Source organism: Dermacentor andersoni, chromosome 9 (assembly GCF_023375885.2).
Source record: "Dermacentor andersoni chromosome 9, qqDerAnde1_hic_scaffold, whole genome shotgun sequence".
NCBI lineage: Eukaryota > Metazoa > Arthropoda > Arachnida > Ixodida > Ixodidae > Dermacentor > Dermacentor andersoni.
The window spans coordinates 116,264,070-116,408,248 of record NC_092822.1 but is presented as its reverse complement, the minus strand read 5'-3'; the positions used below and the strand labels follow the sequence as shown (position 1 = coordinate 116,408,248).

At 46.9% G+C, this 144,179-nt stretch overlaps 1 protein-coding gene and 1 long non-coding RNA gene across 2 annotated transcripts; both read left to right on the top strand.

The window, feature by feature from the left end:
* The first annotated feature begins 71,952 nt into the window (after positions 1-71,952).
* Positions 71,953-84,667, top strand: LOC126529632 (uncharacterized). The gene is made up of 4 exons (XR_007599275.3): positions 71,953-72,217; positions 73,741-73,776; positions 76,451-76,655; positions 79,363-84,667. It is a non-coding gene; the product is annotated as an uncharacterized lncRNA (long non-coding RNA).
* A 12,013-nt stretch (positions 84,668-96,680) lies between these two features.
* On the top strand, positions 96,681-127,940 carry LOC129384460 (endothelin-converting enzyme-like 1). Its single transcript, XM_055069910.1, has 5 exons — positions 96,681-99,156; positions 99,510-99,790; positions 109,496-109,808; positions 118,287-118,613; positions 127,426-127,940. The coding sequence occupies exons 1-5, from the start codon at positions 98,977-98,979 to the stop codon at positions 127,774-127,776; spliced, it is 1,452 nt and encodes a 483-aa protein (XP_054925885.1). The 5' UTR covers positions 96,681-98,976; the 3' UTR covers positions 127,777-127,940.
* The last annotated feature ends 16,239 nt before the right edge of the window (positions 127,941-144,179 follow it).

Genomic DNA, 144,179 nt, shown 5'->3' with positions numbered 1-144,179 from the left:
TCACAATGTTAACAAAAATATCGCACCTCTTCGTGTCTGATCATCACAACCGCGACTTTTCTGTCTCTTAATTTCTTAAACATAAATAAAATATATGAAATAAATTGTGTTATAAAATATATATATATAAAATATAAAAATAAATTTACTTCCCTCGCTCTGTGGACCGGCAAATGCTACATGCCTTTTCATTCGGCCGAATGCAATAATCGCAAGAAGCTCTTGCTCTTCAGAAAGAGTTGCAACCGAAATACCGGAAATTTTATTAACCAGAAATAGTTCTAACCGCATTTACAAACGATATAACCGCAGCTAGGAAAATTTATGTAACTCCAACTACGAACTACTATAAAAGCAACTACGAACTATTTTAACCGCAGCTACGAACGCCAAGCTCATTGCTGGGTTCATGCGCACTTACCACGAAGCGAAGATTGCAGATCCCCACCAAATTTTTAGACAGGAGAACGTTGTAGTAGTTTGATTAGACGTTCAAAACCAAGATGTCTTCAGTGGAGGCAGGTCAGTAGGTCAAGGTGTCATGCTCTTAGTCAACAAGCCACTGTAACATCTGCACCGGCTTTCGTGGGCCGAAAATAGACACGCAGGTATTAAGATATGTTACAGGGTGTGATGATAGCGGTCTCAAGAATATGTATCGGCATCCATATTGCCTGGTCTTGTGCTTCCGAGGCATCCAGCGCGGTGAAAAAGATACAGTCAGGATGTAAAGTGGTGACGGCTTGAACGTACACTATGGGACCTTGGTCCTGCATAAGGTGGCCATTTTGACATCACGCTTACCTATACTTATGGCCTCCGGTGACCCGTTTGCTTGAGGGTCATGCGGAATGACGATGGCGAGATGAATGGCGAGTATAACCACGCTGCAACATGTGCTCGAATTCCCGAGGCAAGATATTGTGGCGGTCACAAGAAGTACGCTTAGCATGAAAGAAACATCTGCAGTTACGATCTAGTCGGTGATTTTATGACGCACTGGTTCATCAGCCGACAGGTGTCGGATGAGGCGAGCGAATTCCGTGACGATTGGCAACTTCGGATCTCTGCACTTTTTATGAGGCATAGAGGAGACGCATCGGTGTCAAGGTCATCCCGGTGCCTTGAGCAAATAAGCGAGTCTTGGAGACCAGAAGACCGCTATACCAAAGCTTGAAAACATGTTTACACTGCAAGAGGAATAATGCAATGATGATGGAACCCATTGGTGGGTCCAGTTCATCATTCCATGTCCTGGAACATGCAAAGATATTGGCTAGCTGAACACTGCATCCCATGATGATGATGATGATGATGATGATGATGAATACAGAAAATCACGTGGAATTAACCTTTGGCTCATATAATTGGGAGCGAAGACTGCACACTGAGGGACGTGGAAAAACATTTTTTACTAACAGCTCTGCCTCATCCGTGATGTTGTCAACGAGCCTCTCGTCAAGCCTAAACATTTCGTCAATGAAAGCTCTGATCTTGTGACGTGTCAGAACTTAAAGTTGCCTCAGGTATTCGTGAGGGGGTACCAACTCCCTCTGCTGGTCGCCGGCGACCATAGGCAGAAAGTTTTCATTTTTCCGAGGGAGGGGGGGAAGCTGGGGGCCCCACCAGCTTTCCTAAACTCATCTATATACACACTCTCCGCCTGTGCACAAGTTAATAAAGTAAGCAGTTGAATGAAATTTCTTTTTCTATTAAGAGGACGGCATGATTTAGATAAACATATGAACTGATATTCTAGGCTCAAACGCTTTATATATATATATATTCCTTGCCCTTGAGGAAACTTCGTGTGACCTCCTCGAAGAATTGAGCGCTGAAGTGGCGGCGTTATATGAATAAAAGTATATAGTAAGTAGAAGAGCTCATAGTAGGCCTGAGTCGCCTGAGTCGAGGACAGTGAAAATCCGAGGACAGATTCACCCCTTTAACGCGTACGTGGCGGACCCTGAGGACGTCTTGCGAGGTATCCTTCACGGACTACCCCACGGAGCCACCCAGGCCAAACGTACGGCCAACCTATGAGTACGGACTCAAGGGGTGAATATAGAGAGAGGCAGGATGTTGGGCTCTTAGAAATCAGCAATAGTAACTTTTACGGGCAACGTACTACCGAGGTGCGTCTATTTCATGGGTTCAGTTGCGATCTGTTACCCCTATAAGCCCACCATACAAGTTTGCAAGATCTGCCGGTCAACAGGGCATCGAACCGACGTGTGCCCGACTCCGAACGCCAACGTGGGCTCCAAGTGTGGGGCATCTAATCCGAACCAAGGAGACGAATGAGCCCCGAACTGCGCCATATGCGGTGAGGAGGACGCGACGGAAGACAAATCGTGGAGAAAGAAACTGAAAAACGTACCTCCCCGAATATCGTGAGTGGAGCAGCCCCGAACAAAAACCGAATGGACCAACTCGGAGAAGGAATTCCCTCAGCTCGCGCAACACCGTCAAAAACCTCAACGCGAGAGAGAGGAAGCGGCGCAACAGAGTCGGCAGGCATCCAGATCGCCGTCAAGATCGTGATCAAGATCAAGGAGCCGGCAACAACCAACTAAAGCCAATGGACCCGAGGAGACTCCCGGGAAACCCAGCCTGAAGGAACACATCTTGTAGCAGCGGAGAGAAGAGCTCCCCCGCGGCCGGAAAAGCAGAGGAAGAAGCAGCAGCCGCCGGCCGGACAACCAACCAGGTGAGCTGGGTGAGGTTAGTGTCTCCCAGTGCTACAATACCTCATAACCATCAGTATAGGAAAATTATAGAAGAAAATAAAAGATTAACACAAGAAATTAAACAGCTTCGACAACAAATGGCCACGGAACACAAAGAGTATCAATCGGCAATCTCATCAATGGATAAAAAATTCTAAAATGCCATTAAAACATTGCAAAACTCGGGGTCGGTAGGCAACTCTAACGAGGGTAAGAAAGAAGCGCAAAAGCGTCCTACCCACGAGGAGAAAACAGAAACAAGCGAAGGGATGGGCGAAGACACATTCGGCACGCCCTCGCGAAGCAGCGAACTAATACAGCAAGTGCAAACCCAGGTTCAGGAAAACAGGGAAGGTATAGCAAATTTCAATAAACGTTGAAGCGATTTCATGACTGAAATTAAAGCTTTCGTCGGAGAAGAACTGAGAATTCAGAGGCAGTACGTAAACGAAGCCGTAGGAGGATTGCAGAGGGCACTAAATACACGCCCCCTCTCCACTCCGGTTAGTGGAAAACCATCAAAAGCGGGCCGCGACGACGCGGATACGCCCATGCGGCATGGCCAAAAATAATAGGAAAAGTGAGAACAGTTATAGATTTGACAGTTGAACTGTTGCACTTTTCCCAAACGCGCAGCAGCACTCCAAAATTACATAAACTCGGCTCCGATTCAGCCAGACGTAATATGCCTGCAGGAAATTGGCCCAAAGATGGTCAAACTACAGAGATATTACTGTCTCCAAGATCTCAATTATCCCCGCGTAGCCGTATTGGTTAGCAAGTGTATTGCAGCAAGGGTAGAACATATAGAAAGTCTAGAGATAAATCATCAAATAATTAGCCTCGTTCCTGTGAAGAGAGGCAGGGCAAGGACTGTGATAGTAAATCTAAACAGTCATCCTAAATATAGAATATATGACCTTGTAGAACTCCTTACGGAGCCAGTCAAGATTGCTAGGGCCAGAGACAGACTCGTGGTGTTGGGAGATTTTAACGCACCCTACACCACTTGGGGCTATCCGAGAAATTATCCTAAGGGAACGCGTCTCGAACACGCCATATCCAAACAAAGGTTGTGCCTAATTACGCTCCCCACCACGCCTACTGGGATGGGTAACAGCGTAAGTAGAGATATTTTCTCAGACCTCACCTTTACACGTAATGTTAAGGACACCAAGTGGACAAACCTCGAAGGGAACCTAGGCAGTGATCACTACATAATCAGCATTTCCCTCTCGACCCCCAAACTACACAGGCTCATAGGGGACGTGGTGATCACTGACTGGGAAAAGTTCCGGTGACACTGCCCCCCCCCCCCCCCCCACTCCTTACCGGAGTCGCTGAAGGACTCGTCAGAATACATTAGATTGTCACACAAACATCCAAACGCATCGCAAGAACAGCAGAGACGCCTGCAGTAGACAGGCACCTGCTCCATCTGTGGGAGAGCAGGCGCAGTCTGCTGAAGAGGTTGAAAAACCAGAGATTGAATAGGAACCTCATCCGCAGGATCGCTGTTCTAGCGGAAGAGGCGAATCAATACGCTAGCAAAATTGCATCCGAGGGATGGATCCAGTTCCGCACTTCGCTACAGGACACTCTGAGCAATGCAAAAACTTGGGTCATCCTGAGGAACATGCTCGACCCAGAAAAATCAAAATTCGCGACGAACAGAACATTACAGAGAATCACGGACGAGTTTCCGGGTACGGATCAGGAGTTAAGCCCTTAAGGACAGATACATCGGAGAATACACCAATACTACCAGGAGTCCAATTAACTACATGGGTGTAAAAAACGAGAGCCTCGATGCCCCAATAACAAAGGGAGAGGTCTTTGCGGCAGCTCAGGCTGCCAAAAGAAATACTACCCCTGGTGCAGACCAAATTACAAACGTAATGATTAGGAACCTCAGCGATAAGGTCATAGAGGCAGGGACAAACCATTTTAACGAACACTATTGGCTCAAAGGGAAGATCCCCGATGAATGGAAAGAAGCAGAAATTATAATGATACCGAAATTCGGGAAGAAGCCATCCCTGCAGGCACTGAAACCCATATCTCTGACCAGCGGCAAACCATTTTAACGAACACTATTGGGTGAAAGGGAAGATCCCCGATGAATGGAAAGAAGCCATAATTATATTAATACCGAAATTCGGGAGGAAGCCATCCTTACAGGCACTGAGACCCACATCTCTGGCGTCGTGCATGGGGAAGATTTTTGAACGGGTTATTCACACTCGCCTTCAAAACTTCATAGAGAACAAGGGCCTATTCCCAGCCACTATGCTGGGTTTCCGCAGTGGCCTCTCCACTCAGGACACATTCCTCCTATTACAAGAGGAAGTATTGAGCTCCATACCCAAAGGGGGAGAGCATTTAATACTAGCCCTTGATCTAAAAGGAGCGTTCGACAATATCTCGCATAAGGCCATCCTATCCGAATTAAGTAACATCGGATGTGGTGAAAACACCTTCAATTGCATAAAGGCTTTCCTAACAGCGAGGAGTGTTACAATAAGACAATAAGCGTAGCACAAGTCACGTCGGAACCTTTTCAGATGGCAAACAAAGTTACCCCTCAAGGAGCCATCATCTGTCCTCTGCTCTTTAATATCGCCATGAGAGGACTCGCGCGTGCCCTGCATGATGTACCGCAGTTGCGATACACCTTATATGCGGATGATATCAGTTTATGGGCAACGCGCGGATGCCTGGCTAGCAAGGAGCAGACACTCCAAGAGGCTGCAACAGCAGTTGAAAATTTCGCCAGGGCCAGAGGGCTCAGTTGTGGCCCAGATAAATACAAAATTATCAGGGTACATGAAAAAGATACAAATGTAATGGAGACATAGGCATACAATTTTAAGGAGTCAAAATAAAAGAGGTAGCCATTGCAAGAATTCTGGGTTACTGGGTTCAGAGTAACGGAAGAGCATGCCACACAATAAACATGTTAAAATCAGCGACGAAACAAGTTGCCAGAATGATACAAAGAATAACGTATCACAAAAACGAAGGAAGGAGGCAGACACAATTAGATTAGTACAGGCCCTTGTAGCGAGTAAGATAACGTAGAGTCTACCTTTCCACACAATAAACAAAAGTGAAGAAGCAAACATCGAGTCTATCACTAGGAGCGCCTACAAAGTGGCCCTAAAGCTGCCGGTAGGCACACCAACCCAAAAACTATTAGAGCTCGGAATACATTATACCTACTCCGAGCTAAAGACGGCGGTACTGACCGCGCAGAGAAGTCGTAGAAGCCAGGCGAGGGCGGGGAGAGAGATACTCGCTAGGGTGGGCTCCCCACCGTACCCCCAGAACCTGGACGAGGATCTGGTGGCAATCCCGGATCCCGTCTGATGCAAGATCTCGGTCGCTCCCCTGCCCATGAATATGGACCCAAACCAAAACAAAAAGCGGAGAGGGGAGAGAGTAAGATGGCTCCGTAAACACCTAAAAAAGAAAACAAATGTTTTGTATGTGGACACTTCCAGGTACAACTGGAGACGGGCCGTAGCAACAATAATTGGCAGCGACAGGAGAATGTTGACGAGTGCCTCCCTGTACACGTCCTCGATCGCCAAGACGGAATGCTTTGCCATTGCCCTGGCGATCAAAGAGCAAGAACGTAGGGAGGAACCACACACGATTATCATTTGCGACTCGCAGGATGTGTGCCGTTTCTTTTTGAACGGCCGCCTCCCGATAAAAGTAAAAAATTTCCTAGGCGGGATATTGACAAATGGATACAAGTTGATCTGGTATCCGGGACACAGGTCCGGAGGGACACGAGAGTGCGAGCGCTTTTGCTCGAGGGCTCAGAACCGAGCAGAGCCTCGACGGCATTGTCAATCCCCCCAAACATTCCAGGAGGAGTCAAGCGAGGAGGACAACGACCTATCCCGAATGGCCCCTCACGAGGTTCTTGCTCACCAGCGCAGCACGCGACAAAAATACAGCACCCCCCACAAATCATTACAATGGGAGGACGCCATAGACCTCCGCAGAATTCAAACGGGGGTCTTTCCAAACCTACAAAAATCAAACAAAATTTTTCCAACGCTGTATGCGCACACCTCTCCGTGGTGTGGCTACTCGCCATCGCTATATCACATTTCGTGGGGCTGCCAAAATAGACCACCAAATTTAAATACCTTTTTAGGTAAATTTCAATTACCGCACACTTTGGAGCAATGGGAGGCACAACTCGCCAGCTCTGACCCGGAGGTGTAGCTTGCGCTTTTGGTTCACGTCAGGCAGGCAGCAGCAGCCAGTGGAGCCCTGGACTTGGGGCCCCACCCATCGAGCTCATAACCTTTCATCCCAACCCCTTTCAATAAAGTTATTCCTTCCTTCCTTCCTTCCTTCCTTCCTTCCTTCCTTCCTTCCTTCCTTCCTTCCTTCCTTCCTTCCTTCCTTCCTTGCTTTCGAACATTTTTTCTGAGTATCATTGCTTTGTATCTTCAAATGATGTGTTTGCACGCGCTATCTTTTATTCATGTATCAGCTGTTCTTTAGAACGACTGACACGCATTTTGTTTGGTCATTTTCTTCGTTTTTCATGTAAGCGTATCTTCATCCGGTTGACATCCACAACTATATAAACTGCACTTATGTCTTCCATTGTATTCTGATGAAGGCCGGAGCTCGACCGAAACATCAATAAATCCCTTCAATTGTGCGTCTATATATATATATATATGTGTATATATATATATATATATATATATATATATATATATATATATACAGCCAGTGATCGAACGGTCAGGTCGTCTGCGGTACGCACCCCACTCTAGAAATAGTTAGTACGCCACTGCCGGCCGCGCAAGCATGAATGGCTAATTTTTAAGACCCGTCAGAACAAGCTCCCGTCCCTCATTTTCCCATACTATCAATGCAGCATGTCATGCATAGCACTTCGCAAAATCCTCTCAACCCACATAACATGACTTATGCAGTGGTGGAAGAGCCATTTCACATTTCGGCGCAGGTCCTGGCGCAGACAAAAAGCCGATTTGGCGCAGCAGCAACAATTTTTGGCGCAGGGTACAACGCACGTACTTACTTCTCCTGAGAGAAATATAGCCACCGATGATCGAGATTGTGCTGCGCTTTAGCTTAAGTGTTATAGAAACGTACTCGTTGCTGTTATGCACCGGAACTTGGTTTAGCGAATACGTGAGGTCACAACGCACGAATAGTAAAACTTTCTCAGGATTTCCACTTGTCTCAGACGCGCATAGTTCGTATCCAGACACTCTGAATGGCGATGTCATGTCCGGCTCGCATATCACAATAACTGTAAATCGATGCTTGAGCATAATGAGAGCAGCATTCCGGGCTTAGATGGTAATCCATTACTCAAGTATTATTGCGCAACAGGAAAGACACGGACGTGTTCTTCTTCTCTTACGTCCGTGTCGTTTCTTTTTGTTACGCAATAATACTTGAGTAATGCTTGAGCACTCTGTTTAAAAGTCTCCCAGGCGACCCCGTAGACGTCGTACATTACACTGAAGTGTTACGGAACGGCTGAGCCTTTCCTGCAGTGATAAATTTTAAGTTGATGATACCATGGTGTTCGCTAGCTTTCATATAGCAAGAAGCACCAGTTCTAGTGCGTCGAAAATTTGCACCGCAGCCTTGGCAACGGGAGTCTTAACTCCTATAAGCAGCATTCGCGAGGAAGGAACCAACTGTGCGAGAATTGCCTTGATTTGGCCATCCGACGATGATGGCCATCCGTGCTGGCATCCCGGCTGCACTTCTGTACTCCGAGATGGCAGGGAAGGCCATATAGTAGTGTCCTTGGTGTTCACAACAGTAGACATTGCTAAAGCTGGCCCTGGCGTTTGAGCGCGCCACAATTATAGAAACACGCGTGATCCACGGCTATCAGTAGTGCCTCTCTCCAAACAACTGTAACAACGCGTTCCTATTGGGTATTTATGTGCCCTATTTATGTGCCACCACTCACAAACCTTGGCGGCGGACGTGGAACGTCCTTTTTGCCGCAGGCGTCACGAAAACGTGATCTTCTTGGGTGAAAGCAGCCGGTCAATAAACCCGCACATGCTACCTGAAGGCATCAATGTTGCCGGATTCGAGACCCTCGTTATGTAATAAACGAGAAGAAAGGGGGTTAACCGAGGGGCCCAATGTTTATTAGTCATATCATAAGAAGCCAGCAAACACTGACACCAAGGACAACATAGGGGAAATTCCTTGCTCTTAATAAATGAAATAAAGAAACGATAAATAAATGGAAATTGAAGTGGATGAAAAAACAACTTGCCGCAGGTGGGAACTGAACCCGCAACCTTCGCATTTCGCGAAGGTTGTGGGTTGTGGGAAGGTTGTGGGTTCGGTTCCCAGCTGCGGCAAGTTCTTTTTTCATCCACTTTAATTTCCAGTAATTTATCGTTTCTTTATTTCATTTATTAGGCACAAGGAATTTCTCCTATCTTGTCCTTGGTGTCAGTGTTTATTGGCTTCTTATGATATGTAAGTGTGAGTGTGAGATGGGGGGTCGATGTCTCTGGATAACATCCGATAAAACTACTATACCAGGACGGGGCTCAACTCACTGACGTACTGGGGTTGAATTCCTTCTTTGGATGTTAGCGATACAAACGCCGGTGGATGAACGCATTATTTTATCATCAAGCAGAGACGCGCATCAAGACAGGCTATCTACACAGGCAATCTTTGCATAGAGTTGGTCTGTGAACTATTCGATTCGTTGCTATGATAGTCTTTATTCTTGCATTCATCTATTCCTCACTTCTTCCCTATATTGTTCCACATTTCTCAGCTTGAATGGAGCACATTAGTGATCACCCAGTTGCATTTACGACAGTTAAATGCATAGTAACAGGGCAGAAAGGATAATGGTTTCGCATTCGTGGACTTTCGCCTGAGGCAACGGGCGCCACGCAGTCGAAAGCGCCATCTAGTTACGCTATAGCTAACTGCTCGGCAAAAAGGGGCTGCATACAGAGTATAGGTGAACATATCGCATATACATAGATAAATGTATACGGACTATCACAGCGATCACGGAGACAGCGACGTTGACAATTCGCTTGGAGTGTCCATATAATTGTTGTCGCAGAATAAAGGTTAGTATCTTGGCAGTGCCACTGTATAACACGCATGACCAAATCCGGCGAACGAAACAACTTAAACGAACTCTATTAAACATCCCAGCACATCTAGGACTTCTTATGAGTTGTGAATGCGAAAGCATTAATGTCAGATTGAACACCGCTGAACGGTCCTTCGAGTTATTAACTCCCCGTGGGCAAGCGAATGCATTGAGACGCTTCGCCAACGCCTACTACATAGTACAAAGCCAGTGTTCTTCGATCAGCGACGTCATGCTACTTTGCCCGACTACCACATAATCTAATGAGGACGGTCCCGAGCAAACCGCGGTGATTTTTACGTCACCGCTTTCGTCACGCCGGGCTCGGCAAAGGAAATTACTGTCCAAGTCAGATGATGTCATAAAGCACAGTGCAGAGGCCTGCTATTTAGAACGCACTGGTTTAGCCCACTGGGTAAGATGCTCAGCTTCTGAGCGTGAGGCCTGGGTTCAAACCTCACAGCCGCGAACGTCTTACCTTTCAAATTTATTGTATTTTTTGAGACATTAATTTTTTTATTGCGATTTCTGAGGCAAAGTTAGAACGGAGACGAAAACTCGCGCGAATGACCAACTCGCGGATAACAGGCTTCCAAGAGCGACAGCATGCGTGAAATGGCGTCGCTGTGATGGCCTCTCCCCGCACGCAATACCAGGCGTGTCAGCAGGTGTTCCCTTTCCCCCGGTCTGCTCTGTAGACGCCTGCACTTGACGTGGCATCACAGCCAATGGCCAATTGGGTGCTGTTTCGCTGCTACAGACGCCGTCTTTTTGGCTCAATTGGTCATTTGATGCTTTCGCATCAAAAGAAGAAGACAGAAAAGTCAACTATAAACAACTATATTTCGAGATAACGTGTCGATTTGAAAGCGAATGTCATTCAGTTCCCGAGATCGTCTTTCATGAGATTAAAATAGTAGTCTTCACTCTGTGTTGTCTTGCTATCCAAACTCAAGCTTTCTAAGTGTTCATGACTGTCGCGTGCACGGCTCCTTGCGTCTGTCGTTTCTGTAAACTCCAGTGGAGCCTTCCTGCCAACCTTACCGGCTAACTGGGTTGTCGGTACGCTGTTATGCCGATTTCCGGCGTGTGTAGGCGTGGTCAGTTTTCGCAAACCACTGAAAACAGCTGAACCGTGAAATTTCCCCATTGCAGAATGATGCTGAACCGTAGTCTTAGTTAGTGCACCTGTATATAAGCCGTCCGGGTTCGTTTTTATTGTTTTGAATAAATTCGTCAGTGCAATCCTTTTCGATGACACACCGAAGGCGACCGAAGCTCTCTTTGTTAGCAACTGTGCTTCATTCGATGAGTTCTCGCTAGATTGCTTTCCGGTATCCGTAGAGCCACCGAAGCGTTCGTGGGACACCGAAGTAATATCTGCGATACCATCTTTCGATTCTATCTCGGACAGAGATCCTGCGCCTCCGAACGCACGTGACATGTTGCGGCCTGCCATAATTGTCTTTGACATATTTCTCATCTCTGAAACGAGACCCGGACGCAGTGGTGTAGTAGCCACTGAGCCAGGTGTTGCGCTGATAGTCGCTATATTTCTTGATTGATGTACGATGTCTATATCAGCTGGTGCTGTGCCTTTGTCGTGGCTCGTTTGTTTCTTAGGAGAGAATGACGAGTGCGAACTCTGTGAATGGTTGCCGCCCGTAAAGTCTAGCATGTGTCGTATAGGTGTCGGATCGTCCGTGCCGGCTGGATCGTGTTGCTCACGCTTCGTATGCTCAGATAAGAAAAATAGCTCTGTGAATGTCTGGTAGCCACCACGACGGCCAGAAGATACGAAGTATGTCGTGGATGATGACTCAGGAGATGTCTCTTCAGCAAACGGATTCTGATTAAAGTTTTCACGCGGCGTTGCTTTAAACTGATTAAACTGAGTGGACCTCGGTGCACCTGTGATCTCATGCGAAGATCTAGCACGTGTAGTATCTACATCAACAAGATTTACCGAAACGACATCCTTCACAGAAGAAAAGCCAGGTCTGCTGTCCCAGCGCCCTGGACTCACGGCGCCCCCGCGCACCACCTCGGAGATGCGTTCTCGTTCGTCCAGCGAATAGTGCTCCCAAGCAGACGGATTTATGAGGTAGGCGGCAGAGACACCGGCCACAACGACGGTCCACAACAGCGGGAGCAATACGATGCATCCAGTCTTCAAGATACGATGGGTCGCTTTCGAGTCCCAAGAAGTCTCGCTGTCCAGGTCAACATGGGGCCTCGGGTATGGATGCGAGGAAAGCATGGCTGCGACTGGTCCCGTTGCTGTTGCCTTGTCTAAAGTTTTGCGAGAAGGCTCGAAGTTGCTTTTTGTTGGTGTACTTCCCATATGAGGCCACGTACCCACTACGGCAGACTGTCAATAAGCCGGCGGTTAAACGAGTGCTGGGAGAGAAAACGTGACAGAAAAATGTTTGTCAGAGTCATGGTGGTCACGGTAAAATTGAAATTGTGCAATGAATTGAAGTATACGAACTAAATGTTAGAAACATTTTTAAAACGAAACTTTCTTTGCCTCGTCTCCCGAGTTTCTGGGCGTTGCTGTGGTCTTTCTTGAGCTCGCCGCTGGTTTTCTTGCAACACCACCAGATGGCGCTTGTCTCCGCGCATTTCTACGCGTCCCACCGAAGGGAACGGACGTGCCGAGTGAAGGAGCCTGCTCAGCGCAGCAGGAGCATCGTGCCAAAGCGAAAAATACTGTATTTGATATTTCGCTCACTTGTTTTTAGGAGTGTTAGGTTAGCCTAGCAATCTTTATGAATTCTTTTTGGCGCTTTTCAGTTTCTAAAGATGTTTTTGCACGAGTACAGTTACTTTGTACTGCGCTTTGTTAGTTAGGCCGACCTCTCTGCCTTTCTGTAAATAAATTTCGCTCTCTTTATCTCTTGTTAGTGGAAGGTGATGATGTTTGGTACTAGAAGGAATTCAGGCGTGCGTTGTTTGGAGTGCGAGTGCTCTTACGCGTTGGAATAAACGCGGTTTGAGGTGGTATGAGAAACGAGTGGAGCATCTTTTATCTGCAGAATGTGTGGGCTAGGGTCGTGGTTAGATCCTCTAGACCAGGTGAAGGATAAGTTAGCTAAGTGAGTTTGAAAGCTGGAAAAGGAACTTAAGAATGAACAGAAGCAGATGAAGGAGGAAGAAGACAAGCTAGCCAATGTAGAAATGGAGCTCAGGGGCGCCATTCTGCAAAGCAATGGTGACCTCTTCAAAGCGAGCAGGGCGAAAACGGCTGGTAACGAAGCGAGAGCAAGTGATGAAGCCGAAAACACCACGCCAGAAAGAAGCAGGGGAAAAGTCAGTGATGATTACTAAGGGGCTACCACTGAGAAGCCGACCGCGGAAGGAAACAACGCGAAAGGTGCGCATGAAACAGAAAGGGAGGGGGGGGGGGTGAGGTTTCACAACCCCATATGTAGTCTTCGGCGACGAGGAGGAAGAAAAGCATCGAGTTGTGTTTTGTTGGCGATTGAAACATGCTAAAGTTAAGACCAGTGATGATATAGAGGGTAGGACAAGGCGAGCGAGTGCAGGTTAGCGCGCTTCCGGGAAAGCCGATTATGGAAGTGATAGCGAAAGCCAGGGAACGCATGTAAGACACAATGGAGAGGCACCTAGAGGTCATGTTGAGCGTAGTGACTGGCGTACTGCGAGGACGAGGTAAATTGAAATCGAGGCAGGGATCACGAAGAGAATATCCAAAGGTGTCAGCAACCTGCGGATTTTTTCAAAGGAAATACAAATCGCAGTGCGCGCGGTGAACACTGCGATTCATGTATGATTGTGCAAAAATTTCATCTTGGGCAAAAAGATTCATCTAAGTGGGCAAAAAGCAGGCTCGTGAACAACCAATTGGCAACTACGACGTCGATTCTAGCAACGATAGAGGAGAGTTGCTGGTAGAATTTGCAGAAAGGGATAAGCTGCAAGGAAGCGTAGCAACAGAAACAAGAAATGAAATTGATTTCATAGTTTCTGCAGGATGTAAAATTGCAGGATGTAGAAGTGATAGGTAGGGTAAAGTGTAGAGATCATAGGTTAGTGAGGGCTAGGATTCACCTCAATTTGAAAAGTGAAAGGATAAAATTGGCCAAGAATAAACATGTCAAGCTAGAGGCAGTAAGAGTAAAAGCAAACAAATTTGGGCTGGTACTTGCAAACAAATATGCAGCCTTAGAACAGAGAGATGAAGATGACATAGACGTAATGAATGAAACTTTAACTAGGCTGGCTTCAGGCGCTGCAACTGAAGGGGGAGGCAAGGCACCAAGGCGACCAGTAGGCAAGGGCCTAATAAAGAAGCAACAAAGAATCAGTGCCCAACTGAATACATAAATTATAATTCGTAGAACTGTCAAAACTGATCAACATGACGAAAATAACTGACATTCGAAATTATAACGTGAGAAAGATTGGACAAGCCGTAAGAAATGGACGCAGTCTGAAATCATTGAGAAGGAAATTTATCATAGGACAAACTAAGATGTATGCACTGAAAGATAAGCAGGGTAATATCATCAGCCATCTCGAAGGTATAGTAAGAGCAGCGGGAGAATTCTATACTGACCTGTACAGTATTCAGAGGAGTCGAATGCCTCCATTCGAAACAGCAATGAAAAGGATACCGAAATTCCTGCTTTAATTAGCGATAAGGTCAGAAGGGCCTTGCAAAGCATGAAGCGGGGACGATCGGCAGGAGAAGATGGACTAACAGTCGATTTAATCAAAGATGGAGGAGACATAATGCTTGGAAAACTGGCGGCTCTCTATACGAAGTGTCTATCGACTTCAATAGCCCAAGAAAACTGGAAGAATCCAAATTTTATACAAATCCATGAAGAAGGAGACGTTAAAGAATTGAAAAATAATAGGCTCATTACTTACTCCCAGTATTATGTAAATATTAACCAAGGTAATTTGCAATAGAATAAGGACAACATTGCACTTTAGCCAACCAAGGGAACAGGCTGGCTTCAGGTAGGGATGCTGTTCAATAGATCGCATGCATGTCATTAATCAGGTAATCGAAAAATCCGCAGAGTACAATCAGCTTCTCTATATGGCTTCCATAGAGTACGGAAAGGCATTTGATTCAGTGGAGATACCAGCAGTCATAGAGGAATTAAGCCATCAAGGAGTACACACCGCTTACGTAAATATTGTTACGAGTAGTTGGAAGTATAGAAAGAGTGTATTTACAATATATATACAAGATGAGTCAGAATAGTTAAGATGGTTGACCACCAACAACTCGCAGCAGCCAGCGTCCCACGTTTTTCTTCTTCCTCTCTCCTTTCTCATCCTTCCGTAACAGGACTCCCGGGTGGTGAAGCGCCGTCTCGGCATATGGTAGGCGAAGAGTTGCGAGTGAAGTATGGCTGCTGCCGCGAAACGTGGACGACGTCAACAGGCATCGGACTTGAGGATACATCAAACTAGCGAAATCTCCTAATTTACGTCGTTATATTGACGTAGGACTTCATAAGGCCTTGTGTAGCGAGAGAGAAACTTCTGAGAGAGGCCAACCCGATGACATGGTGACCAAAGTAGCACCCAAGCACCAGGCGCGAACATAACATCGCAATGGCGCCGGTCATAGCACTCTTGTTATGTATGCTGCGACGCTAATAAACGAGAACGGGCGACTTCACGTGCCATTTGAGCACGATCGATGACTTCACGAGCGTTCTCAGCTGCAACACTTGGCACAGAGGGAGGATGGTGTCAAACGGCAATGTGGGGTCGCGACTATACAAAAGATAAAAGGGTGAATATCCTGCATTGTCATGTGGGACGAGTTGTACGCGAACCTCACGTAGGCCAGCGTGGCGTCCCAGTTGAGTGATCGCTGGAGACGTACATCGACAGCATCTCTCTGATTGTTCGGTTGAGACGTTTCGTAAGACCGTTTGTTTGTGTGTGGTAGGTGGTGGACAGCTTGTGCTTCAGTGGCACAAGACCGGAGGAGGTCGTCACGACTCGAGACAAGAACGAGCGGCCGCGGTCTGTAAGTAAGAATGACGTCGTGGAGGAGAAAATCGGCGACGTCTGCTGCACAACTAGTCGGCAACGCCTTTGTTATAGCATAGCGTGTCGCGTAATCAGTAGCGACGGCGATCCATTTATTCCCTCTAGTCGTCGTCAGAAAAGGGCCAATCAGGTCAAGGCCTACGCGAAAGGACGGTTCAGAAGGAACTTCAATTGGATATTGTCGTCCGACAGGTGGCAGGGCTGGTTTCTTCCGGTGCTGACACGATTCGCCAGTTGCGACATAACGACGCACGGAGCGGTAGAGACTCGGCCAGAAGAACCGGCGTCGTACGCTGTCGTATGAACGCTAAACTGCAAGGTGTCCTGCCGTCGGTGCATCGTGAAGTTGTTCGAGAACGATGAATCCCAGATGACGAGGAAGGACAAACTCAGGGCCGTCAGGGCTGATATTGCGGCGGTAGAGGATGCCGTCGTGCAGCACGAACATGCGGCACGTGCCGTCAGTGCTGCCACATTGCACTACGATGATGATGGACTGTAAGAATGCGACGCGTTGCTGTTCTTCAGCGCGCATGTCGGTCATGTCAGTAAAAGCCATCACGCAGGTTACCGGATCCTGCGCAGCAGGATCACGGGGATCCAAGAGGTGACGAGAGAGGCAGTCAGCGTCCTTGTGGAGGCGTCCAGTCTTGTAATTGACAACAAACGTAAATTCCTGGAGCCGCAAAGCCCAGCGACCAAACCGCCCAGTCGGGTCCCGTAGGGAAGACAGCCAGCAGGGTGCGTGGTGGTCTGTAACCATCGAAAATGTGCGGCCGTACAAATATGGCCGGAACTTGGCGACAGTCGAAACTAAAGCCAAGCACTCCAGCCAGCTGATGAAGTAATTTCTCTCGGCAGGTGACAGCGGGCAGCTGGCGTAAGCTATCACGCACTCGGTACCATTCTGCTGCTGGGCCAGAACAGCGCCCATGCCATGACCGCTTGCGTCAGTGCGGACTTCGGTCGGTGCAGATGGATCAAAGTGGGTAATTATGGGATGGGTGGTCAGAAACGCGATGAGGGCGGCGAACGCATGAGCTTGGCCAGGGCCCCATGAGAACGGCGTGTTCTTCTTTAGAAGATCTATCAAAAGCCGATCAACGTCGGCGAAGTTTTGGACGAAACAGCGAAAGAACACAAGCCGACGAAGCAGCGCACGTCATAACCAGAATGCGGCACAGGGAAACTTTTTCCGGATCTGCTTGGACACCGGATGCGTCAACAAGGTGTCCCAACACGGTAATCTGACTGCGCCCGAATTGACACTTCGTGGAGTTCAGTTGGAGGCCGGCTTTTCGGAAGACCGAAAGAATGGCAGCGACTCGGGTAAGGTTGCTGCCAAACGTGGGAGAAAAAATAATAACGTCGTCAAGGTAATAGAGACCGGTGGTCCGTTTGTAGCCTCACAGAAAATAGTCCATCATACGTTCAAATGTCGCAGGAGCATTGCATAGGACAAAGGGCACGACTTTGAACTGATATAAGCCATCCGGCGTGATGAAGGCCGTCTTCTCGCGGTCCATTTCATCAACTGAAATATGCCAGTAGCCGGACCGAAGATCGATGGATGAGGAGTATTTAGCTCTGTGCAAGCAGTGCAAGGCGTCATGGATGCATGATAGGGGATAGACCACTCTTCGGGTGATCTTCTTTAAATGGCGATAGTCGACGCAAAAACGCCAGGTACCATATTTTTTTTTTTTCATAAGGACGACAGGCGAAGCCCAATGGCTGGCTGATGGTTCGATGACCCCTTGGCCAAGCATTTTGTCCACTTCTGATTGGATGACTCTACGTTCAGCATGCGTTACACAATAGGGACGCCGACGAATAAGATTCGTGTCTCCAGTGTTGATACGGTGGTGAACAACACGTGTTTCTCCTAAAGGCCTCTCGGCGAAATCAAAGATCTCACGGTACGATTCGAGGAGGAGACGTATGTCCATGGCCTGTGCAGAGGTGAGGTCATATGCAATCATCTTCGCGAAGTCATCCGCTAGGGAATCAGAGCTGTGAGCTGCAATTGGCGCTAAGAAACCACTCTCAGCATCCAGACTTTCAATGCCAAATTCGGAAGTATGAGAAACGCTAGTCATGTACATGCCGGCTGGAAGCACTTGAGGGCACAGGCTGAAATTCAGAAGCGGAAGAACGACGCCGTTATTAGTAATCGTCACCAGCGTATGTGGAAGAGCAACGCCGATGATGGGGCGAAGCACATATTCACCGTCTTGAACAAAGGTGATGGGGGTGAAAAATGCTACGACTTAACGTGGCGCACGCGTTAAGCACACGTTTCAGCATATTAATTAAGTAAATTTTACAGTTTTACAAGCCAAAACCAGTATTTGATTAAGAGGCACACCGCAGTGGTGTGTTCCTTAATAATTTCGAGCAACTAGGGTTCTTTGACGTGAACCTAAATCACTTTTCCCCGTTCCATGTCTTCCACGGCCCTTCTAACTTCAATGCTAGTTATAGAAAGAGCGTCCGTTACCTGGTCATCACTACTTCGAATGGAGGTACCGTGACTGCTCTGGGTCAGTATAGAATTCTTCTGCTGCTTTTGCTATATCTTCGAGATTACTGACGATATTACCATGCTTATTTTTTAGTACATAGATCTTGGTTCGTCCTATGCTAAGTTTCCTTCTCACTGACTTCATGCTGCGTTAATTTCTGCTGCTTCCTCCGTGTTTCTCACGTTCTAATTTCGAATATCCCTTATTTTCTCCTTCTTGATTAGTTTCGACAGTTCCATAAATTCTATTTGATCTCTTGAGTTGGACACTTTTGTTTTTTGTCGCTTGTTGTGTCGCCCTCTCGTCTCGTGTCCCTTCTACGTCTTGCGCTGTTAGCACCAGGATTAGGTCCTTTGTTACTTGGGAGACTTTACCTACTGGTTTCCTTGATGCCTTACCTCCCACAGCAACAGCTGCTTCTGTAGCCAGCCAACTTATGGCTTCATTCAGTGCCTCTATGTCATCTTAATCTCTGTGTTCTAAGGCTGAATATTTGTTTGCATGTGCCAACCTGAATTAGTCTGCTTTGACTATTACTGCGTGGAGGTCGGCCTCGTTGTTCTTTGCCAATTTCTCTATTTCTGTCTTCACATTGAGCTGAATCCTAGCCCTCACTCATCTATGATCACTGCACTTTACCGTACCTAACATTTCTACATCCTGAACTATGCTGGGATCGGCAGAAAGTATGAAAACAATTTCATGTCTTGCTTCACCGTTAGCGCTCTTCCAGGTCCACTTTTTCCTCCAACGCTTCCTGAAGAACTGAAGGAGGCGTTCATTATTCGCAGCTTATTCCTTTCCTCGAATTCTAACATCTCTCCTCGAGCGTTCCTGGAATCCACGCCGTAGCTGCCAATTGCTTGTTCACCAGCCTGCTTTTTCCCCACTTTTACATTCCCCCCTTTTCCCCACTTTTCCCCACTGTAGTCGCCCATGACTACAGTATAGTGAGTTTCCACTTTTCGCATCGCTAATTCAGCATCTTCATCAAATTGTTCTATTTCTTCATCATCATCACTGGAGCTTGGAGCGTAGGCTTCTACTACTTTTATTCTATACCACCTATTCAGCTTTATTACGACTAGCACTACGCTATAATTTTTGCTGTAGAATTCGTTAATGTTCCCCTCTACGTCCTTATAAATTAGGAATTCTACTCCGAACTGCTTCTGATCTGGTAGCCTTATATAGCAGAGGACGTAGTCATTTGTCAGCACTGTATAAGCCTAACTAGTTCTTTTAACCTCACTAAGGCCAATGATACCCCAACCAATCCCTGGTAGTTGCTCGAAGAGTCCTGCTAAACTAGCTTCACTCGAGAGGGTTCGCGTGTTGTACGTTGCAAGGGTCAGCTTCCACTGGCGGCCTGTACGGGTCCAGAGTTACTTTGCACCTTCTGCTGCGGTGCAGGTATAAGCGCCGTCTTGTTCAGGTGCTCCGCAGCTGCTGGGGAGTGAGGGCCATTGGGTAATTGAATGTGTCATTTCGGAGGGAGTGGCCGAATACTGCACGAGGGAGGCCAATTCCTGTTCTAGTAAGGGAATGTCCTGTTGAACATTAGTTGGTCTTCCTAATTTGGTTGTACCTAGATTAGTATATCCCCACTTGCTCTGGGCGTTTTTGATGGTGGCAGGCGCTACTCCAAGCCTGGAGATGTAGTATAGTGGGGGAGGTGAATTCGTGTTTCCCACCTTCAGGAAAATAAAAGTGCGAGGATTCGAACTTCTGACTACGGCGACCGAGCATCCAAGCAAGCTCAGTCAGATATCCCTGCGGGCTGTCAGGCCACCTTATGTCGAAGATTTCCAGTCCAGGTGATCACAAGGGTCTGAAAATATGCTTGAATTATCGGTTATATACCGGTTTTTCTGATCGTGGCATGTGACACAACATAGCATTTCTCAATGGTTCTAACATCGTGGTGTCGGAGTCTCCCGTAGACATGCGGCCATGAACGCGGCTAGATACACGATACATTTTCGGCGAACTTGAGCAGCACTTACAGTTAGTGTGAGAAAAAAATAAAATGAAAAAAGAACAACTTTCAGCGCTTACTGGGAATTCACGAGTCGCTTATGGACGGGGGTACACCAAAACCTTCGGTACACCAAGACCAAAGTCTTCCCGAACGAGATGTAATGATAGCGAAGCGCCGCCCAAGACTGTCGCGTCGGATGGGAGGAGGGTGCATTGGCAGAGACTTTCGCTCAAAGCGCTAATCCTCAGAGTGGCGAGACGGGACGCCAGAGCAATATGTTTCTGAGCCGGGCGTAAGATAGGCGACCTTGGAAGCGGCCTTGCTCTGTGTTTGGAAAGTGCTTATACGATGCCTCCTTTAAGCTACAACGAATGCGTCTGCGACCAGTTAGACATTGTTTGTACACTTCACGAGGGAAAGCTATTGATGTCCCTTTCGCAGTTGCACTTGCAATACTTGCAATTTAACAGTTGCGAATAGATGCTCGTGATCTAGGAGAGTACAAACGAAAACACGCGAAAAAGAATACGAATATTTACGAACTGCTTTACAATCAGTTAGAACCACCTGCTTAGCTGCGAAGACAACGACGCATTCCGAGTACGTAATCATAAGTGGGTAATGTAATCAATAGATACTCTTGGATCGCACCCTCGTATTTTTGCTCCTTATATTTTCGTTAGCATCTTCTGCCCGTACGTGCATATATGTAATTCAGCTGTCAGTGACCATAACTGATGACGATGATGAACCTCTGTCATGGCTCGCACCCACTAAGGGGGATAGGCCAATAATCGGGCCGCAGGAGGTAGCTAAAGGAAATTCTCATTTGAAAACGACAAACGCAAAGTAACTAGAATAGTATGCGAGCAAACAGTCAGGCTAACTGAAAGGAGAATGTCAAAAGAGGGTACACACAAGGAGCGAATTTGTGTTAATAAAGAATTTGGAGAAACCAAATTAGGTAAAATGAACGCAGAGCTGATATTTAGAATAAAGATACAATAATTCCTAGGGTAATCGTTTTGCTTCAGTTAAATAATTAAATTCTGCGTGAAAGACGTCTCTGTGACTACAGCCGAGTGTCGAGGCATCCAATGATGATAATACGGGTATACTTAACCCTAATCCAACTTTGCAGAGTGGGGCTTCAAAAAATTTCTTTCCTGGTGCGAATAAAGTCTGCAGGTTAAAAAGTAGTGGTATATTGATTCAATTTCCTGAAGGCCAAGCTCAGGCACTTCACTTTTCTTTCATCTCTAAATAATGCCTCTCGGGTTGTGTTTCTCTAGTCAATTTTAAGTTTGTCGAGCAACGACTGCTGTCTTGCCAAACTCGCACGTTCTGCAAAGCAGAGGTAGATTTGTGGACACGGTCTTCTGTTGGCACGTGCTTCCATCTTTTTTTAAGGCTATTATTGAGACAACGTTCCCTCTGGCCTACGTTTGCCTAGCAGCATGAAACTGGGATTTTCTTGATCACATTGCATGCGCAATTTACGAAATTGTGGCCATGTTTCACGCCACGTGTTAGTTCAGTGTGCTCCTTAGCAGAAGTTAATTCCTTGCGCTAGGTTAGCTGTAGCGGCGCAGTGAAGATTAATGGGGTGCCATCTCGTTTAGCGACGTCTTTAAAGAAGTGCGACAAGTTGTGTACGTAAGGCACACTGACATTTGCGTATGTCAGGTAGTTTTGCTTTAAATTTATCTGTGCCTGGTGAGTCTGTTTTTCGGAGCCTGTTGTCTCTTTCCGGGCTCAGCAACAGAAATTATAGCTTGGCAGTCCTAAATATATTTTACAGTCATTTACCCTCCTAGGCTCATCTTTAGTTTTCAAATGTATTTTTTGTCTCTATTATTTCCTCCTCAGAATAATGTCTTTCTACAAGTCCCTTTTTCTCAACAGCACGAATCACGGCCGCTAATGCCCTATTGTAGGCATGCGCCACAAACATTCATGGCAACAGCAGCAACAGAGACAACAAGGATGACAACGATAACAAGGCTAAGTTATACGACGGCTTCGTTTACTTCTTCGCTCTCCTACTCTATTTAAAACAGAATTGTATAATATCTATGTATCCATCACCCCTTTGTCAAAACTTATATCAGCTCTGTTGAAATAGATTTCCTGCTTAGTGTTGTGAATTGCAAATGCTTCGAGCAATCTCACATGATCATTGTTGTCAGAAACGCTGTGTAGAAGAAGAAAAAAAAGAAGTATAAACCTCCATTTGGTGAAAGTGAGTACAATTTTTTCCCTAACAGATCATGTCTAGTTCAAACAAACGACGATTTCACTGGCCCTTTATAGTAATGGGAATTTCAATCACTTGAGCGCTTATTCAGTGTGTACCAAACGTCAGCAAGTAATCTTGAAACAGAGACGAGTTGCGTTTACAGTAAGCAGCTACAAATATATAAAGACAACTTGTCTTAGTAGTAGGCAGTGCGTGTAATAAGAGAACCCGCCTGTATGGTACGCAACCTAAACGAAAAACATTTGTTTCTTAAAATCGGATACCAACTAGCCCAACAGCAATCTCCGCTAAAGCACGAATACAAGCAGTGTTGGAATAGGCAGTGGGGACCCCGAAGCATGCTAAAAAAACATTCTGGGATTTTGAAGCATGGAATCGAACCTGACTGGGTCGTTTGCATTCCTGGTGGTTAGTGAACACCTCGGCTTGCACTTTCTGAGCTTAATTCTTCCTTAGAGAATCGGGTGCTTTTTATTCATGTCGGCAGCGTGCGTGACGGTTGCTTAGGTTACCTTGTATTGCAGTTAACTTGATCCATGACTTCTCCAAACTTTTCAGTGTATGCTGCGAGAACAGCATTGAACTCGCCTTTCCCTAGTCCATACTCATACAGTACCATCTTCTCATTTAGCGGGAGATTCTCGTTCATAGTAGTATTCATAGCAAACGCGTTTATTTCAACTATGTATGCTGTTCTCGACCGCTGCGATAATTTGCCGAAGAGGTGGATTAAGGGCAGATAAATTGAAACAGTGTTTTGCCATCTCTTGCTTTTATCAGTACAGATAGTTTCGGTACTGAAACTATGTCGAAATAAAAGCACTGCCAAAAGAACTAAAGCTTATGTGCAACTTGACGGCGTTGGAGGCGTGATAGTTCCCTTTGATGCCTCGCGCTTGCTTGCTCTAGTCAAAGCAGTTTTCTCACGAAAGCTTCTCAAGTCCAATTATAGCCACTATATTGGATGGGTGCTACTGGCGTTATTGTGGCAGGCTTCGTCTGAATTAATAGGAGTGTTTCTTTCTGAGTGCTTTATGTGGCATATGGCTAGCGAGATCCATGGAACGGCCGTGGCCGTATCGTTACCCTACCTCAGCGGGTACTGTAAGCCGCAAAAGTTTACGGTATGCGCAGTGCGTGGCGGAGCGAAGCAAGAGTGCACGCACTGCATGCAGGCGGTTATCCTACCTGCCCAAGAGCACATTTTCTGATGTAACGCGTCAGGAGGCGGCGACACAACGGCTTCTGGCAGCTTTCCGGCCCACACGCAGTGTGTAGGCAGCGACGTCATCTGCCCCGGCGGAGGCTGCAGCTAGCACTGCTCCGTAACCCCAGCAGAAGGGCCCGTCGATCTCCGGGCTGGTGGCCTCAAAGGTCTCTTCCAAAGTGCCAATGCCTTCACGTCACACGCAGCGCTCGGAAGAGCCCGTGTCACGCCTCGCAAGAGGTGATGGACACAGCAACCAGCCAGACGGCGCCACTGGCGCCTAAGGAGCGGCGAGCCTCTCTCGAACGCTCCAAAAAAAAAAACTCGCGTCACAGTGCCTGGAAAGGGCCCGTGAGCTAATTTTAGTCTCCTAAACACACAGCACTAAACAAATTTATCGTAATGAATACACAAATACTACAATGGAATGTTAGAGGAATTCTTCATAACCTTGACGATATTAAAGAATTCCTACGCAAACAATGCAAAGTTTCTGTGTGTTCAAGAGACACATTTACACGCACACAAACTTTCTCCATCCTTGCATCCTAGCAAGGAGGGCATCTCCTAGCATCTCCATCTTAGCAATCCTTGCACACAAGTCTGTAGTTTGTCGCCACGTAGCCTTACAGACACCCTTTGAGGCAGTGCCACTTAGATTCTTTTCAATAAGTTGGTACCTGTCTGTTCCATATATATATACCCCCAAACTATCACCTCCAACAAACAGATGTCTATAAACTCATAAATGAGCTCCCAGAACCCTACATACTTGTGGGTGATTCTAACGCCCACAACACGTTATGGGGAGACGCACGATGGGACGCAAAAGGCCGATTCATTGAAAATGTCGTTCTTGCATCTGGTGCCTGCCTGTTTAATAAAAGGAGCCAACCTATTACAGCATCCAACACAACTCATATTCATCGATAGATCTAGCAATGGGCTCTGCTACTCTTCTACCTCATCTGAAATAGAATGTGATAAATAGTCCTTTTGGAAGTGACCACTTCCCTATAATTTTAAACTTAATAACGCAGCATGACAACCCCACCCACCGTGTTCCCATTCGTAGATTAGCATCAGCTGACTGGGAGCATTTTAAAACATCAACTCATTTTTCACCCAATTTTATAAACAATTTTAGTATAGATGACGGTATCGCATATTTTACCGCTTTTATTACTGATGCTGCTGAAACATTTATCCCGCAAACGAATGGTGGTGCCCTTAAAAGATGTGTTCCCTAGTGGAACGAACACTGTGGAGTGGCGCGAAAGAGGCAAAACAAGGCGTGGGGCGTATTGCGCAGATCGCCAAATGCCGAAAATCTTGTGCAATTTAAACAAATTAAATCACAGGGAGGGGGGACACGCGTCAGGCAAAGAGAGAAAGCTGGGTCAGGTTTCTTTCTGGTATTAATTAATGCACGCAGGAGTCGAAAGTGTGGAATAGCGTAAGAAAGCTAAAAGGGCAACAGGTTCATCCGTTGCCTCTGGTGAACGACCAAGGGAATACCTTGCAAGACCAGGCAAACTGTCTTCGAAAGAACTTTGAGCGTCTGTGGAGCTCAATCCATTATTCTGAATCTTTCCTTAAATACAAGTAAAAGAACTTAAGCCAGTCTTACGTAAATGCAGACAGAACAAACCGCACAACCAGCCTTTCAGTATTGCCGAGTTGAGGGTTGCCTTGATCGCATGCAAGAGCTCTGCACCGGGACCTTACAGAGTCATGTATGACATGATCAAAAACTTACACACTGGCACACAAGTTACACGACTCGCCATTTTCAACACTATTTGGGCTGCCAGATACCTTGAATCCTCATGGAAAGAAGCGATTGTGGTCCCTGTTTCCCTCTTTTGAAGCAGGGTAAATACCCTTCCTTGGCGGCAAGTTATCACCCCTTAGCTCAGACAAGTTGCCTCTGTGAGCTTTTTGAAAGAATTATTAATCAAGGACTTATACATTTCCTTGAACTCAACAATACACTTGATCCTTATCAGTGTGGCTTCAGAGAAGGACGGTCCGCAACTGATCATATTCTGCGCATCGAAGGATATATTCATGATGCATTTGTGCATAAACAGTTTTTCTTATCGATATTCCTCGACATGGAGAAGGCGTATGACACAACGTGGTGTTACGGGGTCTTGCGAGACTTGTCGGGAATGGGAATTCGTGGAAATATGCAAAACATAATAGAAAGCTATTTGTCGAATCGTACCTGCCGCGTGAAAGTCGGCAACGTATTCTCGCAACCTTTTATGCAAGAAACTGGTGTACCACAGGGTGGTGTGCTTAGCTACACGCTCTTTATCGTGAAGATGAACACGCTTCGTGCTTCCTTACTACCAGCCATTTGTTATTCCATCTACGTAGACGACATTGAAATAGGCTTCTAATCCTGTAACCTCAAAGTATGCGAGAGACAGGTACAGCAGGGCTTGAACCAGCTGTCGAAGTGGGCGACAAAAATGGATTTAAGAAGAAGCTTTAGCTCGGGCGCTCCTATCTAAATACATGTAAAAGGAAAATTCCTTTTTCTCGGCAACCACTTCATCGAATTTGGCGAGATTTGTTGCATTTAAAAAAAAGACACAACATCTAGTGACTGTTGGTTTCATATTTTTGAGTTAGGTCGTAAATGTTTTATTAAAATTGGCAAAAATCGAAAATTTTCAAGAAAGGAAACTATCAAGTTTACAACCCTGTAACTCAACAACGAAAAGTGATAATACAATTCTGTGAATTGAATATAACACTACATCTAAAGCGGACAAAATTGATATGTCCTACATGACTATACGAAAATCTAGTAATGTGGAAATACAGCTTTTGCAGAAACCTTGTAACCAACGTAAAAAATCCACGTAAGATGTAAAATGACATACCGAATTTGTTCGCTTTGAATGATCTAATGGATGCCGTTTACAGAACCTTTACAGAACCTTTACAGAAATCATAGCTCTTGATGCAGAGCTATGAATTTGTAAACTTTGTGCTTCTATTTTTTCGAGCTTTCCAATTTTTGAAATTTCTTTTAACAAATGCCAGGACCTAAATCAAGATTCCACTTCGAACAGTCACTAGAATTTAACTATCTCTCTCAAATGCAATAAATTTCATTAAAATCGGTTCAGGGGTTATCTCAGAAAAACGTTTTCGCGTTTTACATGTATTTGAATAGGCCGCGTCGGAGTTGGGCCCGAGCTAAAGCTTCCTCTTAAAATCAACCCCCCCGAAAGTTATTGTGTTCTTTTTATAAGAAAGAGAGGCCTGTTTCCAGATTCTTGTGTAGAACTGTGTGGACAACAAATACCTGTCAACAAAGAGCATAAATTTCTATGTATAATACTTGACTCCACGCTTACTTTCATTCCATACATTAAATATCTTAAAGAAGAATGTCTAAAACAATGAATTTATTGGAAATTCTGTCCCACACAACATGGGGTACCGACAGGAAGTATCTGATGAATGTTCATAAGAGCCTAATTCGATCCCAATTTGACTATAGTGCCGTCGTATATATTTGTGCCGCTGGAGCGCACTAAAGATGCTGGACCCTATCCACCATCAAGGTATCCGCATAGCCACAGACGCTTTTAGGACAAGCCCTATTGAAAGCTCATAGGCGAAATCAAATGAATGGTCACTCCGTCTGCAGAGAACTTACATCAGCCTCACATATTAAATACACTGCAATCATGAACATTCATGTTTTAATACTGTTTACGATATGAAGTGTGCCAGACATATCTGTAATCGTCCCTCTGTAAGACAGCCCTTTTCACTGCGCGTGAGGGAGCTTAGCGTTGAAATGTGCCACTCCTCCAGCATCCCTTAATGCATCCAACAAAGCCGTTACCTCCTTGGGAGTGGCAGGTGGTAGAATGTGGCATATCCTTTCTAAAAGCTACAAAGCACGCTCCAGAGGTCGAAATTCTAATGCATTTCCTAGAACTTCAAGACAAGCACTCGTGCAGAGTGCTACACAGACGCTTCCAAGTTACATACTGGGGTGTCCCATGCAGCCGTCGGTCCATACTTCCCGGAATCCGATGTACTGCACTCGGAAACAAGTACCATTACGGCCGAGGCCTACGCACTATTATTGTCGGCTGTGAAAGCATATAAAGAAATCAGAACTCCAAAAATCAGTTACATATACAGACTCCCCCAGTGTCGTGAAGGCCAATTGATGTCACTCTGTAACCACAAAAAGCCCGTATTTATTGAGCTCTATTCCGAGCTGCGTAAAGCTTATCTATCTAACCATCATATCATTATATGCTGGGCACCTGGCCATAGGGGAATCGCAGTTAACGTTCTGGCGGACCAGATGGCCACGTCAATTGCATCATATGCTGTTAATCCTAACGCTGCTGTCCCTGTCACAGATCTGCAGCCTTTCTTACTTAAGAAACTGCGAAAGCACTGGCAATGCATGTGGGATGCAGAAAGAAATAATAAACTGCACTTGATAAAGCCACAGCTAGGTTTTTGGCCCTCAGCAACAAACTCACGGCTAGCAGATGTCCTATTCTATCGTCTCAGAATAGGACACCAATTTGGGACCCATCATTTTCTACTTTCTTGAAATGAATGACCAACCTGTGGTAGATGCCGTGAGGGGCTGACCATCCACCACGTCCTCATGGAGTGTCGCGAAGCCGAAGCTGAGAGAAAGAAACATTTTCCTCTTGCATACAGTTATTGCATCCCTCATCAGGCGGCTATGTTTCCTGCTAAGGAACGGCTTTTCAATACCAAAGCAGTCCTCGACTTCCTAAACGATGTTGTCCGGCATCTTATAAGCCCAATAAATTCGTAGCGCATCCCCTTTCCAGAGCATACTGCTGGGATACTGTTTTGTATAGCACATGCCTCCAGGCCCTCGTGTTTCTAGGGCTCTAATGAGACAGTACTCCTCTAGCCAATTTTAGCATCAGACATATCGTATATATCTATCAATCTTTCGTATTGCATCATAATGCTCATAGTTCCCGTCATTTGTCGTCACCATGATCTTATTACACATAGATTTTACGCACTTTATAGCGACTATTTCTAAGGCACCTTTACAGCCAGGTCACATCAGCTTCATAGAAATCATAACTCCACTGCAAACTCATTAAGATTGGCATGGCGCTCTTTGGTCATACCTGGCCCCCATGAGCCACTAGACATCACACATTCATTCATTCATTCATTCATTCATTCATTCATTCATTCATTCATTCATTCACTGCTGCGCCGTCTACCGTCACACAGCGTGCTGTCGAGGCTCGCGGCACTTCCGCACACCGAGCGCTTTGCGCATGCGTGTCCTTTCTTCGCTATCGGGCATGTCTGGCCGCTCATTTCCACGTGATTCCCTTTTGGCACTTGCGGCAGCCGCTGAAGTGCCGTGTAGCCATCGCCGGGCGTCTGCTTCGGCTGCTTCGATGGATGACGGAGCTCCCAAGCGTCTTTTGCGCAGCACAAGACGTTGTCTGAATAAATGTTGCCTTCCGGCCTTCCGAATGACGTGCGGGTCGAGCATTAGAATTTATTTGCATTTTTTTTTCAACTAAGCTCCAGTGTGTGCGCCGCCATTTACAACGTGCGTAGCTTCGAGTCATCACAGGAAAAGCTTAATCCGAACTGGGATGATATTTACCATGGATGGAACAGTTCCACGTTTTCCCTTTCACTGTGCGGAAGCTCATGGCAGTGGTCTGGAGTTATTTGAATCATCACTTATTGCTATTTCCTCTAATCGCATGGCACAGGGCTTATTTTCGCGTTCGGCCCTCACAAAAATGTGACAGCCACTAGGGAGCTCCGTCATCCCTTGCAGCAGCGGAAGCAGACGCCCGGCGATGGTGACAGGGAACTTCAGCAGCTGCCAGAAGTGCCAAAAGCACATCATGCGGATGCGAGCGGCGAGACATGCCCAATATCGAAGAAAAGACACGAATGCGCAAAGCGCCCCTGGCGCGAGAGTGCCAGGAGCCTGAACACCACGCTGAATGACGGCAGGCGGCGCAGCAGTGCACTTTTGCGTGGACCCGCCACGCATAGCAGATCGCGTAAACTGCTGTGGGTGACGGTACTTACATAAAACAGACTTACCGGTTGTTGAAACGATGGCCTCGTTTTATTGCGAGAGCAATCACGCGACCGCTCGATTCGCACAATCACCCCCACCGTCGTTGTCACGCTGTTCAGATAACATGCGTGACTTGAGCGCAGATGCTTAGAGGGTCTCCAGAGACGCAGAGTGTAGAAATGCAAGTTTTGCTGCAGAAAGAACGAAGCGCAGGAGGGCGCACATTCAACGCTACGCTCAATCAGCTCGCTGGCAAGGCAAAGGCAGATCTCTGCTTCCCGCTGATAGCATGAACGTGGTGCGCAAGCGCACTAGAAGCGCACTGCTGAGCTGTTGTGCGCATGCTCTCGTCTTATCGGTAGACGTCGAACAAACGCTAATACTTCACTGATGCACGATGATGGATGATGCACGAGGTTATACCTTGTGCATCATCTAAGTGGAACATTTGCAAAAGCACTGGCAACACTCGCTATGACTACAGCGCTGCGAGAGGCTAAACCTTTCTATCGTTGTCGATGCATCCGTCTTCAAGTGAAACATCCATTTTTTATGAGGCCTAGCTGCTCTTGTAAAGAAACGCTGAATCGTGATTGATACATGTTAGTAAAGAGAGTTGGAGCGAACCGACAAATTACGATAGAGACCTAATGCCTGGTACTTTCTTTGAATTCTATATATTACGCTACAAATACATTACCGCAAATAAGTACATACATAATAAGTACCTGTGCTGTACCCGCAGTATCTAGAACAAACGCTCCAGACCTCACGTGGTGGTTGGGTCCTGGAATGCCGCAGTGGCGGGTGGAACCAGACACATGGGGCAGTGATCATATGCCAATAATGATTGGTTTGCACAGAACGTGCATAAAGGAAATTCGACGACGAGTAACAGTCACGCATTGGGATAAGTTTCGGGAATCATCGATTGATGAAGTACCCTCAGAGCCCTCAGAAATTCTTTCCGCTTTGCAAGAACTGCTGCGGAGGAACACCACTGTGACCACAGTTGACGAGGAACAACCTCAACCGGACCTCACCCTTTTGCAACTTTGGGCAAAGCGACGTCAGGCAGAATTGTATGCGTCGAGGAATCCCGATGCACCAGGTAGCCGTGCACGTGCTAACCATATAGCGGCGAAGGCGCGTCAGCACGAAAAGCAACTTTCTCGACGACGATGGTATGAGTGGTGCGAGAATCTTGGATCGGGCATTGGAAACAGAGCACTTTGGCGTAGGTTCCGGTCAATGGAACGCGGTCATAAGCAACCTGACCCTGCAGCGAGCGTTAGGTTAGCGATGCAGAGTTCGCCACATCAATTTGCAGAACACGCTGCTAGAGCGTTTTTCCCGAAATACGATCAAGCGTCACCTATAAACTGCCCCGATATTGATGAGTCTGCCACAACCTCCAAATCCGAAATATCATGCCCTTTCAGCATGGCCGAACTAATAGCGGCGATTGAAACTTCGAAGCAACGAACAACACCTGGTCCCGATGGTATTCCTTATGAGGTTTTCAAGAACATGGAAGGAGCAGCTCTCGACGCACTTCTTCAGGCTATTAGGAAACGTTCCACCTGATTGGAAGCATTCAATTGTTGTCGCGATTCCGAAACCAGGAAAGTCTCCAAATAGCCTGCAGTCTTTACGCCCAATTTCACTAACCTCAACTGTCTGCAAACTCGCTGAAAAGATGCTGGCCACACGAGTTTCCTGGTGGCTTGAACGCCACGATAAATATCATCCTGCTCAAATTGGATTCCGTTCTTACTTGGGAACTGAAGACGGCCTTTCTATGTTATCAGACGATGTTTTACAGGTTTCTCCACACAGTCATGCTGTGCGCACGGTAGTAGCAACAGACATAACGAAAGCTTATGACAATATCGACCATGAAATCATTATATCTAACCTCATCGACCTGGGACTTCCACCGCGGGTGATAAGATTCATCTACTCATTCCTTCAGAATCGCACATTTGCGATTAGAGTAGATGGAAGGCAAGAAGGATACTTCACATCGAACAGAGGAGTCCCACAAGGTTCGGTTCTGGCTCCTCTTCTCTTCAACGTTGCTTTAATACCTCTAGCCTGGCAACTACATCGGATTCCGGATGTGAAGTTCTTAATCTATGCGGATGACGTCACTTTGTGGTCCGTGCATAAAGATATATCTAGACAAACTCAACAGCTTCAAGAAGCCCTTGATGTGCTGAACAACTACGCTCGGAAAGCAGGATTGGACATTTCCGCCCAAAAATCAAGCTATGTAGTGGTGGCCAACAAGAAAGGACGCACAAGAATCACGCAGCACCCCTTCACATTCACCCTTCACGATCGGAAAGCAGGATTGGGCATTTCCACCCAAAAATCAAGCTATGTTGTGGTGGCCAACAAGAAAGGACGCACAAGAATCACGCAGCACCCCTTCACATTTAGACTCGGCGCAGTGACAATCCCTGAGGCTTCTGAGGTCCGCATACTGGTTCTCGATATTCACCAATCCGGCAGTGGTGCACACTGGCTCCGTAAAACCAGACAGAGTTCAACAAAAACACTTCACCTTATTCGTCGCATTGCAGCAAAAGCAGCTGGAGCTCGTACTGTCGTAGCTCGACGGTTGGTGCGTGTAGTCTTGCAGCCACGAATTTTATATCAAACACAATTTCAACGGCTGACTTTGGCACAGCTGGCACAGTTGGAGACGATTAATCGCGATGCTATGCGCACAATCACAGCACTGCCCCGCATCACTCCGATACCAACCTTACAGGAACATGCCCAGCTCAACACAATTGCAGAGCTAATTTTGCAACGTGAAAAAGCACGTGAAAAAAAAAAGCAACTTATTCCGGCTGTCGCTGCGTTGCATGCTCATTTTCACCGCGGCTCTCGGATTGACAATCAGCCCTATCCAATGCCTCCCTGGGAATTCACCAGCATCACAACATAATAAGCCAACGAAGTTACGACGCAGCGATACAACAGGTATTATTGACGAACACAACAACGTCGATGCATCATGCGTTAACACCTGCAAAGTCTATACGGATGCTGCCATTCTCCCGGACGGCGGAAGGACATCATTCCTGAGTACTACGCATAATTTCATCAGCGGCCACCACCGCTATTTATCTACGGAAGCCAGCGCTCTAGTAATGGAACTTCAAGCCATCCATGACGCTGTGCAAGATGCGACATCTAAGCTGCCTACCATCAAGCAACTAGATATCTTCACTGACTCTTTAGCGGCTATTCAGGAACTCAAGAAGGTTGATAAGGCGATGGAAATCTGCGAGAGAATACACACTATGAATAGTAAGACAGCTACTTGCGTCAAGGTACACTGGATTCAAGGCCATTCAGCAAACCCTCACAACATTGCTGCTGACCAGCAGGCACACTACCCTCCTAATCCTGATCCTCCACTTATTCCCCTCCCACCCCAACCCCGTAACTCGCTGCGAGCCCGTAAAAATGTTCTCCGGCAGGACACACGCGCTCTTATCCCACCGTGTGTCTGCTCCCTCCCCCTTCATCTTACTAGGGCGGAGGAAGTTGTGCTTAGGAGGCTTCGGACCGGGGTGGCCCTTACACCGGCTGTTGTCTCAAGGTGGAACTGGTCGCATTTACCACTGGGTGCTACGTGTCCATACTGCTCCATTCCTGTGGTGGAATCAGATGCATACCACCTAATATGGACATGTACGGGTTTACAATCGGAACGCTCGCGTCTCCTACTGCAAGCCGGCCTCCGCTACAGTGTGACAACCAGCTATGACCGCTGGATACATGACAACAGATTCCACAAAACACTGCTTCAATTCATACACAACACAGGCCTCACAGCACACATATAATACACATATACGCTCCAAGAATTATGCCTTAAGGGCAAGCCTTTATCGCAATAAAAAGAAAGTACATACAGTTGGCGTTTGTGTACAGTCACCAAGCCATCGAATGACAGAAACGCAATGCTGAATGCGAGAGCTTTAGATTGTAACGCTGATTTCCTTGTGCAATCCCCGCACCTAATTTTCTTGCGTTATACAATTAAAATACGAATATTTATTTGCGTCCTAACCGTTACTACACACCTTGATTCCATGTCTTGCTGTTAACATGCACACCACCCTCTCACAAACACACACACACACACAGACACACACACACACACACACACACACACATATATATATATATATATATATATATATGTGTGTGTGTGTGTGTGTGTGTGTGTGTGTGTGTGTGTGTGTGTGTGTGTGTGTGTGTGTGTGTGTGTGTGTGTGTGTGTGTGTGTGTGTGTGTGTGTGTGTGTGTGTGTGTGTGTCGAAATGCCGAAAAGATAGCACTGATAGTCTGCAGCGGCAACTAGTTATGGTTTGGTTTCCTGGCCTACGTACTTAACAACGCGAAGAAAATTCCTACTCGTTTACGCCGTCCATGTTCTTTTTTTTTTTTTTGCAGTCTTACACCCGAACCTACCATTGCTGATTGTGGCCAGGAACCGCGCTTGGCAACCTTTGCGCAGAAGCCGGCCTCTAAGATTTCCAAAAGAGTGATCTGCCAATGGACGCCGGAGGGGTTTCTGCAGGTATCCCTCTTATTAGGAACTTGTGTAAATGCGGAGCATTTCCGCGGCTGGAAGTACGTCGGTCGCGTCATGTACATAAACAGCGTTAAGAAAATTCTGAAACAAAGCTCCCCACCAGATATAACTGGTTACTGCCATAAGATATAACTGGTTTTTGCCGTGAGATAGAAGGTAACTTAATTAGACTGATTCGTGCAAGACTCAGTCGTCGAAAATCTGTATGTATCGCACCTACGAAAAGTATTTATATGTTTACTCATGTTTACGTACTATGCCGTATTCCAGACTTGGTCTATAGATAGTGCATAGGAGATTCAGGTTCAACATCGTCGTCATGACGAGCATACGCTACGTCCAAGGAAGGACAAAGGCCTCTTCCTGTAATCTCCATTCACTCGTGACTATGCCAGTAAATTGCCTAATCTAGCCAGGCAACTGAATCATCCGCCGTCATCGACTGCGTTATCCCTCCATTGGAGCTCATTCTTTATTGAATATATCTTTGTTTCCAACAGATTGGGGGATACACGGAAGAAAAGCTGCAAGTGCAGCTTGAAAAAAACACCCGCCCCCTATGACCTGTGGGATTCTCACCCGTGCTCTTGGGACAAAAGAACGACAACACAATAGTGCAAACAATCACAAGGGCATTTATTGCACCTTTCATAGATCAATGCCTGCTAGCGGAGTTGCTATCCACAAACCATGCCGATGGGCGCGCGACAAATCTAGGAAGTCCGACTCACCGCGACCGTATAGCAAGCGAATATGTACGCCCCATGTTGGATCCCAACGCCTCATCGTTCGCGCGTACGGTCACGCGAACGGTGGCGCGTTCGAAGGAGGCCACGCGAGACGATCTCGCAAAAGCATGGATCAGCGCACGCGCGGAATGTCCTCGCAGCTTGCCGAACCCGAACCAAACACTAAGAGCCTTCTCCTTTCAGCGTCCAAGTAACCCCGCCGTTAGGCGACGTTAGCAGCGCAACACTCGCGCCATCTCTTGTACTGCGCTTCAACCAGACCGACTGCTGCGGGCATCACGGCATCACGCAGGCTACGCGGCGAAGCCAGATTGCAGGAGACAGGAGCTATGCGGGAAAACAACATACCAGGGGACGCGTGAGAGTCGCGCGTCCCCACAGACCACATGACATGGGCAGCGCGGAGCTGCCGCGCGCTTTTGACAATGCAAAAATACACGGTTTGGCAAGAATGCATGAGAAGCACTAAGTGAAAAGCGAGTAGTTCCGCGTAATGAAGTTACAAAACGTTTCACACAGGACAGATGAAAAAAGAAAAATATATATATATATATATATATATATATATATATATATATATATATATATATATATATATATATATATATATACGTAATATAAATGTAAACAAAAAGCTGTAACCTCAACTAATCTGCACTTTTGAAACAGCTGACCGTATAAACATGAATATTTGTCCCGCCGATTAAGCCGAGAAAATTCTGATGTGGTAAGGGCACGTATGTCAATTTCAGATTTGTTGTAAGCATTTAAGAGCCTTGGTAAGTTGTTTTCCAGAATTTGTGAGCTGTAATTAGTTCTAAAACGGTGCACTGTCCAGGGTTCTGTGTTTCTTGTGAAACATGAGGGGACACGTTCTTCTAAACATGATTATTTAACAAGGGATAGATCGCTTTTCATGTTCATGTGATAAAACTACTGCAAAAGTCGGCGCCTATATGTTTCGTGCACTGAGATAATTTTAAAATTGTCAAATAAATGTTTGGTGAGCGTATCGTATGGAACATTTGCGAGGACGCGTACTATCCTTTTCTGTAATAAAAATAATTTGTTTAAATTCGTACCAGTTGTTGTGCCCCATACGAGGTGACAATAATTGAGATGGGAGGCGAATAAAGCGTTATATAATAGTAGTTTAACTGATGTGGGAACAAGGTAATGGTTTCGGCTTGTTATACCTGTTATCTGACTCAGTTGTTTCTTTAGAAAGTTTACATGGTCATTCCATAGTAACGATGATGAAAAAATGCACGCCTAGGATTTTGATGCTTTCTACAAATTCAATCTGAGCATTATTACAGGCTATGCTATGTAGTAAAGGGGAGGTGCTTCCTTTGGGACGAAAAATTATAGCTTTAGTATTTTTGGGTTGACACATAAACAGCTTTGCTTACACCATGTACTAAGTTTCAGGAGCACTTCATTTGATATTGTGATAAGCTCGGTGTAAGAACGTGATGTTAGAAATATACTGGTGTCGTCAGCGTAAATTAAAAATTTCACATTGAAATGAATATTTACAATATCGTCAACATATAGATTAAAAAGCAAAGGACCCAGAATGCTGCCTTGAGGTACTCCAGAAAGTATAAACCTCTCTTGGGACCTGAAGTTATTTATCTGTACATATTGGCGTCTATTTTGAATATACGACTGAAGAAATTCAAGAGGAAGTCCTCTAACTCCATAACGATTGAGCTTATGAAAAAGAATATTGTGGCTAATAAAATCGAACGCTTTACTGAAATCTACAAATAAACCGAGAGTGATGAGCTTGTTTCGAAATTGTTAAGGTTATATTCTTTATGACGCAGTAGGGCTAACTCTGTGGACTTGTCTTTTTTAAACCCATACTGAGATTCGCTAATTAAGTTGTGCTTACTACAGAATGAGTTTAAACGTACAAATATTATTTTCTCTAAAGCTTTAGAAATATAGGGAGGGTGGACAGATATGGGCCGGTAATTATTTATGTCTAGCTTGTTGCCTTTCTTATGGAGTACTGTTACTCTCGCACTCTTCATCTTTACAGGAAAAACACCAGTTAAGATGCATAAGTTGTATATGTGTACAAGCAGCTCAGTGATCTCTTGTAGCACAAATTTTACGGGTGTTATTTGTATCCCATCAGGATCAATGCATGACGAGTTTTTAAAACTAGAAAATACTGTATGCACTTCATGAACATCTGTAGGCTGGAAAAAGAGCGCGTTTTGATTTGGAGGGAAAGTAAGGTCAGGAAATTTTTCAGAAGTAACATAGGTATCGCGATAGACAAAATGTTTATTAAACTGTTAGACCATTTCCTGCCGTAATAACTTCTGTCCTTTGTAAGCAATTAGTTCTGTAGACTCGCTCCTTCTTTGTCGCCCCAATACAAAATTCAGGCTATTCCAAAGTTTATGGCTCTGGGAGCAAGAAGAAAACATCTGGAAATAATATGCATCTTTTGCTTTTCGTAACTCTTTGGTTAGTTTATTTCTATACTCTTTAAAAGCCTTCAGGTCAGCAGGGTCACGGTATTTTACAAATTTACCATAAAGCTGGTTACGCTTCTTTATTTTCTTAACCAGGTATTTTGTTAGCCAAGGCTTTCTGAAATTTTTATGCTTACGTTTTCTGCAGACGAAGTGTTTTGAATACACATCAACAAACATTGTGATCAACTTACTGTAAGCCACTTCCGCATTATTTTCCTGAAGGATATTATCCCAGTTTACCTCGCTTAATTCTGCCTGAAATGCCTGCAGCGTTTGTTCAGTAATGTCCTGATAAACTATGTCAGATGCTTTGCTGCGTATCGCAATATAGGTAATTAGAACGTGCATACAAATTGGCATGTGGTCACCAGTGCAATGCGCCAAAACACAACTGCTAATACAGGAAGCATGATAAATTGTCAAAAAGAGATCAAGCGTAGTTTCACTTGTAGCTGTAACCCTAGTTGCTGATTCTATGGCATTAATGCAACCGTTCTGGACAAATGTGTTTACAAATTCGTGCGTCGTTGCGTTTTCAGAAACCATATCAATATTCATGTCGCCACCAATAACTACCCGTTTTCGGTTTTCAATGGCAAATGAAAACAGATTATCCATAAACATGAAAAAAGCATTCAAACTGCCATCAGGTGGTCGGTAACAAACAGCAAATAATGTATTATTAGTTTCAACACATAGCACCTTAATATTTTCATTCGTACACGAAAAGTTGCCAGATAGATCACATGATATAGACTCATTTACCAACAAGGAAACACCTCCTCCACACCATGATTCTCTGTCTAAATAGCAAACTTTCTTATTAGGTAACTCAAAACTATTGCTAGCGTCAGTGTACCACGTTTCAGTAAGCATAACTACATCCCGAAAGTTTTCTATTTCTGAAAAGAAGGTCTTCAGTTACGTTGTTTTATTATTCGCAGATTGCACATTTAGTTGTATACAGCTTAATCCTCTTTTTTGTACGCGTAGTGTAGAGAACCATTCTGTCTTTGTTTTATAGCCTAAGTGCATAATGGTTCCATTGAGCTCAAAAATATCTCTTATTAATGAGCTAGGGCAGAAAGGTCTCTCATTCAAATAGATAAATTTTGATCCCAGCATCACATCGCCTACTCTATACCACATCTTCGTTTTATGATCAGCTAGAATATTGGCTAAGCACGCCTGCCTTGAAAACTACAAAAGTGTCACTTGTTTGTCGTAGGGTTACACCGGATACTTGCTTTTCCAATGCTCCTTGAGCACCCACTAACTTATCCAAGTTCTTTATTGTTCATTGAAGCTTCAGCACCTGACATAAACAGTGATGTAAGGCATAATTGAATAGTTTTCTTAAAAGGAAATAGTTAGCTGCCGATCATGATTAGGAAGTAATTGGTGCGGGCGCTCCTACATATTGTTCTCTGTCTGGAATATTGCTGTTCATGATGCGCTTCCAATATGACTACAGTGTCTCGATACACGTACACTGGCACAACTTTAACAGTATAACCACCATCAGCATTATCATTTGTTATCACTTAAATGCCATTTGCATGATACTGCATAACGGGGAGCGGGACAATCTTTTGAATATATTGACTTATGTGCGTAAAGGGACTTATACATTAATATTACGCCACATTAGACAAACACGCTTGGACGCAGTACAGAAAAAAGAAGTGAGAAAGAGCTGAACCCTATAAAACACAAGTAGCTTTAGCCAAGCAGCATACTGTTCGTAGGTTACATATTTCAATAATAGGTATCTAACTTTTTAGGATGGCATTCCCCGACAGCGTGATTAGGCAATGATTTGCTTTACTAAGTCAGAAAGCGTGAAAAACAGTTATTAAAGGCTTTTGCACAGCCATACAATAAATGTGCGCAGTTAGAGTTCAAAAGACTGCAAGAGCGACGGTTCGGGCCAACAGACGTGTTTCTGGTATACGAGAGACGCTGTAATGACGTGTGCGGGGAAGAAAAAAACTGGCTTACATTTCTTTCTTTCGGATAAGCAGAAACGTAAGGCGAGGTGTTGGTTTGACATTCATGATGCCTGCGTGACAATCGTAATTTGTGAAGGTTAGGCAGGCCGCTCGGTATTATGCTGATTTCAGTCAAACAATTCTGTTTGAATATAGGACCAGAAGGCAGACGTGAACTTAGTTTTGTGCACACCAAGTAGCAAGCTTGCGAGCATTCGGTAGCTGTAACGGCAGTAATATCCCCCTAAAGCCAAGTGTTCTTGCTGACTCAGTGGCTAATTTTAACACATGATCACACGGATAATGTGATCGTGTTTATTTGACACCAAAATACCGATACAATTTTACCTGTTGAATTCCAGTTGGCTTTAGGCAATTCTTAAAGCTGTTGTTTGAACGCTTCCGAGATACATACGTGAATTTAAATTTGACGTGTTTAGTTTGATCTGCAAGCAATTATACCATGTAATTAGGGCGTTAAAGTCATTTGGGAGTAAATATTAGTCATTCGGGGTAGTTAGACAACCCCATCATCTGCGAAAAGGGTGATATAAGGAGAGAGGCCGACTAGTGAATCATTAATGCAAATAATGAAAACTAGCCGTCGCGGGACACTGGATGTTACGGTGGCCGTAGTTGATGCATGAGAGTCCACGGCGGTGCATTGCCTGCGATTGCAAAGGAAGCTCCGCATCAGTGATCGAAGTAAAAGGTCGAGGCAGAGCCACGTAAGTTTGCTCATTAGCCGACATTGCGAAACTCGATAAAAGATTTTCGAGATACCAGCATAGGTGACGTGGGTTATTGTGGAGTATTCAAAATGCTGAGTTTGACAAGAAAGGCCTGTGTGGAAGCCGGGCTTATTTGGCAAAAATAAAAAGGGACGATCAAGATGGCTCGCTAAACGGGAGTTGATGACATGCTTGATCAACTTACAAGAATAAGGATACGGGACGGTGATTTCAATTGACCTATCGCCAGATTTCGAACCGTGGGGACAACTTTGCCGCTTGGAACGGCACTGGTAGTAAGAGACTGCGCGAAGATAATTTGTAGTATTTCAGTAGCAATTAGTTTCGTGATTGTGATAACTTTGGCCGGTATATTGACACGTCTACTTGTGTATCTTTATCGGGCGACCACGTTTCACCGCCTGACAAATGTTATCGCACAGCGCAGGACCCGCCTGCATGCATCGGATGTGTCTCGAATGATATCGATGATTCCATCCGCAGTCTGTGACCGAACCTTGTGTATTCTGATTGCATGTGTGCACCACGCGAATAACTTAGAACTATGTGGAAGGCACGGCGATTACTCTGGAACATTCGATGACTGATGTATAAAAGCCGACGCGTTTGACTCGCTGATCATATTTTCGATGATCGCCGACTGTGTTCGCCACTGTCGCCGTACTTTAAGTCTAGCCTGTTTTTGTGGGCACAGGTTCGCCCAATAAAAGTTAGTTTCGTCTTTCACAGTATTGCTACTGTGTTGTTTATACATCACTACCACGTGACAATATTATCCGATCTAGGAGCATCTGTAACATTGAGGTCGTCCAACAAGTTCTCTCAGGTGATTTGATAATGGGTGGAATTCGGGATAAATTGCAGTCCCACAAAGTGGCACTGTTACATTGGCGTTGGCACCTGAAAATCGTGGAAAGAAAATAAATTCAATTTCTCGGGGCTTTGATCGTCGGGGGCCTGCCTGTGATTCTTATTCCTTAAAGGGACTGACAGCCTATATTCATAGTACCCACTTTTTGTGGAATAGAATGCTTACCGGTCAGATTGTCTAATCATGAAGCGGAAACCGTAAAACGCCTTGAAACATCTTTTTTTTCAGAATTTTTGTCTGCCGTGAGGGTGTAGTCGTTCACTGGAAGCATGCTGAAAACTGTGATAGGCCAGCGCGAGAGCCAATATATGCCGGCATGAGCTGGAGGCAGACAAGTGCGGCCGTAGCTGTGAGAAAGTATGATTTCGTTTGTCAAGTCGATGTTCCTGCCACACAGTTTTTCCGGGGCGTTAAATTGCGGTAGTAATAGCTACTTGTTTTCGTAGTTTCCTGTCTAACTGTTTTGGTCATTACTCAGTCAAGAGTGTTTTTAGCCAAGCCAAGACAAGTTATCAAAAGCGAAATGACGCTCTTACACCTGATACGCAGTGCGGCGCGTTGCCTTAGCAACGCGTGTGCTAATATTGTAGTGCTGGTACCAATTTACGCCACAACTAGTCGATGAAATTTTGCACCTTAAAGGGAGACCACACAACTCTGAGTATCTCCTCGCGAGCTCGCACGCATACGACAGCACGTGTGCCGCCACGCATTGTGGGAAGCTCGTGCCACTCGTTACCGGGGACTTTCTTCGTAACACGCGCAGTATAAAGTGCAACCGTCTAATGATACACGAGCTGCAATTTTATGCAGTAACCATGCTGTGCTTAATAACAGACGACTTACGTACAGTACTATCATATACTATATCCCGTGTACCAAGATTTGACCGCCAGGCCACGTCCCTTGCTGGTTTTTTTAAACTTTCTTTGTTAATTCAGACTTCGAACAATGAATACCTTCGTCCTGAAGCGCATAACAGGGCGTGCACCTAAAAAAGCCCTAACAGCAAAACAGGAAATGAAATACAGTTGATATTCTGCGCCGGCCCCAGCATAGTGCGGGATGTAAAGGCAATAAGTATAGTAAGGGCCGAGATAGTAAATAATGAGGCATAAAATGAATCTCATTTTGAAGGGAGAAGAACAAAATTAGTCAAGACGAAACATGCCAACATAGGTGCAGTAAGGTTAAAAGCAGACGAATTCAGGCTGGTACTCGCAAACAAATATGCAGCTTTAGAACACAAAGTTGAAGATAACGTAGAGGTAATAAATGAAAGCGCGCCCAGGCTGATTTCAGAAGCAGGAATTCAAGTAGGGGATAAGGCACGAAGGTAGCCAGTAGGTAAGCTCTCAAAATTAATAAATTACCGAATAAAGAAACGAAAAAGCATGAAATTGTCTAACTCAAGAGATCAGATAGAATTCGCTGAGCTGTCAAAATTTATAAGCAAGAAGTCAGCAATTTTCGAAACTATACCATCGTAAAGATACGGGAGCAGTAGAAAATGTCCACACTGTAAAATCAATAAGAAAAAACTTGGCATAGCAGCGGGAAATATGTATGCCGTGAGCAGTGTTATGTCATCAGCAATTTCAACTATATAGCGAAGGCAGCAGAGGACTTCTATACAGAACTGCACAGTACCCATAGCAGCCACGAAACCTTGATTGAAAGTAGTGACGAAAAGGACACAAAAGGTCATTGTGTAACTACAGATAAGGTTAGAAGGGCTTGAGAAAGAATATGTGCCACGCAAAAGCACCAGGGGTTGGTGAAAGATTAGTCAACTTAATCAAAGATTGAGAAGACATACTTGAAAAGCTTTCAGCCCTTTATACCCAATGTAGACTTCAAGTGTCAGAGAGCTGAAATAATGCTAACGTTACAATAATTATTATAAGTGGAGAAGCTAAAGTCTTGAAAAATTATAAGTGCATCAGCTTCCTTTCAGTATTGTAGAAGATATTCACCAAGGTATTTTCCGATAGAATCGGGGCAATAGTTCACTGATTTCAATCAACCAAGAGGACAGGCTCGCTTCAGAAAGATGTATCTTACAATATATCGCATCCGTGCCACTTATCATGTAATTGCGAAACCTGCGAAGTACACTTAACCTCACTAGATGGTTTTGATAGATGACTAGAAGGTATGCGATTTAATAGGGATGCCAGTACTAATGTAAGCATTGCATGACCAAGAAGTACAAGAGGCATACGTGAAGATCTTAGTAAATATTTGTATAAACTCCACAGCTGCCTTAATTCTCTTAAAGAAAGCGGAAACATAGCGATCAAGAAGAGGGTCTGGCCTGGGGACAATCTGTGTCATGCTATTTACTGCAGTTCTTAGAAGTATTCAAACTATTAGTCTGGAATGAACTAGAAGTGAGGATAAAGGGCGAATGCCACGAATCTACACTGGCCCGATGGGACTGGCCCGTTCAGCAACGCTAGGGCTGAATTGCAAGAACAGATTGAGTACGTTAGCCAAGGAAGTGCAAGAATAGCATGTGTGCAAGAAACTATGGATAAAGTGCAAGAGTACTATCTTTACTACTCGCCTGTCCAGTTTTTCTGTGCTGTTTCAATAAAAGATGTAACTAGAGTGGCGCTATCGCCACTTCTGATAGAATGAGTGCCAGGTGATACTGCAATAATGATGCAACAGAATGTCGACTGAGCTGCGTTGTCAAATTATAGCATCTTTCGTGTCGAGAAGTTACGCTCTCTCGGTGACAAATATTGGAGATATGTAATAAGTGCGCAGTGTAAAATAATCTTACCAAATGTTTTCCCGGCTATAACACAATGAAAAACTACTCATAGGCATGCCGCATAACTAATACTTACGCCTCAAAACCAATTTCCAACTGAACGTAGCTTAATCATACTGTACTTGTTCCACCCCGCATGCGGACTAACTCAGACAGACTCGATGGAGCCTCGTCGCGTTCCAAAAACACCAGCGGGTCCTATGCGCAGGCGCAGCGGCGGGTTTCCCACTGAAATCGTTCGGCCGGTTCCCCAACCGTCTGAAGACAACCGACGATGCGTCTGGAGGGATGCTGTCGCCCACGGACATCTCCGTAGTGCTTGTAGGCACAATTGTAGCCACGGGTCTGACGCTGTCCATGCCACTCGTCTTCATGGCCTTGTTGCCAGGCTGCATCACGCCCGACCCACGCTGCTTCGACTACGCGCGAGAGGTGGCGTTCGCCGTCTCCAAAAGGGAGGACGTGGATCCCTGCGACGACTTCTACAGGTGTGTAGCTGACACGTACCTAACGTTCCATAAGAGAAGTGTAAATGCGCATTTGAGGCATGACGTTTTTCAGTCGCTAAAAATAACGGCCTCATTCTATAGTAGCGTGGTTACTGTGTCCTGGAGCATTCCTTTTGAAATTTTTCTGAAAATATATCAACACATGCCAGTATTCGCAGTAGTATTGCGACGAGCCCTGCATCGGCAGTGGTAGCTGCGAGCAACTTTGTTTTGGGACATGCAACCTCCATTCGATTCATCTGCACTTCGTGAACAACTTTAGGGTGCGTTACATTTCAATAATAGGTGGTGCCCAATATTAAATATGTGGACCCCAGTGACAATCGCCTCTAACCTAAAGAGATGTCGAAGGCTATGCTTTTGCAAAGTGCATGTGCAGGAAGTAACAGCGGAGATAAAAACACCTCATGTCCTCCATGTTTTAGACATTAGTTGTTTGGATAGCTCATCATGGCGCCACCTGTGCGTCGCCATTTGCTTTGCAAACTGCAGACTCCGTGCAAGACGAGTTCATGAGCATTGCTGCACTCGCGGAGACAAGCCATGCAAGGCTGCTGCATGGCGTGTCGGGTGGATTCCTAAGTAGGTGTGATGGGCACTGAGGCAGTGTGAAATATTCGGGACGTGTAGGGAGAATCCAATCCACCGTATCAGTACTCATATGCTGGTGTACTCGTGGACAATTCTGTGGGGCAATAACGGTAAGGCTAGGAGATCGGACCTCCTGCAAGTCTGTTACTGTGCCCAATATTACGACGGCGTTCGACAGAGATTTTGGTTTCCTGGAAAAGAGAGCGGCGGAGAGGGGGGCGAGGGCGGGGGGGGGGGGGGGGCACGCAATCAGTGTGGCTTCCACATTTGACGGTTTTGCATTCACCCGAATGTGGTAGAGAAAAACAGAAAATAAGTCGTTTCACACACAGTGGTCTACTTTGTCTTATTGTGTTGTAAATTAGGGGCTTGTCTTCTCTATATCTGCTTACGTGAGTACTGGTAAGGCACAGCTGTTATAAACTTTTCTCTTGCCATTATCCCTCAAGACAAAGGTTTATAACAGCTGTGTCTTACCAGTACTCACGTACGGGGCAGAAACCCGGAGGCTTACGAAAAGGGTTCTACTTAAATTGAGGACGACGCAACGAGCTATGGAAAGAAGAATGATAGGTGTCACGTTAAGGGATAAGAAAAGAGCAGATTGGGTGAGGGAACAAACGCGAGTTAATGATATCTTAGTTGAAACCAAGAAAAAGAAATGGGCATGGGCAGGACACGTAATGAGGAGGGAAGATAACCGATGGTCATTAAGAGTTACGGAATGGATTCCAAGGGAAGGAAAGTGTAGCAGAGGGCGGCAGAAAGTTAGTTGGGCGGATGAGATTAAGAAGTTTGCAGGGACAACATGGCCACAATTAGTACATGACCGGGGTAGTTGGAGAAGTATGGGAGAGGCCTTTGCCCTGCAGTGGGCATAACCAGGCTGATTATGATGATGATGATGATGATGATGATGATGATCCCTGCTTAAACTAAAACGGAAGAACGTGTGAAACATTAGTCAGGGCCGTGCTTGTGCGTTCTTTATTTTCGTAGCTTTCACTTCATTGCCAGAAAAGGTTGTTCGCGACCCCGCAAGAGCATCTGAGTCAGCAGGCGTTTGTTGTGCTGCGACACCATGTACCCGAGCACACAAGGGTTGGACTAACCCGCGTTCAACCGTGCATGGCTTAGCCGTGCCCGGGGGAAAGGAGATCCTGGGGGTTGAGCCCATGCTGTTTGGGACGTTAAAGACCCTCGGCGGAGTCAACACACCTCTTTGTCCTCGGTATCACATAGATGACACCCTCGGACTGACCCACGCTGAGGAAATTGGTAGTTGCCTTTTCCTGTCCTGCATTCCAATTTTCGTATTTCTCTGTTGCTTTGAAGCTTTACTGTCCTCTACTCACTTCTATTTACTTCCGATCTTCCAGGCAGCATGGGCTAACCTTCTGTCAGTAGCTAACATAGGTTATGGTATATTCGGTTACAGCGATAACGTACAGCTGGCGCTTGCAGGACCTCTTTTTACAGGCCCTGCTGCGTCCCCTAGTATGGTTCCATGGTGGGTAGGTGGCGTTAATGCCGAAAACTACACGTTCATCCTGCAGAAAAGAGGACGCACTTATGAAGTGTTCCAGTTTTCTCGTCGCCAAAAAGAATCCTTCCCCCATTTCATGCCATCCACTCTGAAAAACCAGAAGAACGATCACGAATAATCTCGCCTTTTCTTGTTTCAAGATCTCTAACTGAGGCTATTGGGCCACCTTATGAAGCGACACGAAAAAGTGTCTAATCTAGTATAATTTCGAGATGTTCTAGTGACCGTGACCACGCACCGAACTATGGACACCGCCTGTGTCATCGTTTCCAATGCTGATCTGATGGAGCTGACTGAAGCTGAACTACTAGAGGGCTGGAGTGATCAACATGTGGTCAATGCCAAGAGAATTAAGATGAAGCGTGAAGCAAAAGAGATTGGAACTAAGCACCTAATCCTAACTTTCGGGTCAAGCATGCTGCCTGAGACCATTGAGGCAAGCTGCGTAAAGAGCCGGGTCAGACCATACCTACCTAATCCTCTCCGACGCTTCAAATGCTAAAGACTCGGCCACAGTTCACAGAACTGCCGAGGCCAACTAATGTGTACCAAGTGTAGTGCCGACGAGCATCCATCTAAATCCTGTGAAAACACTTGACACTGTGTCAACTGTGATGGCGAGCATGCCACTTGCTCGCGGTCCTGCCCGTCATGGATGAAAGAGAAGAGAATGTCACACTTAAAGTCAAAGAAACCATTTCATTTAAAGAGGCACGCAGGCGGGTATCATACTCGCCAAAGAACATCTTTGTCAAAGTAGCGCGAAAGGCGGCAACGCTACAACGGCTTCCGGCAGCTGCCGGGCCCACACGCAGTGAACCGCCAGCGACGCCATCCACCCCCTTGGCGGCTGCAGCTAGCGCTGCTCCGCCACCCCAGTAGAAGGGGCCCTCGACCTCCGGGCTGGTGGCCTCAAACGTCTCGTCCGACGTGTCGAAGCCCTCACGTCAAACACAGCGTTCCCAGCGCCTCACAAGAGGCTGTAGACGCAACAACCAGCCAGACGGCGCCGCCAGCCGCTAAGGAGCGGTGAGATTCTCGCGATCGCTCCAGAAAAAAACCTCGTGTCGTGGCGCCTGGAAAGGGCCCGTGAGCTAAGCGTCGTCTTTTAAACACACATCACCAAACACTTTTCTCATAATGGAGAAACAAATACTGCAAAGGAATATCAGAGGAATTCATACCGTCGACAACACCACGGAACTCCCACACAAGCATAATCCAACGTTGCGGTGTGTTGAAGACACACATCTGAAACTTGCACACACAAATTATCTTCGTCACTATACCATCTCTTGTAAAGACCGTGACGAGGCTAACGCCTCCGGCGGTGTAGCAGTAGCTGCCGACAAGTCAGTAGCTTGTCAACAAGTCGCCCTTCACGTGCCCCTTCAAGCAGTGTCAGTTCGGGCAAATGTTTTCAGCAAGTTGGTAAATGTATATTCCACTTATGTAGCCCCGAATGATCATCTCGTGAAAACAGACTTCTCTGACCTAACTGATCAGCCTCCCGAACCCTGCATACTCGCGGGAGATCTTAACGCCCACAGCACGACATGGAGAGACTCACCATGCGACGCGAGGGGCCGATTCATAGAAAACTTTTTAGTAAACTGCAGTACATGCCTTTTCAACAAGGAGCCGACGTAATCTTCATTACAATTCATAGTCGTCAATAGACTTGTCGATCGGGTCTGCTTCCCTATTTACTCAGAATGGAATGTGATCATCAAATTCATTCGGAAGTGACCACTTTTCATGAATTTTAAGCTTAGTAAAAAAAAAGACGACTCCCCTGTTCACATCCTTAGATGGAATAGCCTCTGCCCATTGGAAACTTTGAAGGAATCGGGCATTTTTATCAGCGAATTTATATAGATGACGCGGTAGCGCATTTTACCGCTTTTATCACTGATGCAGCAGAGAAATACATTCGGCAAACAACTGGTTGCTCGTACAAACGACGAGCTTTTCGGTGACAGCAAGACAGCAAGCAGGTGCGCAAAAAACAAGATATAGCATCGGGCATACTCCGTCAGTCGCCAACGGCTGAAAATCTGATCGAGTTCAAACGCAATAAATCATAGAGCAGGTGGTGGCGACGGCAAGCTAAGAGAAAGAGCTGGGAGTCAGCAAACCCCTTAATTACCCCTGGTCGACGACCAAGGAAGCGCCTTGAAAGATCAGGCAGACACCCTTCGGGAGAACCTTGATCGCGTATCTAGCGCAATTATTCATTCTAGGTCATTTCCTAAATATAAAGAAATTGCAGAACGCAAGGCACTCGATCGGAAATGCAAGCCGAATGAGTGTTATACCTGTCCATTCAGCATTGCCGAGCTGAGAGCCTCATTAAACGCATGTCAGAGCTCTGCACCCGGAGCTGACAGGATCGATTACGACATGATCAAAACTTTCCACAAACAAACAAATAACTCTACCTGCACTTTTTGAGATTTCGGCTTCCGCATACCTCCCTTCAACATGGAGAGAGCATATTTTAGTACCAATATTGAAAGAAAGTAAAGAACCACCTTAGCTTTGATCCATCTTCCCTTAGGACGCTATTCCAGAAAATGCTAAATCGTCGTGGTACTGGAACCTAACAAAATCCTTTACCCTTATCAGTGTGGGTTCAGGGAAGGTCCTTTTACAACGGACCACCTCTTAAGCCAGGAGTCAAACATGCGTCAAGCTTTCATTCACAAGGAACGCTATAAAGTAAAACTAGTCCAAACTTTTCTATTCCAATTCTGCAATCAGCCCTCCGCGATTGGTCAAAAACTTTTTTGGACCCCCCCCCCCCTTTCATCTGTCTGTCACGCGATGCCACGAAAACCGCGTTACCTCCCCATCTGATATGGTGTGCATACACTAATTATACATGATTTAACCGAACAAAAAAAATGTTATTTCTCATTCGACGCCTTTTCTCCATTAGACCTCGGCCATTGGTCAAAAGTATTGGGGCTGCACCCACTTCACCTGCATGTCACGCGATGCTACCAAACTGCAAAAGCTCACCGCCTCAAAATGACGCGTACGCGTTAGAAATGCATTAATATGCCGAACAAAACTGAATTTTCTTCTGAATAGCCACAGGCTGCCCCGTTCCGAAAGGAATAAAAGATGGCTGCCACCGATCGCTCAGGCCCTGGTTAGTCGCACCTGCGAGAGAGCATGACTTTATTTGCGTATAACAAACTTTATTGCGTGGCCGTGTAACATTTTCGAGCACTTTCGGCATGTTTACGACCTCTTCCTGCCAACTCTTCTTTGCTGAGGATCCGTTTTAGCGTCATTCTAAAGCTTCCGTTGCATGCTGCCGCAATCGCAGACGCCGGCACCATCCTCTTCATCCGGTTGTCGATTTTCAGTGCAGTGGCTGGGCCTCATCGAACCCCTCTGCACATGAGCGTGCTCCTTGCCTCTTGTGAACCAATTAGATAAGACAAGCCGCTCTGTGTAGGCAATGTTATTCGTTTTCCAAGCAAACAAAAGCGACCTATGAACGAGGAGAGCATTTGATTGGTCTGTTCAGACAACCCTGCGGGTGACGGCCCGATGCTTGCGTCCGCGGTTACGCAAATTTGACGTCGAGGGAATGGAAGAAAAACATAATATTGGAATAGCTTTGCGTCATAGGGCTCAAGCAGTACTTTTTGTCTATATTCGTCGACATCGAAAACGTGTACGACACGGCGTAGCGCTACGGGATATTGAGAAACTATTAGGAGGTGGGTATTCACGGAAATACACTTAACGTTATAGAAAGTTACTTGCCCAACCGCATATTTCATGCCAGAATTGACAATGCTCTCTTGATGTCGTTGCTCGAGCAAAATGGGGTGCCGCAGCGTGGCGTACTAAGCTGTGCTCTCTTTACTGTAAAACTGAATTCATTACGCTCATCAATTCTAGATACAATAGCTTATTCAGTATACGTTGACGATGTGTAAATAGGTTTCAAATCATGCAATCTTTCAATTTGCGAGCGCCAGGTTCAGGTTGACCTCAACAAGGCTTCAATATGGGCTAGTGAAAATGGGTTCAAGTTAAATCCGCAGAAAGGCTCCTGCATCTTTTTTACAAGGATTAGAGGCTCGGTCCCAGAGGCTAATATTGAACTCGATGGACAGCGCATACCACTGCATACAGAGAACACATTTTTGAGTTTCACACTAGACTCCAAAGTATCCTGCATACCCCACTTCAAATGTATTTAGAATAAATTTCTAAAAACAATGAATGTTCTCAAAGTTATTTCGCAAACGACATGGGGTAGTGATAGGAAGTTTCTGACAAAACTAAAGAAGAGCCTCATACAATCCTGTCAGGATTATGGCGCTCTGGTCTACAGGTGTATCAGTCTCCCGCCCCGAGCACGCTAAAGATACTAGACGTTATTCATCATTTAGGGATCCTCCTGGGCACAGGCACCTTCAGGACGAGTCCTGTACCAAGTCTCTATGTGGAATCAAGTGAGTGGTCACATGGGCTTCAAAGATTATACTTTAGTTTTAAGTGCTTCCTGAAAGTCCATTCGAACTCTGAACATCCTTGCTACGCGCCTGTAAATGACATGACGTGGCTACGCTGTTTAGTAATCGCCCCACATTCAGACAACTTGTATCGCTGCATGTCAGGAGACTTCATAAAGAAATGGGTGTCTCTCTTCTAGAGCTTCGTCTGAAGACACCAGCAAGGACGTTACCACCGTGGCACTGGGATGTCGCAGAATGTGACACGTCATTTATAGAAGTCTTGAAGCACGCTCCTCACAAACACATTAGAATGTACTTTCTAGAACAGCTAGCGAAGTACCTATGCACAGAATTTACACATATGCATCAAAGTCACATGCGGGCGTGTCCTACGCCGCAGTTGGCCCATCACTTTTGGAATCAGATGTTCTACACCCTCTAATCTTTACGGCTGAGGCATATGCGTTAATGTCGGCTTTATAGCATATTCCGCAAAATTTAGAGAAGAAAAATATATATACAGACACGTTAAAAGCGTAGTTAAGGTTTTAATGTCTCTACAAAAGCACAAAAATCCTGTAATAATTTAACTTTATTCGCTTTTGTGCACCAGCTATGCAGCCCAACAACGTATGTGTACCCTTGATATGCTGAATTCTTGGCCACAGAAGTATTCAAGGTAATATTATTGCCGATGAATTAGCTGCAGCCACAGCAACTAGAACTCCCAACGTATACAACACACACACACACGCACGCACGCACGCACGCACGCACGCACACACACACACACACACACACACACACACACACACACACACACACACACACACACACACACACACACACACACACACACACACACACACACACACACACACACACACACACACACACACACACACCTATTGGCAATGACGATTAACGATGGCTATTGGCGATGAATCTCCCATCTCTAGTAAATGTAGTGAGAAGTTGACAGTCATCCGCATCTTAATGGAGCGCCAAGCAAAAGACGCTGAGAGGAAAACACACTTTCCTCTGGCTTACAGACAATGTTTCCCTCTGCATGCAGTGAGCAATGTTTCCTGGTAAGGAAGCAATGTTCAGCACGAAAACCGTATCAGATTTGTTTTCAGTTAATTCCGCTTGCTACACGCTATCGGCAACAAGAATTCGTAGCGCGGCCTCCCTTGAGAAGCAGCTGCTCCGATGGTAGCATTTGGTACAGCGCACGCCTCCAGGCCATTACTGTCGAAGGGCGCTGTCGAGGCTGTAATGCTTCTGATAGCTCAATATCTAAGTATATCACCTCTTTGTAGCATATCTATCATTTTTAATCCAACATATCAGTATACGCCTCATACATCACTGTCATAATTTTATTTAAACGTATATTTCACGTATTTAGAGCGAACTGCTTTGGGCCACTTTACAGCCACGTTACATATACACTTGACATTGATCACGACATCGTATACATCATGCCATTGTCTGGCGCTCCTTGGCCTTCCGTGGGCCTTTCGCCATAAGAAACCATTAATCATCATCATCACCAAAGTTGTTCGCGATTAGACTGCCCTGCTTCTAGTGTTTGTTATGCCATTGAATTCTATACTAAATTTCTACAAGTAGTCCCAGCGTGACTAATTATTCAGCGACAAGTAAAATTATGGGTAGCACGAGAATTTTCCTACGAATTGGCGCTGATGCCTAAATATCCTTAAGCTGAAGGAACCATAAACGCAAAGAATCGTGCAACTTCTTGTGCCACCATCTGTAGTGGAGATTTTCTGCACGTTGGACTTTTTCCTGTGACCATTAAAATGTTTTGTAATGATGAATTAGCGATATTGTTGTATAAGGTTGACGGCATGAACCACGAGACTTACGGGCACATATTCGATAAAACATCAATGACGTTCGGTAGCAGCTGGTGTGCGTAGTTATCTTCTTTATATTTCAGGTTGGAATTTCTTCATTGAGTGTCGAACAGGCGAGCCGTAAAAATACAGGGTAAATAATGCCGTTTTCCTGTACACAACAAATTTACAAGGAAAGACAGGCTGCAGAAACGTTGACCTCGGAGTACGCAAAGGTACCCGAAGCCAGAATGATGAGAATTAGTCAAGGCCATGTAATGCCCACCAATTCAATGCTAGCTGAACAGCCATATGCTGATGGCGTGTGCCGACAGACCAAGAGCGCCAGGTTTAACTCTGCTATTAATATCCCTGTATTTAGAAATGCGCCTTCAAGCTCATCCTCCCCATCCCGGCCCTGCGGAAATAGATGTCCAGATTAGCTGCTGCAAGACCACCACTACAATGAGGGCGGTATGCAGTGCTTTACTGAAGGTTCGGATGCTTGTTTTGAGTTGTCCTTTATTGAAACGTAGGATGCTCTGCGTGTTGCATGGGTGATTTATTATAGCCTCCGCCTTAATGGGGTATGAACCATAGCACTGTTTGCTTGCTTACTGTGGTACGAGCCATTGCTGCTGATGATTTTTTTGTTCACGGGCGGATACGAGAAATGCCGACTACCGAGAGGCTAACAGCTTCGCTGTAAAATAGGCAGTGGAGTGCAACGCACGTAAGCTGAAGGGTACGAACATACACTTGCAAAATTATTATTGCGCAGAGACGCTTCGAAAACGTAAGCTGCTTAGGTCCAGCACAAAGACAGGCAAAGATGAAAGGAAAATGATAATTTTGGTAGATGACATTTCAGTGGCACATCAGCGATCAGTTTCACGGATCGGACAGCAATCGGACGACCCGCGAAGTAAATCAGACAAGAATTTCTCTTGGCTCCAAAGCTAACAACCGAAGGTTCATCGGTTCCAGCTCCCTTTGTTAAATGCCCAGAAGTGTGTTAAAAACGAAGGAGACCAGTAAAAGTTCGGTTCCTGACGATATTTGCGATGATGACATTGCACCGCCAGGATAGCGCTCGTCTCGACGTGACATGGGTTCTCGAGGAACGGGCGTGGCTGTTCTTGGAAAGCATTCTGCCGATATTAATGCCGGTGATCAAATATTTGACCAGGAAGGTTTCCTTCTGAACGTGTATTTTGTGGGTTATGACAATTTTTTTTAAGTGTACAGCTTTCCCGATGCAAGTGATGTGTACTGTACGACCACTTGCTCAGCCCACGTAATAGAAATGTTCTTGTGACCAGGCAGTTTAGTCTCCCTGCAATTAATTAGGAACAACTGAAGCACAGATGTTCTAGAGAAATTGATGTTACCTTGGAAATTATGCTTTTTTTCTGAGTTCAGAGCAGGTGATGTCTAAGTGCACGCGTGCTAGATTCATTCTCGATCTGTTATTTATAACAGAAATATTTAGTGGCGCGTTTTATACATTCAGTAGGCAATTTCAGATCATCATTTGGTCTTTTTCGTTGGGAGCAAACTAATAGCAGTAACCGCTTACAATAACTTTGTTAGATATTTAAAGCTTTTGTAACGCTGGTGATGCTCTAGTAATTGATTATTTTGATATAATGTTGATTTTAGGGTAAATAAATCGATACTTCATGGAAGAGGGCCACTGAAGCTGTCAAATCTTCTGCTATCAAATTTACACCTACTAAAACTATACACAAGAGACGTTGTAACCCTTGGATAGCAAGTTATATTATTCAGAAAAAACGTAAACTTAAACGGCTCCAAAAATTGGAAAATACATCTTCCATTTCTACCTGAAAATTATTTTATTAGAAAGAATAAGAGAATCCCGAAGTGCCTACAGCAATCATATTGTTTCTCACTTTATTATATGTGAGCGCCAAAAGCTTCGGCGTATTTTGAAGGAAAGTAGACAGGGTGTTTCTAAAATGAAAATTGGCGACGGCGTTACCACTGACGTACGACAAGTTACAGAGAATTTCAATTACTTTCATATTGTCTTTACGAAGAGCGCTAACAACGAACCTTGGGAGCAGAGCATCATGCTTAGGCGATGGTCTAACAGTGACATCCTAATGCTCACCGAAAAAGAAAAGCTCGGAGCCGGCTGGTATCCCAATGCTTTTCTGTGTCGGTACGTTGAACAGTTATCTCAGTTTATGACAAAAAAATTTCTTCAATTTATCCCTTGCAACAGATGAAATTACAGACCACTGGCGTATAGCGCACATTCACAAAAAGGTCCATATCTATTACAAGCACATATCTTGTGAACTATTGGAATACATGATTTTCAAGCACATTATATATTTTGCTGAAAGGCGCAATGTTTTATCGCCTCATCAACATGGTTTTAAAAAGCACATGTCCACAGTTACGTAACTTGTATTTTGCACATAACCTTGATTTGGTGGATCAGCTGAATACCTTTGTATTAGATTTTTTCCAATGCGTTCGATAAAATGGCACAAAAAACTTCATTGCATGAGTTGAACGGTTTTGGTCTTCAAATAAAGATTAATAAATGGATTAGTGCCCAACTTCGGGAGAAATGGCGATTTGTACATGTTTTTGATCACTCTCGAGAACTGTTCCATGTTACCTCTGCAGTGCCTCTGGGAAGTGTAATTGGACTACTAATGTTTTTTTATTTATGTTAATGACTTGGTAGACATGATTGATGGTGGTGGTTACATTCGACTGTTGGTAGACCATTGTATTGTTTGTAAGATAATTGATATTCTGAATGATCATATAATGTTACCAAAAAAGCAACAGACCACTGGAGACTGGTGTACTCGATGGGATCGAATTAAGTAAACAGAAAAGTGTACTTTTGTGTGTTACGAGAAGAAAAATGCCCGAGCATCTTCACATACTCAATTCACCAGCGTGGCATACTGGAAGTAGATAAATTCAAGTATGCGGGTATTACATTGAATAATAGAAATACCTGGCCGTCACATAAAGCGGCTATTTGTACTTCCGCCCCACAAAAGTTGTGGTTTCTCAGAAGGCAACCAAGAAGCGGACCTCCTAGAGTTAAGCTACTGGCATACAATGCTTGCGTCAGGGCTAAGCTCGAACATGCTACGATCGTAAGGGAGCCCCGCACCAGAAGCGGTATGCGAGAGCTTGAACTTGTGCATAGAAAAGCACCGTGCTTTATCGTTCATAAGTGCAGGATGACTGATTCACCCTTCTTACTAATGAGCCAACATAACATTCCATCTCCAGAATCCCGCATAAGGGTCAGTCGACTGGCCTTCCTACACAACTGTCTTGCAGGAAATATTGTTACGTAGGAAGACGCAGTCGAAAAGCTATGTACAAGTATATTTACAAGAAAATACGCTGCGCTTGGCCAAGAGGCAACAGCCCGCGCTAGCTTCTCATCGTCGTCCTCGTCTTCACACTGCTCGCCTTTTCGTGATCGCACATATTGTTCCGTAGCACTACCCCCGGCTGCAAAACCGCCGTCCCGGAGCGACTAAAGATCGACCTCGGAAGCAGTGTAGTAGGCCTTGAGCCTACTGACATGCACGACATCACTTGATGCCAGAAGAGAGGACGAGGTTGAACCCACAGGAGCAATTTCGTAAGTCACAGGCGTCACCTGGCGCAGCACGCGGTAGGGTCCTGTGTATCGCGAAAGGAGCTTCTCTGAAAGTCCGACGTGTTCAGAGGGCGACCACAGGAGCACGAGCGCACCAGGCCAAAACTGTACGTCACGATGGCGGGCGTTGTAATGACACTGCTGAGTGGCTTGTGAGGCCGTCAGTCGAGCACGGGCAAGCTGGCGTGCATGGTAGGCGAGGGCGATGGCGTCGCGCGCATACTCGCTTGTTGAGATCGCAGCAGGAGGAGGTGCCGTGTCTAGGGACCAGGTAGGTTCGCGACCGTACAGTAGATAAAATGGAGAAAATCCGGTGGCGTCGTGCCGGGAAGAATTGTACGCAAATGTTACGTAAGGAAGGGCAATGCCCCAGTCGTGGTGGTATTTGGAAACGTACTTGGACAGTATATCGGTAAGAGTACGGTTTAACCGCTCCGTCAGGCCATTGGTTTGAGGATGGTATGAGGTAGTCAGTTTGTGTTGAATGGAGCAGGAACGCACAATGTCAGCGATAACTTTCGAGAGGAAGTTTCGACCACGGTCAGTAAGCAGCTGTCGCGGGGCGCCATGAAGCAAGATAATGTCACGCAAGAGAAAGTCCGCGACGTCAGTGGCGCAACTGGTAGGGAGAGCCCGAGTGATAGCGTATCGGGTGGAGTAATCAGTCGCGACGGCTACCCATTTGTTCCCAGAGGATGACGTGGGAAACGGACCGAGCAGGTATAATCCAACACGAAAGAACGGTTCTACAGGGACGGTGATCGGCTGGAGATGACCGGCAGGTAGCACCTGAGGTGTTTTCCGGCGCTGGCAGAGATCACAGGCTGCAACATAGCGTCGAACGGAGCGAGCGAGACCAGGCCAATAGAAGCGGCGGTGGACGCGGTCGTACGTGCGGGTTACCCCAAGATGTCCTGCAGTGGGTGCGTCATGCATCTCAAAGAGCACAGTCTGTCGTAGCTGTTTTGGCACGACAAGAAGAAGATCAGAGCCGTCAGGGAGGAAGTTCCTTCGTTACAGAATGCCGCCCTGGAGGACATATCGGCGAACGGATGCGTCGGTAGGTGTTGAGCGCAGACGCTCGATAAGTGCACGCAGCAATAGGTCTCGGTACTGCTCATCAGCGATATTAGCGAAGGCAGACACAGAAAATGCCGTTGGCGCTACTACTGTCGGCGTCGTCAGGCTCGTCGACCGGGTAGCGAGACAGGCAGTCAGCGTCCTTGTGTAGACGGCCAGATTTATAGGTGACAGTATACGAATATTCTTGGAGGCGTAAGGCCCAGCGACCAAGTCTTCCTGTAGGATCTTTCAGTGAGCATAGCCAGCAAAGCGCGTGATGGTCTGTGACAACGGAAAAGGGCCGGCCATACAAGTATGGGCGGAATTTCGCAACCGCCCAAACTAGCGCCAGACACTCATGCTCAGTGATGGAAAAGTTGCGCTCCGCGGGTGAAAGGAGCCTGCTGGTGTAAGCGATAACACGGTCGTGGCCATGCTGGCGCTGTGCCAGTACTGCGCTAATTCCGTGACCGCTGGCATCAGTACGGACTTCGGTAGGCGCAGAAGGATCGAAATGGGATAGAACGGGAGGTGTTGTGAGAGTGTCGATTAGATGTGAGAATGCAGAGGCCTCGTTATCGCCCCACTTTAAAGGGGCGTCTTTTTTCAAAAGCTCGTTTAGTGGTCGTGCTATGGGGGCGAAATTTCTCACGAAACGGCGGAAGCACGAGCAAAGGCCGATAAAGCTGCGCACATCCTTGACACACTTCGGAACAGGGAAGTGCGCAAGAGCATGGATCTTGCCAAGGTCCGGTTGCACTCCGTTCGCGTCAACGAGATGTCCAAGGACGGTAATCTGGCGACGGCCGGATTGACACTTCGATGCGTTGAGTTGCAGACCGGCTCGACGAAAAACGTCCAGGACTGCTGAGAGGCGCTCGAGGTGCGTAGCGAACGTTGGGGAGAATATGATAACGTCATCCAAGTAGCACAGGCACGTGGACCATTTGAAACCGTGAAGAAGGGAGTCCATCAGGCGTTCAAAAGTGGCAGGGGCGTTACATAGACCGAACGGCATCACTTTGAATTGATAAAGACCGTCGGGTGTTACAAAAGCAGTCTTCTCGCGGTCGAGATCGTCCACGGCAATCTGCCAGTAGCCGGAGCGAAGGTCAATAGAGGAGAAATAGCGAGCACCGTGGAGGCAGTCAAGGGCGTCATCAATCCGAGGTAGGGGATACACGTCCTTTTTGGTAAACCTGTTAAGGTGCCGATAGTCCACGCAAAAGCGCCATGAGCCATCCTTCTTTTTGACCAGTACAACAGGTGACGCCCATGGACTATATGATGGTTCAATAATGTTCTTGGCAAGCATTTTGCGAACTTCTGCGTGAATAACTCGACGCTCAGCTGGTGACACTCGATACGAGCGGCGATGAATAGGAGGGGCATCGCCGGTATTAATGCGATGTTTGACAGCTGTAGTTTGGGTCAAAGGGCGATCGTTAAAGTCAAAAATATCGTGATAGGAAAACAGAACGCGGTAGAGTTCACGACCGTGCTCGGACGACAAGTCGGGCGCAATCATTTTCTGTAAGTCAGCGATGGTACAATTTGCCGACTGCGATAGTAGAGGAGCATCGGATGAAGTGTCGTCTGCTGCAATGGATGCTACTGAGTAATCCGCGAATGAGCAAAGCTGGGCCAGAGACATCCCGCGTGGCAGCACTTGTGTCGTCAAGCCAAAGTTGACCACTGGCAGGCAGACGCAATTCGCCGTAATAGATAAAACTGTATGAGGTACTGTAATCCCGTGTGTAAGGAGGACGTCTTGCATAGGAGCCGCGATGTAGTGACCGTCGGGGACTGGTGGGGAAGACACTAGGTCAACGTACGTCAGTACCGAAGGTGGCAAACGAACGAAGTCGACGGAACTGAGGCGACTTGGGTGTGGTTCAGCAGGATCCAGAACAGGCAGGTCAAGGCGCAGAGTACTGGCGGAACAATCGATGAGAGCAGAATGTGCGGAGAGGAAGTCTAAGCCGAGGATGATGTCATGGGGACAGTGGGCGATGACTGTGAATAGCATGATTGTTGAGCGATCGGCGAAGGAGACGCGGGCGGTACACATACCAATTACGGGGGCTGTTCCGCCATCGGCGACACGGACAACAGGCGTCGTGGCGGGCGTGATAATTTTCTTGAGCCGGTTTCGAAGGTCAGCGCTCATTACGGACAAATGCGCCCCAGTGTCTATGAGTGCAGACACAGAAACACCGTCGACTTGCACGTCAAGAAGGTTCAGATGAGTGGGCAACGTCAGTAGAGGATTTGGTGGCGTATGGGGCAATGCAGCGTCACCTCGAGGCGCTGTATCGTCTAGTTTTCCGGCTGGGAGCGGCGTCCGAAGGGAGTCGGCGAATAGGAGCGACGGGGCTGGGGAGACCGAGATTGTCGTTGTTGGGGCGAAGGCGAACGAGAATAGGAGCGGTTCGGTGCAGGAGAATCAGCGGCGGCGTTATCGGAGCGTGTGGCATAGCGACGAGAAGGGCCACCTGGGGGGCGAGAGTAGGCGGTATAAGTAGACCGGGTCGGGGAACTCCAGCGACTGCGACAGTGCCGAGAAATGTGCCCGATTCGATGGCAGTGGAAACAAATGAGCTTGTCGTCAGCGGTGCGCCATTCTGATGGGTTGCGGAAACGTGGTGGGTAAGAAGGTGCGCGACGGAGCGGAATCGAAGAAGCCGGGCGGTATCAGGACGATGGGCCGAGCAGATGGTGTGAAGACCCATGTTTTCGAACTCTTGGCGGAGAACTGCCTGGATCAGTGAGACCGTGACTGCAGATGTGTTGGTGGGACTGGAGTCGAAGGCAGCCGGATAGGTGGCCTCGATCTCACGCCTGACGATCCTGGTAACATCGGCAGTGCTGTTGGGACGAGTAGTGTCGGCACAGGAAGATGTCGCTGGGGTGTTGGGCAGACGGGCAAACTGCTGGTCGATACGTCGGCTTTTAGCGAGTTCCAGACAGCGGCACTCTTTTATAACAGCATCCACCGTCGCAACGTTGTTGCAAACGAGCAAGTTGAAGGCGTCATCAGCAATGCCTTTGAGGATGTGGGCAACCTTGTCTGACTCAGTCATGTGGGTGTCAACTTTGCGGCACAGAGCCAAGACGTCCTGAATGTACGTGACATAGGGCTCTGTTGACGTCTGCACACGGCGGGAAAGCGCCTTCTGCGCGGCAAGTTGGTGACCGTAGGGGTTGCCGAACAAGTCCCGAAGCTGTGTCTTAAGTGAATCCCAACTGGTGAGCTCATCTTCGTGCGTGCGATACCAAACTCTAGGTGTGCCACCGAGGTAAAAGACTACGTTGGCGAGCATAATAGTAGGGTCCCACCGGTTATTGCGGCTGACGTGTTCATACAGGCTGATCCAGTAATCGACGTCTTCCCCATCCCCGTGAATACGCCAGGATCACGGGGAGCGGGGAGAGTGATGTAGGTCTTCGAAGTGGCAGCAGGTGTCGGAGCCGGGGGAGTCCGGTTGTCGTCGCCGGGAGCCATGAAGGAAGGCTCGACGTACCGTCCACTGCGAAGCTCCGTGACGAGGTACAGGGAACGTCCACCTCCACCAGATATGTTACGTAGGAAGACGCAGACGAAAAGCTATGTACAAGTATATTTACAAGAAAATACGCTGCGCTTGGCCAAGAGGCAACAGCCCGCGCTAGCTTCTCATCGTCGTCGTCGTCGTCTTCGCACTGCTCGCCTTTTCGGGATCGCACATATTGTTCCGTAGCAATATAAAGGCGCGTATACCAAACTGCGTATGACTCCACAAATCTTAGACAACTATACATACGCGTAGAAGAGCACTTAGTCTAATTTGTTGCCAAAACGAATGTACATAGACACACATTTTTGATAAAACAGTGTCAGACTGGAACGCTGCACCGTCTAGTATTTTTAATACAAGTTACTTTGTACGCAAATCGGGACGCATTTATTGTGGTTTTATCTATTGTCTTATGCCTTGCTTCCTTTTACCTAATCTTTGTATTCATTTTTCTTGCTTGTCTCGTTGTTACTTGCTTCTTATCACTTTGGATTGTTACTTGTACGGCCCTTGGGCCCTCCTGCATGGACCACAAGGTGGTTTTCAGTATAGATAATTAATAAATTATGATAAATAACAATAATTGTTGACAAACGTAAGCACATTACGTCACTCTATCAGTTTGTTCTTCCAAACGGCCACCATCGTCTCTAATGGCTTGAAGAAAAAAAATCAAATAATGGCTGCGTTCAAGAAAACAAATATTACTAGCAAACTACAGGCCTATATATACATATATATATATATATATATATATATATATATATATATATATATATATATATATATATATATATATATATATATATATATATATATATATATGCACTTTAACATGTTTTAGTAAACTTGTAGACAAGGCTCAGTTTCGCCAGAACAGCGAAACATGGATGCGCGATAGCAAATTAGCAGACAGCCGCACAAAAAAGGATAGTACTTTTATCGGCCGTATTGACTTGTAAACATTTGCTTGCTAACTAAATTAATAAGCATGGTGTCAGCGCGCACAGCAAACATGAACACGTCACACTCGATGACTGCGGACACTCATTGTCGAAACGCTCGCGTGAGGAAACGCGGCAGCGGCAGCGAGGGAAGGGACATTCGTGCTGCCTATCGCTTCAACGCAAAGCGAGCGCCGATGACACAGCACGCACAAAGCTACGAGCCGTCGACGTACCTAGGCTGTGCCCCCAACGCAGATCGCCCTCAAGATACAACCGCGCGCAGCCTCCCAAGGAGCAGGCAGCCGGAGAGAACGGCGTCCATCACCCCCCCCCCCCCCCTACTCTCGGCGCGTCGCAACGTTGGGTGCCTCGCGCGCAAGTGAAGTCGGCTCGCTTCCTCTTCGCATTCGTCTTTTCGCTCGGGCGAGATTGAAGGCAAGACAATGCGCCTGAAGTGTCCATACAATTGCTATGGCCGTAAAAAGTAATTCAGCAGCGCCTCTCTAACTACCTAAACAAGTTACAGCTGCTAAAACCAAAACAATTGGTGTTCGTCCAGGATGTTATACTAACCTAGCTTTAATGACAATCACTAACAAGATTAAAGCAGAATTTCGCAGGGGCAGGTTGGTAAGATCTGTGTTTATCGATTACGCAAAATCCATTTATACCAAGTAACCACACCACTCTGTTTACTAAACTAAGCGCATATGGCATTACCGGTCCTTCTGTAGAGCTACTACGCATTCATTTCCACGACAAACAGCAGCATGCTTGCATTTAGAGAGTCCTTTGTGACATCAAAATAATTTTCCCAGGCGTTCCACAGGAGTCCATAAAGGGTCGCTTATTATTCGTTATATTCATTCATAATTTTCCCAACTGTCTAACTTCGACAGAATTTCTTCCGTACGCGGACAGCGTCACTGTTCACACTTCTCATAATGACACCTGCACTCTAAGCGAGCGTTTATATGATGACCTAAGTTATATCAGCAATCGGTGGGAAAAAATTTATTGCTTATTAGCTCTCTCGATATACCGTTCTACCAATGTACATGGCGTTCAGCCATCATCATCATCATCATCAGCCTGGTTACGCTCACTTCAGGGCAAAGGCCTCTCCCATAACTCTCTAACAACCCCAGTCATGTACTTATTGTGGCCATGTCGTCCCTGCAAACTTCTTAATCTCATCCGCCCACCTAACTTTCTGCTGCCCCCTGCTACGTTTCCCTTGCCTTGGAATCCAGTCCGTAATCCTTATGCCCATCGGTTATCTTCCCTCCTCATTACATGTCCTGCCCATGCCCATTTCTTTTCCTTGATTTCAACTAAGATGTCATTAACTCGCGTTTGTTCCCTCACCCAATCAGTTCTTTTCTTATCCCTTAACGTTACACCCATCATTCTTCTTTCCATAGCTCGTTGCGTCGTCCTCAATTTAAGTAGAACCCTTTTCGTAAGCCTCCAGGTTTCTGCCCCGTAGGTGAGTACTGGTAAGACACAGCCATTACACACTTTTGTCTTGAGGCATAATGGCAACCTGCTGTTCATGATCTGAGAATGCCTGCCAAACGCACCCTAGCCCATTCTTATTCTTCTGGTTATTTCTGTTTCATGATCCGGATCCGCCATCACTACCTGCCCTAAGTATATGTATTCCCTTACCACTTTCAGTGCCTCGCTACCTATTGTAAATTGCTGTTCTCTTCCGAAACTGTTAAACATTACTTTAATTTTCTGGAGATTAATTTTTAGACCCACTCTTCTGCTTTGCCTCTCCAGGTCAGTGAGCATGCATTGCAATTGGTCCCCTGAGTTACTAAGCAAGGCAATATCATCAGCGAATCGCAAGTTACTAAGGTATTCTCTATTAACTTTTATTCCCTATTCTTCCCAGTCTAGGCGTTCAGACAAATATTACCATCTAATGACTGTTTATTTTTAGGCATTCAATTAGACTCATTTCTAAAGCTTCATTTGCATGCCTACTTCCTAAAGAAGAAAGCACCTGCGGTATCACAATGCTCTTGAAGAGTAGACACTACTTTCAACAGCATATTTCCATGGCATTCTATTATACCACTCACATATCGCAACAATATACCTACATTGCAGCACATCCAAAATAGAGATTTATTGTATTATTACGTCGGCTCCTTATAGCGCTCATGTTACCCCCCATCTCCGATGCTTAAACCGTCTCTCTTTAAGTGAAATAAATCAACCATGACATCGTTATATACTGCCTAATTGAAAAGGCACGTTTAGATAATGTCATTCGCAGAAATAGTCTTGCTAAGCCAACAGATGTAGATTTTATTTAGAAGATAATCTTTTATTTCCAAAATCACGCAGCGACTACGGCAAGAACACTGATTATTTTGCAGCTCTAAAAATCTGAAAAAGGCTTTATCGGCTCATGTAACATCTCCACCGACCTTATCATTGCTCCAGCGTTCACTTAGAACTTCTATTTCAATCTTATAAACTGTACCTCTACGCCAATATCTTTTCTTGTTATGACTATATCCTGATATTACTCGTTATACAGTTTTTTTTTTGCATTAGAAAGTGTTTTGTTAAGTTTTACTGCTTACAAATTGTATAAACTTGTGTGTCAAATCTGTATTTCTACTTGCATTTGACGCCCTCTTATTAATGTATTCTTTATGCAGCTAAGAATAACAGGTTCCGCGGCAGTTTCCAGCTGGGGGAGGTGTATTTACATAACATCTCCTTTGTACATGTAGCACTAATGATACAACTGAATTGAGACACGAAATTGTGCGAATTAATTTGCACGAAGCCCCTTCTAAAAAAAGAAAAAGAAATCCCCAACCTGTAATGCCTCCTAAAGCGAAGACAACTACGTGCTTTGAACTTTAAAACCATATTGGGAGGCCGGGAACCTGTAAATGATGATAATTATTAATATTTACTGGCATCCCCTTTGAAATGGCGCGGGCTCTAGTCATCACTTAGCCTGCTTGTGCTATTTAGATATGCTATCAATTCTTTTCGTTCTATCATTCATGTATACATCTTTTTTAATCTTCTCGATCTTGTACTGCTACCTCTAAATTGTTTGTGGTTGAGCGCCACGGCGTTAAGATTAGAGCAAAATCTGGAGCAGCTGTCCTTCAACCATCTTACCAGCCAAAAGAAAATTCCCACAAATTAATCACGAATTTAAGCTTGAACAATTATTTGTACGTACTAAACTATTGCTGTTTTCATGTCTGCACTTAGCCATTCCGGAATGGAATCAGCTCCCAAGTAATATAGCAGAAATGACTGACCATATTATATTCAAGTACTTAATGAAACATTCGGAAATTAGAAACATTAATATTTCTTCTTACATTTCTTCAGATGTGAGAGGATGTTGTTGTGAGGTTGTGAGAGATGTGAGAGGATAATTGTTTGTATAATGTAAGAATTATTGGCGTATGATGTTCTCGAATGAGAAGAGATGTAAAGGTTGCATGGCATGTACGACTTCATATAAGGATATTCGACATACATGCACGTTGCCTTATACCTTTGTATCTCAATTGTTATTCTCCCCCCCCCCCCCCCCTATGTTATGCCCAAGCTGGGCCTTTAGGGTAAATTAATCACATGATCATTGAAATAATGGGCAGTGCATGACAGATTCTGGGATTTTACATGACTTCCTTGAAGACAGGTACTAAGCAAATATTTACATTGTTCATTTTGTCTCAAGTGTTTTGACTACAAGCCGCACTATAGGTCTCTGCAACAAATTTGAGTGTTTTACGTTCAACAGGGAGTCAGTCTGTTGCGCATTTACGCTTTGGAGCATGCGCGTCACCTGATCGAGAAAACGTTTTGTCAGTGACATTAAAAATTGATTATTATTCTTGTTATATTCGGCACCTCTTCTGGTATCCATTAAAACAGAAGTTGTGCGGAGCCCATGCACTGTGGAAATTGATGTTTCTCGAAGCATTTTGCAGGTACCTGGCTGCTATCCATCGTCGTATGGGGTTCCGCAAAGCGATGTTGGGTGGACCAACGTGTGTGTGTAAATCAAGTACTAGTTGTGTGAGTGGCTCGAGGAAACGTGTATGTGGCGACAGCAGCAATCTGACAGCCGCATTGAGGACGATCGTATGGCGCCATTCCTGCAGCGACCGTCTGACGCGAGTTTGTGCATGCCGATTGTTGAGTCTACGTAGGTACTCAACGGGTGTTAGAGAGAGAAGCACGGAATGTGACGTGGTCTGCGACTAAATAATATGTAATCATGCGTACCTATCTCTAGGTTATGCGCTACACGGTACAAAGACGAAGGCGTTTGTACTTCGACGAATAAACGTTGAAACATCGTTAACTTGGCCGGTCACGAAGTCACTACGCCCGCGCTTCGTTTCTACTTAGCGTTAGCCACTACGCGAAAAGCACTGTTCCGTGAATGTAGACCGATCACAGAGATAGGAGCAGTCTAACACTGCGCCTTAAAACACGAGTGGTTTCAGGGAAAGAAGATGAGAAAGTGGCACGGTGCGCACGAGCCGAGCCTTTAAAAGAGCTGGCTGGCTTCTACTCATTGTTTGTCTCAACGCATCGCAGGCATACAAAGCGCAGTATAAGAGAACATTGTGCACGCTCCAGCGCAAATTTGTCGGCTCAAGCGACATCAGAAACTCTACCAGGGTAAGCCTATCACCCGCGCAAAACTTCAGGTAGTGAGCACGCGCAAGGCGTGGTAAACGCATCCCGCAACCGAATCCCCAGGAGAGAGGGCACCCCTCCAATGTCTTCATTTTAGAAGCAAATGGAAGTGACCAGGTATTCCCGAACTGATAAGGTGCTTTGAGCGCAAAAGAATCACCTTTGCTATAGAGTCTTTCTTTGCCCAGTGCCTTTATTATTTTTCTTTTTTTTTCCTTCCCTCCTTAGTGCCAGGGCGTTTGTCATACTTCGTAGTTACGGTATCCTACACCACAACCAATTTCACCATTGCTTCATATCGTCTGTTCATAGTGGACGTTGAAGAAAAAAGATACGTAGGTGTCGTGCTACGTCAGGTGACAAGGGTAACGATATGGACGTATTGGTTGGTGATCATCGAATGGTATCTGGCATAACGCCGGAAAACAGGGACAAAAGAAGAAACAACAGACAAGCGCTTGTGTCCGTCTGTCGGTTCTTCTTGTGTCTGTGTATTGCTGCGTCATGCCAGATACCAGCTTTTGTGAGCCCGTGTTTCTATGTGAGGGCTACACTGATTCTGTCCGACAAGCTGTAGCGGAAATTTCGGTTTTCCAATGCTATCTTTCTGAGATACAGGCATGTTCGCGAGAAGGTTCTTATTGCCTCTTGTGGCACGCAGCTACGTGTGCGGCAACTTCGAAGACATGTATCCCGCCCACTCGAGCTACTTGGCGCTGCTGGAATCGAGGCTTTATGCGTACCAGAACCACGTGCTCGAGGGCCACTCAGTCGGGAAAAACGACGAAGTCGGCCGTCACGTGATCCTGGCTTTCCGCCGGTGCGTCGACGAGTACAGGTGTGCGCATGTACCCGCGGTGTGAATAAGCTACATCCGTATAATTGCCAAGTCACGTCGTTCTGCTTTGTTCCGCGCTTTATATCTATATATATATATATATATATAGTTAAGGCGAAAAGACAGGTTTAAAAGATACTTAGCAGGTATTTACAACGCATTCAACATTTACAACACGACTATACAAGATGGAAGACAGTTCGCGCTACGTCAGCGAGCGTCGTCGCCTTCGGTGCTGTCCTCAACTTCGTCTCTGGCAGTGCTTGGTCACATGATCCCCGGCGATGAAGGCACCGTACCAGTGCTCGCTAAACATCCAAGTGGTATCGCTTAAGGCGGTTGACGTGGACGACATCGGTGGAAGGTCGAGGCATGGTACAATCGAAGGGCGTCATGTCATATTGTCGGGTAGTGCTACTGTTGTTGGGGGCCCCCAAGAGAAAGTTGTTATCGCGTTTTGTGCCCACGCTTGACCAGCGCTTTGCTCATTTTTTTTCAGTTTGCTGTTTGCCACATGGCATTATAGTGCTCGTGTCGAATGCTTTTAAATGCACGCTTGCATGTATAAATACTCGGCTCATTATCGGCACGGGTGTGTGTCGTGCGTCACACCGCCACCCTAGTTTCCTGACCGGGCACATGTTCACCCTAATAAAGCTTACTCCAAGGACCCTGGACTGTTGTTGCTGTACGAGCGCTACCACGTTAGACGTGACATTTTGGTGGAAGTGCTGGGCACAGCGCCCTGTTACGTTTCGCCTACGACGCGCGATATAGCCGGCGCGGATGCAACGGACGCCGGGGCTTCGTTCAAAGCGGCGGACATTTTGGCCCGTTCAGCGCTGCCGCAACGCCTCCCCGCAAAGCGCGCCCAGGCATGTTTCAATGCCACGTGTCTTCGTGTGTGCGTGTGTGTGTGTGTGCATGTTGGTGCCCACGCTTGTCAAAGCGCGGCAGCCGGGGAGAGGAGCTACCCCAACTGTGAAGCGAGGAGGTCTGACCGGCGCCGGCCCGGCGGATGCGTCACTTACTCGTCTAAACGTGTCTCTCAGCGTGTCTGTGCCCCGCATCACGTGCGCCTCTGACGAGGTGTTCCTTCTTGCCCTCGACTCCGAGAGTATAAAAGCAGCTGCCCCCGGACGCCAAGAGAGAGGCTCCGATTTCTTCCGTCGAGTAACCCCTTATGAAAATGACTGTTGAAAAGTTGTTGGCATATTGTTGACGAATTGTTGACTCAATAGCCTTTCAACAATACCTCAACAATTATTGAAACCACAGGCAATAATTCAAGAGTAAAATTGTTAGGCAGTTCACAACAAAAAAGTCGTTGACTAAATTCTGTTGGTATATTGTTGAATAGTATTGAGTATTATTGAGCCATTGTTGAGCAGTTTTCAACAATAAAGTCATTGACTAAATTCTCTTGATATATTGTTGAATAGTATTGAGTATTATTGAGCCATTGTTGAGTAGTTTCCAACAATAAAGTCGTTGACTAAATTCTGTTGATATATTGTTGAATAGTATTGAGTATTATTGAGCCATTGTTGAGCAGTTTTCAACAATAAAGTCATTGACTAAATTCTCTTGATATATTGTTGAATAGTATTGAGTATTATTGAGCCATTGTTGAGTAGTTTCCAACAATAAAGTCGTTGACTAAATTCTGTTGATATATTGTTGAATAGTATTGAGTATTATTGAGCCAATATTGAGTAATTTTCAACAATAAAGTCGTTGACTAAATTCTCTTGACATATTGTTGAATAGTATTGACTATTGAACCATTGTTGAGTAGTTTCCAACAATAAAGTCGTTGACTAAATGCTGTTAACTTATTGTTGAATAAAATTGAGTCACGAGCAATATTGAGTTTCGAAGTACATGTGAAAAACACACGCACATATATATGTGTGCGTCTTTTGCACATATATGTTGCTTTACTGATCACTTGATCACCATTGCATATATACAGGGTGTTGTTTCACGTTACTTGAACCATAGACGTATATACACGTGTTTCAGCTAACTTTACTCAGAGTTTAAAAATATGCCGATGCACCATAAGACGATGCGACCAAATGCATGTTGCTCACTCTTGTACGTGTCACGCTATTCTTGTATTTTTCCTAAGTAGTTAATTAGTCAAGAAAATTAGCCATTCTGAAGGAACAAAGTTAGGCGAAAAATTCTAATTAGAAAGCTCTAGAGCACTTTGCAAAACGTCCTATTAGGCAATTTCTCACTTTCTATCTATTAAGTGTTAGTGTTTTTCAGCTTACTGCGGATGCCCGTGAAATAGAAAAAATATCACCTGACATATCCGCTTGCGCGCCGTGCTTGCAGCGCTCCCAAACGAGCATACCATCGAGCAGGGTGTGTTGCCGCTTAAAAGGCAACAGGGCAGTGACGAAGGCGTTGGCTGTGGTATTGACGCCAGCGACGTGCTTCCCTCGCTGCGGTTCATGATGGCGATAAGCAGACGGGTGTTCACACCGGTTAAATGGCATGTTTTCGTTTGTGCGCAGAAGGCTTAGGAGCAGTGCAATCACGACTCGCAGGCGGGCATATGTCACGTGGTGCTTTTTCTATTTCGCGAGCATCCGCAGTAAGCTGAAAAACAATAATACTTAACAGATAGAAAGACAGAAACTGTTTATTCGGACGTGTTGCCAACAGCTCTGCAACTTTCTAATTGGAATTTCTTTCCTAACTTCCTTGCTTCAGAAGTTGGTTAATTATGCTTGCCTAATTAGCTAATTAAGCAAAAATACACAAATAGCGCGACACGCTACATACCAAAGGGAGCAACATGCATTTAGTCGCGTCGTCATAGAGTTTACACTCGGCCTAAAGTTAGCAGAAACACCCTGCATATATATATATATATATATATATATATATATATATATATGCAGTTTCAGAAGACAAACGTCCCTACAACCGATGATTGGACGCATCCTGCATTTCCATCGGCGTCCATTATAAGGGGCCAGTGCCCTGGCTGTGTGTTAGGAAACGGCATTGCATGCCTCCATGTTAAATATGATCAAGGTGGCGGAGAACGTTAACAAAATTCAAGTCTGGGGTTTGACGTGCCAAAACCACGCTTTGATTATGAGCCGCACCGTAGTAAGAAACGCCATATTTATTTTTGCCATCTGGGGTCCTTTAACCTGCACCGAACGCACAGTACACGGTAGTTTTTGCATTTCACCCCAATCGAAATGCAGCCGCCGCGGCCGGCATTAGATCCCAAGCACCCGGGTTAGTAGAGCAACAGCTCAGCCACTATGCCACCACGGTGGGTGCGGCGGAGAAAGGAGTGAACATCGTTTTTACAGAGTGCGTTTCGCTTACCCGTTAGCGCGCTATACAGAACGAAACGAAAAGCTTGGCCGATATGTACGACATGGTGCTCATATTTCACATGGAGGCCAAATTCTTTTCTGTGACCTAGACGGGGTGCTGGCGAATGTGTTCGGAATCTGCTCGGCCACCAAGCACAATCTGCGCTGCTATACGTTCTCGGTGACAAATCGCACAGCGCAGGAGCACACGCACAAATGTTTAAAGAATGGGACGACAGACCGCCCGCAGTTTGCCATGACGTCGAAATAAGAAGCACAAACAGCGACGTTTCTGTACTTTTCTGGTCAATAGTTCAGTTCGCATGGTTGCGGCACGCATTACTTTTTTTTTTTAAATCCAAACGACGAAAACTTTGCGCGCACAAATTAGCGCGGCGTTTGTGACGTTTGAATTTGGCGCCTTTTCCCGCGCATGCCATTAGCTCCGGCCGGTGCACAGCGTTACTGCGCTAAAGAAAGTAGTTCATCAAAAAAGCGAAGCAAGAAACTTTTATACACTTGCAAATCGCCACAATTGTTCAGTAATAACATGAGATTACATAATTTGTTATCCAATGGTACAATTTATGATAATATAAGCGTGTATTTGTATGAGTGTACATGTATGATTGCGCGTTTGCGATGTTGCTGCTTGGCGCATTCCGGCGAGTTCGTGCACGCCGTAAGCTTGAGAGTTTCCTGCGTTTTCTGTGTTCTTTGTGTGCTTCGCTGTGACATCTTTGGAATATTCCTGCGTGTTGCTCGCTTTTTATGGACTTGTTGCCTCGAAGATCGCCATGATCGCCTCCGACTCAGCGACATCAAGGGTGAGTGAGTGTTTCGAATTCCCCTTGTTCGTCCATTGCGACGCGGTGAACGGAAGCGGGGAAATGATTTCAGCGCTTGTGCGTGTCTTCCGCGCGCGTCTTTTCTAGTTTTCATTCCTAGTACTATCCTTCCGTTGCGAGAATGGGTTGTACAGCACTAGATTTGTGGTAGATAACGTGGAGTTTTGTCCTGGTTTAACTTTACACTCCGCTTGTGGTGACGTAAGGCAGCTATGTGGTGCCACCTAAAACAGGGCATGTTGTACGCCATGATTTCTGATACGGTGTTCGAGGACCGATTGAGTTAGCCTTATTAATGAGCGCAAAACAATGCGACGTGAAACCATCCGATCTGTACTGTAATCGAAGATATTTCGTTTGCGCCACGCTAGTACAAGGCGTGTGAGCGAGCTTTCAGCAAAAGGGGGGGGGGGGGGGGGGGTGCGGTGGGATTGGCGAAAGTGTATTCTGTTGCGCTGTTCCCTTCAGGATCGAGCGACTCCGCGGTGCTTCAAGGCCACTATCTGACACGCCGTGCGGCCGATGTTCGCGCGATCGGAAAACACAGAGGAGGCTGTCGCGCAATAATAATAAAGAATTTCAAGGGTGTACATGCGATACGTGAGATACAATAGGGTTGATGCCACAGAGTGCTGCGAAATCATCGACTTATACGCCTTGCCAACCGCGTGCGTTTTGTTTTCCCCCAGGTCGCGCGCATTCAACTTTATTTTTTCATCTCCGTTCGTCGCCATCGAGTGCTTCGCCCAAACGGCTTCGCGTAGGCGCTCTTTGCATTCACGGAAAGGCAGATTTCATGGCACTCCAGGTCCTACAACATTCAAAATAATGTAATTTCGTGAAATTGCAGCTTTTCGCACTTCAGTAACTGATTTAACAATAGTTTCAAAATCAGTAAAGGAACGAGATGCCTGGCATATCTGCGTTGTCGTCCCACTGTGTTTCGAGGCGGCATGTATACGTTATCGGCAACATAAACATCAATAATTAGCATTGTTTCTTGTGACTATAGAAGTAGCTAGTTATGTCGAAAAGCAATTTTTGCTTTGAATCAGAGCACTATAGAGTGAACAGATTGAAAGGGGAGCGCATCGTTGTGAACTAAATCACGACGCTTTGCCACAAGCTTGGAATAATGCTTTGTCGAAAGAGCAGTTCTGTGAAATTCTTTCTTTGAGAGTAAGCAAAACTTCAGTAGCATCAGGTAGACGGGGAGTAAAAGAATGTAACACTGGTTTTATATGAAGGAGCTGCCTTTAATATGTGGCCATAACAGTTAAGTAGATGCGTGGAAATAATGGTTAAAGTAACTAGAGGAATGTGAAATAAATTTTTTGACAAGCTCACACTGCCATTGGCAAGAGCGGCCACACTTTAGTGTATTCAATGACTAGTCATTTGTATCCGTCCATTTATGTCAGCCTAATGGTCCATGTAGCTCTTTTGATTGTCGCTTTTGCTGCATCGTGGCTTCACGTTTTAATAGTGACATCTTTTTTCAGATTCAAAATGAGCTGGGAGAGGCCCCAGCTGGAACGGTATAAGTGAATTCTTTGGCCATCCATTCTGTAGCGTCACGATGATCAAATACAGTGATACCGTGAAAATGTATTGCAGGAAGCAGAAAAAACAACAACATTGCTGATGCAACTGCAACGCATTTGCTCCAGTGATCAATTGGTGCAGAGTGCCTTCATTAGGAGACATGGTGCCTTTAAGCACTCAGCTTAAAGACTTTGCAACTGCACCGGGACTGGGAGTGAATTTCATTGTCACTTGTGAACATATTAAACGCGGAATGTGCCGTTTTCAGTGTATATGCCTGATATGAGAGGGGCGTTCAGAAACTTAGTGTGGACCTTAGTGCACACTAAGTTTCTGAACGCCCCTCTAACTAACTAGAGTGCACATCTTTCTAGTTTTACCAGAACGAAGGTATTATGACCTACGTCATACAGCAGTGCACAGCTAGAGGTATCAAACCAGAACAGCAGCACCCTTTGAGAAAGTTGGCTGAAGAACGAGCAGCGATCGGGGCTTTCTGCATTTCAAGGGCCAAATTCCAAAAAGATTGATGCCGAGCTGGACGGTGTGAAGTGCCGGTCACCACATGCTGTAGCCAGCATGGCATTTTTAATCTCCTTGGCATTATGTCTCGTTAAGATACAGAAATTGCATCACTGCTCATAAACAAATTGGAAATTGGGAGGTTGAGGGGAAGTGGAAGGGCTCCCCTCTGGAGCAGCCAGTGCATGCCCTTTGCTATACTGATAATCCTACCTTAATGAGAACCACTGATGCATGTTAACCTATTACGCAGCCAAGTTCATTCCTTGTTTTGTATTAAGGGGACACTAATGACACCTTAAATGAATTTAAAATAAAGCATTGTCTTAAATAACTACTTCTGTAACTTTCTTGGTAGTTGTTTGATTATTAGAGAAAATAAAGCTCAAAGTTCAATTTTCCGAGTATCGCCCCAAAATCTTTGTGCTGACACCTCATTGTCACATCATGGATTCCAAGTATTTTTTCAAACTTGGGCTGTATTGGTTCTGTAAAAGTTCCTGACGCTTTTTATTTTGGGTTTTTGGAATACGATGAAGAACATCTTTATTTGTAAAAAAAATTGCTACACCTCAACAGACATCATCAAAATCCATGACGTCACAGCAAGCGGGTGTGGTAACTTCAAGGCAGCACTGCCACCAATCTTTCCTCTTGCTGCTTTTACAGTTTACTCAGCCTCTTGTCACGGTATGAGTGAATCTCTTGAATTGTAGGAAGGTCATGTACAGATACATCTAAAATAATTTTTCTCTTTAGTGCTTTCATGCCATAGTTGCTTAGGGGTGTTGGCACAGCTCCGCTAAGCACGAGGTCACAGGATCAAACAGCCGCATTTTGATGGAGGTGAAATACAAAACTGCCCAGGTACCTTGCAGCCTGATTTGGTAAAAATTAGTCCAGAGTTCCCCACTAAGGCGTGCCTAAACATCAGATTATCGTTTTGGCACTTAATACGCCAGAATTTAATTAATTTAATTTTGCTTTAGTGCACCTTTAAGCTGTAGAATTCATGATGTTTGCAAAAACTCATGCTCAAAGTATTCTCCATAAAGATTTAAATAAAGAGTAGATATAAGTGTCTATTTATATTTTGAATTGTGGTGATACATGATGACTATTAGAACGGTGGTACGAGACAGACAGAATTGTAATACAATGTATGACGGCACGATGATGCACATCGAGGAAATGACTGAGTTTCCCTAGAGGTCCCTGACGTGGACATCAACTGACTGTGCACAAACTTCTGAGTTCACTCCGTGATCTTGTGCAGCCTGTGCTTTGCGAGTCGATTAATTTAATTGAGGTGGTGGTTGGCACATACTGTCCTTGCAGCTTATGTACATTTCATACAGTGGAGTGGAATCTCGCATATTACTTCTGCAGCACAGCAAGCTAACGTGACGTGTAGTGGTAATCTTAGTAATGATCGACAATCATGTCCCTCTTTGAGCTCCTAATGCTGCTTGCCAACACAAGCAGCAGCAGTTGCCCAAGATAGCGGGAAGGAGATTCATTGAAAAGTGGCATATGCCCAGGGTCGCATACCCAGTCACCCAAGCTGTTCCAACGGTTGATTTTGAACTCTTCCCTTAACATAGCAGCCCAATCTCCCCATTAGACCATGGACTACCTATTGACACAATTGGATGGGAAAATAGAGACAAACACCTGAAAATATGAAGTATCCTAAAAATGGTAATCACAATAAATAGTACTAGATGTGCATTAGCGCAAGCTCTTGGGCCAGTTGGTGCGTGATGAACTTGAAAAAGGGGGGTACCAGCAAAACAAAGGACGCGCACACACGTAAAAGGCGTTAGACAGGGACGGACGCTGGTCCGTCCCAACGTCCGTCCGTGTCTAATGCCGTTTCCTTGTGTGCGTGTCATTTGTGTTTCGCTGGTACTCCCCTTTTTCAAGTACTATATGTTTGGATACTTTGGCTTATTATTCTTGTTTGTGCTGGATTGTTTTTCTGAAACATGTGGCGTCCAGACAGCATAAGAAGCTTGTAAGAAGTCAAGTTTAGCAATCTAGATTTGCAACAGGTACTTTTGTAATTTATTTGCAGTAGGGCTGTTGTGTGAATGTGCTTGAAATGCTTAAAACTGTTTTGCTAACATTTACTTAAACATGCAGGTTCACATAGGTTGAAGGAGTGCACATTGAGAAGGTTATCCTGGCACAGTTTACCATGGCCTGCCATGGTAGACCAGGAAAGTTTGCAAGGGCCTTGCTTCACCATGTGTTCACAGAGGAGGAGCTCATGGGCCATTTGGGCTTTGGAAATAACACCAAGGGGCAAAAAAGGCTCTTGACCCCACCAGGGTCAGTGCTGTTATAGGCAAGTACCATATATCCTGTCTGGTTGCATTTTTACATTCACATTTTTTTCTAAAATTATGAACTTGCCATTGGCATAACAAACGACTTTCAAGTAGCCCATGTGTGCAATTGTATGCGACAATAGCCTACTATTTGGATTGACTGTTCGTACGATCTTAAGTGCGTAATGCCGCCATACTCAAATGCTTCTAAAATTTAAGAGCTGCCTTCACTGCTGAAAGTTTTTAGAGGCTCCACCACATAAAATGAGCTGCATTTGCGCATTAGCAGTGTTACTTGGCTGTCATTGCAAGGAATAGTTGTCTGTGAAGCACGCTCCAAATCTATTGGCATGGAGGACATGTTAGCCTGAAAAGTTATTCTAATACGCGAATTGCGGAGAAGGTATGCTCTAGTGTGGTTACTGCTCAGCTCGAGCAGGAGCATGTTCACCAAATTGCAGAAGTTAAAACAGCTCTCCAGGTTCTGAGATGTGAAACAGTAGTTTCACCAATTTTAACAGACCACATTGAATTAAGGTTGCTCCTATATTGAAGGAGGTCCATGTGATGCCAGACAGCAGCCTTTTAGCAGAGGGAACCTGAGTGGTGTGGCAATTTTCTTTTGGTTGTTTCAATCAAAGAAACAACAGGGACAGAGTTGCAAGCATTGCTGTCAACAGTACTACGTTTATTGGGCGCTTACTCATTCTAAGCACTTAACCTATGACTCGTATTTATTAACGCACACTTTATCACTTTGTATTCTAAGATATGAAAAAAATATTTATGTGTATTCTAAGATATGAAAAAAATATTTATGTGGCTTTTCCCCATATACTTCAATAAATTGAGAATAGGCTCTTGGGGCCTAATGTATAAAGCTTCTTACAGACCATCGGACATGTCCACTACTCCCATTCTGAAATTGTTAGAATTGATTCCTGCTTCCTTACTTCACCTACCTGTTAACAGGGTTATTATGAACCATTGCCAAGTAGATTATGGGCTTAAATTAATCAAAAAGATGAATGGGCTTTTCTGTCACTCTTGTTTAGCCCGTTGAGGATCACATTTTGGGGAGAAATATGCCTCTCTAATTTAGGAGTTATGTATTTTTTGTGGTGTGCAAATGCTCAAAATTTTCGAATTGAATAGTGTCCTATTCAATTTAGTCTTTGAATGGTCACTATTTATAAATGCGAGTATTCTAATATTTCGAAACACCAATAAAACATGAAATTTGAGCCAAAGTACGGTAAATTCTCGCTTCCAATAACATAGTGTAGACATAAAACGTAACAACTTCTAATAGCAGACCAGGCTACGTTACTTCAGTAGCTGTACTTTAGAGGCTGTACAGCAATCATTTATGCTTACTGAAGAGTCCTGTGCATGTGACGAAACTTTCTGCTGCTCCATTTGTGCTTTTAATAAACAGCTTTTCATAACATAACAATGACAGAAACTTGCTAACTTTAATAATACTAGGATGTGAGCCTCATCTTACATTAATTGTGATATCAGCTGTTCATTATTCAGAAACTATCCATTATTTGATTTGCTTCTAGCATTATTCGGTTCAGCCTCAAAAATCACTTTTCGCGCACCCTTAATATTTTTATTGCAGATTTAAGTTCTTCAGAGTGACATTCCGAGAAAATAAACTGGTAAATAATATTTTTAAATAACAATAAAGTGGCAATACCATTTCAGTATTTGCAGTTTTACATGTTTTATTTTTTTATGCAGGATAAAGCAGCATAATTTTTTTGTGTAATGAAACTTACAAAAAACTTGTGGCAACACTCCCAAATTACTGCAATGACAGACACCAAGGAGCTAGGTGAAAAATCAGTTTTGGAGAAACCCAAGGAGCGACAGCACTATAAGAATATTTTCTAGAAGTCTCAGAAGGTTGCAGCACCTCCAGTGGGATGCTAGGCAACACTTTGTTCTGAAAAGGCAAATTTTTTTCAGAACGTTCCATCACAGCCACAGATGTACGGCAGTGAACCCTAAAAGGGTTAAAGAAGTCAGTCCTATCGCATATGGCTCTTAAAAGACGGCATTTCTTCGTCTCTGTCACATTCTGCATGTGTCATGCTAAGCAGCTTGGTGCACTACACGGAATCCTCATTAGAACAGTAATTGAGTCGTCGAGGCAGAAAACATACTTCACTATAAGCAGTGTCTTCTTTAATGTAGAAAGTCTTAAGTCATTGTAAGGCGAGAAGTACATTCCGATTGCATGTGAACTCAGGAAACCTAACATCAAATGAAGCTACACTCAGTTGTAGTGACATGACAGTATCGTATTTGGAGCATGGAAAAGCACAGTGAAGTGCAGCAAATTTTAATTATGAAAGTTACAAGAAATAATTTTAGTTGTCAGTTCAGGTTTATTTATGAACGACATGAATTTGTTTCACCATTTCGTTTCTCAGCAAGCAAAGCTCACATCTTTGACATTGAGGATATTCATAAAGTTATTTTGCTACAGTGTTTTGTTCCTCTTTGCCCTTTCCTGCATTTGACACTTAGTGGAGTCCTGTGCCGCACTGAATAAATTTAAATGGTCATGCTGTAAAGCTGTACCCGTGGAAAGTTGGACTAAAGCAACACAAATACATAAATCAATTTCGTTATAACGAGGGCAGATTGCATGCCATTCTTTTGCATTTGAAGGTGCTTTTTAAAACTTGTTCTGGCTTCTTGTTTTTGCAGGCTTCACGTGTCGCAAATTGCCTGGTACCAACATGCCCTATGTAAAGAACTGTGGCCTCGCTTCTCGCATGGGACCAATAACCTCTCAAGAGCCCAAGTTGGACAGCTCAAACCAAAACACAAGTGTTGTGCTTTTGTAACTCTCGACATTTTTATGTTCTGTGTTAGTCTCCTGAAGGGCCCAATTTGGATTTCTCAAATGAGCTTACAAATGTTGTGCCTTTCTATGCCTTCACATTTTTATGTTAATTTTATTTATGTTAATTATGCTAGTCTCCTGAGAGGTCCACATTGGATTGCTCAATCCAGAATACAAGTGCTGTGCTTTGTTATAGTTCACTACATTTTTATGTTAGTTTTTGGTATGGTTCTAGTAAGGAAAGTGTTTCCTTATTAGTATATTTTTTAAGTATCTTAAGCCATTTCATGCCAAACCACCCAATTTTGTCAAGAACTGTTCCATTATGGCAAACCATTTCAAGTTTGCTTGATTTTGAGTAGGTACAATGAGAAAATTTGCTTTCGTACATACACTTGAGTCGTTCTAGGGCAACCAACCAACGTTCTTTTGACCATCACAGATATAGTTGAAGCTCCAAACTCTTGCTCCCTATTTATTTTCCTTCGCAAAAATTTTTTTGAACTTTGGCAAAAATTTATTGTTCTTGCCCAGCTAAGCTAGAAGGCACTGATACACGTTTCTTCTGAAAGGGAAATTGTATGATCCAAATATTCAGATGGTGTTCATGTCAAGAGACTGAAGTGGTGTGAGTGCCAAAATTTGCAAAGTTTGAATTTTCTTCTAACATAGGGAAATACAGAAGGCACAAAATAAATATAAAATCAGACTGGTTGACTTAGGATAGCTGCAAAATATTTCAAGCCTTAGAGGTTCAGATGATCAGCTAAAAAACTGTAAAGTTCAAATTTTTTGCAAGAAGCTTCGTGTTGAAGGTAAAAAAATTAGCTTGGGTGGTTGGCACAAAAGTATATGTCGCCCATCGTTACACAGCCCTACATGTCTGCTATACATGTGACAAGTAACAAAAAGGTATTATTGTTTAAGTGCGATAAATTATTTTTTATAATGTTGATTTGTGGATCACACATACAGCATAAATATAGCATAAATATATGAAGCCATGTCATCTAGTAAGGAAATATTGTTAATATAATTAGCCATAAGAACTATTCAACAAACTGACTGCCTTTTTTATCATTGCGAAGGCAGGTGACGTCTAGCGCTGCAGCTGCAGTCTCAATTCGTATTTTTTTAACATGAACACAAGAAGTGGTTGCCAATGGTGTCTGACCACATCAGACTAAACATGGCACATATGACTTATAGATGAGCATGTTCCGGCTCTAAAACAGTGGTAGCAAACAACACCACAAGAATTTGTTCGTACTCATGTAGGTTTTCAGTCCTAATTATGAAGGTGTTTTCTACTTGCATCGTCATTGGGCTTCAGGGAGCAGGGCACAAAGTGTCCTGCTCCCTCTATGTTGCATTGCACTGCGACATGCCCTTTTAAAGGCTTTGTATAAACAATATCAGTGCTCTTTCTGGATTTACTGTCTACATAATAGCTGATATTTCTTTTTGTAAACTGCACGAACCATATCTTTTAGCACTGCAGGATTCCCTCACGTATTTAATACGTACGAGGTCTGTTAGAAAAGTATTTGACCTTTTTTTACGAACACCTGATGAATATGTAACAAGTGCATTTTCATCAGCCGCCCTTGAACCTTTGTGCGCATGCACGAATTTTTTCCTGCCTGCCAATAGCGTGACTTGCTGGGACGCAGCATTTGAATGAGGTAGTACACAGTGCTCTCGTCGGTTTTTTATTGCAAGGAAAATGGCGGAGTGACTGGAGCAGTGCTACTGCATCAAATTTTGCCAGAAACTGGGCGACAGCCAAGTGGAAACCATTCCGAACATTCAGACTGCTTTTGGTGACTATGCTATGAGCAGCACACAGATTAAGGAGTGGTACAACCAGTTTAAAGACGGCCACGCATCGGTGGAGAGCGAGCCATGCTCCAATCGGCCATCAACATGCCGAAATGACCAGGTCATTGCCGAAGTGAACCCCGTGGTGATGCGGGACTGTCGTGTGACTATCCAAGAAATTGTGGTAGAGGTGGGCATCAGCACATTTTATCCACATTCCATTATCACTGAAGATTTGGCCATGAAGAGAGTTGCACCGAAATTCGTTCCCAAACTGCTCATGATGGAGCTAAAGCAACTTCGTGTTGAAGTCTCACAGACATGCTGGATTCCACAAACAGTGACCCCAACTTCATGAACACCATAATCACTGGTGACAAGTCTTGGGGGTATGTTTACGACCCGGAAACCAAATCCCAGTCATTACAGTGGAAGCATTACACTTCACTAACCAAAGACTGCTAAGTGCGCATCAACGTTAAAGTGTTGCTGACTGCTTTCTTTGACTTCCGCAGTGTGGTACACCACGGGTACACACCACAGGGTCAAACAATCACTAAAGACTACTACAGGGATGTCCTCCATGGCCTCTGTGATGCTGTGTGGCGCAAGATACCGAAGTTGTCAACAGGAAATTGGCGCATCCATGACGACAATGCTTTTCTCGCACTTGATTCAGGCTTTTTTGGCGAATAACCAGACTCCTGTAGTTCGACAGGCTCCTTACTCTCCTGATGTGGCCCCCTGCGACTTCTGGCTGTTTCCCAAAATCAAGAGGCCATTGAAAGAAGCGCGATTTCAGACAAGAGAAGACATTATGGCTGCAACGACAGCTGAGCTAAACTCCGTTCTGAAAGAGGCCTTCTCGGAATGCTTCTAACAATGGCAGCACTGCTGGGAGAAGTGACTGGAGTCCCAAGGAGACTACTTTGAGGGTGATTAGGTTTCCAACGCTCCAGTTATGCCAGTTTTTTTTTCTTCAGCCAAAGGTCAGATACTTTTCTAACAGACCTTGTATTGACAGTTTATGTGCAATGGCTGTATGGTTTACCTGGCCCACACCAAACACAAGCCTCGTTGCGTTAGAGCATGTGGCCCTTGGCAATAAAATGCAGACCCTAACACCGCTTCTCTGTCATCTGTGTGGAGACAAAGCCAGCTTTGTCGTGTGCATTCCCAGCCGGCAAGCTGTGCGCACATCCGAGAAAAGTCGGTGCTGACAAAATTTCAAAAAAGAATTTCTCGCATTTAAAAATAATGCCTTCTTTAACTTCACACATGCATAGTAGACATGTAGAGCTATCCAATAATGTATCACATATTTTTTGGCCAACTACGAAAGCTGTTTTTTCCTTCAACATGAAGCTTCTTGCAAAAGATTAGAATTTGTTTTTTTTTTACAGGCGATCAGCTGAACCTTCAAAGCTGCACATATTTTTTTGCTATACTATGTCACTTGGGCTACCATTCTGTATTTAAGTTCTGTCCTGTGAATTTTTCGTTACGAAAAAAAATCTAACGGATTGCAATTTGACTCATTTTTGCCGGTGTCAAAAGCAATTGAAGTATTCAAATATTTGAAAAATTGGCTATTTTGGCAGTTGCATCACTTCACCGTATTTGCACGCACACCATTTGAAGGCCTCGATCAATACAATGTGCATTTGAAAAAGAATGTTGATTGATGTCCTCTAGCTCAGCTGAGCAGGAAAACTAAACTGTCACCAAAATGCTACAAAATATCTGGCAAAAATTAATAAAAGTGGGCAACGAGTTTTGAACTCTAGTAAACACATGGCAATGTTTCAGCTATATGTGTGGTGTCAAAAAACACTGGTCGATTCGGCATGGAATCGCACACCTGCAAGTGCATCTGCGCCATTGTCAGAGTTCAGTAAAAACTGCATTTTACATAGCTTTGTAAACATGGTTTATTGCTATCTAAAATACATGAGTAAAAATTATTAGGTATAAGTCGGCTTAAATTTAAAATGCAACAAAAAATCTCCGGTCATGGCAATGATGTGCCTTTCATGTTTGCATGAAACCATATCTTTTTCTGAATTCTTTCGTTATTTTTTGTGACAGTGAATAAAATTGAACTCACAAAAGGAGTAACTTTGTTTTATTCCAGCACATCACTAATAGTTTTTTTTTTCATATAAAAATCTGAAGTAGTTAATATGAATAAGTCGCTTGATATGGAATGACCTGCGCAGGAACGTTATCATGGCAGAAAACGCAACTGCAATGCAGCTGCAATGCAGCATAATAAACTGCTCCCATAAGCATCACTTATTGTGATTGCCATATTTCAGAAGTATGTAAGGTTTACTGAAATTGGCACACACTATTCAACCAACAAATAAGGATTGTACAGTGGTCCTTTTTCAGTTTTACAGATTTTTTTAAAGTTGTCTGTGCCAGGTAGCATAACTTTTCTTCTTGAGCTGGATTATTCAGAGGTGGACATTACTAGCACAAGAAATGGAAACATTAAACTGATTCTCATAAATTTATTAATTCACTTAAACATCACGGCACATATTTCAGTTTGCAAATTGTAGCCAGTGAGGTTGAAAGACATATTCACTTGAAATTAATTTCCAGGGTGTTACCAGTTGCGAGATTTTTTCATAAATGTGAGAGAAATACATGGGCATTCCGGTTACTTTTGTGCTTCAATGCATAACAGTGCGTTTTGTTAACAAAAAAGTGCTACAGCAGTGCATTTCTACAGCCAGTTTGATGGCATGTGTCTCGTTACTGGTGTCATTCTGGAAGTTCGTTCTTAGTGCATACACCTTGTAAAATTACCGTCTACAATTCGTAAAAACTTTATTAGGAACTGAGTTTTTCTTAATCAGCTGACTATGGTGTCTTGATTTCTCATGCAAGTAATGTTTGGCACTCTGTATCTAGAATTATGTTAGCTGCAACAGCCCGTGTTTAATAAATTCCATGAAACTTAAAGATAACCACCCTGCATATCAGGTCTCATTTGAGTGCGGTGGGCTCAAGCAAATCGTGCCATGGTAATAGTACCACTGGCTCCCTAATAGAGAAAGCAAGTACCTTTTTGAGTGTTCTTATTGACAGTCATGTCAGTCTGCTTCTACATTTATTTATTTAGGTATTTATTTTTTTAAATTTATTTCTTTTGGGAAATGTGTTTTACTTGAAGGCCACACATACTACACCTTCAGTATTCAATTTCGTTATGGTGTCAAGCTGCAGGAAGTTTGTACTGTGCAATAGTTTTTAAGTTTCTGATGTTCTCAAACTACAAATGGTTGTACATTTACACAGATGTTTGGTTACAAATAAACAGTTCACCTAGAAAAATGGTTTTTGTCTGCATCAGTTCAGCACTCTTAGTTTTGTGGAGGACCATTCACTCTGACAATTGAAAAAAGTGGCATAATAGTACTGCTAGCAGTTTTGCAATATGTCTTATTACAGCCAATCTAGGAGCATGTTTTGAGCCCAGGGTGACAGAGGCCTGCGATACAAAACGGCTGTATTTAAATTTTATCCCTATCCTCTCACAGCAAACATACCAACGTGACATCAAAGTAATTATATGCAACATAGCTCAGCAGTATCTTAAGGTAAGTGCAGGTTTAAACTGCTAAATACCCAGTGGGGCATAAAGGGATTTCAACATAATTTGTGTTGATGTTCAACAGATCTGCAACAATTCTTCCATGGGCTTTCAATATTGACGAACAACACATTTCAACAATACGTCAATGGGCTTTCAATTTTGAGACTGAACACATCTTCAACAATGCTTCAATGGGCTTTCAACATTGACAAACAACACATTTCAACAATACCTCAATGGGCTTTCAATTTTGAGCTTCAACAATGCTTCAATGGGCTTTCAACATTGACAAACAACACATTTCAACAATACGTCAATTGGGTTTCAACATTGACAAACAACACATCTTCAACAATGCTTCAATGGGCTTTCAGCATTGAAGTACACCATAGTTTCAACGATATGCCAATGATCTTTCAAATTGAGAGGCCACAATGATGTTTCTGGTGAATGTCGCGGGCCAATTATCAACACTTGTCAACAATTTCCTCAATGATGTTTCAACAATTCCTCGATGATCTTTCAAGGTCATTTGTTGACGTTGAACAATGATACGTCAATAACCTTTCAACAATTTTTTTTGTAAGGGACGTGCTCTCCCGTCTCTCCACTTCGGTCAACCTGACCGCCCGCTCTTTTGCGATGCTAGAATAAACAAGTTGTTCTGTTAGCAGTCGACTCATGCTTTGCCAGGACCTTCGGATGCTTCCAGTTGTGCCCCAGGCCGCCAGGCCAACGCTACCCTTGGGGCTTGCGACCCAGGTGCAACAACTCGTGCCAGCGGTGCGATTGCAACAACTGTCTGCCAGCGGTGAGATCGCGACAACGGAGGCCAGCAGCGAAGACATGCAGTTGACTGTATGCTGAGCAGCACAACGACCATCCGGGAGCAGTGCAACGAGCCCTGTGTGATGACTGGTTGCCTGCAGCGGAACGACTGCGCTGAATTCTTGGCTGCGAGGTTCGGTGAGTGCGGGACTTTCTTCTTCTGAGTTTTGCCAGGCTTTTGTTAGTGTCAGAAACAGAGCTGGTAATTGTGGTTGTCGTTGCTGCCGGGTTAGTTTGCGGCAAGACAATAGTAGGCAGTAGAGAAAGCAGCATTCAGAGCAGCCATGGATTTGAAGTCGTTGCGCAAAACGAACTTGCTGGAGCTTGCAAGAGAGTTGGGTCTGGATGTCGCAGACGAACTCGGAAAACCAGAACTGCTAAGGGCTATTCTTGAGTTAGAAGCTGAGGATGACGAGCTGTCGGAATGCCTTGAGACCATTGAGGAGAGGGCAAAAAGACAGGAGCGTGAACTTAAAGAACAGAAAGAGAAACCGGAGCGCGAACTTAAAGAACAGAAAGAGAAACAGGAGCGCGAACTTAAACAACAGAGAGAGCGAGAGCAACAAGAGAAAGAAAAAGAGCGCGACCGTCAACACGCTTTGGAAATGAAGCGTCTCGAGATAGAGATGGAACGCGCTCGTAATGGAAGTCAGGCACACGGTGCAGGAGAACGAGTATTGTTCAAAATGACTCACCTGATGCGGCCGTTTAAGCTTGGAGAGGACATTGGTTTGTTCCTGGTTAACTTTGAGCGAACGTGCGAGAAGCAGGGGTTCTCTCGGGAAACGTGGCCACAGCGCTTGCTCACTTTGTTACCCGGCGAGGCGGCCGACGTAGTCGCTCGCTTGAAGAGAGAGGAGGCAGAGGATTTCGACAAAGTGAAATCGAGTCTGCTAAAAAAGTACAGGCTGTCAGCGGAGGCGTTCCGTCGGAAGTTTCGGGAAAATGAGAAAGGCAAAAGTGAGTCATATACAGAGGTTGCCTACAGGCTTATGTCAAACATGCAGGAGTGGCTCAAAGAAGAGAAAGCGTTTGGTGACCACGAGAAAGTTCTGCAGTGTTTCGGGCTGGAACAGTTTTATAGTCGGTTACCTGAGAACGTGCGGTACTGGGTCTTGGATAGGCCAGACGTTAGTACGGTGGCTAAAGCCGCCGAGCTAGCCGAGGAGTTTGTGACGCGTCGGGCTCGCGGAGCTAAGGACGGTCAAAAGGGTGAATTTGGCTCCAAGTTTGAGAGGCCGAAGTTCACACCCATGAGAGCAAGGGGGGACACACGTAGTGCGGATGTGAGTGAAAGCAGTCCGACCGAACGTAAGGAGACGGTGGCAGCCGAAGCCGAACGCAGAAAGCGGTTCGAGACGAAGCAAGCGCGCGTGTGTTATACGTGTCAGAAGCCGGGTCACTTTTCGGCGCAGTGTCCAGAAACAAAAACAAAAGTCGTGTTTTTGTCATTATGCAGCACTGACGAGAACATGAAGCTTCTCGAGCCTTACATGCGAGACCTCCTCGTGAACGGGAAAGAGTGCCGAGTGCTTCGCGATTCCGCAGCTACAATGGATGTAGTTCACCCCTCCTACGTAGAACCCGATATGTTCACGGGCGAGTGCGCATGGATCAAGCAAGCCGTGGAAGCTCATAGCGTGTGTCTGCCCGTAGCAAAAGTGCTTATTGAAGGACCTTTCGGAGCGCTTGAGACGGAGGCCGCAGTGTCATCTATGCTGCCCCCCCCCAGTACCCGTACCTATTTTCGAACAGGTCCGATCACCTCCTGCGCGAGAAGGGGCTTTTGTTTGGTGAGGCTAGCGTTCAGGCCTTAACCACATCGAAAGTTCGGGATCTCGCTGCAAAGGCGGTAGTTGCGGGGCCGACGTTGTCGAACAATGAGAAAGGGTCAGAGGCGCAGCAAGCTGATATTCAGAGCACGTCCGAATTGAATAAAATTAAGCCTGTAGCGTTGAAGGCACCAGATACTGGAGAGGAAATGCCCGACACGGGAAAGTTAGAAGAGCTATCTGCAGATTTGCTCATCGCGCCTACGTCAGACGGACTTAATAGGTTGCTAAAAGTCAGCCGGTCGGCTTTGATAGCCGAGCAAAAAAAGGATGGCAGCCTAGAAAACGTACGCTGCATTATCAAGGAAGGTATCGCCAATAAAAATGCTCGTTTTGTGGAAAGAGGTGGGGTCCTGTACCGGAAGTATATAGACCGCAGGGGAGTGGAGTTCGATCAGCTGATTGTGCTTCAGTGCTACCGTCAGGATCTGCTGCGCTTGTCACATGGGGGTTCGTGGTCCGGACACCTAGGAGTTAAGAAAACTAAGGACCGCCTCTTGCAAGAGTACTATTGGCCAGGGTGTTTTCGGGACGCAGACCACTTTGTGAGGGCATGTGACACCTGTCAGCGGGTGGGCAAACCAGGGGACAAATCGAGGGCGCCGTTGAAGTTCGTACCTATCATTACGGAGCCTTTTAGACGGCTCGTTATTGATACAGTGGGACCTCTGCCGGTAACAACCACGGGGTACAGGCACATTTTGACTGTGACCTGCCCAGCGACAAAGTTCCCTGAAGCAGTGCCGCTTAAAGAACTCAGCTCAGTTGAGATAGTCAATGCACTACTGTCCATATTTGCGGGAGTTGGTTTTCCTGCGGAAATCCAGTCAGATCAGGGCACAGTGTTTACTAGCGCTTTGACGACAGCCTTTCTCGAAAGGTGTGGCGTAAAGCTGTTATACAGCTCAGTGTACCACCCACAGTCGAATTCCGTTGAGAAGCTCCACTCCGTCACGAAGCGCGTGTTGAGAGCACTGTGTTTTGAACAACAAACTGACTGGAAGCTGTGTCTGCCTGGGGTGATGTTTGCATTAAGGACCGCGCCGCATGCGGCTACAGGGTTTTCGCCAGCTGAGCTAGTGTACGGTCGCTCGCTGCGTTCTCCGCTTCGCATGCTTCGGTACGGATCACTGCCCTCTCCAATGGCTGCAGACCATCTCTTCCACAAATGGCCGCCTCCTGCGCTGGAGCCTCGCTTTGCAACAATATTCCTTTGAGGTGCGTTACAAAAAGAGGAGTCTCAACGGTAACGCCGATGGCTTAAGTCGAAGCCCCTAACGTAGGAATCAGCCTCAGAGTTGTTTGTTACTGATGTTTTTCTTCCTGAGGCAGGATTTTTAAGATATTGCTTTTGTTTAGTGTTTCAAAGTCATGACGTGCTTTCTAGTGCAATTTTCCAATTTGTGGACGCGTTCTGAGTGCTGCTAGAGTACTGTAAGGAACTAGGCCGTGGTGTAAAAGGGGAAAGAGCCTGGCGGGACTTGGTGAGGGTTGTGCCGTGCTTGCTGACTGAGCGGTTGAGTTTCGGCGTAGTTCTAACGCTTGCCGGGAACGAGAACAAAAATGTCAACTCTCCCGAAGTCACTTTGCAGTGTCCTGTGTGAACCTGAACGAGAGAACGAGGCCTTCTCTGTGCGCTGCGCTCAAGAAACGCCGAGGGACGACCGACTTCGGTTATGAGCATCATCGAGCGACATCCCTCCGGACAGCGGATGCAGTCCCCTGACCATCGGGATCTCCTTCCCCCGGCGGGGCAGTCTGTTAAGTTTCGCCTACGACGCGCGGTATAGCCGGCGCGGATGCAACGGACGCCGGGGCTTCGATCAATGCGGCGGACATTTTGGCCCGTTCAGCGCTGCCGCAACGCCTCCCCGCCAAACGCGCCCAGGCATGTTTCAATGCCACGTGTCTTCGTGTGTGCGTGTGTGTGTGTGTGCATGTTGGTGCCCACGTTTGTCAAAGCGCGGCAGCCGGGGAGAGGAGCTGCCCCAACTGTGAAGCGAGGAGGTCTGACCGGCGCCGGCCCGGCGGATGCGTCACTTACTCGTCTCAACGTGTCTCTCAGCGTGTCCGTGCCCCGCATCACGTGCGCCTCTGACGAAGCGTTCCTCCTTGCCCTCGACTCCGAGAGTATAAAAGCAGCTGCCCCCGGACGCCAAGAGAGAGGCTCCGATTTCTTCCGTCGAGAAACGTGCTCTCCCGTCTCTCCACTTCGGTCGACCTGACCGGCCGCTCTTTTGCGATGCTAGAATAAACAAGTTGTTCTGTTAGCAGTCGACTCATGCTTTGCCAGGACCTACGGATGCTTCCAGTTGTGCCCCAGGCCGCCAGGCCAACGCTACCCTTGGGGCTTGCGACCCAGGTGCAACAACTCGTGCCAGCGGTGCGATTGCAACAGCCCACGTTCAAGACAACCCCAGGATCCCGTCACGGTAGCCCGCTGCGAGAATACCCAGTGGACGTCACGCCAGTGCACCCGAGCAGCCGACAAAATCTGCCTCCATAATACGGTCTCCTTACGACGACGCCCTAATACAAGCAGCACACTTTCGGTACAATGACTGACGTCCCGAGCACGGCTCCGGTCATCTTGCAGCATCCAAGTGAGCCTCCCCGTTTCCATGGGACGTCATGCGAAAATGCGGAAAATTGGCCTCAAAAGTTCGAGCCAGTAGCTTCCTTTAACAAATGGGACAGTGAGGCCAGGCTACGTGACGCCTTCTTCTCACTTGAAGATTCTTCCAGCAGCAGGTGTGAGAACCGGGAGCCATCATTTACTACGTGGGCCGCATTGAAGGCCGCGCTTCTCTAGGTCTTCGCAAATGTTCTTGGCAAGGAGCATACAGAGCTGATGTTGGAATCACGAAAGCAGCAACCTAACGAAAGTGCGGCTGTTTTCGGTGACGAAATGACGTGGTTGTTCTGTCGCGCAGGCCCCAACGTGCCTGAAGAAAAGAAGGTTCGGCTTCTAATGAGGGGCTTAAAAGAGCAACTTTTTGCCGGACTTGCCCGCAGTCCTCCAACCACAATTGCTTACTTTGTCACTAAGGCATCGGTGATCCAGAAAGCCCTGGAGATTCGCACCCGGCACTACAAACGCCCAACGCAGTCTTTGGCGATGTATGCAGCCGCAGCGAACTCTGACAGGCTCCGCCAAATCATCCGAAACGTTGCCCGCGACGAGCTTCAAAAGATGTTTACAAGTGCGCAGCATCCACTGGTAGCATCCGCAGGTAGCATCTATAGTCCACACCATTCAGGAGGAGCTAACAAGGGGCATTGACAGTCACGCAGCCCCAAGTTACGACTTAAGTCGCCGCTGCCACTGCCGCAACTGCTTGCGATCCCCCTGCGCACGAAGTTCGGAATGGGACACATTCGGCCTTACACCACTTCGCCGGACGCGATACAAGCGCAGCTTCAAAGCAACTGCTCGCCTTCCTCGGCCGCATTCTACAAGCCCTTCCCGAGCACCGCGCAGCAACGCATGAAAGAGCGACGTCTGGCGAACTGCGGATCATCGCCCGCCCTGCTTTCATTGGGGCGAAACAGGTCACGTTTATCGACAGTTCCAGTACTGAGACCTCGGTCTGCGAGGATTCTCAGTGTACGCTCTGCGCCCACAACCTGGGTAGTGTCCTCAAGAAATCCAGCGCTATTTGGCCGAGACCGAGCAAAGAGAGCCTCGCCCCTTTTCATGCTCGCCGTCCCCTCAGCGAACAGACTCATCCGACTACCACTCGTACAACACATCCACCCGTGGGAGGTCGCCCGGTCCCCACAGGGCACACTGAGAGCGGCCAGCTCAGGAGGTGAGATTGCTGAACGTCGCGCCAGTAAAGATCTTCCACTGCAGCAAAGCGTCGACGACTCCATCACCCGATATGTGAACGAAACTCGACCGCAAGGACGCGAAGCAATAGCATACAAAGAAGAGTCGAAGACACGCGCAGCTATACCAATAGCGATGGCACACCACATGAATTGGGCGAAGTCACCTTACTGCAACTCGACGACGCAACTTAGCCAAGACACGATGACGCTCAGGCACAAGTCTACGTCGTAGTGTACGTCCGAGTCGTTACGCCTCAGCAGGGACCCTACAAAACGACGCATATAAAACTCGACGAGACTGAACAGTATGGCCGCAATGCCTACATCGGACGTGAAAATTCTCGTCGACGGCCACAAAATTATAGCTCTAGTGGACGCGGTCGCAGGCTATTCCTTCCTGAGTGGGCCGCTCGCGGCTGAGCTCAAGGAAGTAACGACGACCTGGGACGGCCCACTAATTCGGACCACTGGTGGTCACGTCATTACACCGACCGGGAGGTTCACGTCAAGAATAGCTGTGCGTGGTCATACGTACTTGGTGACCTTTGTATTTCTGAAGCAGTGGTTTTGCGACGTTGTTCTTGGGATAGAATTCGCAACACAGAACGGCGCGGCAATGGACCTGAGGATCAACTATATAGCATTGTCTGCAAACCATGTTTTACCGACAAACGTAAACGCCGCACGCGCTGCTTCTCTGAAATTTGACGGCGATCTTGTAAGTCTGTTACCCTATACAAGCATTGTGGTTTCTGTGTGCTGAGTATGCGGACGATTCTGAAGGTGTTGTTGAAGGCAACCAATGCCTGCTCTTTGATTGGGACATCGGCACACTGCAGAAAGGGGAAAAAACGTGCGCAGCTTGCACTAGTGGTGCAAGGCTGGAGTCAACACCGGAGCCTGTGATCACCTAGCTTTTACGTGGCTTGCCTAAGTTGTTTGTAGGTTTTGCGCGGTCATGTTAAGTTTTCCTGAGTTTTTGATACGCTTTGCTAAGTCGTTTCTAGGTTTTGCAAGGTTATGGTAGACTTGGCTAAGTTGTTTTTAGGTTCGCGAGGTTATTCTATGTTTTGCTAAGTTGTCCCGGCGGGCTTGACGCTGGAAGTTTTCGAGCAGTCGCAGGCCGGGATCATTTTCTCGGCGAAGTCGAGCATTCAGGCGCCGACTTTCGCGTGCCTGGACTGAAATTCCGGATCCTCGACTCGGCGTCGCCTCTTCTCAGCCGCCGCTTCGGCGCGGTGTTCCGGATCAGCTCGGCATAGACACATCGCTTTTCGCTTGGCAGTACGGCGCTCTTCCTGGTAAGCCGATTCTTCTTCGGGCGTCTGGACTTTCTTCGGTCTTCCCATGGCGGAGTAGAGGAGGCGAGAGGTGTGTCGCCGCGTCGGCCGTTCCGAGCTTTTGCAAGCCTGTGACGTCACAGCTCCGCCCTACGCGCGTGGGATGGGAGGAGGTTACGTGGCTCCATGCTCTCGTAGGTGGTTGCTAGGCAACACGAGGTGGCGCACAGGTGGACTGAGTTTTCTGGTAACGCTCCACGGCGGAACTAAAAGCTTAGAGCTCCGCTGTTAAAAAATCAAAGCCTCTTTCTTAAGGAAAGATATTTGAACGCGAAGCTTCACCCAAAGCAAACTAAGTTAAAGTTCAAAGCCAACAACCAGGCAACAAACCCAAGATATGCTGAGCGAGATATGTGATTTGTCTGCTTGTTTAGGACTGTATTTTTTACAAGGTTAAGTTGAAGACACATTTCGTTACGCTGCATAGCCTTCATTTTAGGTCATGTAGCCGTTGATTAAACACTCACACTATCACGGCCGACTCTACACATGCACAATATTGCCTTGTGATCGCTGTGATAGACGGTCAGGAGCTCTACCATCGTAACGTCAGCTCTACGATCGCAAACGTCAGATCAATGCAGGAACGATGTTGCGTCGTGGGTCTCGGCAACGTCTTAAGTTTCAACGAGCCGCGATCTAGCATGAAACTCTCGATCCATTTGCCGTGCTCTTTCGCCACACCGATGTTAAAGTCACCGCGCATGAAGTTCGGTGTACTATGTGGCTTTAAGGTCTTTATCGTTTCTGCCAGGAATGTTACCGCGTCATAAGGAGACTTGCTCGGTCTGATGTACACGCTGACGATCACAAGACCAGTAGACACCTCGACTGTGCCAGCGTCTCCCGCATGGCTTCTGCATGCCGTTGCCGGTACACGGTATCGGCTTTACGGGCACGATCGCGCCCGCTCTTACGTTCGCGTATGGAAGCTTCTTCTGCCGTGCGCTGCACCCGCGGCCTACCCATGGTGACGACCGGAAATGCATTGCGTGAGGCGCGTAATGCAATGCATATGTATACAGTTCATCGGGGCAGCGTGGCGTTCAACCATCTTTCTTTAATAAATGGGCTTTATTTTTTTTATTTTTTTATTTTTGTTTTGCTGTCTCTGATAAGCAGGGAAGCTAATTATTGGCGACAAGGGTGGTGTCATGTCTAGCAGACGCAACTTGCACTTCCAGAGAACTTTGTACGCATGCGCTACTTTTGATGAGCTCGTCCCTTCGAGCCGTTATCAGGCATTCACCGGCCGGCCAGTCGACGCTGGCGCAGTACTGCGAATGTAAACGTTAGTGTTCTACGCAGATGTGTAAGGTGGCTTTCCTGCAGTGCGTTTTCGGCGCTCACGGACGAATCAGTGAGACAAAGAAAGCTCATGCCTTTGTACATGTTTATTTATGGGGTCGTCGGTACACGCTTCGAACTGATCACCAAGCTCTTGTTGCATTGCTGTCTTCCAAAGGTTCTGATCAGCGTCCACTAAGAATTTCTCAATTGGATGCTTGACTGCTTTAGTAGAACTTTGATACAGAGTACTGCAACGGTGACCATAACGTGATAGCCGATGGGTTGTCGTGCCTGCATATTCCTCCTGAGGCTGAGCCAGTTCGAGAAGAATAGTATCGTTCATCCCTGCATACACCACCAAAAGAAGAGTTTCGAACTACTACACGGTGTGAGCCAGTTTCGCAGGTCTTAAAAGACAGAATAGTGAATGGGTGGAGGAATGCTGCTGACCTGCCGCCAGAACTGCAACCGCACACATTACTGCACTCCGAATTATACTCCGTGGATAATCTTCTATTCTGCGGAGAATTCATCATTCCCCCATCATCACTGCGACAGAAAGTTCACGCAGGTCCTCTCAAGATATTATATATTGTATAACTGTATACAGTTGCATTCTTTTTTGTCTCTAAGACATGAGTCTTGAGCTCTCTGGATTTTTCAAGAGAGGGGCGATAGCTTGACTATGGTTTTTGATGTTATATTCTCAATTTTAGCTTCAGTCTTGGATTGTTTTGACTGCTAGCGCCACACAGCGCCCAACCTTGTAAATGTACTGCGCCGTGTTCTCCTTCCCATCTTTTGAAATAAACATCAGTCTACATTTGGTCCTCGCTCGAGGAATGCGCTCCACGCCCTCGGCCGTTGGCCTACTTCGTAGGCACCGCGTTCCGACCGCCCCGTCGAGGCAGTTACAACTTATGAGAATACAACAGTAACCAGTTGCACTTTTCAGCTTTAAGTACTTAAATTTGGTGGAAACTATGCAGTTGTCAAAGGTGGGAAACCATGTACATGGGTTACATCCTTCCCACTATCAGCGTCTTGCAGCTACGCCTCGATCAACTCAACATGGCAGGCTTTCAGATTAGCACAGTTGTCTTAGAAGTGCGACCTAATTCTTTCTATCTTCCCACCTCCCTTTCTGTCTCTTCGAAGCTCTTTTAGGCGGCCTTCGTAAGCAGTAAGGTTTGCTGCTAAGTGTTGAGCGCTTAGTGTAGTCTACGACTTATATAATATAGACAGAATAGCTTGGCTGTTAAACACTTATGCTTCTACCTGTTGGTGCACACGTGACTCATATACACGTATTTTTGCAATTGTAACGCACAAATAATATGCCGCTACATATTAGACTATCTTACCGATTTTGCGACGTTTTCAAGGAAAGTGAAACATTAAACAATTAGTCGTTTAAGTCTGAATAGCTTAGGATTCAAGGGCGTCGTGAGGAAATTCACCAGATGGTGGTTGACAAACTGAAACGGCACTTCTACGGCTCGATATCGATGACCACTTCGGATGTGGATTCCAGGAAACCACCTATGGTCGATTTTTCTATTTTTCGCTAGCGCTATCGGAAGCGCCTTCCCCTAGCCACAATAACAACGAAGCACTGCGCTTCATAGACTGCTGAAATCGCGGCATTGGGTAACCACAACCTTTTGTTGGTGGTCGTGGTGAGCTGTAGCAAATGGCGGATTTACCCTGGCGATAGAGGCCGGCAATTGCTCCTCCTTAGCATCTATTTCAACGTTACTGTTGTATGTCACCAAATGCCCATGAAAGGTGTTTCTTAGGAATGTAGGAAGAAGATTCGAAGCTCATGTGCGGGGTATAAAGCTGACCTTTCTGGGAACACAAGGTATTGGAGGCACGCATGCGGTGGGTCATTCTTTTGCAGGTTGTCAGTCAGAACATCCTTCTCGCCTCGGTATTTTGGGCAAAACCACAGAAAGTTTTCAATATTTTTTTTGTCCCTTCGCATGCAGTACAGTTCAGCGAATCAATGCGCCCAGTCCTAAATAATCATGCTGGTCTATTGGCACATCCTATATTATAAAAAGGGCGTTAGTATGTCATTCGTTATGGTGTAGCCGATATTCTAATTGACATTAGGAGAAAAAATGGAGCAGGGCAGGTCATGTAATGCTCAGGTTCGGGAACCGTTGGGCCATTGGGGTTACAGAATTTGTACCAAGAGAGGGGAAGCGCAGTCGACGACTGCAGAAGACTAGGTGGGGCGATGAAATCGGGACATTCGCGGGCGCTAGTTGGAATCGGTTGGCGCAGGACAGGAGTAATTTGAGATTGCAGGCAGAGGCCTTCGTTCAGCAGCGGACATAAAATAGGCTGATGATGATGATGTTCGTACGTTACTTTATCCCTAGCGTGCACATCGAGCGAGTTTTCGTTGTCGCGGATGAGGAAACATTACCGAAGAAAGTTCGTAAAAGCAATTTATAGCAAAAGTAAACAACTTGTGAAGGAGTGCGGATGACGTACTGACAGAGCCAGTCCATCTCGCTTCATTTACCGAATTTGTGCAACGCTAATAAAGGTAGCGTATAAAGTAACGCGAAAGTAATCGTTCAGTTTTTAGTAATTGTTCAGTTACTTTCGTGGGGCAGTAATCGGTAACCGTAATCAACTACATTTATGAAAGATGTAATTGTAACAAGTATTAACTTCTGTCCTTGTTGGCGCGAATCTTTGGTACAGTGTTTTAGCGCTTGTACGAGATACCGATATCGTGTGGTAGACACTGCGCCCGGCAAACTGCGCGATGTCTAAACGATAGGCTGACTGAGCAACTCTGTAAAGAAAGGCGGTCATGACTGGTTAGCAGCCGACTGCTGCACGCGTGGTCGCTCGCCTCTTTTCCAATAATGTTTGCTTGAGCGCAAGCACAAAGACGAAAAAACGAGACTGACAACTGAAACTGCAATTATTGAGAAGCTAGGCCGAGATTGTTTAGCACGCATTCGCTGTCTTTATCAAGAATTGCCGCATCTCGATGCATCTTGGTTTGCGCATGCCTGAGTTCTTGAATGGCATGTATATATAGTGATCCGGCCTCGAATAAAGATCAAGCTCTGTCTAAATAGGTCGCGCAGCTTGGGACGAAAAACGTGCTAAAACCTGTCACCTGAGAGATCAGTTAGTGGCACATGATTGAAGCGCGACTAGGCGAGGGCGGAACAAACACTGAAACTATCAATCCGTCACTCCCATACGTTTTCATCCGTTTTCCGTCACCCTTATATTTCTCGTAGAGAAATATGGGGGTGCCGGAGAATAAGTCACTAACTGGAGTTAGCTCCGGCACCCTACAAAGTTTAGCAGCAGCCAGAAAACCTATGTAAAAGAAATGTTCGAAAGTTTTACATGAGAATACCGTCGTACGAGTAAATTTAATATCCCGTTTCAAATATTTTTCTGTACTAAAACAACAAATGTTATTTTTTTCTGTTTCACAATTTATTAGTTCGTCCTTGATGTCGCCCCAAGCCAGTGATTCTGGCTGAAGACTTGGCAAGACTGTGCAAATCAGCTGTCTCGTGCGGAATGGCGTCGCTTACTTGAAAGGGGCGGTTTCATCCCGATTTTTTTTTTTTTTTTTTTCATGTGCTTGCGCGTTTCTTCAAAATGTGGCTTGCGCTTCACTTCAAATTTTGCTCTCACCTAGAGCGCGGAATTCATTGGCGAAAGGTTTGAGTGCAGGTTTTTTTATTATCGTGCAAGTTCGCGCTGCGGTATCCGACGCGTTGTGTCTCGTCGTTACGACAAAGGCGAAACGCTCCGCAAAGAAACATCGCGCTTTGTTTGTTGACTTTCGAAAACACAGGCTCTGAGTGTCCGATGGGCAGCAAAATTAGTAAGTCTAATGTTTTCTAAATGATAATGTGCGGCAATGTTCTCTTCTCTGATAACTGCTGATTATTAATATATATAGTCCCACGGAATTGCGAATGATCCTCTGAAAAGGTTCCGTATATGTTGCTAGACATTACGACTGTGTGCTGGTCATATTACTTTTCATCCATTGAAAAGTGTTTTATTTGGTAAATTAGAATGGTTGCATTATTCTAGACGAATAAAAAGTGATGTTACTTTGAGACCTCTGTGGCACTATCATTTATTTCCATCATATTCGCTCACCTTCCTAAGGTGCCTACTACATATTTGTCTAAATTGCAAATGCAATTTAGACACATTTTTTCCACTATCCAGGACATACCATGAGAAACACTGAACTTCCACCCTGTTTGCCATGAGTAAAAGGGGAAGGAAGGCTGTTGTGAAGGTTACGCATTAGTCTATTAACGTAACGAGCAGCAGAGTTGTCCGAAATGCCGTGCGCACTAAGAATTCAGAAAATGAGTCGCTGGAATACGGGAATTTTTCTTTGTTTTCACCTACGCATACCAGTGAAATACGCCATCGCTTAATATCTAGGACACGCCCCTCTAGCGGCAGGGCCCAAGGAATCACGTGTCATCTTCTAATTACCGATGGAGATACTGCCTCGGCAGACGTTCCGGTCAGAGTGTGACATTAAAGAGAACGGCCTCTATCCACCTTTGTATACGCAGACAAAATCAGGACAGTCCAACCGCGCTGCGCTTTCTACTGCGAAGCGCCGGCATCCAGTGGAGCCCCGAGGTGCTCGCCTACACCCGCCAGGACATCCTCGGCGTCCTGCTAAGGCTGTCGCTCGAGTTCGGTGTGCCCGTCCTCCTCCACGCCATCCTCGGCCCGTCGCTGAAGCACACCGCCGACAGCAGACGGGCACTGAACCTGGACTTCCGGTTCCCACTGCTTCCGGCCGGCGCCGGTGAGCGGACGCTTTCGGTCGTGGAGGACACCCTGCGGCTGGTCGCACACAACGGAACTGTCTTCGACCGGTTTCGACACGAGGCCATGCAAGTTCTGCTGACGCTGAGGAGGCTATGGTCATGGCTGAATGCATCTTTGCACTGGCGGGGAGGGCTCCAGTACGTCAAGTTCTCGCAGGCGCACGAGCATCTTGTGAAGTTTACTGAACCGGGCGAGCTTTTGAAGTTGACGAACGATGCACTGCCCACCGATAGAAAGCGAGACGTAAGCGCTTGTTCATCTTAGTGCAATATTAGTAGGTTAATTTACTTGCCAAAAGTCACTAAATTAACACGTATTCTAGCGGAGTGTTCAGGCCTCCGTAATTATTTTTCGCCACCCCTAGAACACCAAGTTGCCCAGGCAGAAATGGTCAGAAAGTTTCCTGCTCAAATCCCCAAGTACTCGTTCTATATGAACAGATCCTCATGACCAAGTTAAACATGAACGCACTATTTCGACAGTACAATTACTGTTACTTCAGCATTAACAGCTCATCTTAGTGGGTAGGAAGTTTGTAGTCAATGACAGGTCGGTTTTAAAATAAAAGCGTTGATCCCGGTTCCAAAACTGCGCAGTACTTCGGGCCGGACGACGACGTGGTGACCTCCACGCCAACTCTGGTGACCACCTTCGCAGACTTCATGGCTGTGACAAAACCAGTTGACCTGGTTCTCTTGGTACGATACCTGGCTGTTGAAAGCCTTCTCCCGGTGTCATCCAGCCATCTTGTCGACGTGTACAGCATCGACCGGAGGGCAGCCTTCCGTTTGCGCCTCCGTGCTTGTTTGCGTGATGCCATCGACATCATGCCGCGGGCCTGGGAATACCTCTTCTACCAGGAACACCTAGGTCAGAGGTGAGAGTCGCTTGCATGATAATATATACCGAAAATTACACACGTTTAAAAGCAGCAGTTTTTATGCTTCGGTTCTGCTCTGAAGAAACGAGTTCAAGCGGTTGTGAACTTATTCGTGCATAATGTAACCGTACGAAAAATTCTGTTCAAAAGAATGTGTAAACGCATCAGTATTTAGCAAAGTAATCTTGATAGATGGAACTGGTTTTGTAAGTTCGATACCCCACGAATGCCATGTAGATAATTTAACCAACTAACAGTTAGTATACATATAATAGTCAGTGTACTAGCTTTATGACGAATAGCAAAGGGAAGCAATTAGATCAACTACACTTATTTAAACAGCCATTAGGCTTATTCACTTTACAACATATACTGTAGCAAAAGTATATGTAATTCCTTCTTTTTTGCATTCCCTATGCCACCGATGTGGACTAGCCCATGTGGATAGCTTATAATGCTCCAAAAGCGTCTATATTGTTCCTCAGAGGAAGCTTCCGGCTGAGAGCGGTGCTAGTCTCACGATTAGCATCCACGGCAGCTGCGTTCTAGTATATAGGGTGGAACGCGAAAGCGCTGGCGCACACTTCATCGGGTGCACATTAATGAACCTCAGGTGGAGTAAAATCATTCCGCAGGGCCGCCATTGCGGCGTTCTTCATAGCAGACAGCAAGCGTCGAGATGATAGGGCCCACAGTTTATTTTTAACGGATGTACGTATGGGGGAACAATTGCCTTAACCCTTTCCAGCCCACCTGGGAAAATTTGCAATATCAAAACAAAATATTAATCGTAGGTGCATTCTAAAAGTGGCAACATATCCTCGTACTATTGATATGATTCTTTCCTGGTATAACACCACCCATCGGAATGACCGTTAACTAAGGTATTGGAAAACATGAAAACATTGGTTTTACGGCTTTAATAAAGTGAGTAGAGGGAATAGTATGCACGCTTCTGTTTGGAACATATACACTCGGTGGGCCCTCTGCTTTTTTGGAGAAGACAACTTGCTATCTTAACTTACTATCGCAACTTACAATTATAGCAAGTTGATACTTATTTTATTTATTCACGCATACTGTCAGCCTTTCAACAGGGCCGGAGTGGAACATATAGAAATTTGTAACAGCATTCTAGAAAACAAACATTAAAGACAGTTTTTTTATTTAAATTTAATAGGTGAAGGGGACAGATTAATAGCACCAAGTCCTATAAGTAAAAAGAAATTCTATTAAGCGGTTGCAAATCAGGATCACGACTTGGGATCACAACTCAACTTAGATTAGTTATCACAACTAGGCTTTGTGTTAACTAATAACGTATTCTTTTAGGAATACACGTCTGATAAGGCTTACTTGCAGCTTCGAAATTGGTCCTATCGTTTTCGCACCAAGTACATGTTGATCAGAATGCCCATCGAAAGCGCTTCGGCACGTCATTCATGTTTTGATGGCAACCGCCGGTAATCGCATATTGAGACAACGTCCTTTTAAAAGCAACATATTTTTCCCCTTTGATTCGTGCGTCTTTTCCTTCTTTACTTCAGCAACAAGTGATTGCCGTTATGGTGAAATTATTAGGGGCGTTTATCACACGTTTCACTGTCGGTACGTTATATTTGATACTAGGAATAAGCACATTATTCGTATTTCATCTTCAAACTGCGGTGTAGAAGGATCGCTCAAGTGATACCGGACTTGCGCTTTAGGCAGTATACCAACCGTAGCAACGCGGTGACATTTTGATGCTATCAGCATTCTTCACACACTTTCCAGCATATATGCAACCTTTGTCAGAAAAGTTGCAGGACAATTTTTTTTTATTTCTGAGTTTTACAATACTAAAAAGGAACAAATGTTTTTTTATGTTACCTGGTATGTGTTCTTACTTGACATGACCTTGTCTATGTTTCCGCTCAAGCTCACTAGGTGGCAGAGCTGTGCTTTGCAACACGTTGCTCGGGTTGTCGCATTAGCTAAGGCGACACAGTGGATGATTGTGAGTAAATAGTTCTGCCTTCTGCGAGGTTCTGCGTTAGGCTCTGGGAAACCCCTAGTGAAACGTGGAACATAATCAAGCAAGCCTATGCAGGCGAGGCACTTTCAAGAAATCGTGTTTTCGAGTGGCACAAAAGGTTTCGTGAAGGCACAGATTCAGTGCAAGACGGTCCCAGAGCTGGTCGCCCGTCTACAGCACATGCTAATACATACGTGGAGCGTGAAAGGTAGTTCTTGCAAGAAGACAGTCGTGTAATTGTGCGTATGATATCAGAAAAACTGAATTTAGATCGTGATGTGTGTCATTAGATTTTACGCGAGGACTTAGGGACATGGAAACTTCGGAAAACGGAAAGATCGTCCCTCACTCAGTAACAGACGAACAGAAAGAGGACAGACGACGAATTTGTACTGAACTATTGGATAGAGCCAGACGTGATCCCACATTTATGTGAGAAATTATCGCAGGCGATGAAAGTTGGTGCTACCGGTATTATCCTCACACAAAGCGTCAAAGTACTGAATGGCGGAGTCATGGATCACCAGCCTCGAGACAAGTCAACCGACAACCTTCGAGAACAAAGACAATGTTGATCGCATTCTTTGATAGTAAAGGATTGGTTCACCATGAGTATGTTCCTCCTAGTCAAACAGTGAACGAAACTCCTTACATCGAAGTCTTGAAACATTTGCGAGAAGTAATTCAACGTAGCCGCCCTGATTTGTGGCATTATCAGGACTGGTTCTTAATGCATGACAATGCAAGACCCCATAGTGCTTTATCTGTTAACGAGTATCTGGCCAGACATTCTATTATTGCCATCACACATTCACCATATTCGTCCGACCTCTCACTATATGATTTTTTTCTTGTTTCCGCGAGTGAAAAAGCGACTGAAAGGAAAGCTTCATCAAGGTATCGCAGACATTCAATGGGCTGTGACAAATAAGCTTACAAGCACCACAGTCACAGATTTCTCGGCTTGCTTCCAAGACCTCCAGAAACGTTGGCGATTGTGTATAGATACCCTTTGTATGGTAGACTTTGATAGAAGCTAGGATAATTGCTTGGTAAGTGCAATTTTCTATTTTTCACTAACTTTGTCCTGGAAATTTTCTGACAGAAGTTGTATATGTATTTCATCTCTTTAACTTTATATATATAGGTACAGTGCTCACGGATTGAAACGCGACACTGCGAGCGCGTGGCCGCTGCTGCACGCAGCGCCACCCGGGGCCGCCCGTGGAAGCAAGGTGTTGCATGGTGGTAGACCGCGAAGGGGAGAGCGTTTTCAGCGCAGGCGGTGCTTTCGGTTACCAATGAGTGGCACTGTGGTTCCCCGCAGCGCCAGCACGACGCTGCAACCGTAGCGCGCTTAAAGTCCCTTGATAATTTGAAAGTACCACCACTCTTTGAACTACGCCGCCGCCGCGCGACCTCCTTGCCTCCTCCTCGCACCTTGCTCGTCCACACCGCGGGAACCGGTTTGGCGCTTGTTTTTCTGCACGACGATTGGCCTCCCTGCCGTTGCCCGTGGAAACACGCGGATCTTGCGTTTTGCTTGTCTTTCTTTTTTGTTGGCGCCATTTTTCTCCCTTGCTTTGCTGGCTCGGCGCAGCGAACGTGGTAAGCTGTTTCCTGCGGTGTTCTGCAAGTGCTATGCCATGGTGTAGCGCATATAACTGCGGCAACAAGCCTGAAAACGGTTATGCAGTTTTAATGCGCAAGCATTCTTTGCACCCCAGCCCCGTCACGCGAAACGTCTAATGTCTTGAATTCCGCACAAAAACGCGTAATTTGTAAAGCTATGCCATTTAATCGTTATAACAGTGTAAATGTAGTTAATTCGTAGCTTTACACGCTATGAGAAATAATCTCGACTAAAAAATATTGTTACGGTGGAAAAGAGGACAAAGTCGTCGACGGTAAAGACGACAAAGTGGCAACAGCCTCTCGGGGTTCTTTGCTGCTGTATATGTACGCGTCGTGTGAATGCATCATGTAAATAGTTTATACCCGTGACATTTTGGTGGACGTGCGGCGTACGCGTCTTCGCCACGGAGCTTCGCAGCGGACGTCTCACCCAGCCTGGGACCACGCTTCCAGTGGAAGGCACCGCGTCTGCAGCTGCAATGCCGACTACGCATACCCGGTACGTTGCTCTACCTCAGCCACAAGACCCCGGCAATTCACCGGCCTTGAAGGCGTTGGCTTAGAAGAATGGTTGAAGATGTATGAGTGCGTCAGCAAGGTGAGCAGGTGGGATCCGACCATAATGCTGGCCAATGTCGCGTTCTACCTCGACGGAACAACGCGTACGTGGTTTTACACACACGAACAAAAACTAACCAGCTGGGACTTGTTCAAAGAGAAGCTGTCGGACGTTTTTGGAAATCCGACCGGTCGACAACTAGCCGCCAAGCAACAACTCGCCACGTGTGCCCAAACTGCTACCGAGTCGTATGTCTCCTACATTCAGGACGTCCTAGCCCTCTCTTATAAAATCAACACGTCCATGCCAGAGGCGGAGAAGGTTGACACATCAAACTCATCGCGGACGACGCATTCAACCTTCTGGTCTTTAGAAACTTATCGACTGTCGACGCCATCGTGAAGGAATGTCGCCGTTTCGAGCAGGCGAAGAGTCGCCGTATATACAATAAGTTTACACGGCTTCCAAATACTGCAGCGACCTCTTCCTCTACCGACCCCACCGACCAATCTAGCTCGCCACCACCAAGCGAAAACGTGACCCGAATTGTACACCGCGAACTCGAAGCAGCGTTTCCTGCCTCGCCTCAACAGACGTCTTGGAACAACACTGCTCAGACGATATCGCTGATCCAGTCCGTGGTTCACCAGGAAATCACTAATATGGGTCTTCCCAGCGCCTGCTCCTTGAGTCGCCCTGACACCCGCCCTGCTCCTATGCCTCGGTCCTATTACAGTCCACCTCACAGTGTCCGTTATCCCTACACTACCAGGAATCCATCGGACTGGCGTACACCTGACAACAGACCGATCGGTTTCTGCTGCGGCCGAATGGGTCACGTCTCCCATCACTGCCAGAGCCGTTGGCCGTCCCCTCCTCGAAACATCTTCCGGAATGCAAGTTCGCCCCGAAGTTCCTCACCCCGTCGCCTCTATGACGCTTCCGACGCCACTACGTCGACTCGCCGCTATGCTCGCTCGCCCTCGCCTCAACGTCGTCAGCCATGTCCGCCCCAGCTTCACCGCTCGCCGTCGCCGACCTACCCAGGACCGTCCCAGCAGGAAAACTAGGCAATGCGGCACCTCGAGGTGGTGCTGCAATGTCGCATTCGCCGCAATATCCTCCTTTGACGCTGTTTACGAGAAATAAACTTCTTGACATCCAAGTTGATGGCACACCCGTCACAGCACTCGTAGATACCGGAGCACACATATCGATTATGACCAGCCGCCTATGCCGCCGTTTAAAGAAAATTGTAACGCCTGCCGTTACTCGGTTCGTACGAATCACCGACGGTAGCACGGTGACCGTGATCTGAATGTGTACTGTACGTGTGAGTATTTCCGGCCGCCATACTGTCGTTCTTTTCACTGTGCTTGACCAATGCGCCCATGACCTCGTACTAGGCCTAGACTTCCTCTCCGCCCATTTAGCGCTCATCAATTGTTCTTCAAGTACTGTGCGTCTTGACCTGCCTCTGCTGGACGTTCCTCCGACACCACACGAAATTCGCCTAAGACCGACTGATTTTGTTCACGGTCCACCACAGGTCTTCACATACATCGAAATGTCGCCTTCTACGCCAGTTCCCGATGGTGATTACATCTCCGCTCCCATAACTACTATTGTTCTAACCCACAACGTTACCGTTCCGCATACAATAGTGAGGGTCACAGACAATCGCACGTATCACCCTGTGGTGAATTTCGGGCTCGCTAAGCAAATTCTGCCGAAAGATATCACCCTGGCAACAATCACTCCTTTCGAAGTTAGTTGCGTTGAGACCTTCGCTGTCGATGCTGCCTGTGAGCCTTTCCGGTCTGCTAAATGTACTGACAACGACATTAGGAAAATGATCCCCCCGGATCTCACTCCTGCAGAGACTGAACAGCTCTGCAGTCTATTGCTTTCCTACAAGGATATATTCGACCTGAACAACCAACCCTTAGGCCAGACGTCACTTGTCAAACATCGTATACATACAGGCGATAATCCACCCATCCATCGGCGACCCTACCGAGTGTCAGCTTCGGAGCGTCACGTCATCAAAACCGAAATTGACAAGATGCTAGCGAAAGACATCATTGAGCCATCGTCAAGTCCCTGGGCATCCCCTGTCGTGCTGGTCAAAAAGAAGGACGGTTCATGGAGATTCTGCGTCGATTACCACCACGTCAACCGCATCACGAAAGACGTCTACCCGCTACCTCGTATCGATGACGCCCTCGATTGCTTATACGAGGCACAGTATTTTTCATCCATCGACCTACAGTCCGGATATTGGCAAATCGCTGTCGATGATCTAGATCATGAAAAGACCACCTTTATAACGCCTAATCGTCTTTAATTGCCACTTCAAAGTTATGCCTTTTGGGCTATGCAACGCTCCGGCTACCTTTGAGCATACGATGGACTCATTACTCCAAGGATTCAAGTGGTCGACTTCTCTGCTACCTATATGATGTTATTGTGTTCTCGCCCTCATTCAGCACACACATTGAGCGCCTTTCAGCTGTACTTGCCGTTTTTCGCAAGGCCGGTCTACAGCTCAACTCCAAGAAATGTAACTTCGGCCAACGTGAGATTACTGTTCTCGGACATGTCGTCAATGCGACAGGCATCCGACCGTACCCAGAGAAAATTCGCGCCGTAAAAGAGTTCCCTCTCCCACGGTGCGCAAAAGATGTCCGAAGTTTCGTTGGCCTTTGCTCTTACTTCCGCCGCTTTGTTAAAGGTTTTGCCACGATAGCACGCCCTCTCGCAGATCTCCTGAAGGAAAGTGTGCCGTTTTCATGGGGATCTTCTCAGGCCACCGCCTTTTCTCGCCTTACCACCATGCTCACCACCCCACCGATTCTAGGACATTTCGATACTTCAGCCCTTACAGAGGTGCGCGCCGATGCCAGTGGCCACGGAATCGGTGCCGTCTTGGCACAAGTTCAACATGGCCATGAACGTGTCATCGCGTACGCTAGCCGTCTTTTGTCACCTGCGCAGCGAAACTACTCTATTACCTAGCGCGAATGTTTGGCCGTTGTGTGGGCAGTGGCGAAATTTCGCCCCTATTTATACGGCAGGCCCTTTTCTACTATAACGGACCACCACGCCCTCTGTTGGCTTTCGTCCTTAAAAGATCCCACAGGGAGGGCTGGACGACGGGCTTTGCGGCTACAAGAGTATTCCTGTTCGGTGGTGTATAGGTCTGGTCGCCTACACAAGGACGCCAACTGTTTGTCCCGTTACCCTGTACACACGCCCGCGAACGCCGACATGGACGCTTCCGCAAGTGTTCTTTCCATTTCCCAGCTTTTGGACATGGCCAACGAGCAACGCCATGACACTACTTTGAGGACCCTCATTGACCGAATGGAGTCTGCTCCTACTAATCCATCGTTACGGTGGTTCGTTCTCAACGACGGCATATTGTACCGACGCAGTTTTCCCCCTGCCGGTCCTCCCCTTCTCCTTGCCGTTCCTCAACACCTCCGCTCAACCGTGCTTCAGGAGCTTCATGACGCCCCAGCTGCCGGACACCTTGGCTTTGCTCGCACTTACGACCGCGTGCGCCGCCGCTTCTACCGGCCCGGCCTCGCACGCTTCGTACGGCGCTATGTAGCTGCTTGCCAGCCCTGTCAACATCGCAAAAAGCCAGCAACGCTTCCTGCCGGGTACTTACAGCCAATCGACATTCCACCTGAGCCATTCTTTCGCGTGGGTTTAGATCTCCTTGGCCCTTTTCCCGAGTCCAGCTCCGGCAACAGGTGGATCGCTGTAGCTACTGATTACCCGACGCGCTATGCCATCACTCGGGCACTTCCCACGAGCTGCGCAACCGACGTCGCAGATTTTCTACTCCGGAATATCATTTTAGTACATGGCTCCCCGCGACAGCTTCTTACTGACTGCGGCCGCACTTTCCTCTCTCAAGTCATCGCCGATATCCTACGATCATGTTCTACCAAGCACAAACTGACCACCTCCTATCATCCCCAGGCCAACGGCCTTACTGAGCGATTTAATCGGACTATTACTGACATGCTTTCGAAATACGTTTCACCCGACCACAAGGACTGGGATGTGGCGCTGCCCTACGTCACGTTCGCCTATAATTCAACACGCCACGATACTGCTGAGTATTCCCCCTTTTACTTTCTCTTCGGTCGTGACCCAGTATTACCATTGGACGCTTCCCTCCCCTTGATACAGGATCCGAGGACCGAGTATGTCCGCGACGCCATCGCCCACGCTGACCATGAGCGCCAGCTTGTCCGCAATCGTCTGTTGGCATCGCAGGAATCTCAACAACACGCAAACAATCGCCGCCATCGTGACACATATTCTTCACCAGGCTCTTTCGTGCTACTTTGGTCCCCTTGCCGCCGAGTGGGGCTCTCCGAGAAACTCCTCCCGTGCTACAAAGGCCCTTACCGTGTTCTACGTCAAGTAACCAATGTCACTTACGAGATACTCCCCGAAACCTCCGTCATGACATCCGGTTCCACATCACCTGACGTCGTACACGTATCTCGGCTTAAGCCGTACTATGCCCTTACATACGGCCCCGTCTGAAGCACGGTGCTTTTTCTACCGGGGGTCGTGTTACGGTGGAAAAGAGGACAAAGTCGTCGATGGTAAAGACGACGAAGTGGCAACAGCCTCTCGGGGTTCTGTGCTGCTGTATATATACGCATCGTTAAATACATCGTGTAAATAGTTTATACCCGTGACAATATAAGGAGGATAGCGACATGGATAAATAGGGCTCCTTAGAAAGTGCACGGGGAAGCTTTAGTAGCGGCGGGCCAACTGAAATTTGCGGGTGGGTCAACTTGAAATATGGGGGGGGGGGGGGGGTCGACTTAAATTTGAGGGGCGTGCAAACTTGAAATTTGGACATGGGCCAACAGAAATTTAGCTGGGCATACTAAAACATAGGAGTTTTACGTGCACTTTAATCTAACTACAGGAGGTTTTTCGCATTTCGCTCCAATCAAAATGCGGCCGCCGTGGCAGGGCTTCCATACCGCGACCTCGCGCTTAGCAGCCTAACACCATAGCCACTAAGCAACTACGGCGGGTAGTTTAAACTTCATCGCCTCGTCTACTATCCAGAAGACACAATAAACATTAGGTTGTTGTTACTGATGAGACGCGAAAAAAAGAAAGATGCGGGAAAGCTAAGCCAGAGAATGTGGAGTGAAGCAGTGAAGCGCTTATTGTGTTTAGACGCTTTGAACAAAGGGCTACATGTTAAAAAGCACGCGACGGTGCCTTCATAAAGGTGTCGCGCAATCACCCATGCGTTGCACGGAATCGGCTGTCTAGGGGAGTCTAGGTGATAGTCTAGGTGACTGTCAACGCCTCGTTTGAAAGTGGATGCGAATAAATCATCACCATCTCACGTTCACGTCCACCATTACCACCATAATCCGCAATACCGCAGTTCACGGACAAACTATAGCATTTTCTCATTCGGTCACCATTGGCGCAGGTACCCCGCACTAGACGCCACCATGACCTCCATCCTGGACTCTGCGATGGACCAGTACTCGTGGATGGACGACGAGACACGGCAGCGCGCCGAGCGGAGGCTCCGCCAGCTCCGCGTCGTGCTAGGGCCTCCGCCCGCGTTGTCGAAGCACGAGGCCGTGCAGAGGCGCTATAAGCACGCGAAGCCACTGCCCGAGTCCATGTCATTCGCCGCCTGGATACTGGAGAATCGCGCCGCCGAGCTGATGGCGCGCGCACGCGAACTCGCGGAAAGCAGCGGGACCCCTTCTTTGGATACGTTCGAGCCAGACGCGGTAAGATTTAAAAGCGTGGATTTTCCTTCCGCACCTCGCCGGGTTACGTTACCGTGCGGGCTGCGGCCTGGGTGTTCCCTTGCCGAACAGGCCAACCAATCAGCGGATCGCGCGTACCGCGTGCCTAGCTCGTTTCCTTGACACAAGCAGATGGCGCTCGCCTCCGCGCATCCACGGCACTGGCTGTGCGGTGGAAAGAAAGAAAATGAACGATAAAGCTCGCCTTCACTCATCCGCTGCTGCACGGTAATAAGGAAGTAAACACTTCTTGCGGATAGAATGGGATTCGAATTGCGCTACGTACGTAGGCGCAGGCCGCCTCTAAAACCATGATGCCTCCAAAACGTCTGTCGTTGTTGCTAGTAGTCAGCAACTCCATTTAACAAAAGGCTTGGTGCAATTTGTGTGCGTGCGTGTGTGTGTGTGGGTGTGTGTGTGTGTGCGTGTGCATGTGTGCGTGTGTGTGTGTGTGTGTGTGTGTGTGTGTGTGTGTGTGTGTGTGTGTGTGTGTGTGTGTGTGTGTGTGTGTGTGTGTGTGTGTGTGTGTGTGTGTGTGTGTGTGTGTGTGTGTGTGTGTGTGTGTGTGTGTCTTCCTACTTTGTCACGCCCATAGTGTTAATATGGCAGCGGGCCGAGCGATAACAGCCAAGCTGCTAATAGAAAATAAAGGCTAAACAAACAAGCTGTAAGTTCGGATTAAGTCTTATAATCCTATCATGCATGTGGTTTATTGTTTCCTTTTAACAGCTAAACAGATAAAATTGGCTGGCAGACCTGGCAGACGGTATATATACTAACTAAACGATCACGCCAGTGTAACAGTGCTAGTTTCCACCTCGAAATAGGGTTCTCGAACTGCCATCTTCTTCAAAAACGTAAACCGTGATACAGCACTACTCTCACACCATGTCCGCATTATGCGACCCATCTTAAAGTGGGAGTAATAGCTGTGCTACCACTTCTGACTGATCAATCACCCATTTTATGAACGCAATATTAATTATTGGGTCGGAAAATATACATCATTTTAAGGAAAAATGAACATTGATATCCCCTCAAATATCGTGCCAGAGGCTTATCCCCGGTACATATGATCCATGTAGGGCATTACTGTTTGTATGTGGGTTTTCTTTGCGTAAAAGACGTTATCAAAAGTACGTATCTAGACCTTCGTTGTCAAATGTCAATAAACAAAGTAATTACACTGCGCAATTTCGTGATACCAAGGGTAAGTGTAACTCGGAGGTTGTATATCTGAGTGCACTGCTGACATTGTGTTAAGTAGATTGGCACTTACCTCAATCATTTTGGTATCACTTTCTGCCTTGAACCAGATGTTTTGTTAGGAGAAGGCCAGTTCATCGTTTTTACTGAAAACATTGCTGTCGCGGAAAGTCGTAGTTTCGCAGCTTCAAACTGTCTATATCTTTCCCAGTGGGGCAATGACTCGCTTATTTCAGTAAGCAACCACAATAGGCGTCTGAATCTCGCGGACACTTGCCCTAGCAGCAGGGCGCGTATGTTTTTTTGGGTTTTTTTCACTCCATCGTGTGGCTGCTCTGTATAACGCCAGCGCAGGATCTATCACTTAACCTTGCCCTGCTAGCGAAAAGGTTTCAAGAACACTGCTTGCCCAAACAAATTTTTCAATGCTTCGCGCCAGCTGCTATGATACCCTATATTCTTATGCCCCCACTCCTTACATTCGTGAGCGCGACAAGCTTTATTGCGATAGTAATTATATGGACACTACTGGTGCATTTCCGTCGTTGTCGTTGCCGTTATTTTCTGTGTAAAGTTCAAGTGCCACAACATCGTGGCCACTCACCTTATGCTGGGGGTGTTAATGAGAGCATGCGAGGGTGAACCCAGGATGCTGGCTCGATTTCGCGCGCGAAAGAAGGCGAGAAGGTAGCGCGTCGTCTTCTATCGCGAGCAGGCACCGTGGGGACGTAATACTTCGGCGGCGGCTGCGTATGGGTACAGTCTTGAAAGCCATTTGCAATGGGTACAAAGTCTAGGCGCTACGAGGGCTGACAGTTTGGCGTGCGCTGCGTTCTCGCCACTTGGTTAGCGTTGAAGCGAGAGGCAGCACAAAGTTCCGTTCGCTCGCTTCTGCTGCCGCTCTTCCTCAAGCCAGCATCTTGACAGCGAGTGTCTGCGGTCATTGATCGAGATGTGTTCATGTTTGCCTGTGTGTTCGTGACACCATGCTTCGTAATTTAGTCAGTAAGCGAATGCTTACAATGTAGCGGAGACGACAGGCTTGTACATCAGGCACATCGCCAACACCTCGCTCGAGGATAGAGCTCGCGCGCTCGGTGCCTGACGCTAGATCAACAGACCTGCCTTCGTATCGATCTTGCTTGTTAATGAAACCGCGTTACATATTTGGTGGAGGTTGCTAGGTTTTCCTCAACCCTGGAACTCAGCAGTCAGAAGTCGCCGCCCATAATGCCTGACGACGCAAGCCAAACACCAACGCCGGCTTCGCCCATCGTTCTATGTTCCGGCTCGCTGTGTCTGCGGGATGTAGCAATCTTCAGTGGCTTCGACGAAAACGGCGTCGACAATTGGCTCTCATCCTACGTGAAGCGTGAGTGCCCACAAATGGAACGATACTCATAAGTTGAACAACACGGTCTTCTACCTTACGGGCGTCACGAACATGTGGTTCCGTAACCAGGAATGTGACCTTCGCACCTGGTCCGACTTCAAGACGAGCTTCACACATGTTTTCGGTCGCCCCGTGGTGTGAAAACTTCGTGCCGAAGAGCGCTTGCGCAGCCGTTCCCGACAGCCCGGTGAGAACTTCACCAGCTACATAGCAGACGTTGTCGACCTGTGTAAGCGCGTCAAGGCAGCAGTGAAAGAATCCGGTAAGATCCGTCACGTCTTGAAGGGCGAAGACGACGCCTTTCAAATTATCAAAAAACCCTCAAACCGTGGTCTAAGTCGTTGACCTTTGTCATGGTTACGAGGAACTCTGCAGGCAGCGTCTCCTGACCCGGCTTTCTTCCACACACGATGCCTCTGTTTCGAGCATAACCGAAATTCCCGACCACGGCGTCCTGCTTTGTGAGATTAAGGAGTTCATTCATGCCGAAGTCGCTCGGCAGCTGTGTGCTTACTGCCATTCTAAGCCCTACGTAATCCTTAACTGCAAGCCTGCGACAAATAATACAGGAGCAAGTATCTGAGGCACTTCCGGTCCCGCGTGCACCGCCACCGGTGCCTGCATTTATAACCTACGCCGAAGTTCTACCGCGCCCCCTGGCGCCGACGTTCTTGCTACCACTGCCCGCTGTACCACCACGTCGACTTCCTCCCGCGTTTCCCACCAGGTTACCAGCCAGCAATGGACCATGGTGCACTAGCGACAATCGCCCTATATGCTTCTATTGTGGCATCCGTAGTCAGGTGGCACGCTTCTGTAGACGTCGCTAGATGTCGCTCACGACTTCCGGAGCTTACCAACCTGCACCCTCCTACACCCCTCCAGTTCCGTTCTTCTCGTCGCCTCTTGAATGACAACCGACTTCCCCAGGCGCCGCCAATTCTTCTGGCCATGATCGCTGCTCGCCATATCCACGAAGCCGTTCGCTTTGTCCGGTGTGTCGTCGTACCACTCCAACCGAACAGCAGGAAAACTATAGTCGCCGCACTTCCTGAGGCAAGAACTCCGTCCGTGTCGAACAGCACATGGCCTCGCTATTACGCGACGAACGTTGTCAAAGTATGTGTACACGCAATTTTTGCACTTGCACTAGTCTAAACAGAAGCCGCCGTTTCTGTAATGACCGAAAAATTTTGTTGCTCGCTCAAAAAATAATGACACCCTTGTCTGTACTGGCGCTTCGCACAAGAACACAGCACATTACCCCTGTTTATGCATGAACTGCCCGATCGCCATTCCAGGAATTATGCACAATCGAATTTGTTGTTGTCTGCATGTTCATACGAAATCACCTTAGGGTGGGACTTCCCTTCGGAACACAAGGCAATTATTGACTGTTCTCTCCCCGAAGTCGAATTTGCACCTCTTCTTAACGCCCAATTACATTATCCTGGTGATTATATTAAAAAACTGGTCGTTTCTGATGACATTACGATACCTTCGCATTCATCTGTGATTGCGACTACCTGCTGCAACTGTGCTACAGATGTCATTGTTCTTTCTACGCCGTCGCATATTTTTGTTCATCGACTATGTTCTCTTCCCTTCGCTGTTACCACTGTCAACGGAAGCTTCACTCATATGCTCGTCTCCAACGGTTGTGCCTCGCCTCTCACTTTGCTTCGTGTAGAGCGCCTTCAACGTCTTGAGCCTATCGACTCGGTGACCACCTTCGAAGCACCTCTCGATGTCACCTGCTCCGAGATCAGCATACTGGCTTGTTGCCCTGCTTGCTCCCTGTCTACGCAGGTCGTCTTCGACAGTCGTATGGATATCCTCCTGAGCCCTAGTCAACGTTCCAAGCTCCTCAACATTATTCGCAAGCGCGCTTCTACATTTGACTGCCAACCAGCAGCATTGGGCTGCATATCGACAGTCTATCACAAGATCGATACGGGCACCTACGCTCCGCTGCGTCAGCGACCTCCTCGCGTATAACCCACGGAGCGCCGTGTTATTGAAGACCAAGACAGCGATATGCTTCAGCGCGGACTTGTTCAACCTTTTGACAATGCCTGGGCGTCCCCTGTAGTTCTTGCAAAGAAAAAAGATGAATCCATCCGGTTTTGCATGGACTATTGCCCTCTTAACAAGATAGCATGTAGAGACGTGTATCCTTTGGCGCGCATTGACGACGCTTTCGAGTTTTTGCAAGGCACGCAGTACTCTTCCTCACTCGGCTTACGCTCCGGCTGTTGGCAAGTGCCCACGGCTCCGGCCGATCGCCCAACAACTGCTTTTGTAACGCCAGACGGCCTGTATGACTTTAACGTTATGCCGTTTTCCCTTAGCAATGCTCCAGCTACTTTTGAACGGATGCTGCACAATCTTCTACATGGGATAAAATGGAAGACGTGCTTATGTTACCTTGATGACGTGGTCGTCTTTTCTCTTGACTTCGCCACTCATCTGTGCCCTCTCGAGTAGGTCTTGCAATGCTTAAGTAACGCAGGCCTCCAACACAATATCAAGAAATGTTTCCTTGGAACCAGCAATCACCGGTACTTGGACACGTGATTTCTAAAGATGGAATTTTACCCGACGCTTTGAAACTTCGCGCCTGGACCAATTTCCCGAAACCGACGTCCCTGACGGAACTCCGAAGCTTCATCGGGCTCGATTCATACTTTCGTCGTTTCATCAGCAATTTTGCTAATATCATTGCTCCGTTGGACCACCTCTTGCGAGGTGACACTGGCCTTTAAACCTAGTCCCCAGCTTGGGACGCCGCGTTTCCAACATTGCACCGTCTGTTCACATCACCGCCTGTACAGCGCCATTTCAATCCTTTGGCTGCCACAGAAGTCCACGCGGACGCCAGTGGTGTCGGACTTGGTGCTGTGCTCGTTCCGCGTAAAAATGGATACGTCTAATGAGTAGTAGGCTACGCGAGCAGGACACTAGCCTAGTCCGAATCTCATTACTCCGTCCCAAAAAAGAATCGATCAGCTGTTATTTGGGCTATTGGAAAATCTCTACCATACTTGTACTGCGGTCTCGTCGATGTCGTTACCGGCTATCACGCTCTATTCTGGCTGTCGACATTGAAAGACCCATCAGGCCGCCTTGCCCACTAGGCCCTCCGGTTACGGGACTTCGACGTGCGCGTTGTCTATCCACCTGGCCGTATACACACGGACGCCGACGCTTTCTTTCGCTTGGTCACATCCAGCGACACGACTTGCTTTTCCGTCATAAACTTAATGTTTTCGTCACCAGTGCTGGTCGATGTGGCTGTGGAGCAGCGCAAAGATCCGTGGATTGCAGCTCTCTTCGACTACATTTCTGGCTCGCCAGCAACTCGCCCTTCGCTTGCTCTCCGCCGTCAAGCTTCTCAGTTTGCGGTATGGGATGGACTGCTCTATCGCCGCAACTATGCTTCAAACGGTCGCAAGTGGTTGTTCTTTGTCCCTCGCCACTTCCGCGCAGACGTGTGCTCCGCTTTCCATGCAGACCCACAATGCGCCCACGCTGGCCTCTTCAAAACTTACACCAGGCTCCTCTTGCGCTTTTATTGCCGGAGATGTACACTTTTCTTAAGGAGTACATCCGTTCATGCTCAGCATGCCAACGCCGCAAGTTACGTGTTAACCATGCTTGCGGTCCCTTGCAGCAAATTTGGTGCGCATCTCGACCATTCGACCGCGTCGGCATCGACCACTGCGGCCCTCTACATTGCACATCTGTTAGGAATCGCTGAATTATTGTTGCCGTACATCACCTGACGCTGTATGCCGAAACAGCTGCCCTACCAAACGCCACAGACCGCGACGCTGCGTCCTTCATCATGCAACACTTGGTACTTGGCCATGGTGCGCCCCGGAAGTGACAAAGGACGCGTCTTCCTTTCGGAGGTAGTTAGCGCGCTCCTTATTGCACACGGCACTGTCCATCGCACCCTTGCTGCCTATCATCCGCAGACTAACGGCATGACTGAGCGGTTCAATCGCACTTTGGACGACGTGCTACCCATCTACATTGCGTCCGACCACACCCAGTAGGGCCTCGTTTTACCATATGTGACCTACGGTTACAGCTCCGCCTCACAGGTCACGACGGGATTTTCCCATTCTTCCTCGTACATATGGCCGTGAACCTTCGTGTACGATCGACCCGATTCTCCCTTATCGATCTAACCCATCCGATGGCACACCGCCTTCGGAAGCTTCCAGACACGCCGAGGAATGCCGCCAGCTCGCCCGCTCTTTACGACTGAAGACCAGTGGCAGTAAAAGTTTCGTCGCGATGGTGACCGACCCAGCTACGCATATCAGTCGGACTCTTTAGTCTGGCTCTGGATACCTTCAATCGCTCCCGGCTTTTCCTCTAAACTCCTCGCCTAGCACCACCAAGTATAGCGTCAGTGCAAAAGTCATCCCCTGTCAATTACCTCGTCGAGCCACTCACGCCGTCGGCTGAGTTAAGGTGGCGCGCACGCGAGACGGTCCATGTTCAGCAACTCAAACCTTACTACGACCCGGTCATCTTCGCGGCGAGGATGGCACTCTTTTCTCCGGGGAGTAGTTGCAGGGAAGATGGCAGGCGTGTACTTCAGGCGCATCGTCAACGCCTCACTCGAAGACACAGCCCGCACGCTCGGTGCCTAACGCTCAATAAACAAACCTGCATGCGTGTCTTTCATGCTTGTTAAATAAACCACTGTACAACAACTTTATACGGCCGATAAAACTACTATGCATACTTCGAAAATCAGTCCAATCATTTGCTTTTGCAAAAGATGGTTTGCCTTTCGGGTGAACTGTGACTTTTTTCTGTAAACGTAATGACATATCCAAGTCGAGATCTCAACGCCATTTTGCAATTAGCAACGTTAAATTAATCTTTGTAACACCTTTCCTTCCGGCTGGTTAGAGTTACACTCTCACTAATGAGCCTTGAAGAAGACAAAACGTTGGCTCCTGCTTTCACCTTGTTCTCGTTTTGCTCATCGTCTTGAATTTCCATCTCCCGCATTCCCCGTGTTTTCCCTGACTCTCACTAATGGTACTTCCATTTCAATTTTTTTCTCTCTTTCATTCCTTTTCGCCGCCACTAGGTTAACTGAAAGTACCAGACCAAATCTTTTTGGAGACTAGAGTTGAGCCAGTCACGTTTGTTTATCAAAGCCTTGCTCGGTTACGTCACCTATCTGCTAAGATCTCCGGATAACATGCTTACAATATGCGGGTAATATGTTCACTGGAAAGTAACGCAAAGCTCAAAAAATATTAACAGGTTGATTTACTCTGCCATAGGCTTACTGCCACTTATCACAGCCAACAAAGAGATTAAGCTTCACTGCATGTGAAAGACCCTGAAATACCATAAGCCAACCACGTGGGTCAGCGTATTGTGTTTCTGGCTGTTTTTAACACTTCACAGCAGTCTCTTCGCACGTGATACTTCCCATTCATCTTTCCCGGAGGTCGTCTTACACTTTATTTAAGCAGCACCATAAAAATCCCGACGTGATAATCCGCCTGATCTTTGGCATCTTTTTGGTCCATGGCCAAAATACTTTGTGTCGTGCCAGGAAGTAGATTTTTTAGGGATACTAAACTAGATATACGATCGTAATCACTGTTTCCGGTTAATTGTTCATTCTTTTGTTCATGTCTTTTCTTATCAAGTTATCACGTTCAATTTCTCCTTTTGCTTTGTTCCCCTTCTCACACTACCCCAACGCTGAGTAGCAGGCTAGAACACAGTTGCTCTGGACGACCCCTCAGCTTTTCTCCCATGCTAAATCTTTAATTATGGCTCCGTACGCAGTAATGAACTTGCGAAATTTGTCGGCGTAGTTCATGGACACGGTCCCCAGCGCAGTGCTGGACACCATGCGGCGGCAGCTGCTCGTGTCTCCAGCCATGCTCTTCCCCCCGTTCGTGGTGCCTGACGACCTGCCCTACTCGGCCATAGTGGACTACGCAGCACTGGGTTCCATCACTGCCTCGCTAGTTGCACGCCACTTGGACCCTGTGACGGGCGTTTACGACGTCCTGGGCATTCGCAAGGAGACGTGGTACACGCCCCAGAGCAATGAGACCTACTTCAATCTGCTGCGCTGCATTCAACTCCGTCAGGCCTCCTACGAAGGAGTTGACGTCACCAACGAAGGAGCATCTGAGGTGAGCAGTATATGTTTAGGCACTTTTTAAGGGAAGTTTTTGGCGCCGTCACTTTTGGCGCTTAATCTATTGAAAGCTATGCACCAACTAGCCCCACAACGTGTTTTACTGTAACAGACCCCTCTGCAACCCGGAGGTTCAACCTGAGGGTGACCAGCTGTCAGGTTGCCCGAAGCGTCGGAGTTCCGTCGCGACCTCGGAGATTGATCTAGAAGTGATAGCTGATATGCACACCGCAGCTTCGAGTTCCAGCATTCGCTTCGTTGCGGCCTTCTCCCTGGGAACACAAAAGCACACACACGATCACAGGGCACAGGAAAGCGCCGTGCTCGCATAGGGAGCCATCGGGTCTATAGCGAACATACCAATGCACCTGCCCCATCTAATGAAAGCACCAAAGCAGCCATCAAATAACTAAACCTTCGCTGAAGCCCACAATTGTGAGATTAGACTAGGACTTCACAAGCTTCTTGCAAACTGACACGGAAGAGTCATTCCCAGTGACAAAGCACCACAAGGCGCTCAAGCACCCAAAATCCGCTTAAATACACCAGGCTTTGCTTGAGCCAGTAATTTGGACCCAAAATTTTGTGCCGCCAAAGCGAGCGCTCATGTCCCTCTGAGTTCAACTAAGCCAGACTGTCGCGCTGCGCAAGTCCAAAGTTAAACTACAAAAGAATGCCCTAAATAAATGATAACTGAAATATCACACGCAGCACAAATGTCGTGAACAGTCTGTTTGTACTCTGCATCCGCTATTAACCCACGTACTACTGCCACTGAGAACCTCGTTGACTTCGCGGATGTATACTATCAGAGCCGCTCTCACTTTGCGGTAAAATCTCTTAACTCATACGTGCGACTTACTCACTAACGTTTCATGTCTTTTGTCCACACTGGGCACGCACAAGAGAAACAACAAAAATCTTGCGTAATTTACGTGCTCAAAACTACAGGGAGTTTCACGCTCATTTCCAAATGCTTTCACGCACCCTCTAAACGAAACTCCGAAGCTGCCGTCTTCTAAATACGCGTGTACCAACGCTTTGCTTCACTGTACCGCGCAAGACACGCTTTAAAGGAATGGTACAAGCAGTTTCTAAATAATGTTAAATTGCACAACGGCTCCTCCAACTAACGCGTTTTACTGTGATAGTAACAGCTCGCGAAGACTTTGGCAAACTGAACTCCTACTCATGTGCGCCACTACAGGCTTCTAACAAATAACCTGGACTAGACGTTCCAAACGTACCTCACACAAAATAAGTCTATCTGATTAAAAGAAGAATGACATATTGAGAAGAGACGTTCTCAAAATTTTATGCGTGCAAACCTAAACAAAGCGCGAAACTTGCTTGTCGAGAGAATCTCTGGTCTCGGAGATCTCAAAACGCCTATCTAAATACTAAAAATGAAGAAACAAACTGCTGTTTCGACAAAACTTGTATCGCCGTTTTCCATTTCAAAGAGCCTACGGTTGCGGCATATTTTTAAGCCGTACTCGAGGCGGGCGTGGTCTGAGGCTGTTGTTCTCGACCACGGAATACAAAGGGCACGTAGGCCCTTCCCCTCACTGGAGACCCCCGACACTTTACACACTGGCAACATGCTTTCTAGGCACTGCCACATATGACCAATTCGCGTCGCGTTAACGCCTCACTCTCCTGTGTCACCATGCCTAGTAGACCTCGCAAAGAACCTGATGGGGGGGACAAAATTTCCCCTGGATTTCGTGCACCTTCGCGCCGAACGGCCCTTTCTTCCTCGTCGGGCGGCTTGGACGCTCTCTACACCACTTTATAGCTGGAAATATTCCAAACGACAAAGACGCCTTTCGAACTCTTTGACGGCGCTCCCCACAGAGTTTAGCGGATTTCGTTTTATTCGGCCGCGTTACCTTCTCTGCCTCATTCCTGACTTTATGGCGCCTCTTTCTCTTAGCACGCTTTCTGGTGTGGATTTCCGAGCCTTCCGCTCGCATCTGTGGCTGATCGGCACTGATATCGCTGCTCATGATTGCCACCTCAACCGCACAGTTTGAATGATTTGCTGGTAAATCGTTCCTGTCATAGCTATCGCAGAGCTTGAAATACATCGGGACAATGCCGCCGTTTTCATTTGCTCAATGTTTCTCGCATACCTGGGAGCTGTCCACAACTGCACTGAGCCTACATTCTGATTTAGCGCACTTTTCTGACCGATGGACTTTACACTGGTGCTTTTGTCAAACGATTCGTGGACATTTAGGGGTTCTTCTGCAAGAGCGATACTGATACCTGTGCCAAACCGTCTACAGTTGGCTTAGCTGCTTCTCTAGCATTCCATTGGCACAGTATGTTGTCGCGCTCAGTACGGCCCCCATTAACGGGCTCATCGGCAACTATGCCACGGTCTACGGAACGGGCATCACCTATGAACGTATGTTTAGGCTCACAAGGGTTAACCTCTTTTTTTACGCCATGGTCTGTGGGTCTGGCCTCACCTATCACCGCACATTTAGGCTCACAATGATTATCCTGTCTTTCTACTATCGGTAGAACCGCGCGATACTTCTACGGGTGCCTGACACTTCTGGTGCTGCCTTCAAACTCCTGTTCCAATCTTTCAATCTCCTTATTGAGGGATTCTATCTCTTCCCTATACCTGCCTACTTTATTCCTCCCTATTTTTGTTTTGTTCCTGCCTAATCTATTCTCGCTACTGCCTTTCTCGCTCTTCGTGCTCTTCCTTTTCTTGTTCTTATAGAATTGAGTTGCCGAAGTATTCAAATTATTCCGAATCCCAATTGCTTTCTAAAATTGATCTACGAATTTCGGCTTCTAACCTGTCATCCTCTGCGTCGAACTCTTCACACAACCGCAACACGCTAGCTCTCGTTAAACTCATTAGGCCCATGGGTACTACGTTAAGATTTGGTTCAGCTATTCCACAATAGTTGCTGCGAAACCCGCACAAATTACAATGCAAGTAAAAAACTACAAGCGGTTCATTGGCTTTCCCAAGAGAATCTGAAGCCTGGAAAATATAGCAGAAACCCAACGCCTACCCACCGAAGTAGCACCAAGTCCCCCGTTCCAATAGGTCTCAACGTCACACACACACACACACACACACACACACACACACACACGCACACGCACACGCACACACACGCACACGCACACACACACACACACACACACACGCACGCACGCACACACACACACGCACACACGCGCACGCACGCACGCACACACACACACACACACATATATATATATATATATATATATATATATATATATATATATATATATATATATATATATATATATATATATATATATATATACATATATATATTGTCACGTAGTAGTGTTGGTAAAGAACACAGTAGCAATTTTTGTCAGTACTATGAGTGACGGATCGGAACTAACTTTTATTGGGCGAATCTGTGCCCACGAAAACAGGCAACACTTAATATACAACGATAGCTGCGAACACAGTCGGCGATCGTCGAAACCTCATCTGCCGGTCAAGCGCATCGGTTTTTATATACGAGTCAGCGATGGTTCCAAAATAATTGGTGTTGCTCGCGGGTGCTACGTTTCGCCTCCGACGTGCGGTATAGCCGGCGCGGATGCAACGGACGCCGGGGCTTCGTTCAAAGCGGCGGACATTTTGGCCAATTAAGCGCTGCCGCAGCGCCTTGCCAAGCGCGTCCAGGCATGTTTCAATGCCACGTATCTTCGTGTGTGCGTGTGTGTGTGTATGTATGTTGGCGCCCACGCTTGTCAAAGCGCGGCAGCCGGGGAGAGGAGCTCCCCAACGGTGAAGCGAGGAGGTCTGACCGGCGCCGGCCCGGCGGATACGTCACTTCTTGTCACAACGTGTCCGGGCGCCGCCGTCACGTGCGCCTCATCTGAGCCGTTCCTCCTTGCCCTCGACTCCGAGAGTATAAAAGCAGCTGCCCCCGGACGCCAAGAGAGAGGCTTCGATTTCTTCCGTCGAGTAACGTGGTCTCCCGTTTCCCCACTTCGGTCGACCTGACCGGCCGCTCTTTTGCGATGCTAGAATAAACAAGTTGTTCTGTTAGCAGTCGACTCATCCTTTGTCAGGACCTTCGGATACTTCCAGCTGTGCCCCAGGCCGCCAGGCCAACGCTACCCTTGGGGCTTGCGACCCAGATGCAACACGGGTCTTCCAGAAATTTGTACAGAATTCGCGTCGCACATGCGATCACATTACACAAGCTTAGGTGACAACAGAACCATCAATAACATTCAAAAAACCTCCTATATTTCGGGCGCGTCCCGCGCTGAGCCGTAACAGTTGTTATACGGGGAAAAGCGCTCACCCGAAAGAAATAAACAAGTCCACGTATCAATATATCAATACATATATATATATTGTTACGGGTAGATGTCAAAAAGATTTATGTACAATAGGTACACAATGGCAGCGAGTGGTACCACAACAACACAGATGACGGGCCGGGAAACAGCTCGTCCGCAAGACAGGTGGCTCATAACATTACCCTCCGGCGGCGAAAGCACCGAATCGGTGCATCCGAAGTGCGACGGCACAGAAAAGGCTCGCCGCACACACAGGGTTAATCAGTGTCAGGGACATGATATGGCTGAAGGTGGACGATGTGCACGATGTCAGTGAGAGGTTTACCCGATGGGGACGAAGACAGCGGAGCGATTTCCTACGTTACGTCGGTCATTTGGCGGCACACTCGATATGGGCCGGTGTACAGGAACAGCAGCTTTTTAGATAGCCTGACACGGCGCGCTGGGGACCAGAGAATGACAAGGGACTCAGGAAAAAGGTGGGTAGTCCTGGTGATGGCTACTGTACTGCAATTGCTGTTGGATCTTCGGCTCGCTGAATCGAGCGCGGGCAACGTGACGTGCATGAGCAGCACAGGCAAAAGCCTCTCGAGCATACTCGGTAGAAGGCACGCGAAAGAAGGCACCAGCGTGGCTGTGGGCAACGTAGACTTTCGGCCGAATAAGACAAAGAAATGCAAATAACCAGGGGTCTCGTGTCTTGAGGTATTGTAAGCGAATGCCACAAAAAGCAACGCAGTGTCCCAGTCCTGGTGGTCTGCGGACACATACATTGGCAGCATGTCGGTAATTGTTCGGTTCAGTCGCTCCGTCAAGCTATTCGTCTGTGGATAGTAGGCCGTGGTTAGTTTGTGTGGCGTCGCGAAAGTCAGTAGAATGTCCTTAATCGCCATCGAAAGACACTTGTCTACCCCTGGCGGTTAAGAGTTGCCGAGGTGCCCCATGTTGGAGAATAATGTCATGGAGTCAGTTCGCAACATCGGTCGCACAGCTGGTTGGAAGAGCATGGGTGATCGCGAATCACGTTGCATATTCTGTACGGACGGTGACCCATCTGTTTCCCGAGATGGACAGAGGAAACGGGCCAAGTAAGTCGGGGCTGACGCGATGGAATGTCAACACGCTAGAGATGGCCAGCAGGCTGGAGTAGCGGCTTTTTTCCGGCGCTGACAAAGGTCACAAGAGGCCACGTCGTGAAGCACTATGCGGGACATGCCTGGCCGACGGCATAGTAGAACCGACGGCATGTGTGATCGTATGTACGCGAAACGCCGAGGTGTCCCGCTGCTGTCGCATCATGAAGCTGGGCGAGAACAGTCGAGCGGAGATGTGCTGGAATCACAAGAGCTCAGCACCATCACAAAGCGAACTGCGACGATGTAGTGTCATCGTGTGGCACAAAGAGGAGGAGAGAGGCATCAGGAGCCTGGGAGATGAGACGGTCCATAATCTTACGTAGAAACGGGTCACGGCGTTCTTCAGCAGAAATGTTGAAGAGTTCGGAGCTTGAAGAGCTCTGTTTCCGTCGCTGTATTTTTTTTCTTTTTCGCTGTACCGCCCCCCCCCCCCCCCTTAGCGACCATGCAGAAAAGCTAATACTAATAAATTGTAGTAGTCATGAGTATTACTATTTGAGAATGACCTTGAGAAGAAAAGTACATTTTTCATATAAATGTTTTATTCATTAGAAGACGAGAAACATTTAGTTTTGTAATATATTGCACCCAAGCAGACGACGAACAAGGCACGTCAACTTCCGGGGAGTTCACCGCTTGCCCAATTGGCTTCTCTCTCCCTCCCGTTCTCACAAATGTTGCGGGCCGCCCACTTTGTGACTTTGCAGCGATTGAACGCGTTCCGCTCCCAAAGAAAATCTCGGATCGCGCCAAAGGCCGCCAATATTCGGCGATCCTGGCGTGGCCGGCATAACGTATTCGACGTCGTCGGCTGCTGCCAGGCTCGCTGCAAATGTCGGGCTATATCCGTGCCTTAGCAGTAGAAAGAAGCGCACTGATTCGAGCACCCTTCTTGATTGATATCAGAAATTGGCCAATAGGAGCCCTGTATGGGAAATCTCCTATATGACGATATATAGCACCCAGAACAGACTGAAGAGCAGGCTTCTTTCTGTTGAAAAGAGAGTATTTGAGCAAAAGGTGACTGCGTTCTCCTCTTGCGAACTCCACGCGTCGCACACGACTGCAATATTTGGCTGACATATTCACGGCAGCGTATGCTATCCCCAGGATGTGTTTTTTCACCAAACCCTATATAGGGGTCGTTCAGGTCCCCTTTAAGGTGCTATTCGCTAGATGCAGGTACCAGCTAAAAGCACGCTTACAGCAGATAGTGTTGCTGCAGATAACGCCGCATACGCAAATAAGAGTTTCCGGAAATAATTAAAAGCTAATTTATTTCCTTGATGTTAGTCGTTATTACCAGCATAAATCTCTACAAGTACTCAGCGAGGAAACTATGTGGTTTGCCGAATATCCAGGATATTTTTCTTAAGGTGGTAGTTTTTATTTGCTCATCTTCCTGGTTCTGGTTGGCGCATGTCGCTGATATTGCGCCAACCTGAAAAGGCTATGGCACCACAAAAATCCAGTTTTCTTAGGGTTTCTTCTGCGATACCTCAGAGAATGATCAGAGTAATCTACAGTGTATAGTCACTACTGTGGCTTCCATGACAATGCTCAAATGGACCGTGTATCTTGTGACGTAAAGGCTTGTTTGAATGGTGTTTGTACACTTAGCGAGTGTCCGCCTGCAGAGACATTTGCAGGGAGAACCATACACATAAGTACAAGTGCTATCTATAGCGGTGTAATTTAACTGACAATTCCTTGCGTCAAGCTACAACTCTACACACTTCTATGGCACTGAAAGCGAGGAGTGGAAGGAGCAAATCACATTTATTTAATCAGAGGTGTCTTGGGCCTGTGTGGGGAACGGCCTTCGGTCCGGGGTTCCAGTGGTCTTTGCTGTGTTTTGAGCCCGTTGTATCGTCGCTGGTCGTTCGGGCCTGAGTTGGTGAACACGGCCTCCCACTGCCAAGTTGCAGGGTTAGGGATCTTCGGGTCTGCTTGTGCGTTGGAGCATGCCCAAGTAACGTGACATAGGGATGCGTAATTTTTACCTAAGGAGCATTTGTTCGAGTAAAGTGTGGGATTCATAGCGCATAACAGGCCTCAGGGTTGACAGATGTTTGTCTGCAGTTGTCTGCACGCTACTGCTTATTCTCACGTGAGATACTTGTGCTGTGGCAGATAGGTTCGGCGATGGAGTCGGTGGTGTTACAGCATGACGTTATAGTGTAGGGGCGCTGGCTCGAAGGATGGTCTGGCATACACTTTCTGAGCGGCTCGGATTACACGAGCTTGGGCAACAGCACGCGCGCGCTGATTTCCGCGGAGGGACTCGTGGCCTGGTTTCCATACGAGCAAAACGTTGGCCATTGCTTGCGAGTTTGTAGTATGCCTGTGTTTTGTTTATTTAAGCATGAAATGCCTTTAGCTCCCGTTCTCAACGACCTTCAAGTGACCTTGAGCCAAAAGCCAGAGCCGTTATCCGGGTACTCAAACGAGAACATCCGGGCAATACGCGAGAATAAAACGAGATCCCCCCCCCCCCCCCACCCTTTGTACAGGACCGCATTACATACGCTGGTTACTACCGAACAAGTTACAAAAATTATTGCTTACGAGTTCTTCCTAATTTTTGTTCACAATATCACTCAAGCTGTAACTTCTAGTATGCTGAAGTTTTATTTGTAATTTCCAATAGCGACGTTCAAAAAGCAGATACAGGGCACCATACACTTCAATTCTGGGAAGTGAAATTTGCTGCGGATCTGCTGTGCTCGCTGGCCTGATTTGTGGCATGATACCGGACGCGTCTGGAAGCGCTACTTTGGCTTTATGTAGGAAGCAAAAGTTAGGAAATAGCATTACGTCACCCACCCAGCCTTGGCAAGCGTACGCTTCGTGAAGCCATTCGTTTGCTCAGTGCTGGTCCAACACGTGACCTCTTGCGTCGAGATCACGGAGCAAGAAACGAGGTTTGCTGAGACGTTTGGTCACGCCTCCTTTGGGCGCTTTTCTTCTTCTTCTAGCTGGGCAGTGCGCTCGGTCTCCTTGGCGCCTTTCGCTGCCTGTCGTGCCGCCTTCCGCCGGATTTCTTCTTCTAGCTGGGCAGCGTCCATATAGACCAATGCACAGTATGGCCAGCTGGTGCGGTGTGGTGTGGTGGGGTGTGCCGTTGCGAACATGCACTACACCCCTTTTAAGAATGTGGCTACTGTCGTCTCCAAGCAATCTGCTTTTCCGGTTGCCATTTCATGCCTACGTCTGCTCTCGATTACGGAAGTGCCAGTGCTCTTTTTTTATTATTCTTATTACTGTAGAATGCTCGTAGACATTACATAGTAAGATCCATCGTAAATCATTTCTAAATTATTGTCTCTTTTCTTCCTGCAGGTCTTAGCGCATACAGTCGGGCTCCAAATGGCCCACTCTGCATATCGTAAACGCGCCGAGAAGGACGCAGAATCCCACAGCGGTTACTCCTCGGGCAAGCAGATCCCGGTCTTCAAGAGTAGGCCGTCCCTCGGCATCGACGAGTACTCCGGAGCAGTCTACGACGCGGAGCGGCTCTTCTTCGCTGCTTACTGCCTCCAGCTGTGCGGCGTCGTGCTTCCGCGTGGCGTGACTGGCTCGCTGCCGCTTAACGTGCGCTGTAACCTGCCGCTGCGGGAAGTGTCCGGGTTCGGGCGCGCCTTCAACTGCCCCAACAATAGTGCCATGGTCTCTCGAGACGCCTGCCTGTGACTCATTCGCACAAGGTTGCTGCATCGAAAACCAGTTTATTTTGAAAGGTCTTACGACGAACGGCGGATGTTAGATAGTGTTATAATAGTAATAATTTCAGTTGTGTTGAAAGCCACCACACAGGAACTCGCTTCATAATAAAATTGGGCAATTATCCTTCCTAATTTGTAAAAACTTGTGAATAAATAGGAACACCCGAAGCTCTCACGACACAGTAACGGCTGCTGAAGAAGGCACAACATGTCATTATATATATATATATATATATATATATATATTGCTACACGCGTGTGATATTTTATTGCTCGAAGAAGGCGGGTAGGCGCCTCAGGCACTCGAGAAAAGAGGACGAAGAACGAACTGGGCTCGCGCTGTGAATCTAACCGGTCAGCGCTACAACCGCTGTTGTAAATATAACCTGTCAATAGTTGCTCGTCTTACTGACTCGTCCTTCGCGTCCTCGCCACGGAGCTCCGCAGCGGCCGCATCGTCCTGCTTTCCGCCATGGCTCCCGGTGACGACACCTCGTTTCCTTCCACTCCTGCGACCCCGCAACAACGTACGTTACGGTTACCAATGCCTGCGATCCTGGTACATTCTCCGGCCAAGATAATGTCGATCTTGAGGACTGGCTCAACCTGTAGGAGCATGTTAACCGAAACAACCGCTGGGACCCTACCATTATGCTTGCAAATGTCCTGTTCTACTTGGGCGGAACTCCTCCTGTCTGTTTCCGGACACACGAGGACGAGATCTCTAGCTGGGATGCTCTCAAGCAGAAGCTCGTCGGCCTCTTTGGAAATCCCACCAGTCGACAGGTGGCTGCTAGAAAAGAGCTTGCTACCGAGTTCAGTCTTCTACTGGATCGTATGTCTCGTACATACAAGACGTGCTCGCTCTTTGCCGGGAAGTCGACGAGAAAATGGCCGAGGTTGACGAAGTCGGCCATGACTTAAAGGGATCGCGGACAACGCCTTCAACTTGTCGGTCTTCAACAATGTGTACACCATCGACGTCATTGTCCAGGAATGCCGCCGCTTTGAGCTCGCCAAAAGCCGCCGAGTCATTCCACAGTTCTCCCGGCTCCCTAACACGGCTGCGACGTCGTCTCGCGTTGACCTTACCGCTTCCCCACCTTTTAATGAGCACGTCACACATTGTTCGCCGCGAACTCGAGGCTGCAAGTCCTCTGCCGTTCCATTCACGGCAACTTTTTTTGTTTATTTTTATTTATTTATTTATTTATTTATTTACCCACAGCGCCACAGTGGCATTACAGGGGGGGGGGGGGGGGGGGGGGGGTTGTACATTACAAGGGCAGTCACAATGACAATGCAAACACTTCATTGCCAGTAATATTAAGAAGAAATGAAGATAAAGCATTCCATTCTCGAATAGTGTGAGGAAAAAACGACATCTTGAACATATCGGTTATTGACCTGAATTCGCGCACTTTATCGTTATGATCCATAGTTGATAGTTGACTCATATGGAATTGTTTACCGGCTTTGTTTTAAACTTTTGTTTATCTTCTTGCTTCGATACCTGTGTATAATTTTGAATTCAGCAGTTTTAAGAATTGAGTTGTAGTCCTGTAAGTGACTGGTGTATTTACGTATCGCTTGGATGTTTTGACTTTGTTTTGACTTTTATGTTTTTCTTGACAACATTGTGTAATGAAAAAACAGGAACCCAAAATGCTTGTTTTTTTTTTCGTGCACTGGACGGTGTTCAGTGTATATATGCGAGAGAATGTATTAATTCTGGTAATATGAATTTAATATGTTGTTTCACCAACTGCCTGGTCTTTTTACAAGCACTGCGTGCTTAGATTGACCAGTAAATTCACCCTGTACAAAGAACTTTGGATAAACAAATGAATGAATGAAATGATTGAATGAATGATCAACCCGCTTGGATCTGTAGTGTGGATGAAAAATGTACTTCTCCCTAGGAATAGCAATCCTATTGTAATATATATTATGAAAAATTTTAAGCCTTAGCTTTCTCCTTCTTACTTCAAGGGGTTCTCATTCTAATTCCTGTTTTATCCCAGACGCCCCACTAGTGTATTTACTACAATTCCCAGGAACATAGCGGGCCGCTGAGTTCTGGATTCTTTCTAATTTTTGTCTGTCGGTCTTTGTCGACGGGTCCCATAGAATACAAGCATATTCCAGCGCGGACCTAATATACGTTTTAAATAGTAAATCCCTAAAGTGTTGCGGAAACATTCTCGTGTTGCGGCGCAATAAATCCAACATTTTGCAAGCTTTCCCAGCAACATAATCAACATGTCGATGCCAACGTAGTTTTGAGGTGATGTGCACATCTAAATACTTATATACAAGAACAGTTTCCAATAGGTGACCGTTTATATTATAGATGTAATTAGGCACATTCTTTTTCCTCGTGAAACACATGTGCACTGTTTTTTTGCAAATTTATATTCATGTGTCACTGTTCGCACCACCGGTGCAATGTGTTTAGCTTCATGCAATGCAAGGGAATGCTGGGAATTTCTCACTTCTCTGTAGACTACACAGTCATCAGCGAAGAGTCGCATGTAGAAAGTAATATTCTCTGGTATGTCATTAATGAACACAAGAATTAGTAACAGTCCCAAAACTGACCCTTGTGGGACGCCTGACGTGACGGAAGCTACATTTGATTTGGCTCCGTTTCTTGTGACATAGACACCTTAAGCTTAAAGATTCCCTAATCCATTCAACAACCTTCTCATTCACATTTAAATAACGCAACTTGTGGACTAAGAGACCATGATCTACTACGTCAAAAGCCATTTTAAAATCAATGAACATGCAGTCAATGATGCTACAACGATGCAAAGCTTCGCATACCTCATGAACAAACTCGGTTAGTTGTGTAACACTGGATGTTCCCTGCCGGAAGCCGTGCTGATTTGGATTTAATAAGGGATTGAGATGATTCATTATGTTCGTATATAGGATGTGCTCTAGAGTTTCACAGGCATTGCTTATTAAGGATATAGGACGGTAATTAGAGACTAATTCCCGAGGCCCGGTCTTATGAATAGGGACCACGCAGACAACCTTCCAATCTGTAGGAAGAGAACTGGTGAGCAAAGATTTTTTGAATAGGAGAGCTAAAAAAGAAGATACAGATTCGGCACGCAACTTTAAAAGGCCATTGGACAAACCATCAGGGCCTCCAGCTTTGGACACATCTAGTCGTTGAACTAATGCAGTAATTCCCCTTTCATCAATTCCTATGGGCGCCATAGGATTAAGCTGAACTGGTTCATAAGGAATGTCACAAGTTGTGCAGAGCAGAAATACCGAACTGAAAAAAATCAATAAAAGAGTTTCCCTTTTCAAGACTGCCAGCTATCATGTGGCCATTGTGCAATATGGTTGGAATGCCTACATTATCTTTACCATTGCGTTTAACGTATCGCCAAAATTCCTTTGGGTTCTTTCGGGACCTTGACGAGAAGGAGTAAAGGAAGCTCTTTTCAGCTTTTGCAACAGCCATTTGTAGAGCATTGTTAGCCGCCTCCAAGTGTGTTTTCATCAATGAGCTTCGATTCTTCTTACTTCTTTTAAACGCTCTTTCGCGTTTGTTATGAATTTCTCGTAAATGAGCATTCTACCATGGCTTATTCTTCAAACGCCTTGGTGACTGCACCCATGAAGGAACAAACCTTTCCTGTAGATCTAACATTTTGTTTTTGAAACTAAGCCACAGATCATTAACACTGCAAGTTTCTGACAAGGCCTCGTAAAACGGAAAGTAAGCTTCTGACGCTGTCTATTTCTGCAGCATTAGCTTTCGAGTAATTATATATCTTTCTTACTGCATTCGATTTTACCTTTTCATAAGACAGCTGCATTTGACACAGAAATGATTCATAATCACTGATTCCTGGCAGGACTAAAGTGGACGAAACCCAAGCTGGCCGATTTGTCAGTACTAAATCTAGTATATTTGTTAGTCGAGTTGCTTGGGCCACCATCTGGGTCAATGCGAAATCACGCATGATGTTTACGAATTCTCCTACACCAGAGGCAGAGCCGCACGAGCTAGATTGTTGATTGAAACAGAGCTCTGGTAAGTTGAAGTCTCCTCCTATCACAAGGCACTCTGCGTGTATCATTTCTACTGTTTTGTACAAGTCTCGCAATATATCAACCGAGCTTCCAGGGGGCCTATAGAAGGAGCAAACAGATAAACCTTTCCCATTTGCCAACCTAATCCGGCACCACACAGCTTCGCATGACCCAACTGGCACTTCAAGACGGGAGCAAGACATACTATGATGATCTAATATAAAGCCACCCCCTCCGTGACTGTTCCTGTCTTTCCTTTAGCATGTGTAATCAGCTGGAAAAACTTCACTATCTCCGATATCAGAATCGAGCCATGATTCTGTGCCCAGAAGCATGAATTGCTCTTTCATGCCCAGTAAGTTTTCCAAATTTTCCGCCTTATTTCTGATGCTTCGGCAGTTCACAACCAAAAAAGAAATGTTAGATACAGATACCGGCTTGTATCATGCACTCTCAACAACTTGCCCTACACCTTCTTCGTACACATATGTTGTATCATTTAGGTGCAGCACGTCATACTTCAGTTTTACACGAGTGCCTTCACTCTTATTCAGCTTCGAAAAATCCCACAAGAATTTCCTTTTGCGACGTATAGCCTCAGAGAAATCTTCCGAGATACTAACAGTTTCCCTTTCAACTTCTTCGCGTTGGCTAAGACGCTTTGTTTTTCTTTCAGATAATCAAATTTAGCAATGATAGGTCGTTTTTTTCCTTCGTGGTGTTTCCCTAGTCTGTGCGCTACTCCAATGTGCACGGTGCCTGCACCAAGGTCAGACACTATTTCCATTACGTATTCTTTAGACGTCTCGGAAGGCTCATGAGTCTCTGTATCAGAAATTCCGTAGAATAGCAAATTAGAACGCCGACTTCTGGCTTCCAGATCATCGACTTTTTTCAATAAGTTCACCACAGTTTGGCTGTCTTCGCATTGTTTCCTGCATGTGGTTAAAGTCGATTTAATACCTTCAAATTGTTCGATAGTTTCTTCTAAGCTCTCGATTCGCTTGTTTAGGTCATGTAATGCAGTCCTACCCTCCTCCTACTTCACTTCAATAGCTTCTAACTTCGATTTAATTTCATTCTGCCCTTCCAGAAGCATGTCTAATGTATTTTGCATATCGGGTCCTGGATTCAACTCGACATCCACGCACAATAGTAACAAGAGAAAACAAGAAGCATAACAACTACGCAATAGAACAAAGCGTCGCCGCTCAGAACGCTTGACGCATCGCGACTGTGCGCTTGCAAACACAATCTGGGGCGGAAACGGCAAAACATGCAGATCAATGTGACACGAATCCTTAAAAAAAATCACCAACCTGCACAAGCAGAAAAAATTACGTGTAACCCAACGGTATAGCTGCGCCAGTTACACGCCCGAAGTTGACACTGACGGTTCCGCCTCCTTGTAGGCTGCATACGTGTCGATGCGGCTCAGAATGTTCGTAGGATGGCAGTGGACGTATGTCAAACTTAGCTGTAGCATTTTCCTTTGATGAAAACGTTGAATTGAAGTTCACCGCTGTCGGGAATGGATGATGCTGGTAGCAGAGCGATTCCGTCGTGGTCAACAAAAAGTGGTGCGTCAGCAAAGCCACTGATAACCTGCACAAGCAGAAAAATATTCCGTGTAACGCAATGGCATAGCTGCGCCGGTTACACGCCACCATTGAACCCACCATTGACCAACCAGCCCCAGCGATCTCCCACATTCAGGCAGTTGTACAGCAAGAATTTCCAAACCTAGGTTTTCCTGCTGCCTGCTGCGTCTCCCGACCTGACGCCCGACCGGTGCCGACTGCTCCGCCTCACGGCGGTCTGTATTCCCATCCCAGATACCTCAACCCTGCCGAGTAGAGAACTCCGGACGACAAGCCCATTTGCTTCGGTCGCCTCCGCATTGGCCACGTCGCTCGCCACTGCCGCACCTCCGGGACGTCGCCGTATTCGAGCTCATTTTCCCTGTATCCTCACCCATATGCCGACCGGAGCCGTTACTCGCCTCGCCGTATGCCTCCTACCTCTGATGTATCCATCGATGTCAGTCATCCTGCTCGCTCGCCGTCACCTCAGCGCCGTCGGTCCCCGCCGCCCCAGCCACGCCGCTATTCGTCGCCGACCAATTATGGACCATCCCGAACGGAAAACTAGGTCATGCAGCTCTTGGAGGGAGTGCTGCATCACGTTCGTCCTGTCCAAATCCTCCATTGACGCTCCTCGCCAGCACGAACCTAATTGAAGTAAATGTAGATAGTGTTTCGTTGACGGCATTAATCGATACTGGACCCCAAGTGTCTATGATGAGCGCTAACCTAAGTCGTTGCTTCAAAAAAGTTCTTACGCCTGCCATCACTCGAGCCGTACGCGTCACCAATGGCACCACTGTTCCCGTCAGGGGTGTGTGCACTGCTCGCATAGGAATTGCTGGACGCCAAGTTCCAGTCCTGCTCACCGTGCTGACCAGTTGCCCTCCTGACCTAATCTTCAGGATGGACTTTCTTACGACGCATTCTGCCCTCATCGACTGTAAGAGGCACACCGGTACGCTGTGCCTCGAGCTTCCTCTTCTTTCAGACGTTCACCCCGAACAACCGAACACCCCCAGCACTACAGCGTTTGTTCGCTTACCTCCAAAAGCCCTAACGTTCGTCGAATTCGCTTCAACGGCAACCGGGCCTGATGGCGACAATGTCGTCGCACCTATTCGTGATGTCCTCCTGGCGCGCGACATCTCTGCTACACTCCGTCGTAACCCTTGCCGCTAATCGGATGCGTCTCCCAATTATCAATTTCGGCTTGACGAAGCAAGTGTTACCTGAAGGCATAGCGGTGGCCACGCTCCGGTCAGTTACAGATGCATACGTCACTGCTTTTGCAGCCGACGCGTCTCCAGATCCTCCGTATTACCCGCAGGATGCCTTGAACCTCGACGGCCCGTTCCGTCTCGTGGTCGCTCCGGACCTCGCCCCTGACCGAGCAGCCGCCCTATGTCGATTTTGCTTTCCTACCACGACATATTTGGCACTGACAATCGACCACTTGGTCAGACATCCCTTGCTAAGCATCGGATAAACACTGGTGATGCCGTTCCCATTCACCGGCGACCGTATCGCGTGTCCACGGCAGAACGGCAAGTTATACAGCAAGAAGTAAACAAGATGCTCACCAGAGGCCTTGTTGAGCCCTCGTCGAGTCATTGGGCGTCGCCGGTCGTGCTCGTCAAAAATAAAGATGGCACGTGGCGTTTCTGCGAAGATTACCGCAACCTCAACCGAATTACTAAAGAGGACGTTTACCCTTTACCACGAATCTGCGACGCTTTTGATTGTCTTCACGGTGCCAAACACTTTTCGTCCATCGACCTTCGATCTAGTTATTGGCAGATTTCCGTCGATGAGCAAGACCAAGAAAAGACCGCTTTGTCACTCCAGATAGCCTCTATCAATTCAAGGTTATGCCGTTCGGTTCATGCAAAGCCCCCGCCACGTTCGAACGGATGATCGACTCTCTATCAAGGTTTCAAATGGTCAACTTGCCTTTGTTACCTCGACGACGTCCTTGTGTTTTCGCCTGCGTTTGAAACGCATCTTGAGCCCGTCGCAGCTATCCTTGACGTCTTCCGCAAGGCTGGGCACCAATTGAACTCATCGAAGTGCCACTTCAGGCACCGACAGATTACAGTGCTAGGCCATCTCCTCGATGCTTCCGGAGTACAACCCGACCCGGAGAAGGTTCGAGCAGTAATGGCTTTTCTTGTACCTCAGTCTGTCAAAGACGTCCGGAGTTTTGTGGGGCTCTGTTCTTAATTCACATACTTCGTGAAAGATTTCGCAGCAATCGTTCGACCACTCACTGAACTTCTGAAGAAAGACGTCCCTTATACTTGGGGTTCCCCTCATGCTGCCGCATTTTCACGCCTTATCACGATTCTCACCAACCCACCGGTCTTGGCCCATTTTGACCCGTCCGCACCTACAGAGGTCTGAACCGATGCCAGTGGTTATAGGATCGGTGCCGTTTTATCGCAACCCCAACACAGATACGACCGCGTTATAAGCCTACGCTAGCCGGCTCTTCGCAACTGCAGAGCGTAACTATTCGATTACCCAGCGCGAATGTCTCGTTCTCGTCCGGGCTGTTTCAAAGTTCCGCCCATACTTATATGGCAAGCCCTTCTCAGTACTTTTCATTATTTAAACACTTTGTGTGCGCAAACAAACAGGGACAAAGAAGAGGAGCAACACAAGGACGAGCGCTTTCGATGCCATTCTTGTGCGCTCCTCCTTGTGTTGCGCTCGTCCTTGTTGTTCTCCTCTTCTTTGTCTCTGTTTGTTTGTGCACAAAAAGTTTTTAAATAATGAATCTGTTCCAACTAGGCCGACTCGCAGTTACCCTTCTCAGTAATCACAGACCATCATGCGCTCTGTTGGCTTTCGTCGCTCAAGGATTCTACTAGCCGGCTCGGTCGCTGGACCCTCCGACTACAATAATATCCCTACACAGTGACTTACAAGTCGGGACGCCAACACCAGTACACAGATTGCCTCTCTCGCTACCCAGTCGAAAACGCGACCTCTAGGTCTGATACTGACACCGACGCCTGTGTTCTCTCTGTTTTTCCACTGCTCCATGTCGCCGATGAGCAGCGCCGTGACCCGTCCTTGCGTGTCATCATTGACCGCCTGGAATCGTCACTTGCCGACAGTTCTCTTCGCTTATTCACACATCAAGATGGCCTACTCTACCGCCACAACGTTCACCCCGACTGCCCTGCATTACTCCTTGTGATCCCTAAACATCTTCGCTCGGCTGTTCTCCAAGAACTTCACTACCTCCCCACTGCCGGTCACCTGGGTGTGTCACGTACCTAAGACCGGATCCGCCGACGCTTCTTTTGGCCAGGGCTTGCTCGCTCCTTTCGAAGATACGTAGCTGCGTGTGAGAAATGCCAGTGGCGCAAGACACCATCGACGCTCGCTGCTGTTTACCTCCAACCACTCGACATTCCCCCGGAACCATTCTTTCGGGTTGGTTTGGACTTCCTTGGCCCTTTTCCTCTTTCTACCTCTGGGAAAAGGTGGATCGCTGTGGCCACGGATTACGCCACGCGATATGCCATCACACGAGCGCTTCCTACAACCTGCCCCACAGATGTCGCCGATTTTCTTCTACGGGACGTGATTTTATTACATGGAGCTCCGCGACAGCTTCTCACAGACCGTGGCCGGACATTCCTATCAAAAGTTATCGCGGACATCCTGCAGTCCTGTGCCACGAGGCACAAGCTATCTACGTCATACCATCCGCAAACAAATGGCCTCATGGAGCGTCTCAATCGCACTCTCGCAGACATGCTCGCGAAATATGTCTCTTCAGACCGCACTGACTGGGACCTCACTCTACCGCTTGTCACATCTGCTTATAATTGCTCGCGCCACGACACCGCCGGTTATTCCCCATTTTTCCTTCTGTTCAGCCGAGAACCAGCACTGCCCCTCGACAACACTCTCCCGGTTCATGCGGCACCGACCATTGAATATGCACTTGACGCCATCGCACGCTGTGCCCACGCAAGGAAAATTGCCCGCGACCGCCTTCTGAAATCCAAACAGAGTCAAAGGCGTTTGTACTACCAGCGACACCGAGACTTACACTTGCCGCCTGGTTCTTTGGTGCTTCTATGGTCTCCGTCGCGTCAAGTCGGCCTGTCAGAAAAACTGCTGTCTCGCTGCACAGGCCTATACCGAGGGCTTCGTGCCGTGACTCCCGTCACCTACGAGATCACCCCTGACGCCCCATCTGCTTCCCAATCCAGTGATATCGTGCACGTTACACGACTGAAGCAGTATCACCCTCCCAGTGATGACATTTAGACGCTCCGGGACGTCTCTTCTGCCGGTGAGGGAGTATGCTACACGCGTGTGATATTTGATTGTTTGAACGAGGCGCGTGGGTGCCATCACTCGAGAAAAGAGGAAGAAGAACGAACTGGACTCGCGCTGTGAATCTAACTGGTCAGTGCTGCAACCACTGTTGTAAATATAACCTGTAAATAGTTGCTCGTCTTACTGACTCGTCCTTTGTGGACGAGTCAGTATATATATATATATATATATATATATATATATATATATATATATATATATATATATATATATATATATATATATATATATATATATATATATTGGCGCAGTACTTCTGCAACGTAATACAGCATCTAAAGAGCAAGTCATAGCATATGCCAGCCGAACACTTTCTCCAGCTGAGCGGAACTGCACCATTACAGAGCAAGAGTGCCTGGCTATCGTTTGGTCGATTCAGAAATTTCGCCCATATCTTGACGGCCGCCACTTCACCATCGTCACCGACCATCATGCTCTGTGTTGGCTGTCATCAATGCAAAACATGTCAGGACGCTTAGGACGCTGGATACTCCGCTTGCAAGAAAATGACTTCACTATAACGTACAAGTCTGGAAAACGCCATCATGATGCAGACGCATTGTCTTGCTGCCCACTCTCACTCTCTCCCGGTAACGCGCCGTCGTCTTCCCCACCACGTCATTCCGATGCTACGCCTGCCTCACACCAACTCTCGATAACGCCCCTGGACCAAGTTACGCTTTCATCACGCTCTGATTTCGTCTCGCTTCAGCGGGCCGACTCCTACTGTCGAGCTCTCATGGATCGCCTTAGTGGGTTCGCCGAACCACGCAACAGCCGCTTGCGACGCCAACTTCGACAATTCCGCCTTCAAGGTGGCGTGCTACACCGCTACGTTTACCACCCAACAGGTCACCGGTGGGTCCCAGTTCTACTTCGCTGCCTTCGCTTGCGGGTATAAGAGGCACTTCACGACTACGTATCGAGTGGCCACTTAGGCTTCCACAAGACTTACGACCCCATAAAGACCCGCTGCTTCTGGCCTGGCCTATCCACAACGGTGGCCAAATACATTGCCTCTTGTGCGTCATGTCAGCACCGCAAACGCTCGACATCCCCTCCTGTCGGTTTACTACAACCTCTCCCTTGCCCGGACGCACCTTTTGAATTTGTTGGCATTGATTTATATGGTCCCTTGCCGTTGACACCCTCCGGTCACCGTTGGATTGTCACTTCGGTCGACCATTTAACAAGATATGCCGAGACTGCCCCTCTGCGATCCGGCACCGCTTCTGAGGTCGCCGACTTTTTCTTGCGCGCCATCATCTTGCGCCACGGGGCTCCTCGCGTTCTTCTCAGTGACCGTGGCAAGGCGTTCATTTCACAAGTTCTCGAGGAAGTTCTTCGGGCTGCTAATACCGTCCACAAATCTACTTCTACTTATCATCCGCAAACCAATGGCCTTACTGAGCGCTTCCACCGTACGCTGTCTGACATGATTTCCATGTACATCCGTCCTGACCACACTGACTGGAATAAAATTCTTCCTTTTGTGACATTCGCATATAGTACTGCTATTCAACGGACTACCGGCTACAGCCCTTTCTTCCTTGTGTATGGACGATCTCCTTCCACCATATTCGACAGAGCACTCTTTTTCGCACCTTCTTCGCCTAACGCGTCGCTTCCAGAAGATTTTGCTGCCGGAGTTGCACATTGCCGTCAAATCGCCCGGCAAAGCACAGAAGCTACCCAAGCTGAGCGCAAGCGTTACTGCGACAACAAACGCCGTGACCTACGTTTTCACCCTGGAGACCAAGTCCTGCTTTGGACTCCAGTCCGCACCTCAGGCCTCTGTGAGAAGTTTCTTCCACGCTACATTGGCCCATACACCGTTGTGCAGCAAACTATCTCGTCCGCCCAGTACACTCCATCACTGACCGGCGCCGCCGGAATGTCGAAATTGTTCACGTCTCGCAGATGAAGCCCTTCACTCCCCGTTTAGATAATCTCTAATCTGCGGCCAGGCTGGCCGCTTCCATGACGGGGGAAGTTAGTGTAACCACTATTAACGTACTTCGTCGTTTTCATTTGTACATAGCCATCATCATCTTCCCTGTTCTACTTCTTCGCGCGTGAGCTGGGGGCGTTGTCTTTTTTGGAATAAACAGCGCAGGACAACTTGATCGGTCTCGGTATTATAATATGTATATATATATATATATATATATATATATATATATATATATATATATATATATATATTGCGAGACAGCTGTTAAGCCTCAACAGTTTATTTCGCAGGTCGCGCGCTAAAGACGATGACGCTGCCCATGATGATGAATATATACAGATGAAGAAGATGAAGGGGTAAAATAATGCTCACACAATTTCCCCACGCGTGGAAGCGGCCACCCTAGCCGCTGGTTACGCTGGTTATGGCGGGAAATTTAACGCCGTGTGAAAGGCTTTAAACGCGAAACATGCACAATCTCTGTGACACGGCAGCGGCCGTCCAAAGGTGGAACAACTGGAGTGACACGATAGTTAACTGGCGAAGTCTGTTCCCGAACAATGTAGGGCCCGATAAAACGGGACTGAAATTTCTCGCACAATCCAGGAGCTCGAACTGGGGTCCACAGTAACACTTCGTCGCCAGAGTGGAAGGAAACGACACGGTGAGACGCATCATAGCGAATTTTGCGGTCTTGTTGACTGGCGTCGGTGTTGAGGCGGGCACGTTGGCGACACCGGGCAATGCGCGAAACGAACTGCTCACACACTGATGTGGACGAAGGTACGGGGACACCGAAGAAAGAAACGTCGAGGATAGTGATCGGTTGGCGACCATACACAAGGAAAAAAGGCGAGTACCCCGTAGTGCGTTGGTCTGCCGTGTTGTATGCGAAAGTGACGAATGGTAGAATGACATCCCAATTGTTGTGGTCAGGGTTGATGTACATAGATATCATGTCGGACAGTGTGCGATGAAAGCGCTCTGTGAGACCATTAGTTTGAGGGTGGTAGCTGGAAGTCGTTTTATGGATGGTATTGGACGCAAGGAGAACATCGTCGAGAAGTTAAGAGAGAAAGGTCCTGCCGCGGTCACTCAAAACGTGGGGCTCCGTGCCGTAAAAAAGTGGCTTCCAAGAAAAAGGCTGCAACCTCCTCTGCTGATCCCGAAGATAGTGCAGCTGTTTCAGCGTACCATATCAAGTGGTCTACAGCTGTGACGATCCATCGTTTACCGCCAGTGGTTAAGGGTAACGGTCCATAGAGGTTGATACCAACGACTGTGAAAGGAGCTTCAGGACACGGGACAGGTTGGAGCAGTCCAGCCGGAGGTGAGGTCAGTCGTGTGCGGTGTTGGCAGAGCGAACAGGAAGCCACGTATTTCGCTACGCTGGTTGCAAGTTCAGGCGCAGAGAAGCGGCTGCGAATCCGCTCATAGGTTTTATGGAAACCAAAGTGACCGGTGGTGGGATCGTCGTGAAAGGTCTCCAATATCTGGGCCCGAAGTGATCGGGGAACGACAATAACCCAACGGTGTCCTTCGGGATGAAACAGGTACCGATATAATAGCGAATTTTCGATCTTGAAGTTCTTCAGCTGCCGACGGAGCCGAGCGCAAGGTGTGCGATATGATCCGCGAATACGTTCCATAAAGGAGTGAGAGTAGGAGTCATTACGTTGGCTAGAAGCAAACGTATGAGAATGGCTGGAAGGGAGCCGGTCGAGAGCAGCGAGCGAAGGGAATGCAAACGACGCGCCCTGCGGCTTCCTCGCGGAAGGTGGTAAGCAAGCAGCGTTTGAAGACGGTGGTAGGGCACAACGAGAGAGTGCATCGGCATCCTGGTCTTTCTTTCCAGACTTGCAGGTGACGTCGAAGACGTATTCTTGTAAACGAAGTATCCAACGGCCGAGACGTCCCGTTAAATTCTTTAGCGTCGCCAACCAGCACTAGTCGTGGTGATCAGTAACGGCCGTGAAGTGGCGGCCGTGCAGATAAGGCCGGAATTTTCGGACGGACCAGACAATGGCGAGACACTCTTGCTCGGTAATCGTATAATTTTTCTCTGCAGCTGTTAGCGTGCGAATTGCGTATGCAACCACACGTTCTTCAGAATTTTGCTGACGTTGCAGAAGAACAGCGACGATACCGTGCCCGCTGGCGTCAGTATGTAGATGAGTGGGTGCGGTTTTGTCGAAATGACAAAGCACAGGTTCGGACGTGAGGGCACGCTTGAGGGCGTCAAAAGCAGTTTGACATTCGTCCGACCATGCGTAGGGAGCTCCAGAGGGAAGGAGTTGATGGAGCGGCGCCGCAATGGTGGCAAAGTTACTTATGAAGCGCTGGAAATACGAAGCTAGGCCAAGGAAGCTACGCAAGACGTTGGCGCGTTGAGGCCTGGGGAAGCGGAGGACAGCGGTAATCTTGTCGGGGTCGAGTCGGAGGCCCTCCTTGCTGACAAGGTGTTTGAGCACTTTAGTCGTTTTGCTGGCGAAGTGGCACTTTTTTGTATTCAGCTGAAAGCCAGCAGCTGAGAGTCATGTCAGGACTTCGTCGAGGCGCTGCAAGTGCCGGTGTAAGGTCGACGAAAATATTATGATGTCGTCAAGGTGGCATAAGCAAGTCTTCCACTTTAGGCCCCGTAGTACGGTGTCAATCATCCGCTCAAACGTGGCGGGAGCATTACACAGGCCGAAAGGTATTACGTTAAATTCGTAAAGTCCATCAGGTGTGGCAAAGGCGGTTTTCTCCTTGTCTGCTTCGTGCATGGGGATCTGCCAATATCCGGAGCGTAGATCAAGGCTGGAGAAATGCTCTGCGCCTTGTAATGAATCTAACGCATCATCGATTCGGGGCAGTGGATATACATCTTTTGCGGGTTATTTTGTTCAAGGCACGGTAGTCTACGCAAAATCGCACTGAGCCGTCTTTCTTACGCGCCAAAACGACAGGTGACGACCAAGGGTTTGAGGATTGGCGGATTATGCTACGTTTTAGCATATCGGCAACGTGGGTATCGATGATCTGGCGTTCAGCGGAAGAAACGCGATATGGCCGCTGGCGCACGATGGAAGTTCCATCTGTGTGTATGCGATGAGCCGTCGCAGAAGTCTGTCCCAGAAGAGGAGAGTGGACGTCGAAGGAGTCTTTATGCTTGGATAACAACGCCTGTAACTCCCCCGTCTGCTGTGGCGTTAGATCGGAGCTGATGGTACTAGCGAGAACAGAAGCAGGGACCGGATCGACAGCTGTGCTAAGACGCACATGAGAACGGCGCCTTTAGAAAGCAGGACTGGCTCATTGGTTGTGTTGAGTACGGCCAAAGTGGCCGTGCCGTTGGTGAAGCGAACAAGGCTGGGTGCCTGAGCAATCCCTATGGAAAAGCAACGAGCTGATGGTACAACTAAAACGTCACCATCGGTGACGTCAGAGTTAACTGCAAGGAGTTGTTCGCCACCAGGGGGCACCATACAATCGCCAGCAGTTCGTAAGCGAAAACGCGGTTCGTGCACGTCGTCGGAATTGTCGGTCTCTGTCAAATTAACGAGGCGTTGACGGCACGACATGAAAGCAGACGCCGAAGAGAGAAAGTCCCACCCTAGTATTAGCATGTGAGCACAGGAAGTCAACACTGCCAACTGGATATGGTGGCGTATCCCGTCAATCGAAACTCAAACGGTGCATTGCGCAGATGGCCGAATCACAACGTTATTTGCACCACGAAGAAGAGCTCCACTGTAAGGTGTAGTAACTTTTCGTAGACGAAAGCACAAACCAGCGTGAATAATAGAAATAGCTGCTCCCGTATCAATCAATGCTAGAACTGGTACACCTTCTACACACACGAATAAAGTATTGGCCGGGCACGCTGGAGGAATTGTAGTCTGTGCGAGTCATGCAGCTTTCCCTCTAAAAACTGCACCATCTAGTTTTCCGATCGGTAGTCAGGAGTGCGGGTGGCCGGTTGCAGGGGTGATGTCGAGCGTCGGAGAGGGGAGGGCAAGCGGCGGCGCCCTGGACGGTAGTTGCGAGGCGCTTCGGGAGGTGGAGAAAGTGAGCGTGGCGAGAGCCGGCGCTGGTAAGGACTCGGAGCAAGCAACGGGTCTCGCTCGTAAATATCGTAGCCACGGCGTTCGTCCTGTTGTAGCCTTCGGCAAAAACGCGATATGTGCCCGCGATTACCTCAATAATAACAAGTGGGACGGGGGGCCGGCCGGGTAGTGTAAAATGCTGTGGCAGGCGGACGGAGTGGTAGAATCGCCAGGTGGTTGGGGGCAGTAGCAGGAGAAGGAGGCGCTGTCCGAACGAACTCTGGTTGCATAGCCGCAACTTGAGCATACGAGGTGGATGGTGAAGGAGGGCCACAGCTCGCAGCGCAGGTCATGGAGGACAGCTTCTCTTTGATGTCGCGCAGGC

Coding starts and splice junctions, on each gene's coding strand:
- LOC129384460 (XM_055069910.1), top strand. CDS start 98,977: ATGCAAGTTCTGCTGACGCTGAGGAGGCTATGGTCATGGCTGAATGCA. Junction 109,809..118,286: donor ATACGTTCGAGCCAGACGCG/GTAAGATTTAAA, acceptor TTGTCGGCGTAG/TTCATGGACACGGTCCCCAG. Junction 118,614..127,425: donor CCAACGAAGGAGCATCTGAG/GTGAGCAGTATA, acceptor TTCTTCCTGCAG/GTCTTAGCGCATACAGTCGG.